We start from the raw sequence: 144,179 nt of genomic DNA, 5'->3' as shown, positions 1-144,179 counted from the left end.
ATGGGTAACTGGTATTAGGACTCCATTGGTGACCAGGCGCTCCAGGTCTGCTTCAACTTTTGGCCTGATGGCATATGGCACAGTTCGGGCTTTCAGATATTTTGGTGGACTGTCAGGTTTAATGTTCAATGTCACAGTGATTCCCTTCATACTTCCCAAATCATCTCCAAAAACAGCAGCATGTTTCCTTAGTATAGTGGTTAGACTGGTTTCTTCTTTAGTCATCCGGTGCACTTCTGCCCAGTTCAGTTGAATCTTCCCAAGCCAAGACCTACCCATTAAGGCTGGGTAGTTACCTCTCACCACAAACAGTGGCAATTAGCAGCCTGTCCATTGAGCTCCACCTTAACATCAATAGTGCCCAACATGGGCACAGCTTCTCCCATATACATCTTCAGAACAGTTTTTGTTGCCTTAAGCGGAAGATGCTGTAGCTTTTCTTTATACACAGTCTCGGAGACCAGCAAGACGGCGGCACCAGTGTCCAGTTCCATGCGTATAGGTTTGCCATCCAACAACGGGGTTACCCAGTATTCATGTGAGCCCACTGCCAAAGACAAAACATGCAGTGGCACTTCCTCTTGCGATGAGGTGTCACCTTGATCATCCTGGGCCTGCTCTAGGGTATGCAGAGTTCCTCTTTTTGTCAGCCAGACCACAGGCCTCTTTTTCTTTTGTTTACAGGCACACTCAATGTGTCCCTTTTTGCCACAGTGTCGACACACCAGGTCCTTACACCAGCATTTTGTTGCCTGGCGACCCGGCTTACCACAGCGGTAACATTCTTGACTCTGCACAGTTTTGTGGGTCGGTTCTTGTGACACTTTTTGCACCCTAGGGGTTGCACCGATGTATTGCACCTCCCTTGTAGCCAGTTCCATGGAGACAGCAATATCAACAGCCTTCTGTAATGTAAGCTGAGCCTCTATCAGCAGGCACTTCCGTATAGCTTCACTGTAGAGGCCACACACTAACCTGTCACGCAGGGCATCATTTAACATCTCTTTAAATTCACAGTGTTCTGCTAGCTTTTTTAAAATTGCTACAAATTGTACAACTGTTTCATCTTCCTTTTGGTCTCTTTTGTGGAACCTATATCTTTCAGCAATTACCAGTGGTTTTGGGAAAAAATGGGACCCCAGGATTTCCACAATGTCACTGTAAGATTTAGTCTTAGGCTTAACAGGGTGTAGTAGGCTGCATAGCAGGGAGTAGGTTTTAGCCCCTACAACACTTAAGAATATTGGCACCTTCTTCGCTTCTTTAATGTCATTTGCAATAACATACACATGCCACTGCTTTATATTCTCATCAAAAGGTTCCAGTGGCCCGGTCAGAGTAGCCATGATTTTTAGTTTCACTTTCACAGTCAGTGCAAACAAGCAGGTTTTTTGTTTGTTTGTTCTTTACCTTGACTTCTACTTCCTTCTGTTGCTGGAGCAGCACCAGAATCCCATCCATCGTCGCCACTTGTTATATCCTTGGGGGCAGCTGGTTTAGGAAGAAATCACTTGAGGCCAGAGAGCAGACAGCTAACAAAACTACCATTTTATTTACAGACACAGAGTTCACCCAACTGGCCGAAGCTGGCTGGGCTATCCCCTACTAATCTAACTCAGTTGCCATAGGAACAAAAACCATGACAACCAAATACACAACACAAGCCACTCCCTGCAATGAAAAAGTGTTTGCCTTGTTTAGTTGGGGAAGCATGGGCTCCTCAGGGAGGATTTTTTTTTCAGTGTTACAATGGTTACAACAAGGATTCCCCTAAGAAGAAAAAAACCCAGCTGAGAGGAAAGGAAAATCTAAACACAACCAACACCACAATGACAAGCCAGTGAAGTGATCACAATAGCAAGAATAGACCATACAGAGCTGTTTTGTAAAAGGTAGAGGCCATATCCTATCAGACTGTTAGAAAATAGATTGTTAGTATATAAAGATCACTGACAGATTACTTAGCCTTGTATAAACATAGGAGGAAGAAACATTACCTGTCTCACAAAGCTTAAATTCTGATAGACAAACCAGTTCGGGTGCATAATACACTGGATTACCAGGGAATGGTTTTAACTAGAGTGGTACCAATATGTCTACAGCGTGTTACATGTACTACATGTCTTTATAGTCACTTTGTTCTAGACTAATTTATCCGTAATGCAGCAGCCGCTGAACAGCTTGTATTGACACAATGCTCCTGTACTGATTCTTCAAAAGGCAGTCAATGCTTTTATCAAAAAATAAGCCCAAGTTCTTCTCTCATTTATACCAACATAATGTACATCTGGAGTAACATCACTGACTTCATTGATTTACTTGTGTATAACTAACAACAGAGTTTGGCCCAAAGGACTGATGTTTCCATAATTCATATCTGTTTTTCTGTTTTCGTTCTCCTCCTTTGTGCGTCTTTTGGCAAGAAGTACCTCTTTGAGCATCTCTGCCAATTGCATTTTTTCTGGTGTTTTTGTTGTTGTTTTTTGGCCACTTGCAGATCCAGTAGGTCTCTACACTCCTGGAAGCTCAGAAAATAATTCAGCTAAGCTTTTGTTACTGCTCCATGTGAATTATGTGAGTGAAATTGTTAAGTGCCATAAAAGAGTTCTAAACCAATTTAGAAGAATCTACATCTATCCCCATTCTGGCTGTGTCACTCCAAGGGCCATTTTTAATTTGTTACTGAACTTGAAAGCAGAAAGACAGAAGAAAATAATCTGCTTTAGTGGGGATGACGATCACCATAACATCATTCATTCTAGAATAGAGTGATTGACTGTGGATTATTGACTTGCATAAGGACAGCAGGAGCATAATTCATGTTGCCCCTGTAAAGAAAATGACTATTTTCACTTGTCAATACTCAGAAAAGTAATTTATTTTTAAATGGTCTAAAATTATATAAACCAATTTGCCCTAAAAACCAGGAATAAATACATAGACCCTTAGAGTAAATGTAATTTATGAAAACTTCAAGGTCATTTTACACTGCCAGTATGGTTCAGTGCAGGGGTTGGCAACCTACAGCCGATTTTGCCGGGGTCCCGGCCGCCAGTCCTGCTCAGCGCGCACGGCCGGCTGAGTGAAGCAGGGCCGGTGGCAGGGACCCCAGACTGGTGGCAGGCACGCCCCCTGGTTCCCCCCTCACCGCGCTCGGGTTCTGCGGCTCCCAGGAGTGTGAGCCGCCAGGGCACGGGGCCCTGAGCCTGCTGCGGGAGGGGTGGCGGCGGCAGCTCACACTCCCAGGAGCTGCAGAGCCTGAGCACGGCGAAAGGGGAGCCAGGGGGTGCATGAGGCCTGCCGCCCACATGCATCCACTGCAGAAGCCCCCCCCCCGGGGGGGGGCATTGGGCTGCAGCCTGGGCAGGTGCACCCCCTGGCTTCCCCGTCACCGCGCTTGGGTTCTGCGGCTCCCGGAAGTGTGAGCCGCTGCCGCCGCTGCCCCTCCTGCAACTCCCCCGACCCCGCTGCCTCCGCACTTCATGTGGAGTTTTGGCTCCACGTGGAGCCAGCGTCTCACCAGCATGGGCCTGGTAAGGGGAGTCCCGGGGGGCAGTCAGGGAGCAGGGGGAGGGTTGGATGGGTTGGGAGTACTGGGGGTCCTGTCAGGGGGTGGGGAATGGTTGGATAGGGTGTGGGAGGCCCCGGGGGTCTATCTGGGGGCGGGGGTGTTCATAAGGGTTGGGGCAGTCAGGGGACAGGTAGGGGGTAGGGCCCTAGGGGGGCAGTTAGGGTGGGAGGATCTCAGGAGGAGGAAGTCAGGGGACAAGGAGCAGGGAGGCTTAGGTAGGGGGTGGGGTTCTGGGGGGCAGTTAGGGGTGGGGGTTTCAGGAGGGGGCAGTCAGGGGACAAGGAGCGCGGGGGGGGGGGGGTTTGCGGGTTCTGACCAGGGCAATCGGGGTGGAAAGTGGGAGGGAGTGGATGGGGGCTAGGGCAGGGCTCTCCCCTCTTTTTTGATTGTTGAAATATGGTAACCCTAGGCGAGGGGGGAGCCAGGGGGCACATGGGAGCTGGCGCCTGCATACATCCACTGCAGCCTACAGGTGCCGGGCGCCTGGGCAGGAGGGGTGGGGGGCACGGCTGCTCCCCGCTAGCAGTGCCACCGTCGCCTTTGCAGGGCTGCTGCCCCCCTACACCACGCTGGCTCCTCCATGGCTGGAGCTCGCTGCTGCCGCAAGCGGGACACTGTTGCTTTCCGGTGCCTCCGGAAGGCGGCTCCTCCCTGTTGAGCTGCTGCAGTGGCCCAAGCCCGGCAAAGCCAGTGAGTGGACTCGAGGCGGGGGCCACCTGGGTGGGGTTGGGAGGGCTCGCAGGAGGGCTGTGCACCCTCCAGGGGAGTTCAGGGGGCGGGGAGGGGGGAACCTAGTCTGGGGAGCAGCCCCTGGGCACTGCTGGCCCCTAGGGTCTATAAAGGCTCATTGGGGATTTGCCCCTCAATGAACCGATATGCCAGGTGGAAGTTTCACCTAGGTGGCAAAATATCCTTGGACCGGCCCTGCCCTGGGGGGTGGGGGTGCACCCCAGGTTAAGAACCACTGCACTAAACTGATAAGATCTGCATTTTAATTTAATTTTAAATGAAACTTCTTAAACATTTTAAAAAACTTGTTTACTTTACATACAACAATAGTTTAGACTTATAGAGAGAAAGAGACCTTCTAAAAATGTTAAACTGTATTACTGGCACGCGAAACCTTAAATTAGAGTGAATAAATGAAGACTCATCACACCACTTCTGAGAGGTTGCCGACCCCTGGTGTAGTGTAAATGAAAATCAGGGTCACAGAGATGAATTCTCAGCTCTTGCTTGGTGCTGCTAAAGGGTGGAGGAAGGGAGAAAGACGGCTCTGAGATCTAAGCCACACTGGATTTTTATTATTGTTTTAGCTGCCCGAAGAAAAGTCCTAGTATCAGCTCTCAATTTACACTGATTTTTGCTAGTGTATCTTACCCCAGCCTGAATGTCATTTATGATGTGATGAAGTAAATGATTAATTTGCTTCATCACTTTATAGATGAGGTTCAAACTGATACTGACCTTTGTAAAGTACTTTGATATCTATGGAGAAAAAGCGCTATATAATAGTTAGGTATTAATTAATTTATTATTAATTATTAGTATTATTATTAATACCTTTAACATATTAAAAAGGGATAATCAGATAGAAGAAATAGTGGCAGGTGCTTGTTACTTTTTTAAGCTCTGGCAGTTAAAGTCTGATATGAAAGTGCAAAGATATGTATACCTATTACATGGTTTAAGAACATAAGAATGGCCATACTGGGTCAGACCAATGGCCCACTTGGCCCAGTTATCCTGTCTTCCGACAGTGGCCAGCAGTTCAGGTGCTTCAGAGAGAGTGAACAGAACAGGGCAATTTATTGAGTGATCCATCCCCTGTCATCCAGCCCCAGATTCTAGCAGTCCGAGATTTAGGTTTTGATTATAAAGATTACCATTTGGTATCAATTCTGCAAATTAAATATTTCATAGAATGACAGAGCATGTTCTTGAAGGCATGCAAGCATACTAATGGTATTATTTGAAGCACAGTGGATAAGAACACCATACTAGATTTATGAAAGAGCTTCCAAGAATTCAGTAGTATGGGCTTTTATTGAACTGGAGAAAGTGTCAGTAACACTCTTAAGAGAAACCGTTTACACTGCTAGCAAACAGCTGAACAGAAATATCATACGTGGCAATATAGTGCGCAGAACTGGAAATAGAGGAAGCCTGAGGATGCGTTGGACAGACGCAGTGAAGAATGACATTGAACAAAAAGGTTTAGAGGTGAACAAAGCTGTGAAATTGGTACAAAATAGAAAGCTGTGGCCAGACTTCTGTGACATATTCCTAGGGCACTCAGAATCATAAGCCACTGTGTTACCCCTCTGCCTCAGCAAGAATGAGTTTTGCTGGGGTTTGAACCATGTGTCAGCTCCCTGCCACACCAGTCTATCCGCCTAACCAGCAAATTCCTTGAGACTCTGCCAGACTTAACCTTGTCTTGCAGGTAACAATCAGTGAACCCCAGTCCCTAAGGTCCCCAGAGATGTCTTTCTGCAGTGGCCAGTCCCTCTCACTAGAATTGTGAATTATGTGAATTATTAAATTCACTGTTTCCAAAGACAGGGTGTTCTTTTATGTTCCAGTGTTTTGGAAGGGCCAGACTGCACATAGGCCTGCATGGGGGCACAAGGTGTGGGAGAAGGCATGTGTGACGGTACCTCCCATAAGGCTTTATGGAAATATGCTTAGAATGTGTTTTTTAATGCTACATATGCCATGTAACATATCTCCGTAAAGGTTATGATCTACTGAATGTATTAATCCTATTTATATGCATGTATCATTTTTGTATTCAAAGTTATGAATGTTATGAATGTTGGCTGTGTACTGGCTTGATTTCTAAATAACCTTAGTAGAGCATTTGGTCAGTTCCTGGAGAAAGGAACGTTGAAGTTAAGTACCTAATCAAGAAACACTTAAAGGACAATGGATTTTGGAATGCTCCAATCCACAAGAGGTGTCTACTGGAGGACTTTCAAGGTAGCATGTAAACAATGGATGCTACCTGTAAAAACTGTGAGTCATGCATGGACATGCAGCAAAGAATCCTGTGGCACCTTATAGACTAACAGACGTTTTGCAGCATGAGCTTTCGTGGGTGAATACCCACTTCGTCGGATGCAAGTAGTGGAAATTTCCAGGGGCAGGTATATATATGCAAGCAAGAAGCAAGCTAGAGATAACGAGGTTAGTTCAATCAGGGAGGATGAGGCCCTGTTCTAGCAGTAGAGGTGTGAAAACAAAGGGAGGAGAAACTGGTTCTGTAGTTGGCAAGCCATTCACAGTCTTTGTTTAATCCTGAGCTGATGGTGTCAAATTTGCAGATGAACTGAAGCTCAGCAGTTTCCCTTTGAAGTCTGGTCCTGAAGTTTTTTTGCTGCAGGATGGCCACCTTAAGATCTGCTATTGTGTGGCCAGGGAGGTTGAAGTGTTCTCCTACAGGTTTTTGAATATTGCCATTCCTAATATCTGATTTGTGTCCATTTATCCTTTTCCTTAGATACTGTCCAGTTTGGCTGATGTACATAACAGAGGGGCATTGCTGGCATATGATGGTGTATATTACATTGGTGGACGTGCAGGTGAATGAACCGGTGATGGTGTGGCTGATCTGGTTAGGTCCTGTGATGGTGTCGCTGGTGTAGATATGTGGGCAGAGTTGGCATCGAGGTTTGTTGCATGGGTTGGTTCCTGAGCGAGAGTTACTATGGTGCGGTGTGCAGTTACTGGTGAGAATATGCTTCAGGTTGGCAGGTTGTCTGTGGGCGAGGACTGGCCAGCCGCCCAAGGCCTGTGAAAGTGTGGGATCATTGTTCAGGATGGGTTGTAGATCCCTGATGATGCGTTGGAGGGGTTTTAGCTGGGGACTGTATGTGATGGCCAGTGGAGTCCTGTTGGTTTCTTTCTTGGGTTTGTCTTGCAGTAGGAGGCTTCTGGGTACATGTCTGGCTCTGTTGATCTGTTTCCTTATTTCCTCGTGCGGGTACTGTAGTTTTGAGAATGCTTGGTGGAGATTTTGTAGGTGTTGGTCTCTGTCTGAGGGTTTAGAGCAGATGCGGTTGTACCTCAGTGCTTGGCTGTAGACAATGGATCTTGTGGTGTGCCCAGGATGGAAGCTGGAGGCATGAAGGTAGGCATAGCGGTCGGTAGGTTTTCGGTATAGGGTGGTGTTAATGTGACCACCACTTATTTGCACCGTGGTGTCTAGAAAGTGGACCTCCCGTGTAGATTGGTCCAGGCTGAGGTTGATGATGGGGTGGAAGCTGTTGAAATCGTGGTGGAATTTTTCCAGAGTCTCCTTCCCATGGGTCCAGATGATGAAGATGTCATCAATGTAACGTAGGTAGAGAAGGGGCGTGAGTGGATGGGAGCTGAGGAAGCATTGTTCCAGGTCAGCCATAAAAATATTGGCATATTGTGGGGCCATGCGGGTGCCCATAGTGGTGCCACTGATCTGGAGATATATATTGTCATCAAATTTGAAATAGTTGTGTGTGAGGATAAAGGCACAGAGCTCAGCAACCAGTTGTGCTGAGGCATCATCAGGGATACTGTTCCTGACAGCTTGAATTCCATCTGTGTGTGGGATGTTTGTGTAGAGAGCCTCTACATCCATGGTGGCTAGGATTGTGTTTTCTGGAAGGTCACCAATGCACTGTAGTTTCCTCAGGAAATCAGTGGTGTCACGGAGACAGCTGGGAGTGCTGGTGGCATAGGGTCTGAGTAGAGAGTCCACATATCCAGACAGTCCTTCAGTGAGAGTGCCAATGCCCGAGATGATGGGGCATCCAGGATTTCCGGGTTTGTGGATCTTGGGTAGTAGATAGAATAACCCTGGTCGGGGCTCTAAGGGAATGTTGATTTGTTCCGGTGTTAGTGTAGGGAGTATCCTGAGTAGATGATGCAGTTTCTTAGTGTATTCCTCAGTGGGATCTGAGGAATGCATGGACATGTGACTTGTCCAGGTGACTCCTAAACTCCATCTTGGAGCTGGACTTTGCATAGGAGTGAGGAGTGGGGTCTCCACCCACAAGAGAAAGTCTATTTAAACCCCTGGGAGATCCGTCCATTTTGTCTTCAGCTGGCTAATGAGAAAGCCTCTCCATCCCCCAGGGTACTTGGAAGAAACTGTAACAAAGGGCAGTGTGCAAGGAGTGTGAGTGATTGCTGACCCAGGCTAAAAGGAGATTAGCTTGTAAAAGGGAACATTCTGGAACTGGTGATGATCTTATCTGTATTCAGTTTAATTAGACATAGATTTGCACATTTTATTTTATTTTGCTTGGTGACTTACTTTGTTCTGTCTGTTACTACTTGGAACCACTTAGATCCTACTTTCTGTATTTAATAAAATCACTTTTTACTTATTAATTAACTCAGAGTATGTATTAATACCTGGGGGAGCAAACAACTGTGCATAGCTCTCTATCAGTGTTATAGAGGGCAAACAATTTAGGAGTTTACCCTATATAAGCTTTATACAGGGTAACACAGATTTATTTGGGTTTAGACCCCATTGGGAGTTGGGCATCTGAGTGTTAAAGACAAGCACACTTCTGTTAGCTGCTTTCAGGTAAACCTGCAACTTTGGGGCAAGTAATTCAGACCCTGGGTCTGTGTTGGAGCAGACAGGTGTGTCTGGCTCAGCAAGACAGGGTGCTGGAGTCCTGAGCTGGCAGGGAAAGCAGGAGCAGAGGTAGTCTTGGCACATCGGGTGGTAGCTCCCAAGGGGGTTTCTGTGATCCAACCTGTCACAGCATGTTCCCTCTTATGCCTTTGTGCAGGGGCTAGCTACAATGTATCTGGGGAGTGGACATGTTGTTCTGTTAGGGTTGCCAACCCTCCAGGATTGGCCTGGAGTTTCCAGGAATTAAAGATTTATCTTTAATTAAAGATTATGTCATGTGATTAAATCTTCAGGAATACGTCCAACCAAAATTGACAACCCTATGTTCCGTGCTTTCCTCCCCTAAAGGGGGCAAAGAGAGGTGAAGGGGCACCAGGTTCCCTTCTGGCTCTACATTTTTATGATTCTATGTTGCGCTCATTTAAAGTGTGCACAGAGCTGCCAATGCTCCATGCTCTCCCCAGGAGACATCAGAGGAATTCCAAACAGAATCTGTTCAATCAGACTTCCTCTGGGACTCCCACTGCTGTGGGTCCCCCTCTGTCGCTCCACCCCACACCACAGGCCTCTGCTCTTAGGGCACAGTGTAACCCCAGATATTCAGAACATTCTGTTCTCAGAATCCCATGTGCTGCTATGTGTCCAACTGCTGAACGCTGGTTTCACTGTGCCCCCCAAATTCTTTATTTTTTGGCACATCTGAAAGCCATTTATTTCTACTGTTATTTCTTTTCAACAGGAAACAAACCAGTTGCTGTGTCAGCATCTTGGCTATGAATCAAAAAGGAAAAAGCTACTTGTTGAAGTACCCACTAGGCATAGAGAATTAGGTTGGAGATGATATTTTAGCCACAGAAACTCTTTCAGGCAGTAGGGGAAAAAAATCTCAACAACTCACAGTTTAATTAAAAGGAGACAAAAGTAGGAGTCACCACCAAGAGTTCCAGAGTAATTTCTATAGCAAGGGTTAAACAATTCAATACCACGTTTTTATCATATCTATGTCAGCAGTACTATTTCCTCTGGCTGAATTGATTGTGTATTTCATTGGCAACCCCCCCAATGTATAAAGCTACATTAGTCTATTTTTGTTTTCAAATTCAATATAAATATTTAATATGCATTTGTATACAAATATGTATTAAATATATATAGAATTTGAAAACAAAAAGACTATTAATTACTGTACACATTATATATAATTTGTATACAAATGTGTATTAAATATTTATATTGAATTTGAAAACAAAAATAGACTAATGTAGCTTTATATATAAACCTCAGTCATTTGCAAATAAAATGCAAGTACAAAAATGCTCCTTTTATTCTAGTTTACATTATTGTTTAACTAGATTTTTCATTATTTCCAAATAAAACAAAGCCTTCTTCAAACAATATTTATGTGCACAAATTATACATCTCATTTTTTTCATATGGCATGTTAAACAGATTTCAGTTAAAACATATTAGACTGGTGTCTCAGATTTAAGAACTCACAACTAAAAGGTTAATAAAACATGTATGTTCTGCAGAACATAGCTGCACATTAAAGACATTACATCTACATACACAACATATATATATAAACAAAGTTACTAGGAATATCAACATATCTTATTTTATATGAGACCTTAATCAAACAATTTAAAAAATGCAAGTTAACCCTAATACCTGTATATTGCTTACAAAACAATCATACTTTCCTCCCTTTTTTATGAATGTTCAGCTTTGTAGCACTGTAAAGGTGTGTGCCTTCCAATCAGCAGTGTTAATGGTGATGAAATTACTAAGTATGATGAGAAAGCATATGCCTAAATGGAGCAATGATGTAACTGAGCATAACCCCACTGACAGCTGGGCTGAATTTTGATACTGGTAACTGTGAGATCTCTCGTTCTGCATTATCTTGATGCAAATTCTACTGCAAATTATAGTTTTGAAATTTTCTCTGAGCAACTCTATTTCACTGTTCAGAAAAAATGTAAATCTGCATCTTGGGTAAAATCGCAGAAGAAAATCCTATCTGCATGTTTTCTCTGGATCATGCAGTTCTATAACTCACAGATCAACTTGAGCTAATTTCCAGGGGAAATTAAACCTGAATTAATGCAAGTAATAAAAACTCACCCCAGAGACGGGAAAGTAATTTCTTCAGAAGGGATGTTTTTCAAGTATGATTTGATTCTCCTGTACAGCTGCACATTGGGGAATAAACTAAGTGGCATGATTCCTTGCACTTAGAGTGAAAGAGAGGTGTTGGGAAAATTAAATTTGAAGCTTCCTGTCACAGGGAAACTAGAAGTAGTTGTGGCAAGATAGGGGAAGTTCTTTTATTTTAAAGGAGAATGCCCTCTACCACAATCATTTTGTTTTATAAATTTGACCCAGTTAACATTTAAAAGACCCCCTTTGATTAACAGATTTGGTGAGAATGTTCATTCATCGAAATGATACCTCTGAGTAAGGATGTCAGGATGTCTTTCTGAGCATGCTCACTGCAATCACCTCTCATCATTGGCAGTTGACTTCAAAGGCTGTAGAAATAGGAACTCCTATTTCAATGAATTACCATAGCACTGACTACAGTAGCCAACAGTCAGATTAATTATTGTCTTCCCGCTGCCTATAAACACACATTTGATATTGACAAGAAGAAAAATATATGCAATTTAATCAGAGCATGTAGAAATTCCAGAAAGCTTAATAAATAAAGCTTAATTAATAAAAACCCATCCCAGAGACGGGAAAGTAATTTCTTCAGAAGGGATGTTTTTCCAGTGTGATTTGATTCTCCTGTACAGCTGCAGATTGGGGAACAAACTAAGTGGCATGATTCCTTGCACTTAGAGTGCAACCACCAATAGTACACAATGGTCAACAACATGATCAGAGGCAGCATGTAAATTTTTTAAAAGATGAAAAAACAGATCTGTACTTTTTTAAATTAAAAAAATGAACACTGTTTTTCAGTTATCATTATTATTATTATTAGGAGTAAGTATTAATATTATGGTTAGCATTCACAGACCATAATCAAGACCTTTATGATCTGCTTCTCCCCACCCCATTCAGTTCCTGTCATAACTGCATTGTTATTCTTTTTCTATTTAAATGCTCTCTATGCAATTCAAATTATCACTTTTTTTATTGAGACCTGCATATCATCCTTTACTCCATAAACTGGCTTTTGACTTTCTCATCCTTTCCCCGACCAACTCTTTTGCCCAACAGACACTTTAGGATATCACTACACCATAGTTTCACCATTTATCTTTTAAATTTTTAATACAAAAAGGCTCTATTGTATATACGTTCTGTGACAAGAAATTCAGAGTTCCTGGCAACACTGCATCATTAACTCAGACTACTGTGCAATCAGCATGAAATAATGGGTGGAAGTCCATATGCTTCACTGATACACACTCTATGCAGCCTGATTGACTTCGGTGGCATTGTCAATGAAGTCAATAGGGTTACATGGGGTGTAAATCATGACAGGTTTAGCACAATGGATTTTTGGCTTATATTTCAACGTTAGGGATAAACTCTGCTCTCAGTTGCACCTCTATAAATCAGTGAAACTCCATGGGTCTGATCCTGGTGCCACTGGATCCAATGACAAAACTCACACTGACTCCAGTGGGAGAAGTTACTGGGTCCAATAACTTCAAAAGGGTTCCTCGGGATTCATATCCCTGCAACTGAGAGCAATGTTTGGCAACTGCTGAACAGTGTGTGACTTCATAGCCATGCACTGGAGGTTCCTCAAGGTAGGCATTGCTTATCTTATTGTAATTCAGATACAGAATAAACTTTATCCACCATTACCAATTGCTCTGACTCTGAGAATGCCTTTGCATGTTGGTTTTGCTTCACTACTTTCAGATATGCCACAGTAGCTAATACTGGGTCATTAGCATAAACAAGTTATTAGTGGCCACACCATAATGGCGTCAGTCTTCTGTGCCATTTTCTCCCCACCTGCCCATAAAATCTGGGTCCTTATGGAGTTCCTATTTCTACAGCCATTGAGGTCAACTGCCAATGATGAGAGGTGATTGCAGTGAGCATGCTCAGAAAAAATCCTGACATCCTTACTCAGAGGTATCATTTCGATGAATGAACATTCTGACCAAATCTGTTAATCAAAGGGGGGTCTTTTAAATGTTAACTGGGTCAAATTTATAAAACAAAATGATTGTGGTAGATGGCATTATCCCCTAAGAAAAAAGAACTTCCCCTATCTTGCCATCCTGTGATAGGAAGCTTCAAATTTAATTCTCCCAGCACCTCTCTTTCAAGTGCAAGGAATCATGCCACTTAGTTTGTTCCCCAATCTGCAGCTGTACAGGAGAATCAAATCACACTTGAAAAACATCCCTTCTGAAGAAATTACTTTCGCATCTCTAGGATGCGTTTTTATTAATTAAGCTTTATTTATTAAGCTTTCTGGAGTTTCTATGTGCTCTGATTAAATTGCGTATATTTTTCTTCTTGTCAATATCAAATAATTAATCTGACTATTGGCTACTGTAGTCAGTGCTATGGTAATTCATTTAGATTTTATTGAGTGCATGTTTTTAAATATTTTAATTATACCATTTGCATAGCCACTGTAAGCTAATAACAAATAAAATAAATCACCAACAAACATAAAGCACCTTTCATTTATGTTCATTTATATGAACTATTTCTGAAAGTCAGAATTGTTACTTGATAAATATTTAAGCTGGCTATCAAAATATAAGTGTTTCATTTAAATATGCTCTTTCTGTTTAAAGTTACCTACAATAAGAGACACAAGAGAAATTGTCTCTGCCCTTTCAGAAATACCAGTGCAATAATATAAGGGAAATGTTACTTTTAGGACTTCAGTTGTATCTATCAATATGGGCTGGACTCTACCATCTTCACACACTTTGAGTAGTACCTTACTCCACAAGTAGCCCCATTGTCCTCAGTGGGGCCACTCATAGAGTAAGGTATTACTCCATATTAGTAAAACCAACAGAATCTTGCCCTATGTGAGCCACAAATGCAGTAACTCATGTAATACTCCTCGAGAGCCCAGTCTTATTCCTTTTGAAGTCAATAGGAGTATGACTAAGTCATTAAAGAACAAAACTTTTGCATCAAATTTCACTAAAATTAATGCAGCTAGCTTAGGAAAGCAAACGTGTACTGTAGGTTCTTTTCAAGTTACCTGTTACATTCATGAGAATTGTAGTATGCTACGTAAGAGATTTTACAAGTTGCTTGTAATTAGACATGGATTCAGACCACACAATCTGGATCCAATCTTCTAACCTGCTAATGCTGAGATTCGGGGTTTGATTTGGTTCATGAGATCTTGAACTAACCCAAACAAGTCATCATTAGTAGGGATGCTGAAGTCACTCAGAACAATCAGCCTTGATGACTCCTCCACGACCACCACCACAGTGAAGAACTTGGTCAGCTTAACAGGGACTCCAGGATGCTGTAGGAATAGCAATAAACTAACAAAAGTCCCATCTTAGCTCTGTCCCAGGACTTGCACACTAAAGGGATGAAGACTATTAGATTTAAGTTTGGAGTAGAAGCCCTCCTACATTTGAGGGAAGCAACCAACATGGCTACATTGTCTTCTCCACTCAACATATGTGTTTCCTATGCCAATTCAGTGGCATACCTGCTTATTTTTTGAAAAAATGTGCTTTTACTATTTTACACTCATATTAACACTGCAGAACCAACATAGTTCAAGAAGAGTGAGGTGAGTTACATTCTAGTTTGTACATTATCAACAAAATTGTTAACTAAGCTCTGGTTGCAGAATTTTATAATCGATAGTGATATATGTGCTAGGAAAAATACAGCCTGACTTTCAAATCCCAGATCTTAGTGTGACAGATTGACAAATAAGGGAAAACAGATTTTTACCTGTAAACTGTTTAAATTTGATGTGGAATCATTGAAACACAATGCAGAAATCCAATCACATCATCACATGATCATTTTTCAAAGAGTAATTGCAATTTAGCATTGAGGTTGTCCCGATTAGACTGGTAATATCTGGATTCTCTTCCCGAAGCAGTTTCTAAGCAGTAATGTTTGTAAAGTTATTTTGACTACAATTCTCATGTAACAGAACTAAGCTGAGTTTAACCACCGTTGCTGTCACCGGTTTGACTGAATATGCTTTTCTGTTGCACAGATTTTCTCCTCATTCATTACTCATGGGTGAAAATCAAGGGTTTTCTCTTACACAGTCTCTCTCTCTCTCTCTGCTCTGTAGCATGATTACTGCCCCACCCCACCCTGCAGCATGTCTGGGCCTGCTTAGACACCTGTTCCTCCTGTGCAGCTCTGCCTCAGGCTACAGTAGGGTGACCAGACAGCAAATGTGAAAAATTGGGACAGGGGGTGGGAGGGGGTATAGAAGCCTATATAAGAAAAAGACCAAAAAATCGAGACTGTCCCTATAAAATTGGGACATCTGATCACCCTAGGCTACAGCCTACTAGAAATTGAGCCTGTCTACCTTTCAGCCCAAGGACCCTTGCTTAGCCAGATCTGAGGCAGCAGCAGCATAGGATATGTGCCTTCTGATCATCAGCCATAAACCACTGCTCTGCCAGGGAAAGAGGATCAGGCTCTGAAAGGCAGGAAATAGGTCTCTCTCCACCCCTCCCCCACTCCACAGGCTGGCTTCATGTTAAAGTCTTAGGAGCACTTCAGAAAGTCTGTGATGAGAACAGAGGCACATGAGGATTCCACTCCCCATGAAGGTGTGCCATCATGGGATTACAGAGAGGTAAGTGAGAAATCCCTTCCTAGGTTCAAAATTCACAATTATCCTGATTTATTGACTAAAACCCTGGATGGTACTAGTTTACTATTTACCTATTTACTTGGGTGCTAGCCAGCCTCAGGGAGCAGACAGGCAGCCTTTCATGGACATTTAACAAGCTAGTCCCACAATCAAGTTATGTGTAGCACGACCCTTCCCCCATGCCAGGTGAGTAGTGTACCACCTCCCCCTTGTAAACAGCTAGGAGAACAAGTACCACACATACATCACAAGAAACAAAAGCAACCTACAGGACTTTTTCAGGACAGGATGTCAGTCAATGGCTTGCAAGGAACTCATTAATATTAATAAAATATCTTCCCCTTCCAGCATTATTAGATACAAAGGTGCCTCCTTTAAGGGCATCATAAGAGCCCAATAAAGACATCAGATTAAACTAAATCTTGATCTAAAATGTTTATATAAAATAAAGAACTTTCATTAATTGGGGGAGCCTAAGGTTGGTGCCACGGTATCTCCACCAGTCAAAAATATTGTCTCAACTTCAGAAGGGAAATTCCTTCCAAAATACCCCATAGACACGATGACACACTCCACAGCAATTCCAAAGCCTCAGCTATAGCCTTTCAGACCAAAGGTTCTTCATATATTAAATAAGGAAAGCCTACTTTGTGGCAAACAAGTGGCTCATTATCTAGAGGTATGATCCTTGTTTGGAGTGAGGTGTCTTGGGTTCTGTGCTGGTGAAAACCTTGATGTGATTTGTGAGCAATGGGTTCCAACTTGGTGACTACAAGGAAGCCATGTTACACCCATGGATAGCCATTGCTCATCCTAAATGATTATCTTGTCTGTGTGAAAATTTGCTGACGAGGAGCTACTGGGGGAAACATTGGAGACATTACTGGGATTGCAACCTTCACTGTTGAAACCAGCATAGCAACTCTTCCTTTGGATCCACCCTCTGCACCCAGAGTCTAAGACACAGCAAGGCTCAGGTCACATGTAACATTGTCTATACCAGAGATAGTCAATTATTTTTTGTCAAGGTCCAAATTTCTTGGTCAAGGTATAGTCAAGGTCCAGACTCCAGAGAAAATAATTAAAAAAAACAAATAATGATAAGTGAATACAAAGATTTCAGGGTCCATTCAAAAGCATCTGGTGATCTGGATTTTGTCCATGGTCCGCCTATTCACTACCCCAGTCTATACCCATGCATAGACAATATGCCAGTCACTTCCCGGTCCAGAGAAACAGATCCATTCATAAATGAGTAGCTTCTGGAGTGGACTCATAACCACCAGTTCTTCAAAATCAAGAGAAGCTTTTATCCCAGTGTAGAGAATTGCTCACTCAGAGGTCAAAACTGACATAACTGGCTGTAATTTTACCATAATGTTAAAGGTTTGCAAAGATTGAAAACTTCATTGCATCCATCATTTCCTGAGAGGTCATCAGTAACCAATTATTTCCAGTGACTAGGATTCTGATGCCTTTCATCAACTTCATCTCAAGTGGGTTTCTCAATATGCACCTGCTGAAATTCCTTCGAATGATATAGAACCATGCACTTTATGGATGACACCTAATTTTGCATTGCATCTAGTTGCACTTTAACCATTAAGGTTGTTTTTTAATTATAGATTGGGCAAATTTGGATTCTCTTCCTGAAACAGTTTCTAAGCAGTAATGTATGCAAACATATTTTATGAACTCTGGGACTGCAATTTTCTTGTGACAGAACCATGCTGAGTTTGGCCAATGTTGCTGTCACACATTTGACTGAATATGCTTTTGTACCTCTTCTAAAGAACAGCAATGACAAATTCAAGGGACAACCACGTGGACACAATTCCATAGACACAGACTAACCTAACGTGCTTCTGACAAAAAAGACAAAAAAGCTAGATATAATTTTCAATGAGCTTTGGCCAGAACCTAGCACTCCCCACCCTGAGTTTACCAGTTCCTAGAAGTACATTAATAATAGCACATCCCAGTGCTGGTACCCTGGCAGAAGGTTTACATTTATCAAAGCTTTCTACAGACATGCCAAAAACAAAAATAAACTGCTTCTGGACTAAGAGACTAGATATAAATTATTTTCTTTCACAGTTTCTTGATAGGCTGAATAATCTGCTGAATGAACCGTTGTAAGATGTTTTGACTTTCACACTCTTTCATCTATAGAAAATATGCATCCTGCTTTTGCATGATAGAATACAGGCAGATGGATCCAATATTGGGCATTCAGAACAGAGGCAAAACTCCTCCATCTGAAACTTTAAACTTCCCTACCAGGAACAGTGTATCTAGTAGAATGCTTTCTCTTCTCCTCCTGTCAACAAAAATCCTATCATATTATGTCCATGGTGTAAAATAAAGCAGTTAAAAACAAAGTATCTCACAGAGTTCATCTCATCTCACATTGTCAGAAAGTGAATGGACAGTTAGGGGCTGTAATCTACTACCTTATATCCTTTGAAAGTCACACATGGACTGAATGAAGATTTCTGAGACCCCCCAGTTTGAGCGTTTATAGTAGTTGTCTTTCTAAGTAATAACCATAAGAGTGTATGATCCAAAGGGTATCCAGCCTTTAGAGAAATGTTTTTTTTTCCATAGGCCTTTATCAAACAGTCATAACTTAGCGAATGGCACAAGACACAGAATTTGAATCTGGATTTCAAAAGCCATAAAATTCATGGGTGTTTGGCTCAAATGTTTTAGTCTGGGCCCATCTCTAGAGAAAAAGATGTTTGGAACAGTTTACACATAGCACTTTCCCAATACATATACAAGGGTCACAAAAATCAAGTAATGCTTGTGGTAGGATCTTCACACAACACCTAGATTGCAACCTTTCTTTTCATGTCTTGATTTTCTGTTATGCTGGGTTTAGTCATTAGTGAGTTCCACATTTAAATTGTAGTACTATGAGTATCTCCAGTTATTTAATACCAAAAGTTCCTCTGAACTCAGTTTACTGTTATTGGACAATAGATCTTCAGTTTCTGAGTATGGTTAACACAAGCTATACAGAATTTTTAAAAAACCCAGAATAATAAAAACAGTGTTTCCATTTAAATTATTAGATTACAAATTATTTTGCTACCTGAACTCCTTCTCCTCACTTTGTCTCCTTTCCCCTCGCCCCACTCCTTACCTTCTCCCATACCACCCTACCAGTGGAACAGCAAACGTGTGTAAAGCAACCTCTCTCTTCTTCAAAAGACACTTTTAAATCTATTTGTTCCCTGACGCACCCCGGCTACATGGGCGCCCACTGCTCCTTTGCTGGATTGGATTGTACTATACTATCTCTGACTGTAAGCCCTGTGGGTCAAGAACGTTATTGGTTTGGCACAGCTGTCCCATGGGCAATACCATCTATATGTTATGCTCTACATAAATAACAGAGAATCATTCATTTGTACTTTCAGTTAGATTTGTATACTGCCAAAGACAACAATGGCCACCCATTGCTAAGGAAGAATATTGAGCTACAACAGCCTCTGCTTATTTTAAGGAGTGAGTCTAAGAGGTGCAGCAAGATGGCAGGTTCCATTAAGTAGGTGAGATAAATGTGAGTAGCAGCTGTTTTCACCTACACCACTCAACTTTCAATGCTGCTTAGTTATGGTACATAAATGCATAAATGCACAGCTCAGGTAAAAAAATGAGTTGAAAAGAGTTGCTAAGAATGGGATCTTTGGCCCCCTCCTTTGAAAATCTACAAATTACATATCTACATATCTAATGGTTTTAAAACTATACAAACTCTACTGCATGCAACATATTTCTGGCAAAGACTGGACTTCACTTTCTATAAGAATTATAAAAACAATTACTTATTTAAACAATTATTTACTGCATATACTTGCTGTATTCCAAGTAAAGTAATAAATACTCATAAACCTGATGATGACTTCTTAAAAGACTTCTCATGTGGAATACATTAGGATGCCGTTCCAGGAATCTATTTATGATTGTGTTTGCCTAGGTATAAAAAAGAAGTACCTTATGCAGCTCAGACATTGATCAGTTTCTGCCCACCTCCACCTATTATAAGTCATGAGCGTTAATGGTTGCTGAATAGTTTATTGTAAATGACACCTCAAGGATGCTCATAGGTGTATAATGAGTGAGTAAAATGATTTTACTGCTCTTATCGCCATAAAAGTCCAAAGTCAAAACCACAGTGGGTTTATATCAAACTCATTACTTTGTTGTTAAGAGGGTCTTGTATTAATTAGTGGTCTGTACAAAAGTTTACATTGATTTCTTGGGAATATACTTATGCTAAATATACAGTACAGTGACACAGGATATAATGCAATTAAAATGTATGTTCTGCCCATTTTCTATATATTGAAAGAACAAGAATATAAGCTAAATCAATTAAATTTAATTATCAAATAAAGATAATCTTCTTGCAGTTGTCATCATTATGAAATTATTTGGGGAAGTCTGCTTATTTATATATAAAGTTAGAAAGTGAAGGGTGTCTTACAAAATCTTGTAAAACAGTTCTCAGTTTGTTGTTTCTGAAGGGAGAATTGAGAAAGAGTCAAGACAGAATGTAAACTGAACACTACCCGTGAGCTAAAACGGGGTACTTCAGATTCATTAGACTGGTAACAACATGAGTATTATTGCTTTCAAGACCTAAACTCTTCTGATACAGAAACTAACTTGAAACAAGGTAATTTAACCAGAAGACAATATGACTCATGGATCACATATATAGTTTAAAATTGGAAGCCATTTGTGTTTCTTTACTTCTGAGATATCTGGGTTTGAGTTTTTATGAAAGTCAGATCTTTAACTTTATAAAACAGAAGGTAACACATTTCAGGCTACTTACTAGTAACACAGATTAATTATTCTTTCTCTGTTTTAAAGTGAGATGAACTGCAGCTCTAATTGTCCAATCCCTAACAGCAATGCAGCATAGAAAATTTACAATTAGATAGCACAGGACTTGGAGAGAAAAATGGCACATATTTTGTTATATTTTTGTACAGTGCCATTGCAATAGATAAATACATGTCTGAACATCCAACAGTGTTTGCAGCTATTTACTGCTAGCTAAAACAACGTTTCTCAAGGCACTCAGCAGCCGATGCCCATTGCATTCAACACAGACCATCTTGAGATCTTCAAATCTTAAGTGATTAGTCACAGTTAAAGTGCAGCAAAGTATTGTTAGGTCCATCTTCACGTTTGCTTTACTCCTTTAATTGACACAATTCTTTGTGATTCTTCTGTCGCTGTCAATTTGTCTGATGCTTTTTGTAACATTAATGGTGACTTCTTTTGTGGACATTTTCTTGGTGTCCCATTTAGCCTGTTAAAAAGTTTAAAACGATATAATGAGTTCAACATTTGGCAGCAAATTGTGAGACATTTACAACAGCTATCTGAAGTTTGTCAAAATAAATATGTTAAATACACAGAAAGACCAAGTGTTCTCCACCCATTTTTGTGATTTGGGGTATATTTTTAGTTAAGCACAATAGATATCTATCTGGCCTCATCCAAAGCCAATAAATCCTTTTGACCAACATTATCACTGCTGCGCATGCACCTCTATGCACAGATTGAAAAATGTATCCCTTTCAACAATGGGGTTAGTTTTAATCCATGGATGGCATTGGGGGGCTCCCATTGAAGCCAATGGGATTTGAACATACATTGCTCAGGGCAAAGTTTGGCTTGAGTTTTCTTTAGGTTTCTCCTGCTCTTAAACCAGAATAGGTTTTTCAAAATTATAGTTAATAGGTTTGTATAAAAGAGAATTAAGTCTTATATACATGGTACAGTTCTGTATCAAATCACTTCCAAAGAATAAAGAACTTTACAATACAGCTCTCATGGAAGAAAAGTCACTCTATTTTTTTTAAAAAAAGTTAAAATACTTTAAAAATTAATAGTTTATTTTATTCACTAGCAGCAAACCCAATCCTGGTAATACCAATTGTCCCTTAAAAATAGAATCAATTACAAATAGTTTGATTCCCTTAAAGTTGATGGGCAAACTCTCTTTGATGTCAATGGGAGCTGGACTGGCCCTAATCCTCAGGTTCTAGTCACTTACAAATAAGTTTTACACAGGTACTCCTCTTGGTGTCCTAACCCTTTTGGATCAACCCAGAATATGGGGCAGCACCAGGAAGCAGTTGTGTCTTAAAGACATCACTATGAACACACATCATCCAAAGCTCCCTTTTCCAGGAGAATGCTGCATCAGCCCTTTGCAAGATGCAGCAGCATTCCCCTCTTGCATCCAATCAGCTCTGCTGGCCAGCCTGAAGAGGTGGAGTCCTTGTTGGTATGCTGATACCATTGCCTGTCATGCATACCTTAGCCTCTGTTTGCCAGAAGCTGGGAAAGAGTGACAGGGGATGGATCACTTGCTGATTACCTGTTCTGTTTATTCCCTCTGAAGCAAGTGGTATTGACCACTGTCGGAAGACAGAATACTGGGCTAGATGGACCTTTGGTCTGACCCCGTATGGCCATTCTTATGTTCTTATGACCAATATTGTTGCATTATTTCCTTATGCTGCCCCATCTGTCTATCTGTCTCTTGTCTTATGCCTGGATGATGATGCTGTTGATGATTGATGATGATTAGTAATAACATCTATTACCAAAGCACCCAGGGGCCTTTGTCATGGAACCCATTGTGCTATACAAATGTAGAACAAAATGACAATCCATGCCCCAAGGAGTTTATAATCTCAGTATAAAACAAGAGACGACAGATGGATACAGACAGACAGTTTGTAAACTCGCTGGGACAGATGCCGTGTTTTTGTTCTGTGATTTTATAGCACCTAGCACAATGTCCCTGCCCTCAGAGCCATGATCTAGGTAGGTCTGATGCAGCCATACAGTGCGAGATCCTGCACAACATGGGATTATGTGCAGGACAAGGCCATGGCCCTTTTAATGCTTATTTCCCAAAGACGTGCTTTTCTTTCCATGCTATAAATTTGGACTCTTTTGACCCTTCCAAAAGTTTTGTACAAGAAGAAAACCCATACACTTGATACTCAAAAGCAGCACAATTTCTCTGACACGTGGCTTGACCTCCACTTAAGTAAATATATAAAAAATGTCATGAGAATCTGGGATGTTCTATCACTGTGATGTAGGAGATGTGTCACTTTCTTCTGAATTACTCTCTTTAAGGTGCCACAAGTACTCCTGGTTTTTTTGCGGATACAGACTAACACGGCTGCTACTCTGAAATCTATTCTTAGTAATCATCAAGAAGTCCATGGGCAGTTCTGTTTAAAACCAGATATAGTGATGTAACCCTGGCTATTTACTCCCTGAAGAAAAATTCATGATGCAATATATTGTCCTGTGAAATACAGGAAACAGAGGGCCTAATCCTTGTTACCCTGTGGTCCAACCTGGGCAAGTAGAGCCAGGAGGATTTGTAGCAGAATGTATGTGCCATCATATAGATAGTAGCTCATATGGTCCATTTTTAAATGAGGTTGTGTCAGAGTGATGAGGCCTAATGGATGAGTCAGCTCTCTGATCACTGTAGTCTCAGGGTATGGCTACACTTGCGAGTTGCAGTGCTGGTGGAGGCTTTCCAGCGCTGCAATTAGTAAGTGTCCACACCTGCAGGGCACATCCAGCGCTGAAACTCCCTGGCTGCAGCGCTGGCCGTACACCTGGCTCAGCATGGGGAATAAAGATTGCAGCGCTGGTGCTGCAGCGCTGGTCATCAAGTGTGGCCACACACCAGCGCTGTTATTGGCCTCCAGGGTATTAGCAGATATCCCAGAATGCTTTTATAAATTACTCTCTTTGTTTTGTTATGCAGCCTCTCTTTGTTTTGTTGTGAACTCGGGGCTCCATAGCTCTGTTGATCCGTTGATCCCGGAGCTGCTTATCTACAAACACAGCTCCTGTTTGCTGTGATCAATCTGTGAACAATCAAATGAGATAATGAGGCAGGCAGGGAGTGAGTGTTTGCTTGACAGAAACGGGGCAGAGGGGAGAGAGGGAGTCCGTTGGTTGCAGGCTGTTTGCAGTTAAGAGTTAAGGGTAAGGGATCGGGAACATGTTCTGATTTTTCAAGGCAGGAAGGTAACACACAGTGTTGGCTCCAAAAATCCACTCTCTCTCTCTCGCCCGCTCCCTGTCACACTACGCCCCACCCCACCCTCCTCTTTTGAAAAGCACGTTGCTGCCACTTGAATGCTGGGATAGCTGCCCATAATGCATCACTCCCAACAGCGCTGCAAATGCTGCAAATGTGGCCACACACCAGCGCTGGTAGCTGTGAGTGTGGCCACACACCAGCGTTGGCCCTGCACAGCTGGACGACCAGCGCTGCAGATTTGTAAGTGTAGCCATACCCTCAGTTAGTTTCCCCAGCAGTAGATGATTGAGGAAATAGGGAGGAATTAGCTAATCAGATGGGGACACTGGGTGAGTTAAGAAACTAATTGGCTCATCAGATGACTAGCTTGATAAAAGGCAGGAAGGAAGTGTTATTGGCCAGGGCAGCTGTGCCCAAACTGAAGAAGATCCCAAGGAAGGGAAATCTCTTTTCCTTCCAGAGCTCTGATGAACAGGGGTCTGATGGTAATAGGGCTACAGGAAGTAGAATTGTTGTACTGAACTGTAGAGCTGTTGGTTAAAGGGACTTGAATAAATTATATGGAGTGGACATGAAAAGAAATAATAATAATGGAGATATACCTATCTCCTAGAACTAGAATGGACCCTGACAGGTCATTGAGTCCAGCCCCCTGCCTTCACTAGTGGGACCAAGTACTGATTTTTGCCCCAGATCCCTAAGTGGCCCCCTCAAGAATTAAACTCACAACCAATGCTCAAACCACTGAGCTATCCCTCCCCCCTTAAGAGAAGAGAGTCTGAGCAGTTTCTGTGGTGAACAAGGAAAGGTGAGGCATATGTCCCATTACAGATGTGAACTGTCCTTCGCCATTAATCTCTGCTCAGACATAGGAGGAGCTGTGTTTTTCCTCAAGCTGAGCTTTAAATAAAGTGCATATTGGGGACATGTACAGTATATATAGTCCCCATGCAAAATAAAGATTTACCTATTAGAAATCTAGTGATAGCAATTGCCTCACTGACCTACCGCAGTAGTCAATTCCACAGGCTGACTGTACACTATCTAAAGTAATATTTATTGTAATTATCTACAATTTACTGCCCTTTATTTTCAATGATTGCCTCCTTGTATTTTATGAAATCTTCAATCTGCCTTTCATAATTTGAATAATTCATTCAAGTCTTTTTCTGCCTTTCCAGACTAAATAATTATTGCATAGTTTATATATATGCATTCCTTCTCTGGACCTTTCCAGTCCTCACTCTACCTTTCTTAAGGTGTGCTAACCATATCTGGACAAGATAAATGAGTGCACACCAGCGTTTGAAATGGTCTTATAATATTATCTCTCTATTTTAATTCACCTATTTGTCTTTTCAAATGTTGCTATGTACCTGGCAAACATTTCATTAGCCACTCACAATGAATCTGATATTTTTTTCCTACAGATTATCTAGATTATAGAGCCAATGCTGCCTTCACTTCCAAAAGTGTAACTCCCACTGAAGTCAGTGGTTGTTACACCCATGTAACTGAGGGCAGAATTGGGCCCCTACATTTGCCAACGTACATTATATTTACGCAAGTTTAATTACATCTGCCATTGTGCTGCCTAATCATCCAAAGTGTTCACATCCATCTGGTGTTTCTCACAATTCTCCATAGATTTTGTTAATCAAAATAACTTAATGTCAGTCAGCAAACTTCAACTCCCAGTGCACCTCCTCCATCGGATCTTTCATACAATATAGTTAATAATCCAGGACCCAACATTAATCCCTTGAGTGTCCAACTGTTGCATTTCCTTCATTATTTTATTAATTGTTTTTATTATCAATTTCTTTTAGGCCCATATCCTTTTCACCGTACTGACATACACCTTTGCTGGCACTGCAGTTTGATTCAGCAAGACAACAGAGGAATAGATATTGTAATAAATAATAATACCTAGCTTATATAGATAGATAGCACTTGTCATCAGTAGATCTCAAAGAGCTTTATTCCCAATTTACAGATGGGGAAACTGAGGCACGGCATGACCAAGTGACTTGCCCAGGGTCACCCACCAGGTCAATGGCAGACCCAGCAATATAACCCAGGTCTCCTGAGCCCCAGTCCTGTGTGCCGTGCACTAGGCAACACTGCCTCCCAATAGAGATAGAAGGCAAAGTGAAGTCAGTGAGAATACTCACATAAATCAGATGACCAAGATTGACTTCATGTCAACCAACTTCTCTATGCACATGGATATAACAATAACAAAATTTGATTGCATGCATCTTTGTGTGCCAGAAAAAAGTTGGAAGAATGCATTTCAAGCCAATGACAGAGGGCCCAATTAAGTAATCCATACTCATGTGAGTAGCCCCATTGCAGTCAATGGTCACATGATTTAAGGATTGAAGGAATTGGTCCATCATCTCTAGTAACACCAAATAAAATGAAAGTCAAGATGAGTGGGATAATATCTTTTACTGGACCAACTTATGCTGGCAAGAGAGACAAGCTTTCGAATTTACACAGAGCTCCTCTTAAAATTTTTGTATTCTTGTTGCTAAAAAAATAAGAATAATAGATTAGCTTTATCATTTGTAGAATCGAATTCTGAAATGTTGCCAATATCTTACAAATTGGATTTTATAATTACATTGATTCTGTTACACCATATTCAATTTGACTGATTAAATTTCTCCATGGACTCATGATTATGACAAGCATTTGCACTTATTCATTTCCAGCAATCCCCTTATGGCTCTTGAAGTCATGCTGACGTGGAATGTGCCCCTGTACTCCTGCTACTGCAATACCTAAATGGAAAGACACAACGGCGTCTAGGTCACAGGGGAATATTTCCATGCTGCAGAAGCAATGAAGGATGAATAATACAGTATAAGGAGGTTTAAAATAAACACACACATACTATTGTGTTTGCTATTAATGAATATTAGAGGTAAAGTTGAGATGTGGCTTCCATTCTAAACTCTCTTTTCCAGTTGCTCTCTATTTTCTCAGACAAATTCCTTTTGGGCTCAAATTCCCCATGCTTGTTCTCCCATCTGAAAGGTAAATGTTTGATAGAACCTGTCTGATGATCCTACTGTGCAGTTGGGTAGGGGCCTTTGGGTCTGTCCCCTGTCAGCACTTAATCATCAGTCAGAAGACGTAGATTCAGAGTCTGCCTCTGCCCAGATCTGCAGCTTCTCATGCAATATGCTGTGGCTGCAGTGTAAGTATTTTATTGTATTTCAAAATGTTAAATGGGTTTTGACTGTAAAATGAAGAATTGTAATTATCACAAAAATAATTGTAGTCCCATTGAAACTAGCCCTGAGAGTCATGGAACATAATTATAAACAGACCTCTGCTGTTCTGAAGCCATTGTGTTTCTGTGTCATAGTTCCAGAGGCATGGACCATGGGTTTTGTGCATTGAGTACCACAGCTAGTTTTCTTCTCAGTGTTAATTATTCCACTTGCAGTCGAGGACATGGTAACACAGGTCTGAGTTGATTTTTCATCCTCCAGCATACCTAATAAGAATACATGAAAACACATTCCAACAACAGTTGACACTAACAGCCATTGTTCCCTTGCATTGTATCACTATTTTGTAACTTTTAACTAAAGAACACTGTCAACTTGAAACCTAGTTTCTATAAAACAAGGAATTAAAAGTAAGTTTCAGATAGTAAAGCTGCTTCTGTGTCTCCTAGCTATTTTTGTGATTTTTACCTTCACATTTCCCTGTCTTAAAAATGCCTCTCCCGTCATTGTAACTGCATGAAAGACCCACACAAACAAAATGGGACATGAGTTAACATGGGCCCAGATCCTGCAAGCCACTGAACATGAGCAGACCTTCTCTCTACCTCAGAGCCCTGTTGACTTCATGGGTACAAGAGTTTGCCCATGCAGAGCGGCTTGCAGGATCAGGTCCTAATTCACTATACAAGGAAACAATGACACTGACTGTATAGAAAGTACTATCAAATTCATAAAAAGGAAGACATTGGGGAAAAAACTAGACATCTCTCCCCTTGAATCCCTTCTAACCTTAGTAATCTTAGGGGTTACTTATAAAAATGGTAGGTAAGAAATATTCAGATAAAAATATTATTATTATTTAGAAGGGTACCCTTAATTTTTATGAGGACTTATTGCATAATAGTCACAAACAAACATATTTTATCAAAACATTGTGTCCATCAATAGTCAAATTATTAATATTTTTTTCAGCTCTGGTTGAATGTACTGCAAGGCAAACATAGAGCAATATGATATGGGTTAGCCTAAAAGAGTTTCCTCATCTTATTGCATGAACAGAACTAAGCTATCATTTATAATAAGCCTACTTCATTAAACTTCTAGTTGTAATGCTGGGTCTCAAATCTGAGTTGTGGATCTGGCCAAAGTTATAACAACAATGAAAAAAAAAAAGAACAAGGCTGGATGTGTCACTTTGGCTAATGTAACTTTCATTGTTAAAAAATGCTTAACAATTTCTATTTATAAAGAGGCTTGCTTACATGCCAACAGAAAAAAATTATAATCTTATTTTATGGCTGTACAAGTGTTGTGATCACTGGGTGGAGAAGTAAGGGTCTGTACACAGACATAAAGGGGAAATAAATGTGAAGAGGAACTATACAGAAAACATTTATTGCTGTTTGAACTGTGCATTGCATCACCAAACCCAGTCTCATAAATCAGATATGAATTCAAATGTAGCATTAAGGACACTATAAATGAAAGAGATGTAGTTCTGTATTCTCACCCAGAAATCTGCAGGGAATACACCTGGCAGGAAAAGCTGCCTTATCAATAGAAAGACTTTTCAGTAACAGGTTTCCAAAGAAAATGGCTGAGAGAAGTAAAGTTGACTGAAATAGCAATAGGGGACATACCAAAACAGCTGGCCAAACTGCAAGAAAAGGTCCACCCAAATTTCCAGTCTTGATGCTGAAAGTGATGAAGGTGACTTAATGTGTGAGAAATATGAATAAAAATATATTATTGCATTTTCCTAAACTGTCAGCAGATGGTGACAGAGTGTCCATGTGCCAGTTTCTCTCTAGGACTGTCAGCTGAAAAGAAATTTTAAAAAAAATCCAAATAATCTTGGTTTGTATAAATAAAAAAATGGAATTGGCTTTTTTTAAACATTAATATTGCATTTTATGTAAAAAATATGTTTAAAATTCCTTAATGCTTGGAAGTTGTCATTTTCTGTGAGAGGAAAAAACTGGTGTTTCTCTCATCTCTTTATCTGCCTCTAACAAAGAGCTTCAGAGGAGATCCTGGCAATTTCAGGCAGGTGAGCCTGACATCATACTGGGCAAAGTGGTAGACACTATAGTAAAGAACAGAATGATCAGAGACAGATAAACATGATTCGTGGGAGAAGAGTCAACACAGATTTTGTAAAAGGAAATCATGCCTCTTAGAATTCTTTGAGGGAGTCAACCAGCATGTGGATAAGAGGGATCCACTTGATATAGTGTACTTGGATTTTGAGAAAGCCTTTGACAAGGTCCTCATCAAAGGCTCTTAAGGAAACTATGTAGCAATTGAGATAAGAGGGAAGGCCCTGTCATGGAACAGAAACTAGCTGAAAGACAGGAAACAAAGGGCAGGAAGAATAAATGGTCAGTTTTAAGACTGACCATTGAGAATGGTGGATCTCAGTGGACTGCCCCCCAGGGATCTGTATTGGGACCTGTGCTGTTCTAAAAAGGGGAAATGAACATTGAAGTGGCAAAGTTTGTAGACGACATTAAATTATTCAAGATAGTTACGACCAAAGCAGATTGTGAGGAATTACAGAGGGATCTCACAAAATGGGGTGACTGGGCAACAAAATGGCAGACGAAATTCAACATAGATAAGGGCAAAGTAATACACGTTTGAAAAAATAATCTCTGATATACATTTACAATGATAGGTTCTAAATCAGCTGTTACCACCCAACAAAGAGATCTTGGAGTCATCACGAGGATAGTTCTCTGAAAACTTCCACTCGGTGTGCAGCAGTGGTCAAAAAGGCTAACAGTGTGTTAGGAACTATTCGGAAAGGGATAGAAAATAAGACAGAAAATATCACAATACCACTAATAAATCCCTGGTACACCCACGCCTTGAACCAGTTCTGGTTGCCTCCTCTCAAAAAGGATATAGTGGAATTGGAATAAGTTCAGAGAAGGGCAACAAAGATGATAAAGGGCTTCCGCAGAAGGAGAGATTTAAAAGATTAGAGAGGTTTGTTTTAGAAAAGAGATGACTAAGGGGGATATGATAGAAGTCTATACAATCATGACTGGTGTGGAAAAAGTGAATAGAAATGTGTTATTTACCTTTTCACACAATACAAAAAGCTGATGAAATTAACAAGCAGCAGGTTTATTAAACAAGAGGAAATATTTTTCATAGAACACACAACTAACCTGGGGAACGCATTGTCATGGGATGCCGTGATGGCCAGAAGTATAACTGGGTTCATAAAAGAACTGGATAAGTCCATCAATGGCTATTAGCCAAGATGGTGATGGATACAACCTCATGTTCAGAACAACTCTAAATTTCTGACCCCCAGAAGCGGAAGATGGGGGTGGATCACTCCACAGTTGCCCTGTTCTGTACACTCCCTGTGAACCTTTGGTATGAGCCACTGCCAGAGTAAAGATACTGGGCAAGATGAATCATGTTCTGACCCAGTGTGGTAGCTCTTCTATTCTTATTCCACAGCACTGACACCTTCCCACATTCAGCAATAAACATCTCCTCTCCTGCACCTCCATGAAGTCTACTCAAGCAGCTTGCATTTTAAATCTCAGACCTCCCTGCCACTCTCCAGACTAAGGTGTGCAGCAGAGTAGTAATAACAAATGTAAAAATTTTATTAAAGCTAATGTTAAAAAAATTATATAATACATATGTTGGGAAAAGAGTGTCTGTACATCTAATATTAGATTATCCACAAATATAAAGTTAGTTTTTAAAAGTCATATGCTACTTTTTTTCTTGGCCCAGTCACCTGGCATGGGTCAGGGTTACAAAGGATTCTAGACTATTGTTGCACACTCAGATGATTTTCAGGAAGGGAAGTCAGTCAGTTATTTAGGAACAAGGGCTCAAGAACTATTTATGTATTTATGGCATAGCCTATGGAAACAAATGCAGGCTTAGTAGCCAAGAACTCCTAAGTTCTATGCCCCCCTCTGGTAGTGACTTAATGTGGCCTTGTGTAAATTGGTTCTACTCCCTGCTTCAGTTTCCCCATCTGAAAACAGAGCTAAGGATACTCATTTATCTCACAGAGGTGTTGTAAGCATGACTTACTACAGCTCTTTGAAGATGCACAGTGCTATAAGTGCTAAGTATTAATACCTACATTTGGACATTTCAAACATATGGTGTGATGGGGTGTCCACCCTACACGAGGCCTGAAGGAGTTAAGGTAGCTAGGTGGTACAGTTAACTGCCCGGCCTGCACCTGGAGGAGGAGCCAGGGAGTAAAAAGATGGGTTTCAGAGGGGTAGCCATGTTAGTCTTGGAACAGATTTATTTGCATAGATGTATCTTTCTTGGGATTGTGGAAAACCATAAACAGTGGAAATGGGAGAGTTGGTTCATTTGTGTCCTCTGTTAATTTGCTGCTTAAGTGCCACACTCCGCTGAGATTAGACATTTTGTCCAATACGTATCTGAAACTAACCAATTATCAGCATCTGGGACCGCAAATATCAGTTCCATTCTCTCTTTCCATTGAGCCCAGTTATCAGTTACATTGCCATTATCAGGGTCTATTGATGTACTGCAGGCTTTAGCTTTGTTTTAGTCTGACGCTATTATGTTTGCTTTTCTAAAAGTAAGAAACTGTTTTAGAACCCTTGTTCATCAACAAGGGAATGATTTACTGAGCCGGCTGTAACAATATGAAAGACAGGCAGCATGCTGTTTCCTGGGAGGAACTGTTTGAAAGCAACAGCTGCTGGAGAACTGTCTGAGAACTCAGAAGGCTGAAGAAGCCATGTTGTAAGCAGCCACAACAAATCCTGAGTGAGACCTTATGTGGCAGAAGATCCAGACACAACAAAGCATAAAACACTCACAAGACTAGAGAAAAACTGACTCTTGGAAATTCTAGCACAATCCGCTGCAAGTTTAGGAACTTAATGTATTCACTTTCCTCTTCATACATCACTGGTGTGAAGGAATCGGAACAACAATCCATTAGCAATGGAAGCTAGAGCACAAGATTGTGTTAACAAATCAGAAAATGAAACATAATTTAGGTGCTGGCTATTTCATTAATTCATATCTGAATCCTAATTAGAGAACAGACAAGGTCTTAAAGAAAGGACCAGGCACAGAACTTCTTGCTCTCCAGATGGCAAGCGTTTGGCAGTGTTATAAGAGAAGTAGAATACTGCCATGTCCAAAATACAGGAATGACTGGTTACATTTTTTCCCTCTCTCACCATCTGGAAGTTGCAAGCTGTTAAGGTGGAAACATCCTGTATCTGAGTCTTGCCTAAGTATAATTTAAACCAAACTGCCGAGGCATTTATGTCATCATCATCATGTTGATAAATGCGAAGTAATGCACATTGGAAAACTGTATATACAAAATGCTGGGGTCTAAATTAGCTGCTACCACTCTAGAAAGAGATTTTGGAGTCATTGTGTCTCTGAAAACATCTGCTCAATGTGCAGCCGCAGCCAAAAAAGGCTAACAGACTGTTAGGAGAGAGATAGATAACAAGACAAAAATAACAATGGCAATATATAAAGCCATGGCATGCCCACGGCTTGGATACTGTGTGCAGTTCTGAGCACCCCATCTCAAAACAGATATTAGAATTAGAAAAGTACAGAGAAGGGCAACAAAAATGATTAGGGGTATGGAACAGCTTCCATATAGGGAGAGATTAAAAAGACTGAAACTGGTCAGCTTGGAAAAGAGATGACTATGGGAGATATGACAGAGGTCTATAAAACCATGAATGGTGTGGAGAAAGTGAATAAGGAAATGTTATTTACCCCTTCATATAACACAAGAACTAGGAGTCACCCAATGAAACTAATAGGCAGCAGGTTTAAAACAAACAAAAGGAAGTAATTCTTCACAGTCAACCTGTGGAACTCATTAGCAGGGGATGTTGTGAAGGCCAAAAGTATAACTGGGCTCAAAAAAGAATTAGATATGTTCACGGAGGATAGGTCCAGGGTGTCCCTAATCCTCTGACTACCAGATGATCGGACTAGATGACAGGTGCTGGATCACTCAATGAATTGCTATGTTCTGTGCATTCCCCCTGAAGCATCTGGCACTGGCCATTTTCAGAAGACAGGATATGGGGCTAGATGGACCATTGTTCTGACCCAGTATGGCCATTGTTATGTTCTTATCATAGTAATGTCAGAGTGCCTGTTTTCACACACCCCTTCCTCTCTCTTCACTTGCAGAGCTCTCAAAGCAGCAGTGTCCCACCCTCAGGTATCAGTTGACATACTTTATTTAGACTTTCAAAAGACCATTGCCAATACTCCTCACAAGATGCTGCAAAAGAAGTAAAGTAGCCATTAGCTGAGAAGCAAAGTATTGTCATGGATGATACTGGCTAAAAGACAAGAAACAAAGAGTAGGAATAAAGAGTGAATTTTCATCATGTCAAAAGGTTAGCAGCAGGATGCCTCAAGGTTCTATACTAGGTCCAGTGTTGTTTAATATATTTATTAATGACTTGGAAAAGTAGTGAACTGTTAGGTAGCAAACCTTGCAGAAGACACTTACTTAGGCTGGTCAAGTCCACATAGGGTGACCAGACGTCCTGATTTTATCGGGACTGTCCCGATATTTCCTTGTTTGTCTCGCGTCCTGACTGATGTTCAGTCGGGACACTGGACAAACAAGCAATTTTGCCCTCTGCTCCAGCGCACAGGCGGAGCCCGGAGGGGCTCACGCCCCCCCGCCCCGACTCTGCCCTCTCCTTCCCCCATTGGATCCCTCCGCAAATCCCCGCCTCTTCCCCAAGCATGCCATTCCTCCTCCCTCCCAGGCTTGCGCCGATCAGTTGTATGGCGGTGCAAGCGCTGGAGGGAGGCCCGGGGGATGCAGGGGAGCGCGGGGTGAGTCCAGCCTGGCCCCGAGCGCAGGCAGGAGGGTGGGGTGGTACCTGCAGGGGCAGCCCTGGGTCCGGCCTGAGGAACCGGCTCCCTGTACGCGCCCATGGGTGGGGGTGGAGGCAGGGGCGGCTCTAGGCCAGCGCGGGCGCCCCGCCGGCAGGCGCGGCTGGAGGGGAGATTTGGCTGCTCGGCCGCTGGAGCGCATGCCTGCGGCAGGGGTCCGGGGGAGCCGGGGGACGGGCGGACCGCGCGGGCGCGGGCCCGCGGTTCGCCCGTCTTCCGGCGGCTCCGAGCCAGCCGCGCGCAGCGGCGCGGCAGGTCCCGCCGCTCGCGGGCTCGGTGGACCGCCCGCCGGCATGCCCCGGCAGCCCCACCCACCAGCCCTCCCCCCCCTCGGGCCGGGCCGCCGGAGGAAGCCGAGGCGGCGCGGCACTGGGGGCGGCGGCGCGCGCCGCGCTGCTACTTTGGCTACAGCCTACTTGGGTGGAGGGGGGCAGCAGCTGCCTGCGTGAGGACTCCAATGGAGCTTCACCTCCTGCCACATGGAGGCAGCGGCAGCCCCGTTCGTTCCCCTGCGGGACCCAAGTGGAATGGGGGGATTCGGGCCTGCTGCCCCCACTCTGGGGCTGCCCGCAGTGCTCTGTGGGGCAGCTGGGCGCGGGCCGGGCCCGGGCACACTCGGGGTGATGGGATTGCGCCGCCCGGCAGGGTGGGCTGTAGGGAAACCCCGCCCCGGGATGGAGGCAGCGGCAGCCCCGTTCACTCCCCTGCGGAACCCGAGCGGGACTGGGGGGCTGGGGCATGCTGCCCCCACTCCAGGGCCGCCTGCGGGATTGCACCAGCTGGGCACCTTCCCCTACAGGGGGAGGTGGAGAGGAGGCGAGCTGGTGCGGGGGGGAGGGGCGCTCTGGTGGCTTTTTTTTCCCCCTCTGATGCCCTCCGCATCCCAATATTTCAGTTTTGTCATCTGATCACCCTAAGTCCACAAAAGATATGAGGAACTTCAGAGGGCCTGACCAACTAGGTGATGGGGCAACATGGTGGCAGATGAAGTTCAAAGTTGATGAATGCAAAGTAATGCACATTGGAGAGAAACATTTGAATTATTAATATACTTTACAGGGTTACAAATTATCTGTATCAACTAAGGAAAGTGACCTGGGCATCGCTATGTACAGCTCAATGAAGATCTTGGCTCTATGTTCAGCTATGGGCAAAAAAGCAAATAAGGCTACCTAAGAAATGGAATGGAGAATTGTGATCTGTATGAAATGCTGAAGTGCCATTTGCACCTTTTTCTGTCCCAAACCCCTGAGGAGTCCTTTCTGTACAGAGCACCATTGGAAGGGCTTCCACTACATGCCAGGGAGAAGGCATTCTGTGCAGAGGGAGATCTGCTTGGGGGTGTGCCCCTTCATATATATTCATGGAGGGGAGACTCCACCTACCTTTGCAAACATTTAGGGCTCAGTGCTGCTTTCTGGCTGGCAGTATCATACCACAAAGCTTGGGAAAGCAGCAGGAAGCTATATATCTTGTGTGTATACAAAATAAATAACTTAACAAGATATGGCCAATCACCACTCTTCTTATGTGTCATGCCCTTTGGACTAATCTCTGTATGTTTGTCTTACATTAATTTGTCTTCAGATCATGGACAGGGCCACCTTTTCTGTTTGGAAAGTAGCTCATGCATTTTCAGCACGAGTAATATGAAGTGTATGCATCCCATGCAGTGCAATCGGTGATTTTTCAATATAGTACAACAGGTGATACCTAATGAATGACAGAGGACAGGATCAAGCAAATATAGACTCTGATCTTGCAGTGAGCTCCATGTGGACTCACCCCTGTGCTTGTGCAGGTACAGACATTTACTAACATGGAGCTCTTTGCAGATTTTTGGGACAGGGATTTTCCCCCCACTGATATGTCAGGATACAGAATAATGCCTTGATACTGATATGTTTGGGTGTTGTAACTGTGTTGCAAATAGACTTGATGTTGCACCCTGTGATGGGGTGTACCAGGCCCAGAGGCACCTGCTGAAGGCCTCAGGGTACTACCACACACCATCCCAGAAAGAAGCAGTAGAGAAGTCCTCCAAGCTGCCTAGAGTGGCTGCAAGGAGCAGCCAATCAGGGCCCAGGAAGGCCATATAAAAAGAGCTGCAGTGCTCAAGACAAGCAGTTGCTGCCTGGAGCTGGAGGAGTGTGGCTTGCATTCTTGGATGGCTGAGGGAGCTCCAGGACTGCAGACAGAACAGCTAAAGAGGACACAGTAGCACATAACTGCTATTCAGAGGGTTCCTGGGCTGAGAGCAGGAGTAGGGTGGGCCTGGGTTCCCTCCCCACATTAGCCATGGGGGAGTGGCCTGAATATTGAAATGTGACACACTCTCAGAAGGGGAACTGAACTGCTTAGTGGCTCAGCTGGAGATCTGGGGCCAGAAGGATCCAGACAGGGCAAAGCCATTGCCTCCACGGAGGAAGCCTTGGGGTATGGCTTAATATCCAGGCCAGGTAAAGACTGTCATACTATTAAAGGACTGAGCCTAGGAAAGGCTGCAGGACATTATGGAGGGCCCTGAAATAGGCCCAGTTGGACTGTATGCCACAGAAGGGATTTGTTTTGTTTGCACGCCAACTATGCATGACTTGGTCGAAGGGCTGAGTCTCCAAAGAACTACCTGAAAAACCACTGACAGGAGTCACCACAGACTGAGAGTGGAGCAGATGCACACCTGGGCTGGGGACACTCACGAGAGGTGGGTGCTACCCTGTTACACACCCCATGCACTGATACACCATCATAAAATAAAGAGACAAATATCATGGCTATATTTGTTCTGGAAGGAAAATACAGATGGTACCAAACTTAACAACACCACACACAAAATAACAGGCTTAAAACTTGTCTAATCATCTAGCACAGAAATTTGAATTTAAGTTGTGGTCTTCATTTTAAGGAGTGGAACGACTTTCCAGGTCCAGGAGAGCAGTAAAAATTAAAAAAAATTTTTTTTCAAAGTTAAATTGAGGCCAGTCAGCCTTGACAATAACCCTTTTATTAGGCCTTAAATAATAAATACTTAGTACATAAAGAGGTTTATGTCATTAAAGAACTCTGCAAACACTTACAACACTTCTGGGAGGTTGGTAAACATTACTACCTTCATTGATTTTTCCCAAAGCTACAGAGGAATCCAGTGCCAGACCGGGCCAGATCCCAGCATGACTTTCCGGCTACTTATCCTGCACTCTGGCTCTTATTTACTGGATACAGTAGTCATCTAACATGACCTCTTCCTTCTGCTGATGTGCCCACAGGAGGAGGGCAAGGAAGAAGGAAACAAAAACAGTTCCCTCCTGATTCTTCTATTTTGGGGTGGCATTTGCCTTCCCTTTTTCCTCCTGGAGGAGCAGGGGTTCAATCTGCCACCCTCTGTGGATCCTCTGAGAGCCACACTCAGAAAGCCAGGGCCTCCTGCATGGCAGCCTGGTGTCTCTTTGCTGTCTCCCAGTCCTCTGTGGCTGTCTCCTCTGGAGAGTGTCCTCTGGAAGCACCTTAAGAGTGAAAATGGATTCCACAGTGCAGGGAGAGGGAGCAGAAACATTAAACAGTGTTAGGTTTTATTAACTTTTCTGAGTACTCCCACAGGGTTTGGGCAATGTTGTTCTCATAGCCTTAAATATAGCAACACAAATGGTTCTGCAATAATAAGTCAATTAGTGATAAAAAATTACACTGTTTTGAATGGGAGAAAGTGCTTCTGCATCACTCAGCTGACATGTTCCTTGGTTGCTATGGTGAAAATGTATTTGTTTAAACCAGTTAAAGAAATACTAGGGATTCAATATTCCTTCTGTATTATCCAAGGGTTAAAACAATAATATTAATGTAACTTTGGGGATGATTGTTTTTCTTGTTTCTGGTTATGAAAGTACTAGAATATAACACTAATTTTCATTTGTTATTTTGCTGACATCCTTTTAGCTGTAACTCTTCAATCAACAACTCTTACCAAGGATTTCCTATTGTGCACCTTGGAAATAATCCATAGGCAAACAAAACAGGGTCCATTTTCATTATTCAGCCACTGGAAAATGTATTTACATTATCAGAGATCTCAGATCTCCACTTGTTACCACAGCAAAGTTTTCCAACAGTAACGTACATATAATCCTGGGTTAATATTGCATTTATGTTCTGCACATCCATATGTCAAATCAATTATTTTACTCTGGTAAAGAACAGCAAATAGGTGATTAATTCCTCTTTAGAGAGGGAGGTAAACAATTATTTTCAGTTCTAATGTCTTAAATTACAAAACAATTAAATTCTTTTTTTATCTGAGAGGTTATACAAGACCTACTCTGACCTGTAAGAGTCACCATAGCATCCCCTCACAACATTTCCCCTTTCTGACTCTCCTCCTCACCTTCAACCATGTGCTGGACTCTTTTCTGATTGATGAGGATTGGATTTCACTTCTTCTGGAGCCCATAAACATGATTTATAAGTGTGCTGGAGTCACTAGAAATCTCTTCAGGGTGTTTGTACCCTTTTATTTTATTTAAAGTGAATTTAGTAATGTGGTATTACGCCACTGTAGGTTTGGCTCTGGTGGCTAGTTTCAAGCTCAACAGAGTGAAAGTCACTTCTGCTACTTGCTTCAGATTTAGAGTCTCTAGGAACACATAGTGACCATGCATACATTCACAAGTACAAGGTCTAGTATGTTTTACAAGTGTTATTAAAGTTGCAATTAAGGTCATGATTACACATGCATATGGAAATTATATAAAGACCTATGAACAAGTTACAAATATAGTCATATTTGCATCCTTAACAATATTCTTAGGGTCTGATGGATGCCTTGCCAATTGATCATCAGTAGAAGGATAGTTCATGTTGCAGTTTTCCTATAGGGAACTCATTTTACCCAGCCTGGGAGCCCTCTTTTATCTTGTGATTCTGACACCTACACTCTGCACACGTGTGTGAAGGTGTCCACCCTCTTTTTCCTTATTTGTATTTGTTCCTCAAAAATAATGGTGTACCCAGGGACAGTGCTACCATTAAGGCAAACTAGGTGGTTGCCTAGGGCGCCAAGATTTGGAGGTGCCAAAAAGCGGTGCCCCCAATTTTTTTTTTACAGCGGTTCCTCCCTGAGCCCGTGGTCGCTGCTCCACTTCTCTCACCTCTCAGGCTTGCAGCGCCAATCAGCTGTTTGGCGCCGCAAGTCTGGGAGGAGAGGAGAATTAGAGTGGGGGCGGCATGCTCAGGGAGGATGTGGAGCAGAGGTGAACTGGGGTGGGGAGGTGCTGCACGGCTCCCGGGGGGGGGGAGCTGCCACGGGGGGGGGCGCCTCAGGAGAGGGGCAGGTGGGGAGGTGTTGCAGGGCTGGAGCGGGGCGAAAGGTGGAAGTTTCGCCTAGGGCACAAAACTTCCTTGCACCGGCCCTGGGTGTACCCCATTTTTCATAGGTTGGTTATAGTTCCTTTTATTCTCTTTAGCATTTATGCATAACATATAACCTGCGGTTAGGGCCCGTGTTAGAACAACGTGACTACCAGGTATGTTGTAGTCAAAATTACTCTTACAGTTAATTTTTAAGCCACTGACACATCTTTTCCTGTAATCTTGTAGCATAGGGTCATTCTTTGGTCACTTTATTTATGTCAAGCATTTCTTAGGCCTAAGGCCTAGTATGGCCAAGCTGACATTTTACATGTCTGTAGGCCTTGCATTTCAGCCCTACTTACTTAAATACCTAATGCATTCTTATCCCTTCTGACTACTGATCGATTTTATACTTCTATAATCCTAAATTTAAATCTATTTAGCATACAATTATTATATATTACATTATATGTTAGTTATTCATAACATCACACAATAAATTAATGATAAAATGAAGTAATTGGCTATAGTAGTCCAACTTCCCAGCAGCTGAATGTGTTGTTCAGGTACCAAAGAACTTGTTTGAATCCTGATTCATTGCACAGTAGTACACTATGCTACCCTGTACCATTAGGCTAGTCCCAACCACCTTATTGTGCTGGAAGTCTGCAAGATATAGAGTGCTTTCATTTTTCTTTGATGCTGAGACTCAGATCTTCCTGATATGAAATCCACTGGTGCAACAGAGGCAGTGTGAAAGGACTGGTAAAAGGAAGGCAACTGATGTGGGTTAAGGTTTGTGGGAATTCCAGAAGTGAGACTTTAGGAAGGATTTGAATAAGAAGAGATTGTAGGCTTTGGGGTGCTGGAGTGAGAAGTAATTCTGTAGGATCAGCAGCGTGGGAGGCACAAAGCTGGGAATGGGAGGATATGAATGCGGTGTGAAGGTTGGTAGCTGCAGGAACTGAAACACAACAAAATGTATTGCTGGAAAAATGGAGGGTCAAAAATCAAAACTAGTGGGATGGGGCAATTATTTTGCTCTTCTGCAGATGGCCAGCCTTTCCCCTGGATGGGTTGCCCTGCAACACAGTCAGAATCCATGATCTTCCAGGAAGACCAAAAGGGTCAAGATAACTTTTGCTTGATGAGGTACATAAGATTTTAACACTCAACCAGCTGAGGGCAAATCAGAAAACTTGACTCTTCAATCAACTGACTAGAGGGATTTAAAAATAAATTCAACAACTTTTTAAAAAAAAACCAACAACAACTTGACCTCCTGCAGTGACGCTCACAGTTACAAACTCCCGCAGTACAAAACTGCACCTTCATTTACCCATTTCCTTTTTTAAAAGCATACACTGTTACTGATCATAATAGAAAAAAAAAGGCAAAATAGGTTTTAGATGCTAAAGAAATAATTGTAAGTACTTAAGCCAACAGCCAAGAAAATTGTTGGAGAAGAGCAAATTACTGATTACTGTACAAAAAAGGGACAAGCCATCGTTTCCATGCAAGTCCACTGGTGGGAAATGTACATACTCACACAGCATGTAGCATCACTGGTATAATCACTGAGAATGCTGTGTTTAGCTGTCAACAATCCCTCAATGTTCAGCTGTAGTATTCTCAGGGCTAGTTCAAAGGCTTAAACGTTGGTGAGTGGGCAGAATTACATAAGGAATGTTGGCTGGAAAGTGACCAAGATTCAGTCCTGGAAAGGACTTCAAATGCTGTCTGCTGGTTGGATCATCAGTTTCCCTGGTAAGAACCTGGTACTCATGGGTTGCACGAAAAAATGCTGAACCTCTTTCTTGTCACTTGAAATATGAATCCCACCCAAACTACCTCAGCATAATCCTCGATAGATTTCTTACATATCTTAACCATCTAAGGAAAACTGCACCTAATGTGAGGACTCAGAACATATCTTCTAAGCAAACTGACCAGGACTTCATGGGGAGCAAATGCTCAAATTCTCTGATCATCTGAGTTAGCTCTCTGTTACTCTGCAGCTGTACTCTGGTCTGGCTCCATTCGTCTCACAAGAAGTTGGTTGACACACAAATACATTCAACCGTGCACACTGTAACTGGGAGGATTCCATCCACACCAGCACTGTGGCTCCCCAAGGTAGCCACTCATCCACAGATCCATTGTGAGGATGCTACAGCCTCAATGGTTGAGAAGATCAGGGCAAACCCAAACCTACTACCATACAGTCCTCTTTGACTACCCAAAGCACACCTGTCTTCAAAGCACCCATTGTGGGCCCACTTGCTGTGCCCAGATTTCTCTGTAACATTGATGTGGCATGAAGAATAGTCTGCAGCTGATGTCAGAAACCAGTCTCCTATAACTGACCTGACTGAGCATGTACCCAGCTTTGATTTGCCATGCTGCTCATGGGTTCTTCTGAACAGATATCGAATGGACCAGGGTCAATGTGCAGCCATCTTCACACCTGAGCACAGGTGCTGGAACTAGGGATGCTTGGGGTGCTGCTGCACCCCCTGACTTGAAGTGGTTTCCATCATATACAGGTTTACAGTTTGGTTCAATGGCCCTCAGCACCCCCACTAGACAAATTGTTCCAGCACCCCGCACCTGAGGCCAATGAGAAGATCCCACATACGGCTGTGGCCAAAGACAGACAATTTCACACAGCACTAAAAACTGCCCTCTGACCAGATTTGAGGGTGGTCTGAGGGCTCTGCACTTTGCTGATGAGGGTGCTGCGAAATGGCTTGGCAAGCTCTGCATCTGATCAGAAGAACTGACATAATCCAACAAAATAGCACTGCTCCATCTCTGTCCAACAGGAGGCCTGATGTAAAAGAAAAAATAGCAGCATTGCCGCACAGCTTTTCAGTCTGGCATTAACTGAATCTGAGCTTAAAATAAAAAACAACTTTGAACCTCAGAATTTCTTACACTGCAATTGAGTTCCTTTGCCTTTAAGGTGTGCACTACACTGAAAGTGGGACTGGACTGGTTATTATGACTGTTTTGTGCCTATAATGCTGTTCTTGTTACAGGTATCCAAATCTCTGTCACCTTGAGACTGGATTACAATTATGTGCTCAACATGAGGCTATCCCTAAACACCATTAGGAAGTTTCAGTAATGCAGAATGCAACAGCCTTAGCAGTGTTTACATATGAAACACATTACACCTGTACTCTGTGATTGGGACTAACTTCCATTACATTTCCAAGTTCAGTGTTAGGGGTGTGTGTGTGTGTGTTTTATCTGTATATCCCACATGGCTCAGGACCCACTAGCCTCTCTCCTGGAGATACCAAGACAGTTAGGGAGGCCCTCTACTGAGGGCCTATGCACAAGGCACATTCAGTTAATTTGTTTTACCCATGTGCAAATGACTACACAAGGTGGAAGGCCATGTGGAATCAGTCCCACTCCATCTACTTTGAAATGCAGAGGGAATTTAGGGAGACAGATTGTAATTATACAAATTGGAATTCATCTGGGATTTTGTGAAAAATGGTATGGTCTGTTGATGAACCACAAATGATGAGGATCCTGATTATACAACCCATCCTAAAGTCCCCACTTCTATCAGCACAGTAGCTCAATACAAGACCACTGATTTAGGGAAGAGTACCACCTACTGAACTGTAAACCTCACTTAGTGAGGCACATGGGGTTTCCTTGAGAATCTCCCATCTGAGTGCTGAAAAGATCCAGCCTTGCTCAGGGCAAGACCTGATAAGATTACACTCGAGGTTGTATAACTGCAAAAACAATTTCCCTTCCATCAATTGTGTCAAATATTTAAATTAAAATTTATTCATTAAGGGTTTCTGGTACTTATTTACCAAAAATAAATAAATAAAAACATTTTGGAGGGGATAGAGGAATATTATTTATTTAGAGGAGCCCATCAGAATACACTAGGTATTTCTGACAAATATATATTTAAATGAACCAATATTTTAAAAGAAACAACCCCATAATATGTAAAAATGCTAAATGGCCATGCAGCACAACCTTCCCCCACACCCCCACAAAAAATTATCCACTTTCCCTATTCATCACCCTTAGCCACATTTGCTTCTGTAGCATCCTTTCCAATATAGGCCACAGACTAGCAAAGCAGTTAAACATGTGCTTAATTTTAAGCATGTGTGTAGTGTCATTGACTTCAGTGGATGACCTGAGTAATTATAGTCTGGTAGACTGACATCCATCCCAAGCAAGATAATGGAGAGGTTGATATAGGACTTGACTGATAAAGAATTAAAGGAGTGTAATATAATTAATGAAAACCAACACAGGTTTATGGAAAATAGATCCTGTCAAACTAACTTGATTTTTTTATGAGATTACAATTTTGGTTAATAAAGATAATAGTGCTAATGTAATAGATTTTTGTAAAGTGTTTGACTTGATATCACATGACATTTTAATTAAAAAATTAGAATGATATAAAATTAACATAGTACACATTAAATCGATTAGAGACTGATAGGTCTCAGTGTAACTGTAAATGGGGAATTGTCATTGAGTGGGTGTGTTAACATTTTTATCAATGACCTACAAGAAAACAAAATCATCACTGAAAAAGTTTGCAGATGACACAAATTGGAGGAGTGATAAATAATGAAGAGGACAGGTCACTAATAAAGAGTCATTTGGATGGCTTGGTAAACTGGGAGCAATCAAACAATATGTATTTTAATACAGCTAAATGTAACATATACATCTAGGCATAAAGAATGTAGGCCATACATACAGGGTAGAGGACTCTATCCTGGGAAGCAGTGACTGAAAAAGACTTGGTGGTCTTGATGAATAATCAGCTGAACATGAGCTCCCAATGTGATGTTCTGAACAAAAGAGCTACTGCAATCCTGGGATGCATAAACAGTGGAATCTTGAGTAGGATTAGAGAAGTTATTTTACCTCTAAACTTGGCACTGGTGCAACCAGATCTGGAATACTGCATACTGGTAAATTGGAGAGGGTTCAGAGAAGAGCCACAAGAATGATTAATGGATTAGAAACATGCCTTACAATAATAGACTCAAAGAGCTCAATCTATTTAACAAAGAGAAGGTTAAAGGCTGGAAGTTGAAGCTAGACAAATTCAAACAGGAAACAAGGTACAGGTGTAACTTTTTAACAGTGAGGTTAATTAACCACTGGAACAATTTACAAGGGTCATGGTGGATTCTCTATCACTGACTACTCTTAAATCAAGACTGGATGTTTTTTCTGAAAGATCTGCTCTAGGAATTATTTTGGGGAAGCTCTATGTCCTGTGTTATACCGGAGGTCAGATTAGATGACCACAGTGGTCGCTTCTGGCCTTGGAAGCTATGAATAAATCGAACCAATAGAAAAGCTTTTCAGAAAAATCGGATTTACCAAGTAAATATTGCTTAAATACTGTCCCTACTCCTCAACCCAAACATTACTGTTACTTCTCCTGATCTACAAATTTCCAGCTTCTAATCTAGGTCATTAACATAATGCCATCTTAATTTCACAGAGGTGCTGATGTCAGTCTGATCGCTGGAGGGATAAAACTGAGAGTGGCATGAAAAATTGCTATACAATATCTGGAGAATGGGATGGATGTTTTCCATTTATGGCCCTGATCCAGCAAAACGATGAATCTATGAACTAGCCACATGCTTAATATACTGCAAGACCAGAAGAAACCATTGTGATTGTCTAGTCTGACCTCTTGTACAGCACACACCATAGAACTTCTCCAAAATAATTCCTGGAACATATCTCTTTGGATATTTTTCTATCTTGATTGAAAAATTGTCAGTGATCGAGAATCCACCATGACCCTCATAGGTTGTTTCAAAGGTTAATTACCCTCACTGTTAAAAAGTCATGCTTATTTCCAGCCATTGGATTGTGTTATACCTTTCTATGCTAGACTGAACAGCCCATTATTATATATTGGTTTCCCATGTAGATAGTTATAGACTGGAATCAAGTCACCCCTTAACTGTCTTTTTGTTAAGTTAAACAGACTGAGCTCTTTGAGTCCTTAACCTCCAACTGCCAAAAGCTGGGACTGGACGACAGAGTATGGATCACTCAAAATTGCCCTGTTCTATTCATTGCCTCTGAAGCATCTGGCACTGGCAACTGTGGGCTGGTCTACACTAAGGGGAAAAATCGATATAAGATCGCGCTTCTCAGCCGCGAATAACGAGCTGCTGAAAGCAAAGTATCTTATATCGATAACTACCCCGCCCACGGGGCGATCGATGGATGTCCGCTCTCCATGTCGCGGCCCGCCGCGCCACGCGGGGTTTCGGTGGAGTTCGAAAAGCGCTGGGGGATCGGATATATCATATCGCATCTAGATGAGATCGATCCCTAAAATCGATCGAAAAAAACGCCGACGACACGCGGCTGTCAGAAGACAGGATACTTTGCTAGATGGAGAATTAGTCTGACCCCGTATGGCCATTCTTATTTTCTTGGTCTATCCTTTAATCATTCTCGTGGCTATTCAATGAACCGTCTCCAATTTATCAACATCATTCTTTGCATCCGAAGAAGTGGGTATTCACCCACGAAAGCTCATGCTGCAAAACATCTGTTAGTCTATAAGGTGCCACAGGATTCTTTGCTGCTTCTACAGAACCAGACTAACATGGCTACCCCTCTGATTCTTGAATTGCAAGCACCAGAACTGGACACAGTATTCCAGCTCTAGTTGCACCAGTGCCAAATATAGAGATAAAATAACTTCTTTAATCCTACTCAAGATTCCCCTGATTATGTGTTCCAGAATTGCATTAGCTCTTTTGGTCAGAGCATCATAGTGGGAGCTCATGTTCAGATGATTATCCATCATGGCCCCCAAATCTTCTTCAGTCACTGCTTCCCAGGATACAGTCCCCCATCCTATAAGTATGGCCTACAATATTGTTCCGAGATGTATAGATTTTCATTTAGTTGTACGAAAATACATATTGTTTGCTTGTGCTCAGCTTCCAAGTGATCCTGATTATTCTGAATAAGTGACCTTCTCCTCCCAAATTTTTGTGTCATCTGCAAACTTCATCAGTGATCATTTTATGTTTTCTTGTAGGTCATTGATAAAAATGTTACATAGCATAGGGCCAAGAACTGATCCCTCCAGAACCCCAATGGAAACACACCTTCTCAATGACTATTCCCCATTCACAGTTACATTTTGAGATCCATCAGTTTTTAATCCATTTAATGTGTGCCATGTTACTTTTATATCATTCTAATTTTTTAATCAGAATGTCACGCGGAACCAAGTCAAACATGTTACAGAAACCTAAGTACATTACAGCAACACTATTACCTTTATCAACCCAATCTTGTAGTCTCATCAAAAAAAGATATCATGTTAGTTTGACAGGATTGATTACCATAAACCCATGTTGATTTGTTTTAATTACATTAATCCCCTTTAATTCCTTATTAATCTATTCCTATTCTATCATCACTCTATTATGCCCAGGATTGATATCGAATAATTACCTATAATTACCTGAGTTATCCCATTTACTTCCCCAGTGCTCCATGACTTATTGAAAATTAACCTTATCAATCAAGTTAGCTCCTCAGCCAGCTCTTTCAAAACTCTTGGGATGCAAGTTATCTAGACCTGCTGATTTTAAAATATCTAACTTTAGTAGCTTCTGCTTAACATTCTCTAGAGATACTGGTGGAATGGTAAGAGTGTTATCATCATATGATGAGACTACATCATCTGTTTTTCCCCAAATAGAGAATATAAATATTTATTGACTATTTCTGCCTTTTCTGTATAATTATTGATAATTCTACCATTATAATTCTGCTAATGGACCAATACCATTGTCAGAATTCTGTTTGTTCCTAATATATTTTAAAAACTTTAAAAAATTGTCCTTACCTCTGCTAGCCATAAATTTCTCCTTTTGTCCCATTGTTTCCCTTATCATTTTCTACAGTGCCTAACTTCTGATTTATATTCCTTACTATCAACTTTCCCTTTCTTCTATTTATTATATAGCTACCTTCATTTCCCTCTAAACTAGGTCATTGGTTTTTTTAAACTAGCATGGCCTTCTTCCTCAATTGTGGCTCTTTGGGCATCTAGTAGGATGTTCTTAAGTGATTCCCAAATTATCTTTCATATTTTTTCTACTTAAATTCTTCCAAAATTACGATTTGGCTCATAATTGTTTTCAGCTTTGTGAAATTGGCCCTATTAAAGCACTGTGTGGGGGTGTGTGAGGGGGAGGGAGAAAGGGCTACATTACATTACTGGTCTGAACTTTATTCTGTTTGCACATTATAAATGTAATCAAGTCATGATCATTTGTACCTAAGCTACCGTTAACTTTTACTTCTGTGATCAGTTCCTCTTTATCTGCTAGGACAATGTCTAATTTAAAACTGATGTGTTGTAAATATAAGTTAGGCTACAAAGTGGAAACCTTAACTGGATTCCAAGTTGAATGCTATCTATATCTATCTATATCTATATATTTGAATGAAGGATGCAAATATTCAATGTAGTGCAAATTCCAGTGGTTTTGCTCCCATCATTTATTGCACACTATATCCAGTTACCTATTCTTTTCATCTACTGCCATTTTAGGTTACTTATAATTCCCTGATTCATGGGCTGAATTAAAGATGTGGCTTGTTTTTGGCAGGAAAACCTAGGGAAAAAGGTGGTTATGCTGTGCATCAGTGTTATTTCTTTTTGGCCCCTGCAGTACTTCCCATCAATCTTTGGTGGACAGTCTGTGAAAAATTGAATTTACTATCACTGAACTAAGAGGTATATATGTGAATGACATATTCAGATTAATTCCTCTAAAGCAGCAGGGTCTTACACTCTTTCAGATTGCTTTTGGCTTGCTTTTACATTTAATACTGTGTTTGTACTTACAGTACTGGCAGCACAGAGGTTTATTTATATGTTCTTCCCTGAGTGCTGAGTATTCTACAAGCTCTGGTGCCATTCAAAGCCTATCTGGAGAACATCCCCATCAAATCATGATTTTAAGGAACTGATTTGCAAAGGGGTCTCAACCCATAAACTATCCCAACTCATCCTTTTATGCATGCACAAACATCTGTACTAACCCACTGTACAAATAAAATTTACGTAGTTTTTGCATATCACCTGCATGCATAGATATTAATGCTTGAAAAGTGTGTCTACTCAACTTTGTGTACACATAAAGTGGCCACTTTCTGAAAACTAGACACCATTTTCCTAGCATTTCTTCTTCCTTTCTTCCTCCTCCCTTTTACTCTCTTCTTCATTGCTGAGAACTGAGCCTGTTCAATACAATATATCCCCAGCAGAAGTTATGGGTAATGGAAGTTGAAAGAGCGTGTAGAATAAAATCCATTGACAATAAAAAATGGACCACATTATCTAGTAATTTAATAGAACAGTAATGTTTATACTAAAGTTCTGGAACACATCTACACGCAGTAAAGATGTCCTAATTATCCACTGGTCACTACAACACTTGACTGTAATAAAATCACCCCTTCTTATTAAGCGATTAAACATCAGAGTAATTATTATGACATATTTCTTATATATTCCAGAGTTTAAATGAACATAAGAGGTGGGGGGAGGAAAAGACAGGTATAAGAACATAGAGCGGGGTATTGATATGCCTTTATTTTGCATTACCGAACCTGGACATTGCATTAATGGGCTCTCCAGCAGAAACTGTTTATTGTAAAGTATATTAAAAGATATAATGATTTAATAAAGCATCTTTCTTTTTCAGAAGATGAGAATTTCATTTGCAACCTGATGGTTGTTTCCTCACTTACGTTAAACTTTTAATTTCATGTTTACCTGGTGAATGGAACAGCAGATGATTGCAGCTGTGGTTATAACCAATACTGCTCTGTTGTTATGGCAACTAGTGTTCAAACAGCCCTGTTTTTCTACAACTCCTTTCAGTTTCTCCTACTGTAAAGCAACACACAAGGGAAGGGCAACTCTCAGAAACTTCCATAAAAAATTTGGCCAGTGCTTTGAACCCCTTTTTATTTCAAGTGTGCTGATTCTTAAGCAGGAATCCTCAGCCTAATTGCCAAGTTGATATCTATCAGCCTTTCCTGGTGCTGTGAGTGATCACACATTTGTAGAACAACTATATCATTCTCCAGTTAAGTAAATGCAACAGAACAATTTTTTTTCATAAATACACACAAATGCATCTAAATAGAGACAATTATGCCAAATATCAGTTTGATATTGTTGGTTAGCTGATCTTAATTTATTAATTTTTTGGTGTCACTGTTGAGTTTTCCCTCCTATTATTCTGGTGGAATTTCCCTTACATGTTCATGAAGGGCCCAATCCTGATCCTGTTTAACTGAATGGACATTTTGGCCAATGATTTCAGAAGAAGGATTCGGACCACGGTATATACATTTTTCTGCTAATAAGTCTATTTTTTGTGGCTGCCCACTGTCAGTAGGCACCTTTGCTAATGTCATGAAAATGTTTTCCTCTACAGCAGAGGTTCTCAAACTGTGGTCTGTGGACCACCAGTGGTCCATGAGCTCCATTCAGGTGGTCTGCAGATAGTTCCCTCTAAGGTGCGCGTCTGGGCAGCCGCACACGAGAGAATGAAGGGCCACCCACCTAATTAGTGGAGCTGCGCAGGCGTGGCTTCACTAATCAGGTGCCTGGACCCTGGAGAAGATACACATGTAAGGTGAGGTGGTGGTCTTGGGGGGAATAGGAGGTAGGTGGGACGGGGCAGTGGGGTGAGAAGAGGGGCTGGAGGGAATTTGGGATGTGCAGGGCTGCGGCGGCTAGAGAAAAAGGCGACTTTCCCCAGCTCCAGGACTGCAGCTGCCAGGAAAAGATGGCCCTCCTTCCCAGCCCCATCTCTGTGGCTGCTGCGGTGGGGGAGAGAGGGAGAGACCCCCACACTTCTTCCCAGTCCCAGCTCGAAGGCTGCCACGGAGGGGGAGAGAGGGCACATCCATCGCATTAGAAAGGTAAGACTACTGATATTAATATGAGTTGTGTGTTTTAATTTGTAGAATAAAAAACATTAATTAAAGGTTTTTTTATATAGCGCTTTTATCCAACGCACTTTACAATAGTTAGCTAACAGTACAAACAACATTTCGAAAGATCATTATGTGGTCCACTGAGACCCTCAGCAATTTTCAAGTGGTCCATGAAAAAAAAGTTTGAGAACCACTGCTCTACAGTATGTCAGGCTGATTTGCATAAAATATATTGTGGATAATGTTCTTTGATATATTACAACTGTAAAGTATACAAAAACTAATACAGAAAGGTTTTTTTTTTTCAAGTCAAACAACAAAATTACTCAAGTAATTAAAAATAAGTCTTACTTGTATCAATGAACTAGGGTTTGACTGAGGTACAGAATAAGAATTCGGAGTCAATCAATATGCAGCTTGTCAGCTCTGCTACAATAGATGTACTCTTAACTTAGTTCCTTGATCATTTAAAGATCAATTATTATTCATAATGCAGCAGCACCCTCGGACAAGATTTGGGCCCCATGGTGCTAGATGCTGTAAAAACACATAGTAAGAGCCAGTATCTGCCCTGAGGAGCTGTCAATCAAAGGGACAGATCATGACTATATGACCTTTTGAGCAAGAGGCAGCATTTTGTTTTATTAGTCAAAGTCATTTTCTGGAATAAGCAAAAACTGAGTTTAACATGGCTGCTGGTTTAGGAGAGCGTGGGAATAGAATGACTTAAAAGAAGCTACCTCTGAGCAGTAATACTGAGTTTGGTTTCAGCTGTAATTTAGTTAATGGACCTCTTAATGGTTTTTGATAGGGGTTTGTGTTTTGCAGTTAATAGACTGTTTACATGTACACTAGATGTTTATCACAGTTTTTGCAGCAAGTTATTCATAGATATGAACTGAGACATTACAGTTTTGGTGGTTATTTGAAAATTACTTATCCTGTGGTTTTCTTGTGGGGGATTAGCCTTTTGGCGACTGAGTCTGATCCTGTAAACCCTTACTTGTGCAGTTCCACTGAAGTCAATCAGGCAACTAAAGTGAGAAGAACCAAGTGTAAGGAGTTGCATGATGAAGCCCTATGTGCTTCTTTGGAAAAAGAGTACTATTATTATGCCCAACTATAGCCTGAGCATTGGCGGAGGCTTGGGAAACAAAGATTCTGTGACAAGTTCTTAGCTTACAATGAAATGGAGGCCTTTATCAGCATTCTGCTAGAAAATCTCATTTCTCACTCCTGGAAACCAATCACCCTAAGTTTAGACAAGTTTGTCTTTTAAAAGGTTTCTTTCAATTTCATCACCTGCAATGCTTCATAATGTTACCTGTATTTTTATATCTCTCTCCCTCTTCAATATGCGAGGCTGTTTGGTGCTATCAAAGGCTCAGCTTTGGACTTTCGTGAATTGCTGCTGAGTATATTTTACTTCTGTTATGATTCTGGTCAGAGCATAGAGGATCTGTTCTTTTATAGTTTTCAATATTTCACTTACTGGTTTATAACAATTAATATTGTTCTGTATTTACTCTTGTGAAAAATACAGAGATGTTGAAATTTATTAGTTTATTTAAACATTCATGTTAAAAAAATGTAAAAAGACTGATAAATAATCTAAAGAAAATAAACTAAAACAGGAAGAAAGGAAAGGTGAAATATGGAGGGGGACAGAAGATTAAAAAAAAGACATACAGTAATGAATTGTGATTTTATTTAATAAAAAGTTATGCCAAAATGTTATGAAATATCATAGGTTTGGCTACACACACATTTATCTATAGTGCAAGTACATAAATAGAGCTTAATATACTGTCAAAGAGAAAGAAGGATGTACTAGCATTCTGAAAATATTTTTGACAGATATTAATGCCAAGGAAGGAGGTAGATTATTTATTGTGGTACTTGGGAGTGTTACTAGGAATGACAGGGTAATCAAGAAAGGGAAAATCCAGGTTTGAATATTAGGAAAAATTCCTGACAGTGAGATATAGCTAAGAAATAGTCTCCCAATAGAATTAAGGAGCAAAGAGTCCTGTGGCACCTTATAGACTAAAGATGTATTGGAGCATGAGCTTTCGTGGGTGAATACCCACTTCGTCAGATGCAATGTTGCAGCTTTTACAGATCCAGACTAACATGGCTACCCCTCTGATACAATAGAATTAAGTTAACTCTTATTATTATTATTGCAGTATTTGTACTGTGATAATACCTAAAATGTGGTAGGAGCAGCAACCAGCAACCCTGTCTCATATTGGCACATCACCCCAAGAACTTACCATATCGAAGGAGGTGGTGGTAGTTCCATCAGTTGGAGCATTTAAAACTTGAGTGGACAAAACACTAAAATATATTAGAGAGACAAGGTGGGTAAAGTAATAGCTGACCTGAAGAAGAGCTCCGTGTAGCTCGAAAGCCTGTCTCTCTCACCAACAGAAGTTGGTCCAATAAGAGGTATTATCTCACCTATCTTGTCTCTCTAATATCCTGGGACCAACACAGCTCCAACAATACAGAAAAATGTGCTGTAAAAACAATCCCAGACTGCCAGAAAAACAGAAGAATAACTTAAGTGTTTTCTCTCTCGTCTCTATGATCCCATAGGCAGATTGAAATGCCCTGAAAAACTAATTTATGTAACACTTGCATATTGAATCTCACCTCCCCTTTCTCCCTCATCCTGTCTTTCCCCATTGTAAATTCTTAGATCCACTGCTGGTTAACAATGTGACAAATGTTACAAATAAAAAGTCAAAATTGCAGTTCAATTGCCTTATTTCACACTGTTAGGTCAATTTCATTTTCTGCAATGTCATGGTCCATTTAATTTTATTTTCAGAGGGGTTTTAAGGAAGGGAGGGTTGGCTGATTTGTGCCACTTTTAAAATATACTCCTCAATGCCTTGTTTTGCATCGAATGGTCATTTATTCTGCACCAAGAGACCATACAGCCACATTCTCTGCCAGTGGGATTATCACAAAACTAATGCCATTTACATGTTCTCCCTCAAAAAATTAAGGATCATTATCAAAGTGTGGTAGGTAGAGAACAAGCTTTTTCTAATAAAAGCGCAGGAATGTGAAAATTCCTCCTTTTCCATGTCCACTGGAAACTACAAGAAACTATATAGGTTATGAGGCAGTGAAGGGTTTTTTTGACAAACGGTGCAGTGCTGCTGTACAATCCCGAAGTTTTTAAAGTGCAGACTTAGATGCCTGCATTTCCAAATAGGCGTAAAAAAGCATCTTTTCCCAAGGGGGAAAAGAGAAATAGACTATATATAATACCGCTTTGGTGCTAGTTGCAAACCCTTGTCCACGCATTTGATTAAACTCTTAACAGAACAATAAAGAGATTCAGACAGACCGTTTGTCCGTCCAACCTGGGGAGGGTAGATTCAAATATCTCGTGTTTCACATAAGTGAGGACATTTTCTATGTGCCAGATGTTAAGCTTCAGCGGGAATTTCCAATAACTGGGGCTAGCTTAACTGGGGGAGTACCGTGGTATACTCATGCGAGACAGAAATGGCCCATACTTCACAGATCGCTAGGAGGAAGCCTTAACAAGCGATCTCCCCGACCCCTCGCTTTTGTCTCATCGCGATGTACAGATGCTGTTCGCCGGCCAGGTTCGCAGCAGATCAGCCGGAGCCGCTGGTTTAAAGCCGCTTGTCCTGCCGGCCCAGGGTCTGCGGCTCACGAACACGGGGCTCCCCCGGGGCAGATGCTAGACGCTGTGCCCGCTCCTAGGCTCCGGAGGGAAGGGGGGACGATGGCTGGTCAGCCAACCCGCCCCAGCTCAGAGCCGGCGGGGGACCCCAGCTCGCCCCGGGGACCGAGCCGGAGGGAGGGGGGCGGGGCAGGAGATGAGGGGCTTTGGCTGCGGCCCCGGGGACCCGCCCCCCCCCACAGCCCAGCACTCACCCGGGTGCGGCGCGCCCTGGTCCCGCAGTCCGGCCTCGGCGCGGGCGCTCTCGTGGCCGCAGGCCGGCGGCGGGGGCTCGGTGTCGGTGTTCGTCAGCCAGGTGGACTCGGTCTCGCGGGTCCAGCTCTCGTAGTAGCGCGGCTCGATGGCATCGGCTCGGCTCCCCCCGCAGCCCATCCTGCCGGCACCGGGACTGCCCGGCTGCAGCCCAGCGCCCCGGGCGCGGCCAGCACCGCGTCCCGCCCCCGCCAGCCAGCCAGGGGGCCGAGACCCCGCGGGGCGCCGCTCCCGTCCTCCCCGCTGTGCTCTCTGCCAGGCAGCTACCCCTCCCTCCTCTCCTCTCCTCCCCTCCTGCTGCTCGGCCTTGCGGTCTCCCGCCTCCCCCGCTGCTCCCTCCCCGCCGTCTGCGCCTCCTCTCTCTCCCCGGGATTTCCTGGCGGGAGACTGGCTCCGCGCAGCCCCGGCACACGCGGCAGTGCCTGCGGGGACGCCACTGGAAGAGGCGCCTCAGCGAGTTGTCTGATCGCCGCAACTCCTCAGCCTCCAGCCCATGAAGAGGCGGGGATGGGAGAAAGCAGCCGCCCAGAGATGCTGGTTCCCTACATTAACGGGTGATGCAGTGGTAGTATTTGGGACTGGCCAAAACAAACCTTGGGCGCCCGGGCGCCCCATTTCATAACCCCCCCTTCCTCCTTTTCCTAGCATGCGAGGGTAACAGCGACTGGCTCCCGATTGCTGCATTAACTCGGTTGCTGCTGTTAAAGAGGCAACGTTTGTAGTTCAGTCCACAGTAATCAGCCCTTTAATGCCAGCCACCACTCCACAGCTCCTTCGTGCCCTGGACTGAACACTTAAACCCTTTCTCTCAGCAGGGGCGGCTCTAGCCATTTCACCGCCCCAAGCACGGCGGCGCGCCGCGGGAGGCGCTCTGCCGGTCGCCGGTCCCGCGGCTCCGGTGGACCTCCCGCAGAAATGCCCCCACGCGGCATGCTGGGGCCAGGAGCCGCCCCTGTCTCTCAGAGCAACAGAGAACAAGTCACTACATTCACGAGTAAGGGTCATTAAGGCTTTCACTGACAGAGGCCAGCAATCATATCTGCCATAGTGAATAATGACAGAGGAGGGAACCGCTGAAATTAACATGGTTCTGGCTCATTATTATTATTTGGTGTTTATATTACCACAGCTCTCAGAGGCCCCCTTGTGTGAGGAGCTGTAGGAGAGAAAGGCTTTTCCCCAGATAATCTATCTCTTGTATAGTCATTCATCAGTACAGGGCTGCAAGCCAGGTATAGGATACTCATATTTAAAGATCACCTTTCCTCCTAAAGCCCTTTATAAAAGGGAATACAAATTATTTACAGGGATCACTTCATCCAATACTGAAATGCAGAGGCAGCACACAGCAAAGCTACACAATTGTAGGCAAGGGAATATATCCAATAAGAACCGTGGGGAAATTTAGGTCACCAGAATATAATTAACAGTTGGAATTAGACACACTAACCCACCTATGTCAGCAGCCCTCCAACTGTGGTATGAGGTCTCTAATAAACAAAAGGAATCAGTTTTACATCTCATCCAATAGTGCCTTCTGCTTCAGAAGTGACTCAGAATGAAGAGTGCCACCGGTATTGCTGAATCACACATAACAGTTCCAGTAGCAGCCAACCACTTAGCAAACTCTCATCCAAGTACTGACTCACTACAGTCCTGCTTAACTCATGAGATCTGACACATGGTGTCATTGCAGACATTTCTGTTCCCAGTGGGTACAAATTAAAGAGAACCCCTTCTGACTCTTTGCCTTACCCAGTGGGCTAGGTTAGCTATCCAGAACAGTGGAGTCTGGTGACACCCCATATGCCTCTAACCAGGAGGTTCTAGAGAAAGGCTCCTCAAGGAAATGTTTAAGATTTTGGATGAAAAATTGTGCAATACTGTGGATTTTAATCATGTTTCAAATCTAAGTACATTGTGCTCAAGTGGAAATACATTCTAGACAGCAGTAGAGTGCTGGGTCCTGAAGAAGGTGCACACTCAGGTAAAATCTTTTATAAGCCCTGCCTCATTCCGTAGTCACCTTCAAACATAAAAGGCTTCCTATGTGGCCCTGGCTCATTCCATAGGTGTCTTCAGTCATCATATACAATGCTGTTCCATATATTCCTTCAAAGACTGAAGCTTCTATTCAGTTTGCTAGCACAAAAGAAGCAGTGATAGAACTGTGGGAAGGTTATTTAAAAACAAAAAAAAATGTGTTAGGGTAGAATTAGTGTGCATAGGTGAAATAGGTTTTTAACCATTATGACTAGCTCATATCAAAATTAATTTTTACCAGATCAGACCACTTAAAGGTGATATCTCACTCTGTGCCAGATTTCTACCAACTGAAGCTATTTTTAAAAACCTCTGCATTTTTCTTGTGTAATGTAAAAGTGTATTTTCCCCTCACTGCCTTCAGACTCAAATGGCTAAGTAGTTTTACCTCAACTTAAAAAAAGAGAAAGAAAACAAGACAGACAAGACCTGCTAACTTTCAGACTCAAAGATGAAAGTTTGACTACGATCATAAACAGTTAAAAAATTGGAATGGAAAAGCTTAGACAATCTTAGCTAACAACCAACATTCAGTAACTCTACTAAATAATATAAACAACATGTTAAGTTTTGTACCTTCAGCAGTATCCTTCTTTTAATAAAACTGGCCTATTGGAATCAAAGGTACCTCCACATCAAAACCCATTTCTTATTGGGTAAGGAAAAAGTCTTCTGGCAAAAATCAGATTTCTGGCCCGTGGGGTAGCACTAAAACAGAACTTCCAATGTGTGCACTTCAGATTTAGTCCCTGAGCTAAAAAGGGACTTCTGGGACAAATACAGCTTTCTGAGTGGTCCATGACCATGTCTGGAAAGCACAACAACATGTCAAAAGCAAATGCAGTCTTTTAGTTGGTTGAGACAAGCATAAAGGCAAAGTTTAATGATACTTAATAAGACAAGCAATAGCATTTATTTTATTCTAACCTGAAAAAAAGTAGTAAAATGAACCTAACTGTATCTTGAGAAGTGTGGGGAAAGAACTTACGTATTACATAAAGAAGGAGAAAGGTTATAGTGTGATAAATAGGACAAGTGAGTTAGTCTTCTAGAATTACATTGTACATTTAACTAGCACTTCTGAAATAAGAGCACTGATCACAATTGTACTGATGGAGAAAGGAGATGTAATGTCATCATAAAAAGAAAGTCTATGCTTGCATATAGAGCATCCCTGGAGCGAACCACTGACCCACTGTGAAGAGAGGTGGGCAGCATTCAGTGGGAAACAAGAAAACAATGGGGGCTACATGTGACTATAGAAGAACAATCTGAAGATACTGTGGTGGAGAAAGCTCACAGCTTGTTTTCTCTCCTTGCTTCAATGCCCCAGGTGTTTTAGCACACCAGAAAGTGAGATTGAGAATGTAAAATTTTCTCATTGTCACCTTTCATTTGTCATGCTGTTGCCACAATGCTAGGAAGCTACTGTGGAAGTAAATTGCAATTTCTCTCTATGAGCCATTAATACCAGTACAATCTTATATACTGCACACTAATGTGATCTGCATAGCTTTTTAGCCATTTTGTGTTTATGGTCCCTGTTCAGTTCTCTGGTGTAGCATGGGTGCCATTTCCCAGGCTCCACCTTATGGCCAGAGGTGTTGTGGCAGGGCCCTTCCTCTCCCCAGGGGCCCTTGGGACCAGCATATAGTCTCTCTAAGGACTATCACCAGGACTCCACTGACACTGGGTCAATAGCCCTAATTTAAAATAGTCCTCAGTGCCCCAAACACAAAGTCCACCATAGTAGCCCCACTTGCATCTGAAGAAGTGGGTATTCACCCACGAAAGCTCATGCTGCAAAACGTCTCTGTTTAGTATAAGTGCCAGGAGGATTCTTTGTTTTTACAGAGAGACCAGAACACGGCCACCCCTCCTCTATAGTAGCCCCATAGTTCATACCCATCTCCAACACCCCTGTCATCCACAGAGACCTTATTCCACTCAGCAGATGCCTAGCACTCAGTCTCCCCTCCTCTGTCCATACCCACCCCTGCAGCTTCCTGCTGCTTTTTATATTGGCATCCTTTGATTCCTGCCAACTGAGTCACATTGTGTAATCAGTGCTGGCTTAGCCCTGGGCTGTCCAGTCCATGGGCAAGCCACCGTGTTACATGGGGCAAATGTTTCACCTGAGTAAAGACGATCAGTAAAGGCTGTTCTGTAGATGTTATTATCATTGTCCCTTGGGGAAGGGACATTTGCCTCTACATTTGCCTCCACACAGTTCACAAGGCTCTGGGTAGGGGGAGGGAAACAACCAACCAAAAAATAAAAATAAAATAAAATAAAAAAAAACCCGACAACCACCCTCAATCATTTAATATTTGGAATTTTTCAAAATGGGTTTAATTGGATTTTATGGTGGGTTTTTTTTTGGTAAAGCACCATGCACAACAACAATGGGTTTCATTAATAATAATTTTCTCCCAAATTATTGGGTCAGATTCATTACTTTGTAACTCCACTGAAGTCAAATGAGTTACACTATGGATGAATTTGACCTTCTATATTTCCCTTGATAATTATGTTCTGAAGAAACAGTAGTTACTGAGATAAGGTACAAGATGTTGCATGTTCTCTTTAGAATTTCTAGATTGTTTCCTCGTCCAGTTACATAGTGTTTAACATGCACATCTTTTTTTATATGTAGGCCCTAGATCTCCGCTATGGTCAGTCTGCTTTGTACTAGAAAGCAGCCAGAAAGCCAGTTAATCAGCTATTTGAAGATTCCTTTGGGGAAATATAGAGGCTTTCCTTTTAGTCCACTGGTATAGAGGGTGTGGTCAAAGCATCACTATACTCCCAACTGTTCCCAGCTGCTGGAGTGGTCTGTTGGGTCTATAAACAGCTAGGTATAACTAAAAGCGGTCCCCAGACACAGTCCAGGATTGGGGTAGCTTAAAGCTACTATTGCAATTACTCTGTACTTCTCAGTAACAGCTACGCCAACATATTCCCAATAGTAGATCACTTGAGAACCAGGTGTTTTTTTCCTACAACATTTTCTGTACATTCTTAGCAGATGTCATTTGAGTACCCCACTTCTCTTCAGTACACTGTTAAAAGTATATTTCTTTCCCTTCAGTACTGTACAGTGATGTGGGATGAGGCACATAAGAACCTAGACAAGTATATGGAATGGCATTTGCAGGGTGATAGACTGCATCTTTCCATCTCTTACTTTTGTAATTCTAAGCTAGTCTATGAGTTAGAAGTGTGTTAGACACCAGGACTGTGATTTTGGAGCTGAATGACTTGAATTCAAATCCTGTTGCCTTTGCATTTTGTGGCATTTATATAGGCAACCAATTGTTTGTTTTCTTTTCTTTCTTCTTCTTGATCTAACAATCAAATAGGCTTAACCTGAGCATCGTCTCTTGGCTCAAATACCTGTTAGCACAGAGAAAGTTGCCATTACAAATATTGCATTGTTCATAGTTGTAAATAATCTTTTTTTCCATATGGAAAGCAACATGGAAAAAAGAAAGATGGGAATGAAAGGAACCAAGAAATGTAATTGCCTCGGCTGGAAATTCAGGCACTATAGCATGCCATGGATACTTGTGAAGTGGTTTGTGTTTTTTTTTTAATTTGATTGCTCAAATATTTCCCTAAAATGAATTTAAATTTGTGTAATTTGCAATTTACAATTTGTGCTATGTTAGATATGCATGTTTTTAAACCAGGCAACAGCACCAATACCATGTGGCCTGTGGGGCTAATCAACAGACGGTGAATTTCAAATTGTGAATATTGGCAACCAACTCCTTTTAAATTGCCAAAAATTAGTTGCAGAAGAAATTAGTAAGTTTTGACTAATGAATAAGTCTGAGAATTTTGTAATCTGTCAGCAGACAGTTTATAAACAGAAGAGAAAGTTAAAGTTACCAAATAATTCATTCACCCTTTTCACTTCATAGTTTCCCATTTAGAGATCAGTCTGAAACAGAATTTCAAATCCCAACATCCAGATATTTAGGGAGAAGGAACCTGAATTCCCAGATCTGGGCCTGCCACACTGCTTTTGATTCCAAGTTGAATCCAAAACCAAAAAGGGACTATTTTTCACATCCAGTTAAAGTTTATCTTAGTATGGTGGAAATCTCGTGAGAATGGCTAATAACATGGAAATCCCACCAATTTGGGCTGGTCTCTCACAAGGACAGCTCAGGAGATTTCTGAAACTTAGCTCTGGACCAGATTTTAATTTAAATTCTGATCCCTAGTTCTGAATATCACCTTTCTGGCCCATCTCTGCTTAAGTATTACAAATAATTATTATATTGATGGCAGTGGAAGTTTTGGATACACAAGGAGTGCAGAATCAGGAACTTAGGTGATGGAAGTTGCTAGAGACAATACATACCCTGTTGAATTATATGGAAATAATCATCACAACTTTCTGTGCAAACAGCATAAAACTGATGTGCAGCAGCCTTAGAAGTTCCCTCACTGTGGGATATTTTGCCAAAGATTTTTATCAATATGTTTGTCTTCCCTTGGGTTTGAAACCAGGGACGGCTCTAGCTATTTCGCCACCCCAAGCACGGCGGCACGCTGCGGGAGGCGCTCTGCCGGTCGTCGGTCCCGCGGCTGCTCCACCGAACCAGCAGGACCAGCAGACCCTCCGCAGGGACGCCTGCGGGAGGTCCGCCGGAGCCGCCTGCCGCCCTCCTGGGGATCGGCAGAGCGCCCCCCGAGGCATGCCGCCCCAAGCACGCGCTTGGCGTGCTGGGGCCTGGAGCTGCCCCTGTTTAAAACATATATTTTGCATGGAGTTGCATATCACTTTTTTCAGTGCTATCTGTAGGGAAATATCCAGTATTGATGGTGGAAGGATAAGACCTAAAAGGTGTTTTTCCATCTCTAACTTCTATGCATAAAGTTGGGAGTTTAAATGGTTTAAAGAAAACAAGAAGAAATGCTTTATGTAGAAAGAAAATTCAATGTGCTTTTTCTACATTACAAATACAATATATTTACTCAGAGCTGTAATTCAATTTGCTTTCAACCACTAAAAGAGATTCACAAATGATGGGCTGCATTTTGGCTTCACAGCTAGACACACATTCACTCACTCTCTCTCTCTCTCTCCCAGTAGTGAGGAGGAGGGCGTGGCAGTAGCCAGAGGCATTCTGCCAGTGGAGGACAGATGCAGGCCCAAGGAGTATGCTCTGATGGGATAATTACTCCTCCTTTTTAAAGGTGCAGCATGTATCCCCACAGCACTTGCCACTAACTGCAAGCAGGTCCACAAGGGAGGTGAGGAGAGAACGAGGATAAAGCTTTGGCCACACAGATTTGTAGTATTAAGAGCCATTGGTTGTTCTAGCTAGCCATTCCCTTTTCCCATTACATTGCAGGTACACAAGGACTGGCATTCTAGCTGCAGCCTACTCAAATAATCTGTGGAGCAAAGCACTCCAAGCCCTCTTTCGCTTTCCCCGGTGTACCCATGGCACAGGGACAGTCAGAATCTAGGCCTATACTTAACACACCTGAGAGAATTCTGTGCCACTGCGTGTGTGCAGAATTCATGTCTCCCACAGCTTTCTTTGCTTTCCCGCAGAAAAATGACTTTCTGACAGAGAAGCAAAGGGAAGCTGCAAGAGCAGTTATGCACCACTCCCTGGCTGCTCAAGTACATCATTTCAGGCATCCGGAGCAGCTGGCAGAGAGGTAAATCACCGCAGGGCTGGGGACACCCCAGACAGTGGCTCCTACCCTGAGCTGGGATCAACAGCTAGTCCCGGCTGGGCTGGAGGTAGGGGAAGACGGAATTTCCTCCTCCCCTGAAAAGAGTGGCTGGAGCTGTGTCAGACCTCCCACAGCTGCAGGAAGCTCAGCATCCTCCCCTGCTTCCTGCCCCCTTTGCTCTTCAGCTGCATGGTCAGGGGTCACTGTATGGGGAGCTGCTCCCCCATCCTCCCAACCCCATGCATCCAGACCTCCTATACCCAGACACCCCTGCCAACCCTTACCCGTACATCCCAAATCCCACCCCACTGAACCTCAACCCCTGTATCTGATCTGAAGCCCCCTGCACCCAGACCCCCTGCCTCCGGATCCCCACCCCTGCACCCAGACCACCCCCCAATGAGCTCCCTGCACTCAAACTCCCACTGAGCCCCATCCCCCTGTACCACCCTGAGCCCCCACATCCAGACCTCTATGCCACTGACCCCCAACTAGCTGCACCAGACCCCCACCCTTAAAATCTATAAATGAGTTTTTAAAATGGACTTTCCTGATACACTTTTTTTTAAACAAAAAATTATTTTGGATTTGTGGTTTCAATGAGTGTTCTACTGACACTCAGTATGAGTGTGCATGCCTGAGTGACAATTTTATTTCCGAAGAGAAGGTTTGGTTTGAAGCAAGGGAGCTCTGCCTTAATTCCATACTATGCATCAGATCCTCTGCAAGTGTAGTCAGCATAGCTCCATTGGGAGCTAACCCTCAGGGCCGGCGGTTGAAGGTGCATAAGGAATAAGGCACAAGCTGCAGATACAACCTTCATTTTGACATTTCCTGCTGTATAAGTGCTTCACTTTGCAACCTAATGTTTCTTTTAGAGAGAGAGAGAGAGAGAGAGAGAGAGAGTGTGTATGTAAATGGAATTGGGGATTCACCATACTGGCAGTTGTTAAAAAACAAACACACCCTGACTTAGGAAAAACCTTTGTTTCCCGAAACCTCAATAATTTGGAAGGTACTTCTTCCTCTATCTGAACACCGGCTGAATCCACAGCATCTTTTCTGTGAGATTTCCACAAAAGTTCTGGCTGCTATGCGGTCAGCTGTTAGGGAAGCAGGAGGTGGTGGTCCCTTGGGACCAACTACTAATTCTTTACTGCACAAAATATAAGGAATGTAACTGTAAATATTTTGGTTTCATCCATTTCAGTTTGGTACACAGGATCTGACTCATTGGTTGCTGTGCTGTGCCTGTGTTTGCTGCTGTGTGACACTGCAGTAGAAGAGAAAGGATGATACCGTTATTATATAAAAATCACTTCCACCCACTGTGCTGACTCATCAGAGTGTCACTGACTAGGATTTATTTACATCAGTATCAAAATATACCTCTGTTATCCATTCCTGTCCCAGCAAATTATTTATTCCCCCCTCCTAATCCTTCTTTGTATGATGATGCTGGGTGTATGTTTTAATATCAGATGTACTGTGAGTCTAAGGGCTCTGAACTTTCTGAATGTAGTTTCATTCAGTAGAACCAAGTATGTGTCAGTTACATCATTGTATTTCTGGCCCATCAGTATCAGCAAAGATAATTTCCTTTCTCTTCATTGTCTGGCTAAATCCTTTTCCTATGAAGGGAGTTTTTGCCCCTGTGCTGCCATTTTTGTCTGTACTGACTTGAGAGCCCAAACAGGAGAGCCTTAGTCAAGCAAACCTCAATGGGAGGTTTCATAGATTCATAAATTCCAAGGCCAGAAAGGACCATTATGATCATCTAGTCTGACCTCCTGTATAGCATAGGCCATAGAACTTCCCCAAAATAATTCCTAGAACAGATCTTAGAAAAACACAATCTTGATATAAAAATTGTCTGCCATGTCTGTCACCACAAACCTTGGTAAATTGTTCCAATGGTTATGCTCAAATAAATTTGTTAGTCTCTAAGGTGCCACAAGTACTCCTGTTCTTTTTGTGGATACAGACTAACACGGCTGCTACTCTGAAACCAATGGTTAATTACCTTTGCTGTTAAAAATGTACACTATATTTCCAGTCTGAACTTCCAGCCATTGGATTGTGTTACATCTGTTGCTATTAGAGGGAAGAGCCCATTATTAAGTATTTGTTCCCCATATAGTTACTTATAGATTATAATCAAGTCACTCCTTAACCTTCTCTTTGTTAAACTAAATAGATTGAGCTCTTTGAGTCTATCACTATAGGGCATATTTTCTAATCCTTTAATCATTCCCATGGCTCTTCCCTGAACCCTCTCCAATTTATTAACATTCTTCTTGAATTGTGGGCACCAGAACTGGATACAGTATTCCAGCAGTGGTCGCACCAGTGCCAAATACAGAGGTAAATATACCCTTTCTACTCCTACTCAAGATTCCACTGCACCCCAGGATTGCATCCATTAGCTTTTTTAGCTGCAGCGTCATGTTCGGCTGATTATTCGCCACAACCCCCAAATCTTTTTCAAAGTCACTGCTTCCCAGGATAGTCCCCCATCATGTAAAAGTAATGCCTATATTTTTAGTTCCTAGATGTATATCTTTACATTTAGCTGTATTAAAACACATATTGTTTGCTTGTGCCCAGTGGTGCTGGAACAATTTCTATAGTGGGGGTGCTGAAAGCAGAAACCACATATTTGGGTTTGTAGCGAGGCAGTGTGGTCCCCCACCACCCTGGAGAGAGACGAGCCCCTCCAAACACCAAAGTGGGTGGAGCCAGTGAGTCCCATGCCTGCCCCCCAGAGGTCAAGGTAGAGGACAGGAAGTATAAAAGCTCAACCCCAGAGCTCACTGGAGGAACAGCTGCTAGAGAGGCCAGAAACCGGTGGCCAACCTCCTGGTTGGGAGACCCCGGCAACCGGCAGTGGACCTGAAGACTGGCCCACCTGACTGATGCTGACCAGAGCCCAGAGGAGCTGCCAAGCCTACCCCTTGCCAGTTACCCAGAGGGGCTGCCAAGCCTACCCCTTGCCAGTTACCCAGAGGGGCTGCCAAGCCTACCCCTTACCAGTTACCCAGAGAAGCCCATGGGGCTTGACCCCCAGAGGACACCATCTGGACCCAGGTACCTCTAGAGGGGGAGATAGGAAGTAGCCCAGGGGCAGCCAAGCCTAATCTAGCTGCAGCACTGCCAGAGCCCAGGTCAGTGTGTTGCGGCCAGGATCCCCACTGACTCAGCAGCAGGCCTTCTGCCATTGCTAGGGCCCCTGGCTGGGAAGCAGTGGAGTGGGAGGCCTGCTTCCCCCCTCTGCCATCCAACTTGCCGGTGGCAGTCTCCCCCTCTCCGCCAAGAGCCTGGGCTGGTCGTTTACCTGTGTTTGCTCAGCCATGCCTGAGCTATTGACTCTGCTGCCCTGTCCTGACCCAGGGCCTGGGCCTGCTAATTATATAACTGTTACTCAGCTCCTGCCTGAGGACCTGAGCCCTGAACTCACTATTGCTTGCCAACCACTGGCTGGGCGTGAATAACTGTGTTTGCCCCTACTGCTGCCATTGTGAGAGACTCCTGTGGCTAAGCTAACTCCCCATCAACAACTGGAAGCAAGTACCGAGGCAGTGTGGTCCCCCACCTCCCTTGAGAGGGATGAGCCCTGATCAAACCCCCCTAGCGGGTTGTTATTACTACTTCAAGCCAGGAGGTGCAGCAGCACCCGCAGCACCTATGCTTGTGCCTAGTTTACCAAGCAATCCAGATTGCTCTGAATGGGTGACCTGTCCTCTTCCTTATTTACAACTCCCCCAATTTTTGTGTCACCTACAAGCTTTTTCAGTCATGACTTGATGTTTCCTTCCAGGTCATTGATAAAAATGTTAAATAGCATAGGGCCAAGACCTGATCCCTGCAGGATGCCATTGAAAACACACTTGCTTGATGATGATTCCCTGTTTATAACAACATTTTGAGACCTATCCATTAGCCAGAGGCTGGAAGCTTATGCTATAAAAATGCAGACTAGAAATAAGGGGCACATTTTTAAAAGTGAGGGTAATTAACATATGCAGCACCTAGGGAGAGATAGGTGCTTAAGAATGGAATCCATAAAAGCCAGAATCCTAGGCAGGGAGCTGCCTAAGCTAGGCAATAGCTGGAGCCAAGGAGAGGGATTGGGGCCCTACCCTTGTTTGGAAATTAGGCACCTAAGTCCCAGCTGGAGGGAGGCACCTATCCTCTACTTGCAAACCATAGCCAAGAGCCCTCTCCTGAAGTCAGGTGCCTGAGCTGTTTCTTACAAGAATGGCAGCAGTACATGCCTGAGTCTGCACAAGACAGGGTAGGAGGGAGCACTGTTCCTATAACCGTTAGCCTAGTGGTTGGGGAACTCACCTGTACTGAGAGAGACACCCTGCTTCAATTTCCACCTCTGCCTGATGTGAAGGGATTTGAACATGGGTTTCTTCCACCTTTCAGGTGATTTCCCTAACCACTGGACTATGGGATGTTCTGAGGTGGGGAGCTCTCAGTCTTTCCTGTTGAAGCTATTCCATTGTGTATAAATCACAGGCACTGAGCTAGGGAAAGTGAGAGACTCTATAGTCCAACATAGAACTACTTTTGGAAACTTTACAAGGAGTTAGAAGGCAACATAAAGCAAGCGTTCGTTAACAGAGCAACTTTCGCATAGAGATTTCTCCGCAAACATGGATTTCTGATGCTACATGAAATGGATGACTTCTTGGACTAAAGAAATTAAAAGTGGATTTGAATATGTGTGAAAAGATGGATAGTTATGAATTTGCATTGTCTGGGAAGCTAATTTTAAAAATGGCAGTTTCAATAATGAAGCAGTTGTCTACATTTCTAACTTCAGAATTACTTGCATTGAACCATCACAGACAGTCTCATAACTCAATGTGCACACTACTTGATTGGCAACTGATAAGGATCTGCATTATAGGATCTAGTTCTATCCATACTCTAGCTTTTTATAGAAAGAATAATAGAGAATGGTATCCTGTGTGTTTTTAAAGGTAGTTTATTTAGAACTAAGTTTTTCTTCTGTCCATTAAATTTTCCAAAAGGGAATATTTCCTTTCTTCAAATACCTGTGTAATCCTTTTTTAAAAGCTACGTGGCTTTGGCAGTGTCCTTGATAGTTCATTCTATACAACCTCTGTTTCAGTAAAGCAATTACACTAGAAGTCTTTTACTCTTTAACCTTTATAAATAGGGTCAAATCTCTCATTAGGTGGCATGTTGCTTATTCCATAGTGTGAAGCCACCTGTCTTTCCTTGCTCTGCTACACAGACTTTCCTCCCTGGTTTCTGAAAGTCTATTTCCTCAAACAACTAGAAACTGAACCTTTCCTGCACACATAGCAGTTTGAGTGGGTCTGCAAAATAATATTTTACCCACTCTCACCCCATGTAACTAATTCCTGTGTACCACGATCACACTCCTATGCACAAGGCAGTATGAAGATTCTGGGGATAATTCTTTGGAACAAACCCTAAACATAAAGGGACCAATTTTATGTATTTTACTGAGGTAGGGATTTCTCAGTAGATGTTGGTGACTAGGGCTCATCAAATTTGCAAATATTTTATCTCCCATTTAAGTTTCCCCTCTCCCCATTTGTAAACACATAATTTTGAAAAATGGTAAAATAGTTGTCAGTAGCTACCAGTGTGGTGCTCTGCTCTTGTTCGATGATAACAGTCGGCTGAGTGTGTGTTCCCTCTGTGTGCTGCCCTGGCTCTGTGCAGATAGCTGACACAGCAAACCCCGAGAGAACCCCTAAAGACTACGGACTCTAGTAAGGTACGAAGGAACCCGAGCCAGGTTTATTGTTAAACGAAGCACAGTAATAGTTTCCTATAGACTCTACAGGACATACTACGAATGTGCCCCCTGGCAATGGACACAGCTTAGTCAGTGGCGGGACACTACACTGCCCCCTAGGCTGGACAAAGATGCGCACTCAGGGACCTACTTTTATACAGTTACATCCCTCCTGACGTATTGAGGTACAGCTCCTTGGCTCATTAGGGTGCTGTCTCCCCTTTGACCATGTTGTTCCAGACAAACAGATCTATCCATCATGCTGTCCTGTCTTTAAGATGCACCTGCCTGTTCCTTGTTATGTCTATGGAGTGTCCCTGTATTGGGCTGTCCAGGTGCCATCTTGGCACAAGTTCCTCTTGTTAGCACTTATATGTGTGAATGCACCTGCTTCTAACAACCCTCATCTCACCAACTTCTGTGAGTGAGGCCTGCCTCTGGCTCACAGCCCAGCTTTTCCTTAGCAATGCCTGGAAGTACTTTGGTTCAGGCTTCAGGCCTCAGACTAGGCCTCTGACAAGTGTTTATATTTCAGGGCCTCATCTTACTACAATAGTTTGTCACAATAATTTCTGGCCTATGCTCCCCTAGGAATTTTCACTATTTGTACAGTATGACTGGTATCTTAAATCACATGGTTTACTGTCTTTCCTGATCAGATTGCCTATGTTTTGTAAACAGGAGTCTCCTCTTTCAGGTCACAAGTTGTCTGTGAACAGTTAATTGTTTGACAAACCTATTCTGCAACCCAAAAGAGGTTTTTTTTTGTTTTTTTTTAAGAGCTGAAAAAGCATTTGCAGTGCAAACACTTGCAGAGAGATTTGTACTACTGCTCATGGCATGTTTGCTTTCTCCGAAGACTCTTATGAAGTCACCCAGCCCAATGCCTGCACATAAGAGCCACAAAACTTCAGAAGTGAATCAGCAACGTAAGTGAGATCCCCCGCCCCCCATATTCTCACCCAGCTCTACTGATACCATCTGAAAACAAGCCGGTGAAATTGGTATGTAAAACTGCCACGTAACTAGAAGGGGAGCATGGATCATGATTCAACACCGAGGAGCTTATATAGAAAGTAGACTGCATTGAAAGGCAGGTTGTTGCTTAGCAACATAAACTGTTCTAAACTGCAACCTTTGCTAAAGTGTGTTTTTAAATTCAGGAAAAAAGGAGAAACAAGCAACGAACAAGGGAAAATGAATGAGAGTATGGGTGTAGATCGTGAAGAAAAGAGAAATCTGTGAATAATAAAGGGCAGAAAAGATTCAATCAAGGGTATACAATGAGCTACTGAAGGATAAAACAGATAAAAACTATATTAGGAAACAATGTTGTTCTGTCTTTGGTTGCTCTAACATGAAAAACAGGTGTTGGTTCTTATAGAGGGGCTATCACATATTGGGAGAAGCTCTCCTGCCAACATAGAAGAACCAGTGTGGACAGTGCTATCAGCATAACTTACATTGCTCAGGGGTGTGGTAGTGTAGACATGACCTTAGGAGTAAAGTTAAGTAACTGATATTTTCATATTAAATGTCTCCATATTTCCCTCCACCCATGGATCTAGCTGAGAGAACAGTAGCTCTTCAGCATGACTCGCTCTCTTTGAAACCCACCACTGTGGGGCTGCCAAGAGGCTCCAGTTCTGGGGGAGGGATCAGCAGGCCTCTGATGGATTCTATCCACCCCAACAAACAGAACTGACCAATCTAGATTTTGAATATTTACATTGGATTGCAAGTTCTTTGGGGCAGGGAACTTGTTTTGATAAATGTCTCCATATTTGCTTTTATCAAGACAAGACAAACACTGAACTGCAAAATGTACAACACTGCCATGTGTGTACCATCTCCAACCACAAACATAACAGACTCTGTTTTTGAATGAGTAAATATAACAATCCAGTGGCACCTTATAGACTAACAGAAGTATTGGAGAAAGTATTGGAGTATTATAACAATCCCTTAATTCAATGTTTTGTGAAATCACTTGAAACAGTAACAGCATGTGCAAAGGATTCACCTTTTAGAATAGGAGTGTGCTCTGGGGTGCCTTCTATTTTTAGATTTCAAATTTTAAGGGTAACAATCTGTAAGTCAATCAGAACTCTAGTTTTTCTTGAGCAACAACTAAGTATCAATTGTCACAGCAACAAATACTCCGCTCTGGTTAGTTAGAGGGAAAAAGTCAGGAGGGGAGAACAACCCCCCACAAAATTTAGCAGAAGAGTAATTTTTATAAAATTGATCTTGTCTTCTTGAAATATCAAATCAGCATCATTAGGGAAACAAAGCTGTAAAAGTATCTCAATTTAATTCAAATAATTTAACCAGTTATGTACCCAATTAGTGCTTCATCCTGAAATTTGAAAATAGCATTGGGGCACCCTCTAGTGTTTTAACAGCAAAGATTCTGTTCCTGAGATTTAAGTATCTTAAAACAGTAAGTGAACAAAACCATGTGATTTAAGATACTAGTTATATTGCACAAATAGTGAAAACTCCTAGGGGAGCATAGGCCAACATTTATTGTGACAAACTATTTTACCAATCTGATCATTATTCTCCATTGTTCAAAATTATGTGTTTACAAATGGGGAAAGGGGAAACTTAAATGGAGATAAAGTATTTGCAAATTTGAGGAGTTCTATTCACCATCTACTGAGGAATCCCTACCTCAGTAAAATACATAATGAGTTATGTTTAGGGTTTGTCCCAAAGAATTATTCCCAGAATCCTCATGCTGCCTTGTGCATAGGAATGTGATAATGGTAGACAGAAATTAGTTACATGGGGTGAAAATTAGTAAAATATTTTGCAGACACACTCAAACTGCTATATATGTCAGGAAAGGTTCAGTTTCTAATTGTTTGAGGAAATAATAGATTTTCTATCAAAAACAAAGGAGGAAAATCTGTGTAGCTGGAGTAAGGAAAGACAGGTGGCTTCACACTATGTAATAGTTAACATCTCCCTTACAGCTCTACCTTTTCTATGATTCTATATAGAAGAGTCCACTGCATGGTTTTCATGTGATATTAGGTGTTTTATAAATAGAACTTCCTTGCGGGGCCTTAGTATCCAAAAAGAAATGTACTGTTTCTTTAAATCCATAGTAGGAAGACAGATGGAAAGGAGGCTGCAGAAGCTTCTACAGAAAGTCTCTATAGGGAAGTGCAGGGACGAGTGAAGAGTAGCCTGTGGTGGCATGTTGGGCTATGGTTGCCAACCCTCCAGGACTACCCTAGAGTCTCCAGGAACTAAAAATTAATCCTTCATTAAAGATTGTGTCATCTGATGAAACCTCCAGGAATACATCTAACCAAAACTGGCAACTCTAATGGTGATGAACTGTTCTCCATGTCCACTGAAGGTAGGACAAAAAATAATGAACTTAACCTGCAGCAAGGAGATTTAGGTTAGATATGACCCAACCATTCCCAGTCTCTGTTTAAACCTAAGTTTAAACCTGCACATCTACCAATGTGATATATGCCATCATGTGCCAGCAATGCCCCTCTGCCATGTACATTGGCCAAACCGGACAGTCTCTACGCAAAAGAAGAAATGGACACATCTGACATCAGGAATCATAACATTCAAAAACCAGTGGGAAAACACTTCAGCCTTTCTAACCACTCAGTGACAGACTTGAAGGTGGCAATTTTGCAACAAAAAAACCTTCAAAAACAGACTCCAAAGAGAGACTGCTGAACTCAAATTAATATGCAAATTAGATACAATTAACTTAGGTTTAAACAGAGACTGGGAATTACACTAATTGAATCTATTTCCCTATGTTAAGTTCTCACACCTTCTATGGGTCATCTCAATTATCACTTCAAAAGTTTTTTTTCTCCTGCTGACAATAGCTCATCTCAATTGATTGGACTCTTCCAGTTGGTATGCATACTTCCACCTTTTCATGTTCTCTGTATGTATAAATATCTCCTGTCTGTGTGTTCCATTCTATGCATCCGAAGAAGTGAGCTGTAGCCCACGAAAGCGTATGCTGAAATAAATTTGTTAGTCTCTAAGGTGCCACAAGTACTCCTGTTCTTTTTGCGGATACAGACTAACACGGCTGCTACTCTGAAACCTGTCAGTACTCTATCTGAGGCCTTACTAGTGCTAAGTACAGCTTAACAATTACCTCCTGAATCTTACATACAACACTCCTGTTAATACAACCCAGAATATTAGCCTTTCATAACTGCATCACATTGTTGACTCATATTCAATGTGATCAGGGGCGGCTCTACGTTTTTGGCCACCCCAAGCAGTCATGCGCGGGAAGCGCCCCAGAGCCGCGGGAGCAGCGGACCTCCCGCGGGCATGACTGCAGAGGGACGGCTGGTCCTGTGTGGCTCGGCTGGACCTCCCGCGGCTGCGGACGGTTCGCGGGTCCGGCGGCTCCGCTTGAGCTGCCGCAGTCATGCCTGCGGGAGGTCCAGCCGAGCCGCGGGACGAGCGCCCCCTCCGCAGTCATGCCTGCGGCAGGTCCAGTCGTCCCGGCTGCAGGGGACGGGCGGCTCCTCGGCTCCCAGCGGCAAGATGAGCTGCGGCCCCAGCCTTTTGCCGCCCCCTAGATTTCACCGCCCTAGGCACCAGCTTGTTTTGCTGGTGCCTAGAGCCGCCCCTGAATGTGATCCACTATAACCCCTAGACCCTTTTTACTATTTTCTTTTGCATCTGGATAGCTTACAGTTTTGCCTCTAATAGTGTCTCCCTGAGAAGCCACCAGCTTTCCTGAACTCCATTGTGCATTAGATTTTCTTTTCATGGGACCTTACGTACTAGCTCTGAGGCCTAGTCTACACTAGAAAATTAAGTCTGCTTAACTATGTCGCTCAGTGTGAAAAATCCACACCCGTGAGTGGCATAGTTAACCAGACCTATCTTCCAGTGTAGACAGCACTAGGCTGACAGAAAAATTCTTCCGTCAACCTAGCTACCGCCTCTGAGGGGGGTCAATTACCTCTGCCAACAAGAGAAGTCCCTCCCATGGGCTAGTATCTACGGATCCCATGCCAAAGCACTGTGCTGCTGTAGTGTTTCAAGTACATACATACACTAAGTTTGTGTTAGTCTGCTTTTTCAAAATCCACTGTCCTCACTCTGCAGCTCTCATTCCTTCCTTTCCTTAGAATCATGAAGTCTTTTCATTTTCACGTTCACTCAAATTGCTTTCTACCTTCAGATTCACAACCCATTCCTCCCTGTTGGTCAGAATCAAGCCAGAAATGGCTGTGCCCCTGGTTACTTTCTCTACTTTCTTTTAAAAAAAAAAAAGTTGTTCCTAATATATTCCACAAATTTATTGGAAATTCTGTGTTTTGCCATATTACTTTTCCAACAAAAGTATACATAAGATTAAAGCAGTCGGCCTGACTGAGCCCCAAGACAGTTAAAGTCAATGATGATTGTATTGGAAGGAAAGGAATTGGACCCAAAGAGTTTTAATCAAATGTTGCATATTTTTTGGATTATTCTGGATCCCAATAATGCCACTGTATAAATCCCTGGTATGCCTACACCTTGAATGCTGTGTTCAGTTCTATTTACTTTATCTCAAAATAGGATATAGGAGAACTGGAAAAGATTCAAAGCAAGGCAACAAAGATGATCATGAAGAGAAACTACAACAATTAGGGCTGTTCCACTTAGAAAAAGAGATGATTAAGGGGGATATGATAGAGGCCTATACAATCATGAATGGTGTGGAAAAAGTGGATAGAGAAGTGTAATCACACAACAACAAAAATCAGTGGTCGCTCAATTATTAGGCAGTAGGTTTAATACAAAGAGGAAGTTCTTTTTCAGACAACTTGTGAAACTCATTGCCACGTGATAGGATGTTTTGATGGCCAAAAGTATAACTGGTTTCAAGGAGCACAGGTCCATGAATGGTCCCATGCTCAGGGTGATGCTAAACCTCTATCAGAAGCCGACATTGGAAGACAGGGTGGATCACTCCATAGTCACTCTGTTCTGTATGCTCCCCTTGAAGTTCTAGTATAGGCTGCTGTCAGAAACAGGATAGCAGCCAAGATGGACCATGAACTGCCCTACTGGGTCAGACCTTATATTGTCCCTCAAGGTATTGAGCCCCTTCAACTTTCCTCGGTGATCTATCAGCACCTGAACGTGGCAGGCTTCCCCATACGTCATTAGTTCATTGAGGCCTTAACTGAATGGCATATAATTTGGAGATTGTTTGGGGGTTCAGCTATTTGTACTGCAAGGAGTATCTAAAGGCAGGAGTCAGAGACCAAGACCCATTGAGCAAGGTACAGCATATTTTGTTGATGGGGTGTGTATGTGTAATTTGTATCAAGTTTTTGTAGCAGATAAACACCTGTTGTCTCAGCAGTTATCAACTAAATAAATAAAGTTTGTCCTGTTTATTGTCTCCATTAGGGGGCAATGATATACTTACAAGTCAGTATATGATAAATTATATTCCATCTCCTTAGGTATATGCTCTGTTCTTGATGAGTGTCAATTTGACTCGCTTTAAGAATTAAATCTAGAGTATTGTCTTGCTGATTCCTCACAGCATGTAAGGAAAAAGATGTGTACTTTTAATAAATCTCAGTTCTTGCAAAATATAAGTGCTGCCCAAGTCATTCAGTCAGTATGCAAATGCTTCTCAATGATCCAAGGTGAGTACAGGAGTCTCTAATCAGTAGCATCCTCCCAGATCTACCCCTCGAGGAAATAGTTGAAGCACAAGTCAATAAATGGTCTATATTTAACAACTAAGCAGAACAGAAGAAAGGAAAACTTACCTTTAGAAAGTTTTCAAACCCTTTGACTACCATCTTAATGAACAGAAAAACAGTTGCAAAGGAGAAAGTTACTAGTTTAATGTCTTAAGATTATACTCTAAAAAGTGACTCATCATCATCGGCTACTGGTCACTATATTTCTCATTGAGGGAGCACTCCTTGGGTGAGTCATTGAATGTGCTAAGAGTGCTCAAATCCAGTGTTTCCTCTCAATAAGGCTCCTGAGTAACACCTCCACAGCATCAAACCACAGATCAAATATTCAGTGACTGCACATATCACCACGTACTCTATGTTCACTGTCTTATTTGTCAACTCATTTTCACCTTTTTGATTTGAGCTTTTATATGCCTCATCACCATTTATTCACCATTTATTCAGTAACACACGGAGCAAGGCCTGTTGCCACTACTTGCATAACTCAGATCCTCCACATGGGTTCTTTTTTGCCTAACTTCCCCAGGATCTTGTGCTATTTACCTATGCCAAACAACGGTTCTTATTCAGTCTTAATTCTACTCTATCTTTCCTTCTCCCCTGTGATCCACCATCTCTTCTGCTCTCATGTTCTCTTCTCCCCTTGCTCTAAAACCATCTACAGTTCATTACTGTCTGATTTCCCACTCCCGCCACATTCTTGCCCCCATCACTGAAACTTGTATCTCTTCTCTCATTCAGCCTCATACCTCTGTTAGTCTCTCCTCTCACACTCCACACTGAACAGTGACCTACTCAGCTTGCTTTTAATTCATGCTGCTCTGTGCTCTGAAGTATTCACCCACCCAGCTCTGCTTTCCCCCTTTGGGAGGGGTTGTCTTCCATCCTCCCAGCTCCCCATTCTCTCTCTCACTCTTTCCAGTACACTACTCACCTCCTTAGAACCCTCCTGCTCTCCTCCACTTCAGGTGGTCTGGAAAATGCCTACTACAACTTTTGTTTTTCCATTCCTTATATTCTTTTCTAAATAATTTAATTAGGACACTGTTTTATTTATCACCATTTTACTTAAGTCCTTGGATACTTTATTGTATGGATTTTTAAATACAATTGTTGATACTTTTGCTGTGCAGTGTCACTAACTATTCTTGCCTTTCCCTAAAATTTTGCCCATTGATATGAAAGTCATCCCATGTTTCAGTTTTCCCCATTAGCTCAGTCACCCATTAGGCTGTTACTAGTTCTTCTTTCTAGAATTCCCATGCAGTTTACAAGCCAGTATATATACTTGGGTCATTAATATGCTGTCTACTTCAAATAAAATTTCTGCCTTACTTTGCAGGATTCATGCCAAATCTGAATTAGGTAATAAACTTTCCCCTTCTTACATGTTTTCAACCCAGTTTAAAAGAAGGCCTACCCATTTTGAACTCAAGGTTGGCTTCCCTAACCCTTCCATGTAGAAGAGAAACCATCTAATTCAACTTCTCTTCTCAACGCAGAAAGCATTCCACTTCTTTGTGTATCCAAAAATCTTCCTCTGCACTAGTGGCACATTCATCCGCTGGTCTCCCATACTGGTCTTTTCCTTTCTTTGTTTGTGGTTGAAATTAGAAGTATCCAAGATTGCTTGCACTGACTCTGGAGATCTAGGAGAATAGAACCTAAGACCTTTAGTATTACACAAAAAGAACAGAAGTACTTGTGGCACCTTAGAGACTAACAAATTTATTTGAGCATAAGCTTTCGTGGGCTAAAACCCACTTCATTGGATGCATGCAGTGGAAAATACAGTAGGAAGATATTTTATATAGATAGATACACACACACACACACACACACACACTCAGAACAGCAGCAGCCACACATCATCCAACAAAAACACTAACCCAGGAACCTATCCTTGCAACAAAGCCCGTTGCCAACTCTGTCCACATATCTATTCAAGGGACACCATCATAGGACCTAACGACATCAGCCACACCATCTGGGGCTCATTCACCTGCACAACTACCAATGTGATATACCATCATGTGCCAGCAATGCCCCTCTGCCATGTACATTGGCCAAACCGGACAGTCTCTACATAAAGGAATAAATGGACACAAATCAGACTTCAAGAATTATAACATTCAAAAACCAGTTGGAGAACACTTCAATCTCCCTAGTCACTTGATTACAGACCTAAAAGTTGCAATATTACAACAAAAAAAACTTCAGAAACAGACTCCAATGAGAGACGCTGAACTGGAATTAATTTGCAAACTTGACATTAAATTAGGCTTGAATAAAGACTGGGAGTGGATGGGTCATTACACAAACTAAAGACTATTTCCTCATGTTTATTTCCCCCCCCTGCCCCCAATTGTTCCTCACACCTTCTTGTCAACTGTTGGAAATGGGCCATTTTGATTAGCACTACAAAAAAGTTCCCCCTACCACCCGCTCTCTCCTGCTGGTAATAGCTCACCTTAACTGATCACTCTTGTTACAGTGTGTATGGTAACACCCATTGTTTCATATTCTGTGTGTGTGTCTCTCTCTCTCTCTAGATATCTATCTATCTATATCTTCCTACTGTATTTTCCACTGCATGCATCCGACGAAATAGGTTTTAGCTGACGAAAGCTTATGCTCAAATAAATTTGTTAGGCCTTAGCTACACTTGCAAATTTGCAGCGCTGCAGCAGGGTGTGAAAACACACCCTCTCCAGCGCTGCAAATTGCGAAGCTGCAAAGCGCCAGTGTGGTCAAAGCCCCAGCGCTGGGAGCGCGGCTCCCAGCACTGTACGTTATTCCCCACAGGGAGGTGGAGTACAGACAGCGCTGGGAGAGCTCTCTCCCAGCGCTGGCGCTTTGACTACACTTAGCGCTTCAAAGCGCTGCTGCGGCAGCGCTTTGAAGTGCAAGTGTAGCCAAAGCCTTAGTCTTTAAGGTGCCACAAGTACTCTTGTTCTTTTTGCGGATACAGACTAACACGGCTGCTACTCTGAAACTTAGTATATTACACAGTAATCAACTCACGCTATTTGTTCCCAATATGATTTGGGTAATGATTAGAAGAAATTAGCATTTAACACATATGCTGCCTATGTAGGATGCTAGGGCAAAGCATAGCACCCGAGATGTCTCAGAGTAGGTTCTTTAACAGTAAAGTTAGTTTACATTAAGATATTACACAGTAAAATTAATTTTGCCTGGACATTCCATACTTAACGTATCTTGGATTCATATGCCACTTCTATATTAACATATACGAATTCAAGACCTATCAACAGTAGGTACAGTACAATAGGGATTTACAAGTTACAAGCCTTAACTTTAAACTACATTGCTTTTGCCAGTTTCTCAACTGTAAAGATTTTTTTTAAAATTGAAAACAGTTTTAAGATAGTAAAAAAAACTTAGCACTTCAAACGCTTTTTATTCTCAATGCCTTCCTAAAATTAAGTTAGTTCTGTTACCAGATATTTGAAGTCTACTTGATCTGTATGTTGTGGATGTATCTAAGATATGTAACATGGATTTTTAAAGACTGATCTTTTGCTTACCTTTGCTGTCAAGTTCAGAACTCCACATTTCTCCCTGTAACACTTGATGACAAGTATCTAATACAGTGCCTGCACCAGCCTGTGCTGGTTTCTTTGTAAGCAATAAATTTAATTTAATAATCTTTGTTTTCCCTAGCATTACATAAATTTTGAGAAAGAAACAAAGCTTGACTAACTTGGATTACCTGCTGTTTAACCTTTCTTTGTTCAAGTGGATAGTAGAGTCTGTATGTTCAAACAAGATTCAATTTTTACTGGAATGCTCTTATTCTAGGGAATAGAGTTGGAGGCAAGGAAGTCTTTGAGTTCCCATATATCCAACGTAGTCTCTTATCAGGAAAGTCCCAACCCCCTTTGTTCTAACAATGCCAGGCCAGTATACTAATCCTTACTGCCAAACATCTTTATGCCTTTTCCCATGCTACCCCTACACTTAGGATAGCCCACAAATTCTAAGCTGCAAAGCCACTCTCCTCTCCTCTTCACCCCCTGCAATCTTTACATAGGGATTCACTTCTTCCATACTGCCTGTAAGTGAGACATTAGCTATTTAACAGAATTCCTTCCCTTTCCTGCTGATTTGTTACCACCACTTGTTGCATCTTATCTAAAATTAGACTGCAAGCTCTTCAGGGCAGGGATCATCTCTTTGTTGGTACTATAAAGTGCCAAACAGTTGTGTGCAATAATATATGAAAGTAGTAATTAAGCCCTGCTCTAGATGATATGAGAGGTAGGGCAGGAGATGAGGCAGAAAAGTCTCCATTTTAACAAGAAGCCCTCTGCTTTCCACTCCACTGCAATACAACTGCCTCCTCTCTTATTGCCTTATCTATTGCAAACCTTCAAGTCGCATCTTAACACCTTTCGCCTTGGCCAGTGCACGTTAAGATCAACATGAGAAATAATCACAAAGTCATACATTTAGTGATGTGAAATCACATGCTGCCCACTGTCTTGTATTTTATTCATTCTGTAAAGAGTTCAGGGATAAAGTACATAACAGGACTGTACAAAATGAACTTGTAATCCCAGCAACAGGAGTTAACAGATTTCTTATTTATTTGTGTCCAGCTCGGGTGCCCATAATTCAAGAAGGACATTGATAAACTGAAGCGAGCTCAGAGAAAAGCCAGAAGAATGATTAAAGGATTAGAAAAAACATGCCTTTTAGTGATTGAGCTCTTTGAGTCTATCTGTTCAATTTAACAAAGGGAAGGCTAAGGGGTGACTTGATTCCGGTCTATAAGTACCTACATGAAGAACAAATATTTAATAATATGCTTTTCAATCTATCAGAGAAAGGTCTAACATGATCCAGCAGTTGAAAGTTGAAGCTAGACAAATTCACACTAGAAATAAGCCATACGTTTTTAAACAGCAAGAGTAGTCCGTCATTGGAACAATTTACCAAGTGATGAATTCTCTATCACTGGCAATTTTTAAATCAAGATTGGATGTTTTTCTAAAAGCTCTGCTCTAGGAATTATTTTGGGGGAAGTTCTCTGGTTTGTGCCATACAGGAGTTCAAAGTAGATCACAATAGTCCCTTAGGTAAAGGTAATACTTGGAGATATACCAATCTCCTAGAACTGGAAGGGACCTTGAAAGGTCATTGAGTCCAGCCCCCTGCCTTCACTAGCAGGACCAATTTTTGCCCCAGATCCCTAAGTGGCCCCCTCAAGGATTGAACTCACAACGCTGGGTTTAGCAGGCCAATGCTCAAACCACTGAGCTATCCTTCTGGGCTTAGAATCTATGAATGATCTTGTTTTGGAGTTTTTTACTTTAGCTCAGAACTCCTTGGAAGTTCTTAGCCCATTTAAAGGAATGACTTGCTTGTGTATAAGAGTTTCAATGAAAGCTGCTGCCATGTCTGCCAGACATATGCCTGCAAGAGTGTTTATACTAAGCAATTAGAGGCCACACAAATGATTTTCCTTGAGCCTTTCAACACTGCTTAGATCCCGATTATATTAAAGGTTGACTAGGGGAAAACAATTTCAAAAGACTGCAACACTCCAGAGAGGAATTGATTTACCAAACATTATTTCAAAGCTCAGGACCTGTCCAGACTACAATAAGCTTTAGTGTTATAAATCCAGCACACCTCTACCTTGATATAACGCGACCCAATATAACACAAATTCGGATATAACGTGGTAAAGCAGTGCTCTGGGGCGGTGCAGGGCTGCGCACTCTGGTGGATCAAAACAAGTTCGATATAATGAGGTTTCACCTATAACACAGTAAGATTTTTTGGCTCCCGAGGACAGCGTTGTATCGAGGTAGAGGTGTACTTGGAATCCATCAGTGTTGAAACAGTGAGTGGAAGATACAGTTTCAAATACAAATGTCTTGAGAACAGTTACTGGAAATGTTAATAAACTCTTTCTGACAAGCATTAAAAAGGATGCTGTCTTTGTGATGAGGATATAGGGTAAGTAGCAGGTCTTTCTCTAGAAGTTTGGGTGCTACATTATAAGAGTAGTCACCGTTGCAAATAAGTGAAAGCAGAGTAATACATATATATAAGAGTAGAAATATTGAGTAGGCCCAGGGTGTAAGAAGCCTATGTCTCTCTCACTCCTCCAGAGAGTTACGCCGTGACTGTCACCTTAAAAGCAGTTGTGTATATATATTCACACATGGAACTTTAAATTATAGGAATAAAATCTGCTCCAGTATTTTTCACAACAATGCAGGTGTTTATTTTAGTTTGCCTCGCATCAAATATTTGTGTTAAACTGAAAACTGCATTTCTATACTGTCAGATACAGCATATATCACATCTTTACATTAGCTGTATTAATGTTTGGCAGGAGACTTTTACAGTTCTATGCATCACAATAAGACAGACCATACATTTGCACAGGTATTTTTATTTTCTCCGACAGTGCTTATGGATTGTAATTTAAAATATTCTGAAAGCACAGACTGTATATCAATATCACATACTTTACATCACAATTCAATAACAATGTTAATATCTGTGTATCTACTAAATACAGAGAACAAAATGGCATAAATGTTTACACTATCTTCCTTTGTAAACAAGGTCTTTATGAACAATGGTAAATGAAATCAATGCAATCACCATATGAAAGAGGAATGACCCTTTTCTTTAAATAAATGACTCTGTTTATAAATACTCTCATTCTCTCAATATACATTTACAGACTTGATTGATTAAAAGCAGTAATACCTACACTTTTCTTTAAAAGAAAATGTCAAGAGATGGACCACCATGGGGAAAATTCACCTAAGTAAAGGGAGTAAGAAGCAAGCATAGGATTAACAGAGTTAAAAGTACCATTGTACTTCAACCTCACTTCTGTTTGTTTATACCAACACTATCAGAGGATTGTCAGGATAAGGAAAGGTTTACTTGAAGTCCAGCAAATTGCAATCAATCTTGTAGTACACATAGGGGTAGTACTCCTGTTGACTGAGGTTTAAGCCTGGAATATCCATAGTTGCCTGTGAAACAAGGTTTGTATGTTGTTGTTGTTTTTTAAATTACTATACATTTTACAATATAATTTGTCAGTGTCCCATTCAGGAGATTACATGACAGTCAAACATTTAGTCATGCCAGACCTCAAAACTTAAAAAAAAAAAAAACTATTTGAAATTTTAAACTTTGGGTTATGTTTTGTCTCGTGATGTAAACGTAAGGGAAGAAAAGGATAATGCGCCATCAGGCTTCCCAAAATGAACTAAGGTGGATAGAGAAAAAACATGTTCCTTTAAAAAAATATTGGTAGGTTAGCATCAGTAATACATGCCATATTTCATATGAAATGACATTTGGCTTTGTTACCATAGCATCACTATATGGAGCAAAATGTAGTTATTTGTTTCTTTTTCCCAGTTTCATACAATCTTCAGCAAATCACATGCATTACTGCTACTCCTCTACAATAGTTTGTATTAAAGGATTTTCCTTAATATAGAAATATTTAAGTAATGCAGTATTGTCTGACTATTTTCAAGTTTAGAAATCTAAAAGGAGAAACTGAAAAAATCAGTGTAAATTAAATTTAGATTTGTTTATTTACATCCCTATTTCATTAAACTTTTGTATTTAATATTTCTGCAAATTTAAAAATTGTACTGGAGGAAAATTCAGCTGATCCAAAAGTCTGAAAATTAGTCTGCAGGATTAAATATAATTTTCCATTCCCTATTTCTGATCAACGTTGACTTCTTACATTAAAAGAATTTTTGAAACATTTTCATGACTATTTGGCTGGACTCCACATTTCACCTGCATTTTGCTCTCAAGACATTGGCTTGTTTTAATGTCAACTGCTCATGAACGGTAACGGCTATGGACACTGAAGTTTTATCTAGACACAGAACAAGGACAGTATTTGCTGCAGCAGTGCAAGCTTCCCTTGCACTGAGGGCTTCTAGAGGTGGAAAGGATAATTCTGACTTCATGTCCATGTACTCCTTTGCATCTCTACTGAAACTGCCAAGTAAAGTATGCTTTGCTTGTTTTTAATAAACAGAAGCAATCCCTCAGACTGGAGATGGCAAATATTATCTCCTGTATTGTTTGTGCTTAAAAAAGTTATGAAATGCCTAGAGATTAATTCTAAACTAAGTTTAAACTTGACTGAAGGCATTTGTTCTCAACCCATCTGACTTAAAGTTCTATTTTCTTCTTACTCTGTGCCCACCATGGTACACTGGCCATGGAAAGGTGCTTTAAAAATTGTACAGTGTATGGGGACTGCCGGGGGTCCAACAAGAACATAGAAACAGCTCTTCAGGTGACTTGGTTGTAAATGTAGTACTTCCCCCTTTGCAAAAACCCATGCAGAAGGCATCTGGAGAACTCCACTGAATTAATGCCACTAAGATTAAATGGCCTCTGCACTGGAAGAGAGCAATGAGGAACAGTTGTACTTAATGGAGAGGGTGAGCTTTAAAAAAACAAAACAGCTCCTGAAACATGTTTTGTGACCTGCCCCAAGACAATCCACGGAGCATATTTCTTGTTAAACCGCATCCAGAAGAGCCTAGAAGCCTGCATCTCTTTCTCATGGAGCAATTCTTTTTAGAGGATTAACACTGTACAGTGAGGCAGACCATTCCCACTTGGTTTTAAGAAAGGACTAATCAATGTAGGGTTGAATGTGGGTGGCACCTGGACACCATAAACACTAGTTATAAAAATTACACAAGTTACTTACATCAATGATAGATGCTGCACTGCTATCAAGGTGTTTGTATAAATCATTCAAAACCTCTCTCAGTTTCTTCATTGTTTTCTTATTGGGTTGAAGGAGCATTGCCTGGAAATTAACTGGCAAACCATACCTGAGGGAGCAAGCAGAAAGCTGTGACAGATACTGATGAGATTTTTTTTAAAGTCGCGTAAGAGTTTATTCATTCTTACCTCAGATAGTGCTATACCACTTTTTTGGGAGAAGAGACCTTGCTAACTTTTTAATTTTGGGAAGACCATATTGTTATTACTATTACTGTTTCATCATATTGAGAACCTTGGAAAATAATTTTATTTCATGTTTAAGAAGAGTAATCTAATATTTAGACAGCTGTTTTTTTATTCCTTCCATGGTCAATATTGAACTCCCATATTCATTCTTACCAACCTTCATCCCCCACTTTATTTTATTTTTTTTAAGTTTTGAAGACTTCAATCAGCTTACTTCTAATTCTTGGGGTAGCAATAAAGTAATTCACCGAGGTTGAAAGATCTCATCTGTGATTGTGTGGAAAGGCTAACCCCCGTTCTTGTCAATCCCTTCTCACAGTCACCTTTTAACTTCTCTAGGTGCATATTCATTTTCATTCTAGTGTCTCATCTTACTTTCCTTACCCACATTGTCTCCCAAAGTAACAAGCCTGCATAGGTGTGGGATGGGCTAGCTGTGGAAGAGACCTATCAAATTAACTTATGATTCTATTACCAATCCCTGCCATCCTTTCAACATTGCTCCTTCATTTACCTCATTTTATTCTTTACATTGTTCTGTTACTATAAATGTAGTATCAAGAAGCTTTCAGTAACTATTCAATTTAGAAAGCTGCAAACGTCAATTGAGAACCAGATGTTCCTACTCTAACAATCCACTTTCTTTGCAGAATTCATCCAGTTATTTTAATCAACTTATCAGCTATACTTCTTGTTCATTATGAACAAGAGAAAAGCAGAGTATGAGAAAATAGTAAAGCCACATGCTAAGGAAAAAATAAATCTAGTGGTTACTACTACAAGGAGTCTTGGGTTGCTTTGTATGCCTCAAAGCCTGAAGAATTTTGTTTTAAAACTCTGTTTACCTAATAATGACTAATATGAGTGGTTTGTCTTCTCTGTGTATCTTGAATAAATCACTTTATTTATTGCTTGCATTTCTAAGTCTAGAAAGTTTTCTTCTACAAGCCATTCAATTAAAGCAAACCATTAACAGCTAGTGAGGACCTCTTGCTCTAATATCCAGAGAGCCCAAGATGCTTAAAGGAGTAGGGCAAGAGCACCTCCAAGAACACTACAGAATGAATTGAGACAAATGGTGCATGGATTAAGATCCTCAGTTATCTACATGTAGGTTTTTTAAAACCTAGGAAAAAATGCAGCTCAGCTCCAAATCTGTTTACCTTAGAACAGATTCAACAAAAACTCGTAATGCCTTCACGTGAATCCATGCAATGAATGCTTCACTGAAATTCACTTTCAGCCACCGAACCAGAGGTCCCTGTTAGGGATTGAGGGGGAGGAAAGAGGGGAGAAGAGACAGGAAGTTATTCACAAGCCTCAATAAAGATTCAGTCTTATTCAAATTTGTTTAAACAGATACTCAGTGTTAAAAGTGGTATTACTACATACACAGAAAATGTATGGATGGAGGAATAGGCGCTGGACAGCTAACTCCAAAATGTTTTAGTACAGAGAAAGTACAGTAGGGATCTCAGATGAAAACTGCACTTGGGTTGACTGAGACTACACTGGACTTTAAGAATAGCCAAATAACTATTAGTGAAGTTCATAATCACTCTGCTACTGTGCTTTTAGCCCATAGAAATCTATTAACTCTGAAAATTAGAACAATCCTGAGTCATGCCTCATCTGCTTTGCTCCACTCCAACGGTATGAAGCAGCCCCAAACACAGGAAACTATTCTGTTAAGATCTTCTTTGCATAGGGAGATCCCTGGATAGGATAGAGTCCCCACAGAGAACCAATGTCACTCCTCTTAGCTGCTGGTATAGGGGATATGGACAGGGCTCTCTTGTGCACTGGGAATGCCTAGGGCCATAATGGCCCCTTAGGTCTGCTGTTAGCAAGCACAGGTTAGAACAGTGATACTGAGACCTCAGTGGTTCAGGAGCCAAATTAGCAATCAACATTATTCAAAAGAGAAATAGTAGTAAGAATTCATTGTTTAATTTACTATAGCACTATATATTCATATTTAAAGAGTAGTATATTATTCTCACAGCAAAATAATTGACCACGTATTATCATTTTATTGACTACAATTGATTAACAGTGAAAGCATCCTGATTGGTTAATAACTTAGATCAAGTAAAAATTAAATCACACGGTGTTTTAATATGTGCTGCAAAGATCCACAGGAGACACATTAAAGAGTCACTCGTGGCTCTTGAGCCTCAGTCTGCATATCATTGGGTTAGACTGACCCACTACAGAGCACTCTCAAGATCAGGGGATCACAGAGAGCACCACTTCAAACCCCATCCTCATTTACTTTAGCCAGAGCTAAGGATCTGGCTAGGAATATTGTACCGCTGAAGGACAACTTAACGTGTGTTTTTTCTTCTACTTAAAAAGAGAGAATTGAGTTTTAGCTTTCTGCTTGGCCACCACATTCTTTCTAAATGAATGTTTTTGGACTAGAGACAGTTGAATATTTTATAAAAGATTTTGTAATGCTATGAGCTACCATCTGTAATGTTATGAGCTTCCTTCTGTAATGTTTTCAGGCAGGCTACAATGCCTTTAACTGGTGTTCATAGCCGGGACCCATAGCATGAGTGTAATGGAAACAACTTACATATTATCAAAGTCCTTTTGGGACTAAGTTACCATTTTGGTGAGTTTATTCAACATCAGAAAAGACATTCAACAGTTTACATGCAACTGAAGTATACCTTTACCTCAAGGATTATCATCTCTGAGCATTATGTCTCAAACCAAAAGTAGATGTAACAGAGAAAAGAACTCTTGTTGTCAGCTTCGTGGTCTGAGGATGATTGCAGCAGTGGCCTTTTCATGATTAAATGCTCAGTTATTGTACGTTCTGTCCAAAATAATATTTAGTTTATACCAACTTACAAACTGTTTCTTTTTGTCAGTAGATAGCCTGTTCATTTCTTCTTTGTCTGCTTTCATCTCTTCTTCATTATACTGGAAATCACGGACCATAAACCTACATTTGGAGAGGAACAAAAACACTGCAAGTGGCTGTGTAGAGTACTCTTAAATAGGAAATCAATCTGAAGAAGTGACCTTACTTGTATTCCCTGGCTTTGTGTCTGAAGTCATCCACTGCCTTCCTGAACAAGGTGACATTACACAGATAACTATCCTGGTCCTCAGAAAGAACACTGGGTAAAGAAAAAAAAAAAAGTGTTACAATTCTCAGGTTTAGAACCTTTATGAAGCAGCACAATCAAAATTCTAGTCTGTGGTCACTCAGAACTGGTAAGATCAATTTAGTTGCTTATGAATGGCTCTAGAACAACCCTACCGCACCCAGAATACTTAATTTCCATCTGTTAGTCTATAAAGTGCCACAGGACTCTTTGTTGCTTAATTTCCAGAGTTTAACTACATTAGAGAAGAGTAATTGTAGCTCATGCACTTGGCCTTTGTCATCCTTGAACAAGAGAGGAACTCTTTACATTTCACATTCACATGCTTTCTGGAGTAAAACTATTACCTGTGCTAAACTGGATATTTCTCCAGTTTAAAGCCATATTTTATTGGAAGTGAACTTGAACTGATTTCATTTCGATGTATGCAGTGACGAGAGTTTTCAGCAGTCACATTTATTTTGGTGTCTTTCAGATGAAAGGAAATGGGTGCAAGTACAGAGGGACAAGAGTTGAGGAGGTAAAAGTGAATGAAGAGTAGGTGATTGGGTGGCATGGAGCTGCGTTAGCCATCTTGGAAAGGGTGCTCTAAAGGAGTCCAGCTAACATCTCAATACAATGTGGCTTTCTTCACAAAAGTTAATCTTTCTAAAAGCCCAAATGCTAAAATGTCTGGAGCGAACAGCTAGAAGGATCTAGCCTGTTCCCCACTGCCAGGAAATCTGTCACTCAACCCTGAGTTGTCACTCAATCACCTGATTTACACCACCCACCCATCCCCAACTCTAAGAGCAAAGTGTGCAAGAATATACCTAATTATCAAAATAATCTACTAGGAAACTTCTGGAAAATGATGCCTCAAATAGGAAATGGGAATTTTACCTAACTATAATGGTCTTAACACTTGGAACACACTATTTGCCTAGCCATCTCCCTTGCCACATTCAAATCCCTCTAAAAAATCCTCACTTCCATCTACAAGTAATAAGGGGCAGAAACTGTAACAAAACTGAAAGGACTGGAAGTTAAGCATCAAGATTGCATGTGCTCGAGTTACCACATTATATTATTGTTGCCCTTGTTCTCTCCCCCACCACTTCTCTCACATCTGTCTTTACAAACATTTGTTGTGTTAAATTTACATTGTAAGCTCTTGAAGGAAAGGATTGTTTTTAAAAAGTATTTACCACATATTTAGGCACTCTTAAAAAATCCAGTGTTGCTTAATATGACTTGCAGACAAAGGAAAATGCATTTGCCCATGCCCCCTTCCTGCAGAAAACTTTTGTAAAGTAGTAAAGATCACTGGATTTCCCCCAGCCAATCCTCCAGCATGTTCCCAAATATTCTCCCCAACAACAAAATCAACCCAACACCCACACACTGCACTCACATCCAGGATTTGCACTCACAAGGATCCATCCTGTTTCTCTGCACCACCCACAAAACAGTACACAATAGTCACCTCTACACCATCACATAGAGTACCCTCTGCCTCCTCTCACACATTTTTTCTAGGTAATGTGCTGACCTCTATGGTTATAGAGTGCCAAAACACACATTACTCATCTCCACACAATACTACACATCTCCATCCTATCCCCTGCCCAGAACCATCTGCATCCCCAATTCTTCATCCTGCATCAGGTTTCCAATGATTTAGCCCTTCTAGTAAGGGCAACACAGTCACGCTATGGTAGGTTTGTTTTTTATTAAATAAGACACTGGGGGCCCAGGACTAACACAGCACATCTGGACAAGTTTAATTTTCCTGCTTCAATTCTTCAGTCCATGCCTTATAAACACTGGGACTGACTGACACCTTTGTGAACTATAGACTTTAGAGAGAATCTTAACGTTTAGAATATTGTATTTGGAGTTAAATTTAGATGAACTATTTAATAAGAACGTAGGTAAAGACTTAATAATCAATTACTAATCAGCAATTAAAACCCAATTAAAAATAAAAGGTCCCAAAGATTTAGGGTCAAGAGGTACTCTTGTGCATTTCTAAAACCCAATTCAAGCAAATCAAAGATGTACTTCTGAAAAGCTGAATCATAAAAAAGCCACTTACTTGCTGGATCGTGGAACTACCATCTCCGATAATGTTTCATATTGCTTAACCCAGTCATTGTAATTTGACCTACAAAATAAATAGGTTATAATTCAAGTTTAGTGCTACAACAATAAAGCCATGGTAAAAATCCAATGGGTCACAAGCGGCAGGCAGAGAACCTCTAAATATTAAGATACCTACAGGAGTATTTGAAAATTGTTTCATCCTCTTGCTAGTCAAGTTTCCCTCCTATCGTTGGAGGACACCAGAAAGTATTATGAAATAGGGAATTTGGTCCACTGTCCTATTTTTCAGGGCACTACATATTGCAAAGAAAACACTCTTAAATGAGAATTCAGATAAATTAAGGAGAAATAGTATCTGATCTTTAAACATATTTTTAAGTTTACGTGTATTGTATGAAGTGGGTTTTTTTTTTTTAAGTGAAAGCCAAAGTTTTTCTTAAATCAGGCACAGCTACACAATGAAGTTAATAATTACATGTTTAACACCTCTCAGAGGATCTCCAAATGTCTGACAGACATTGTTCAGTGAAGTCTCTGAACACTCCTATGAGATATTTACACCCCTTTTAGGAGCTGGATAAATGTAAGTACAGAGATAAAGAACCAGCTTTTCAGAGACATTATGCACGCCAGTACTCAAAATTAATATGAGGGATTTGTGGGTATTTTACTTCTGTTTACAGGAATGGAACCCATCCCTACACAACCTGCCTAAAGTCCAAACAAGTCAAATGCAGAAGGAAAAATACAATCCATGAGTCTTTACTTTCACTCCCTTGCTACTGCCATTAGAATAGATAATATTGCCTTTCCTATGGTGTTACACTTAATTCTTACTGAATAGTGAACTACTATTTAGTAATGTTGTGCGCATATATATTGTAAATTAGAAGCCCACCATCTACTCTCCGCCCCAAATGGATAGCCTGGTGACATAAAGGCAGCACAACAAAATGCCTAGAGTTTCCTTAGTTTTTGATTTCAGAAATATTCAGTCTGCTATTTTCCACCCTGTTCGCTCTAAAAAAAAGATTATTTGGGTTTCTAGGTTAGCACTTTTTAGCAGAGGGGCAGATTTTCAATTTGAAGCTAATACTTCAAAAGTTATCTATACAGTACTCAGCATGTACCTGACAATTCTTCTTGACCGTCATGCCAGTCAGAGAATTCATTTAGAAGACTTAGTGAGATTACAAAACTACTGAAAGGAATATTCTTTAAAATTGCTAGAGGTTGTACACAATTCTAAAGGCAATGCTCAAGCTCTTTGAGAAGGTGGGATAAAGAAGCTAAATAGAACCTTAATGTATTAAAATTAATGCATTAAAAAAAAAGCTTACGTTAAGTGGTACAAGCTAATACTGAAATTACCAGGCAAATCAGTGACTAGTTCTTTTAGGAAAATTAGGAAAGAAATCCTGGCTTTCATCCAGTATTTTGCTTGGATTTTATTATTTTATATGGACAACTTTTGTAACATTAAAAAGGGGCATCACCTTTCATACAAAACATTAAGGGCATAATTCCAAATTTTCTCCAGTGGGATTTGTGGATAGTGAGCACCCGCTATGATAAAGCCATAAGATAGCAACAGTGAGAAAATATCCACACACAGCGTTATTATGCCACAGGTGAGCATCTAAAAGTTTGGGTTACATTGTTTTCAGTCTCAAAATTGTCTAAAAGCCATACTATAAAAACAGTCCTTTCCTACCTCTAACAAAACATATTGTATAATTTACATTTTGCTTGCATTTTTATTATATTTTTATTCAGTATTTGGTACCAGGAGACTACTTACTTTGGTACAACCACCACCAACGTAATTAAGTATTCTGAATCAAGTACAAAGTCCTCTTTCTTTACGATATCAGCCAGACTTCTAGTTAGCAAGCTTCCCCTGTAGAGGAACAAAAACTGCTATAGTAAGTGTATAGTTCAAATCTTAAATTTGGTCTGGATAAATTCTAGTGTTTGGTTAACAACATTTTAGAAAGTACTTCACTTAAGAACTAAATTACTAGTATGCAGAGTGCACTTACAAAAACTTCAGTTACAGAAAGAGTAGCAAGACAAGAGGTATCAGTGGTTCCACTGTCACTACTATAGCCTATGTGGCATGGCAGCAGCGGAGGCTCCTGACCAATCCATATGTGCGGTGTGGGGGGTTTGCAATAAAAGTTTCTAAGTCAATTACGTGTTTTTAAGTCCCATTTTAAAAAAATGACTTAAGAGGCAAAAGTACGAAGCCTAAATCACTTCTGAAAAAAATGTATCCTTAGGGCTTGTATGCAGCCCATAGCCACTGGGCATACCCTCCCACAGTGCATGCCTCCACACTGAAAACACCATAGTCTGGTTACATTAAGGACCTTTCACACACAGAGGGGAAGGACAGAATGTTACCCTCAGTTATTTAAAGTTATTCTGACTCCTTATTTTCATTACGTTTTATCTTTACCCATCTAAGACATCGTGTCTACACTGCTTAACTAGTCTGGGTTTTTGGGGACAAATCGCATGTTACTGTTCGTACTTGAGGAATATATCAAGTTCAATATTAACTGGTTTCTTCAGACAATAATAATAAAAGGAGAAACTTCCTCAAGAGAAGGTTAGGTAGATACTGAAATTATAAGGAAACCAATAGCAACAGAATCACATAATCAGTAGCGTTACTCAAGTAGAATACTGTTTGCGAATAACTATTGTGAAATTTAAAAAAAAAAAATCGCTATTTTAGGCCTGTTCACCTCAGTAAACAAGCTAAGTGTCATGACACACCAGAATTCTGAAACATAGGCACCTCTATAATCTACCAAGCCAAAATTTAGTATATTCACATTACCAACACTTTGCAGTTAAACTGCCATTTTTTTGTGCACCATTAGCAAGATCTAAAATCACTTACGCATTCTTTCTTTCCAAGTTCTGAAGGTTGCCTTTCAGATTGTTATATGCTGATGCTCTTGATTTTAAGTCATTGTCAATCTGGGTTACTCCCTTTAAAAAACGAAATTCAAAAATCAAATTGTTCACTTTAAGTCTCATAAAAGAGTAAATTTAGCAAACAAATTATTTTTTAAATTGCCTCTAAGAAAAAGTTTTATTTGTAAATAGTAATTTGACAAAACTGGAAAAACAAAGCGCTGAACAAGTTGTATTGCTGCACAGTTCTGAAACTGGGAACACATTGCAAACATCTTTAAGGAAATCCAAAGTAATGTAGACTGAAACTTGCTGTTTATGAACCACAAGTTCTATGCTGACATGCTGTTTGTTTTCAGAAGTGTCATGAAGTGATGCATATTTCACTCACCTCCCCTTACCAAATAATATTTCATCTGTATTTTCATGTCAACTATCTTTACAAGATATTTAATTTATTCCAGAAACTTTCAGAGACTCCACAATCAAAACTGTTCATCCATTTTGCTTTGTGCTTCTATAGTGCATCACATGTCTAAAAACGCTTTACAAAATACAGTCGCAGAAACAGTTTACCACAACTCTTCTGCCATAAAACTCATCCATTTAAGTGGAACTGACCAACTACTAGTAGTGAACAGACTACTTTCTAACACACGATCTTCACTTGTATCATAAAAAAAAAGTGAATTGTGAACATATTTCATCCCCTTCCCAATATATCCCCATATACTCTTCTGCCCACTAATGCCAGCTCAAACATGTTGCCCTGTACACTTTTAACTTCCTCCCTCTTGACCTCGATTTCTAATCATATCATTATTCCTTCTATCAAGTCATTTCTTGGCCAAAGGATATCACTGAGGCCAAGAATTTAGTATGAAAGAGAATGGACATTTACATGGATAGCCAGACTTACACTAGTTAACAACAGTATTTTAGGAAGCAATATAGAACTTCATGCTTCAGGGTTTAAGCTAGTCTGTGTCAAGAGGAGACATGAATGTGGGCAGATTACACAACTTCTGCCTACTGCGTGGTTTCTTACACCCTCCTCTGAAGTTATGGCACTGGACACTGTCCGACAAGATATTAAACTAGATGCACTGGGTCTAAATCCAGTATGAAAATTCCTATGTTCCAATTCTAAATATTGTCATGTTTATACTACACTAGTGTTTTAAACTAAGCAGTTCCCTAATTGTACACTTTGAAGGGAAGATGTAGCAAAGTTTGCATCAGAAAGTCACTTGCCAATTTCATTTAGGAAGTTTTAGTCCTGTTTTATATCTTGGCATAACACCAAGCTCTCTCTGCTGCAGGTCTGCAGCAGTTTGTTATAACTAAAAAGGAGGGGGGTGAGGGAGGAAGGCCTGTTTCAGCATGTTTTTTTGAGAGTTTTCTTCATTTAGTAAAGAGTGCCATGGGATATTTTGGCTTGTGCTGAAATTGCACTGGGCCACGTCCAATGTAATTATTGCTGGTAAAAAAATCAAAGCATTTCAAAATTAAAAATCATACAGCCTGACTTATTTCATTAGCTACAGATAATTGGTTATGTCTTAACTCCTCTTTCTTTCCTCCAAGACTATTTTGCCCTCTTATTCGTTCACTGTTTTGGGTCTGATTATTCCCAATTACATTAGCCTAGGTGCTAGTTTCAAATACAAGGCATCTTTGGCATTATTTCTCTGCCCATCTCAGGGCCATCTTGTTATAAGATTCTATTAAGGATTTATGTCTGTAACTAGAAGTCTAGTCTCTCAGAATTGCCAACTTGCTCCATGGCTACTCAAAGCCAAGTATACCTTGTACTCCACCTTTAAGATTTAGAAAGTCATTGTGGACCTTTAATGATCTTTTGAGCTTTTTGTCAAAGAGATGGTAAAATAGATATTCCTTTATCACATGGAATTTAGGAAGGCTCTACATGTTGGCCGTCTGTTAAGCATATGGATTTAAAAATGTTTAGTTCTTCAAGTGCCTAAAAGGACTTAGTACAGTGTATCTCTCGTGTCTTATAATTAAACCTAAAATCTTCCTTTACTGCTTCTATCTCAAGTCTCTAGGTACATATACATTACACAATATATGAATGTCTCATTAATAGGCAGTGCCTTTATTTGGGCCTATGTTGTTGCCAGAGGGTTTTTCTGTTCTGATCCAAGGCACTGGAACATCCTACCAGCAGCCAAGGGAACAAAATAAAATAATAAAAAAAAAAAAAATCACTGATTCTAGTCTATTCTTTTTTTAAAAATATATATAAACACAATGGAATAGCTCTTAACTGCTATGTCTTTATTTGCATGGTGGCTGAAACAGTACATAGCATAAAAAAACTGCTTGTGGTCTTAATCTAACAACTTTCTCTTAAGGTCTGAGATTGAAAACTGAAACCCCAGAAGCCTTTCATTTAATATGGTATGGTTACCAACTTGATTTTAAGAGGACAGCATTACATCAGCCATAAAAATCTGAAAAAGTAGAGGTGAGAAGTTGGTTTGTTTTTTAACAACTCATGAGATGTGGTATCTGCAATTACTAGTGACCTTTGAGCAACATGGCCTTTAAACATAGACCTGCTAAAAATATTCCAAACACACTTCACTTGGCAGAGCTAATACATCTACATTACCATTCAGAGAGAAAAATATTTTACATTAAATGCCCTTCTTGAATCATTTTTAACAGCTAGAAGCCAATGTGACCTTTGCTTAGGAAGACAGCCATTAACGATGATCAGCCAAGGATGTTAGCGTATTTGGCATTTTTCCTGGATCTGCTGGGTTTTCTAGGCATAAACCTCCTCCCCTTCCCTCCACCAATCCTTTCCTGTGATTTCATGAGGGAACAATACTGTACAGCTAATTGTGCATCATTTAAGAAAAACTGATAGAAGAAAGAAGAAAAAACTCAAATGATGTTGAGATTGATTTTGGCTCAAGACAGCTTAAATTCATTTAAGAGCTCTTCCCAACCTCTCTCAAAAAATCTGAAATAGTTTTGACACAACCAGTTGTCTGTTTACACAATAACATCACAGATGTGCAGCTGTTCAGTAACAAGGAACATCAACAGTTGCATGGCGAAGCATTCATACTATTATCACCAGCTATTTTATATGATGTTTTTCATAGCCATAGATTTTACAAGCAATAACTAATCTGATACTTAGACTACAGCCCAACTAGAATTTACAAAAATGACTGCCGATTTTGCTTCCAGTTAAATTTAAAATATTACTGTATTACCAAAGTGGCAGAAATATCCAATAACTACAAACATCATTGTCCTTTTAAGCTACAATTCTTAAATTAGATAAAAATGCATTTAAGTTTCTCAGAAAGCAAGTCCCAAGACCCACTGCATTGTAACTGGTGGGTAATTAACACATAATCCCAATGAAACAATGTCACAGAATAATGGTCTTCCACTGCCACAGAAAAGCAACGGCTAACTCAAGATACTGTCAAAAGAAAACACTGATTTTATAATAGTTCTATTAAAGGGGTTCTTTCTATTAAAAAGATAGAAAATGTAGACTTAACCATTTTAAATTATAGCTGTGGGCACAGTAGAGTGGTATCCTGTCACTGACAGTTATGTGCTGTATTCTGAATGGGTCACAGAACTTTTGAATGCCAAGGCTAGTTAGTTTGATAAGCACACTAATAGTGGCAATCTTCTGGCATGTGTGCTTATAGTTGGATTTCACAGGTATTCAATAAAGAGTGAATAGTGGAAATGGCTGTTGCCACAAAGCAACAATCATTTTAGCTAAACTAAGGAGGGAAGGGGAGCTTGTAACCATGTGACAACTGAAACTACATGCTCAAGTCTCTTCAATATTTCCAGCAACCCCCTTACACCACGCTTTTCACTTCCTGAAACACTCCACCTCAGCTGGCAGCAGCCCTTCCAAGTTATTTAGACTCAGATTTGCTCAATATCAGAATCAAATTCAGGGGTGCAGGAACTAAGGATGCTCGGGGTGCGCAGCAACCCCTGGCTTGACATAGTTTCCATCATATACAGGATTTACAGTTTTATTCAATGGCTTTCAGCACCCCCACTATAAAAATTGTTCCAATGCCACTGCAGCTACCATATCTATACCACTGTCATTACCATGGTATGAGACATTATTATTTAGCAACTACATTAACCAAAAATGGATTTGTATATAAATAGTTAGGGACTACAATAAGCTATGAATACCATTCAGTTCTTGAATATCAAGTCAGTGATGTCTGAGCAATGGGACCTCATGTTAATATAAAGATTATATCCAGGCCCCTCCCCCGACTCCTAACCTACCCTGAGATAACAGAACTGAATCCCACAGCAAAATTAATGATTCTACTGCCATAAATATCCTTCATTCCCATTCCTCTCCCTCCATTAAAAAAAAATAGAGGTATGCCTCAGAGTCGTACTCACTGATATAAACTTTGTTCATTATTATTTTTTACCATGACTGCTTCCAAGGTTAGGTTTTTTAGTTACTGGCAATAGGTGCCCCGGACCCAGTCCCAGCTCCTAGGATTATGTCTGGGGGACTCAGCTCAGACCCTTTTTCTTCCTATGTGCCAGAGAACATGAGAGCTTGTAGCCAGCTTCAGCTGCTTATCTCACTGGCTTCCCAGGCCTCAGCTGCTGAGCTGGTCTTCAGGTTGCCTAATTTGCCAGCCTACACTTCTGTTTCCTTTGCTCCCTGGCTGTGGGCTGGACTTGGACTCTCTCTCAAGTCCCTGCTCCATGATTCCATGGAACAGTGAAGGAAACATGCACTGTGATCAAATTAATTCCCTCTTGTGGGGAAAGCTTCAGAGTTTTTTAGGACATTAATATGGTAAACAAGAACAACCAGAGTTATATTTAATGCAAAAGGTATTTTGGAAGTGATATAAAAGCCTCATGCCTCAGGGTTTAAGCTAATCTTTAACTATTAGGAATCAGCAAGAGACTTTCACGTGGAGCAGATTACACCACAACTGCCTACAGTGAGGTTTCATGCATCTGGCGCTGCCCATTCTCAGACAGGAGATTGGCTAGATCAGGGGTGGGCAAACTTTTTGGCCCAAGGGCCATATCAGGGTTGCAAAACTGTATGGAGGGCCGGGTAGGGAGTCTGTGCTTCCCCAAACAGCCTGGCCCCCACCCCCATCTGCCCCCTCCCACGTCCTGCTCCGATTGCCCCCCTCAGAACCTCTGACCCATCCAACCCCCCACTCCTTATCCCCTGACCACCCCCTTCTGTGATTCCCCACCCCTAACCACCCCCAGGAACCCCACCCCTAGCCAACCCCCTGCTCCCAATCCCGACTGCCCCAACCCCTATCCACACCCCTGCCCCCTGACAGGCCCCCTGGGACTCCACGCCTATCCAACCCCTGCCCCCGTTCCCTGACCACCACCCCCAGAACCTCTGCCTCATCCAACCGCCCCCTGCTCCCTGTCCCCTGACTGCCCCCCCAGACCTCCCGCTCCCTTACCATGCTGGAGCCAGCCACACTGCCACACTGCCTGGCAGGAGCGGCAGGCCAGAACACTGGCGGTGCGGCGTGCTGAGGCTGCAGGAGTGGGAGGACAGCAGGGGAGGGGCCGGGAGCTAACCTCCCTGGCCGGGAGCTCAGGGGCTGGGCAGGAGTCAGTCCCATGGGCCATAGTTTGCCCACCTCTGGGCTAGATGAAACATGCTGTGATCTAGTATGGCAATTCCTGTGCAGTAAGAGGCAGCTGTAGGCAGGTCCTGGAAGGGTAAGGCAACAGACAGAAAAAAGATGTCTGGTCCTGGGTGCAGCAAAATGGCAAGATTTCATGCCATCTTGAAAATTCCCAGGTATGCAGTTGCAGAATTGCAAAGTGCATGGAGCCTAGATTGAGATCAATGTGACTGGTCATCCCTCAGGGCTATTGTTTCAGGTTCTCTACAGACTCAAACAGATGTTGCTATCAGGTTTACATTGTTCAGTTCAGGTTCTCCATAACTCTCAATGGGTAGAAACAGGTGGCTTAAAAAAAAATAATAATCGAAAGTAAGGTTCTGGTGCAGAGTTTTTTTGGCAAGTGGGCAAGAGTTTTAGCAACTTCCAAGGCTGGAAGGGTGGGGGAGAGAAATCATGGACTACAACACCTTGCTTAGGTCTGAGCTATCCGAAATGCAATCACTGGTCTGCTAAACCCAGGGTTGTCAGTTCAATCCTTGAGGGGGCCGTTTAGGGAATCTGGGGCAAAAATCTGTCTGAGGATTGGTCCTGCTTTGAGCAGGGGGTTGGACTAGATAACCTCCTGAGGTCCCTTCCAACCCTGATATTCTATGATTCTATGAAATTACACTTACGTTTGTGTAGTTCGCTAAGTGATTTCCATCTCAGGACAGATAAATTACTATAACTATGATTGTTTCTATAGCTAATTTCCATTGCAGGACCAATGATGAGAGAAGGCATAGTGGCAAAATCTTCTGGTTTTGTTAGAATATGGAGTACTTGGACAAGGAACAGATTTCAGAGAGAGTTCATTTCCTCAAGTTTCAGCTCAATATGACACTCACAAATCTACCAGTGAAGTTACTGTAAAGCTTTTTCCAGAGTTTAAAATCTAGGCGTGGATAAACATTTTACAACTATAGTTGCCAAAAACAAATCTCTTCATTTCTTCTGCTTTCTTCAAGCTTACAAAGAACTCATGACCTTACATAGTTTCACATTTTAACACAAACATACTGCGCGTATGAAATATAAAGGTCATGCATTTTTTTTTTAAATCAAAGCCAGAAGTCAGCCTTCATACTTCCAGCGGGAATAAAGTACTGCAGACACAAAATACATGAAAGTTTAATTACCACACCTAGGAACATAGATGATTATTGATTTCAAAAAGTGATCTTAAGCTATTTATCTAATTTAAGACATGACAGTTACTACAGCTGGAACTTAGTCTTCCGTAACAGTGCATCAAACTAAGTGTCAGTTACAGTCTGGATCAGCTACATGGTGTATACCGGTATAACAAACTTAGCAAGAAGCTCAAACCAGAGGTTCTTAGGATGCGATCTGTAAATAGTTGGAGCATGCACCAGGGCCGCCCAGAAGGAGGGCCAAGTGGGACAATTTGCCTGTAGGGGCCCCCACGAGAGTTTTTCGGGGGCCCTGGAGCGGGGTCCTTCACTCACTCCAGGGGCCCCGGAAAACCCTTGCGGAGCCCTGGGCCGTCTTCTGCTCTGGGTCTTTGGTGGTAATTCGGAGGCGGGGGAGCCGCCGCCGAAGTGCCCCGAAGACCCACGGCAGGGGGTCCTTCTGCCCCGGGACCCGCCGCTGAAGTGCCGGGTCTTCAGCGGTAATTCGGCGGCAGGGAACCCCGCCGCGGGTCTTCAGGGCACTTTGGCAGCGGGTCCCGGAGCAGAAGGACCCCCCGCTGCCGAATTACCGTCGAAGTGGGGGCCCCCTGCAGCCGAGGACCCCAGGTCCCCTGAATCCTCTGGGCAGCCCTGGCATGCACCATAATTGCAGAGCTCATGTCAGCCTTCTGGCACTGAGTCTTCCTTTTACCTGCAACCTACTTCATGATTCTTTTATGGGTTTCCAGAGAGTTTTGATCAACTGAACTAAAGAAGGTACTTTTATGTGCCCTGTGCAGCTGCTTTGTTGTGTCCCTGCCAGCAGGTAGGGGATCTTGGGGGACAATTACTGCACTGGTGGGGTACAAAATAAACGTTATTAAGCAAATGCAAAAACAGAGAAAATTCAATAGTGACGGATATGGGGTTTGTTAAGGTAGACAATTGGGGAGGGGTTTCTTTTGGTGAACAGTAAGGGGGTTTCAATAGTGGGGTACAACACAGTAGGATACAATACAGTGGGTAACCAATTAACACTGAAGTATAAATGTAACAGGTAGCTAGCGATTTTATGTAAAAAGCTGTGTCACAGCAGCATATAACCAACTAACAGTTATGGAAAAATATGTTAAATAAACAATTTTAGGTAAAAATGTGTCACAGTGGTGTAAATGTAGAGTGTGAGGTGTATCAGAGAGGAAAAAGTAACCAATGGGGTTTTGTGCTAGACTTCAGCAATACAATTGAGGTTTGGCAGTAGGAGCACAGAGACACAGACACACAGAGAACAAACAGGCTAGGAAGACACAGAGAACAAACAGACTAAGTTACTGGGGAAGCCCGAGGGGAGGGCGGGGGGCTGACAGTGGGAAGACAGACTTAATCACAATTATACAGAACACAGCAAAATCTTATGATCTAACTTAACCAAGACTACACAAATTAGCAAGTAACAACACAATGTAACAATTCTCTAAGCCTAACTTACAGAGTATAATGCTAAACCTAACTTAACCACAGCTATGCAAAATGAAATTACAATTTGTCTAGACTAAAAGCTAAACCTAACCTAATGGGTGCATCTTATACTAAGAGCAGTTTTAGAGGGCAGAGTGGTGTGTGTCCAGGATAGAGCTCAGGGAGTTACAGCTTAGCAGCGGCACAGGCTTATTTTAGCAGCACAGACCACGAAGTTAACTTAGGTCTGTCTGTTGGGGAAACAGAGCCAGCAGCTAGGACCTGGGGGGGGAGGGGGGGGTTTGCAAGAGGGAGTTCTTACCAATCCCCAGGACAGCAGCAAAGGAAGAAGCAGGCACAGCAGCAACATCAGAGGACGCAGAGAGGACTCAATTCGTTCACAATAATCAGGAGATCTCCAGGCAAAATTCGTTGTTCGTGGGAGGGGAGTTTAAAACGGGGGAACGCTCAAAAACAAACGAGAGCGGGGAGAGGGCCTCCCAAAGACCCCTAGCTGATCAGACCAGGTGGCAAAGCAAGGACCTTCTCCCCGCTCTCGTTTGTTTTTGAGCGTACCCTCGTTTTAAACTCCCCTCCCACGAACAACGAATTTTGCCTGGAGATCTCCTGATTATTGTGAACAAATTGAGTCCTCTCTGCATCCTACTTCATGATTCTTTTATGGGTTTCCAGAGTTTTGACTAACTGAACTAAAGAAGGTACTTTTATCTGCCCTGTGCAGCTGCTTTGTTGTTTTCTGGATTTTCTTTTGTGCAAATTCCTTCATTAGCCAGTTCAGACACCACACAGGAGAACAGAAAAACTGTAAAGTACCCTGGCGCTATTAACACAGTGGAAGAAGATACTGAAATCTCTTGTTGCTTTAACACAAGAAGCAACAACTCAAGGGGTCATATCTGCCCTAACCTGTGTAATACCACTGAAATCCATGAAATTACACACAGTGAGAGAACAGATTTTGGTTTAGGAAGAAAAAGAGCACAGATACCAAATGAAAGACATAACCAACCCGACAAACCCACAGCATAGAAGCAAGTTTTGTTTACATATGATATAAATATTGTATGTTTTGCTGTAGCCAAATACTACAGTTGTCACAGAACTGGTGATAGGTGGAGGCGAGGTGACCCTTGAGAAAATCTCTTGTTTCATAGGTAGTCCAGAGTAGAAATATTTGAGAATCATTGTCAAACTAAGGTCTTGTATCAAAGATGAAAGCAACACAATATATATGTAGTTTGAATTATATGTCATCTTACCTTTGCAATTATTTCTGAAATATTCTTCAGGGACTGTTTGATTGGATACTTGGCCATATCCCACTGGAACCTTGTTATATAGGTAACCAAGTCAACTAAAAATGTGAAGGAATGAATGTGTTAAGTTTGGTAATAAAGATAATAGACTTGAATACTTTACTTGTTTGCTACAGTATTGTTTATGATGCCATGAAAGGCACTGAGAAAGACTGTAAACTTTCAAATATATTAGCCCTGTTACTATGGCTGTCTACACTGCCACTTTCAGCACTAAAACTTTAGTTGTTCAGGGTTGTAAAAAAACACCCCCAGGCGACAAAAAAGTTAGTGCTGAAAAGTGCCAGCATGCTCCCGGTGATAAAGCTACCACCCCTCATTTGGGGGGGGGGGGGAGGGAGGGAGAGGAGAAGGTGTTTTAAAATGGCCGGGAGAGCTCTCCCCTGGTGATAAAGCATGACTACACTGCCCACGTCACAGTGCTGCTGTGGTCACGTTGTAACATGGGAACTGTAGACACCCTTAGACTTATGGTATTAGAATCTCTGAAGCTAAGAAGTTATAGGTGCATTAGTTGGGATTCTTGCCTTCAGATATTGACTTCTGCAGACCCTTAAAACTGAAGAAATGTTAACCTGGAGAACATGCTAGTCATGTTTCTTGAGAAGCAGCAAAGTGATGAAGACAAAAATACTATGTCTGCCTACCACCTATGGCAGGGGTGGCCCAACTGCAGCTCGTGAGCCACATGCAGCTCTTTTACAGTTAAAGTATGGCTCACTGAGCTCTTCCCCCGCATTCTCCATCTGCCAGACTGGGGTGGAGGGCTTGGGGCTTCCACCCAGTGGCAAGGTGGCGGGACCAGGGCCGGCTCCAGACCCCAGCGCGCCAAGCGCGCTTGGGGCGGCATTTTGCCGGGAGGGCGGCAGGCGAGTCCGGCGGACCTTCCGCAGTCATGCCTGCGGGAGGTCCACCCGAGCCGCGGGTCCAGCGGACCTCCCGCAGGCACGACTGCGGACGGTTCGCTGGTCCCGCGGCTCGGGTGGACTTCCCGCAGGCATGACTCCGGATGCTCCACCGGAGCCGCAGGACCAGCGAACCCTCCGCAGTCATGCCTGCAGGAGGTCCACTGGTCCCGCGGCTCCGGTGCACCTCCCGCAGGCATGACTGCTTGGGGCGGCCAAATTCCTAGAGCCGCCCCTGGGTGGGACTAGGGGCTTCTGCCCTGCTGGGGCTCCAGAAGGAGCAGGGCTGAAGCCCTGAGCCCCAGCAGGCGCACCCAGCTCTCAGACCTCTGAAGATTATTGTATGCAGCTCGGAGTGTCAGTAAGTTTGGCCACCTCTGACCTATGGCATTCAAGTCTTGATTTGCACAAAGCGGTTTTTGAATTTCAAAGTTAATTTGGCTCTCAGACAGAGTAGCAGCTTCATGCATAGGTGCTGGGCGCAGTTTATGTATAAATATGTATGTATCAGATTGCTTTTTTTTGTTGAACACTACTTCAGCAGTTATTTTAACTGAATTCTTGTATCTCTCTTTTATATCAATACCAAGCAATAAAAAACTGAGTTTGAATTTGCCAGATTACTTGGTGACAGAATGCTGACCTGAGGGATCAGTGCTGTGTTCCACCATAGCCAGTCCTCTGTTTCTAAGAGATAACTAGCTTGATAAAATGTCACTTGACAACTTGGGGGGAGGCAGAGATTCTCAGCTAGCTTATCTGAAGAACTTAGTAGGTAAAATTTGCGCACCCTTTTATTTGAACATAATTTATTGATGGAGTATTGGATCCCAAACAAAATCTTTAAAAATGTATAAAAGTAAAGAAAAAAAAGTTGGAGTTTAAACTGGTGGAGCTATAAAACCACAGTACCCGAAAGGAACCCAAGGCTTTTCTTGGAAGTGAACATTTACCATACAGATCTGTACCTATATTTTCTACCCACAATTGGAAGCATCATCCCCTCCAATACAAGTGACTTAAGCAACAGACAAATGAAAACATTTTCATGTTTAAACTAAGTTCTCAGTCTTATTCTTTACATGATCTGTTAAGTTGGTAGGGAAAAAAAGCAAAAAATCCTGAAACACTGGAGAGAATAAAGTTAACACTTTACCTCCATTAGCCAACAGATTTTCCTGAACTTTATCTTTACTGTCTTCCAGAACATCAGCCATATATTGGGCCACCTTCTTGACCACGCTGGAGAACCAAGACAGAGCAACAAAACATGAACTGCTTTGAGGATGAAGAAAGCACTGTCATCTTATAAGAGAATCTGTTACATTAGTTCCACTGAGTCAAAGACAATTTGGCCCAATCTTTTTTAATACTGTTTTCCAAACAGTTTCAGATCAATTACATCAAACTTAATTTTTAAGTTGCATTCCTGGAAGCCTCACCTTACAGAATTTTTGCATTTACAGGAAGCCATCTCCCCAACAGCTACAGACATATCGGTTTTGTTTTTTAGGCTTTCCTAGGTGCTTGTCATTATGGTGTGACTATCTTCCAGAGTTCCAGGGTATTAGATGCCCAAACCCTGTTTATATTCAGTGGGATTTGGGTGCCTGTCTCCTTTAGGCTCTTCTGAAAAATCCCAGCCCAGTTTTCAAAACACCCTTTGAGGTCGGGAGCATGATTATCCCTATTTAACACAAAGGAAACTGAGACACAGACTGATTAAAGCCATGTCTACTATGTTACTGTAACTCCGTAGCATAGACACAGGTTACAGTGACAGAAGGGGTTTTTCTATTGCTATCAGAACTCCACCTCCCTGAGCATAACTATGGAGCTAAGGGGTGTGGCTTTTTATACACCTAGGCTTTGGCTACACTTGCAGATTTGCAGCGCTGCAGGAGGGTGTGAAAAAACACCCTCTCCAGTGCTGCAAATTGCGGTGCTGCAAAGCGCCAGTGTGGTCAAAGCCCCAGCGGTGGGAGTGCGCCTCCCAGCGCTGAACGCTAATCCCCACAGGGAGGTGGAGTACGGACAGCGCTGGGAGAGCTCTCTCCCAGCGCTGGCGCTCCGACCACACTCGCGCTTCAAAGCGCTGCCGCGGGAGCGCTCCCGCGGCAGCACTGTGCAGCGCTAAGTGTAGCCACAGCCCTAAGCACTGTAGATAGCTTGACCTAAATATTAAGTGTAGACCAAAGTGTTAAGTGAGTTACCAAAGGCACAAAGACAGACTGTGGATGAGTCAGCAAGAGAACCCAAATCTCCTGAATAATAGTCCAGTGCCTTAAACACAAGACCATCCTTCTTTTCTAAGAAAGTAGAATGCTATTTTAACAGTATTTCAATCATTTACATGTACAAACCTAAAAGATTACTTGCTTTCTGTTTGAAAGCTTTATAACAAAGTTATCCCACTGTTAATCATTTCGCCTTCCCTCCCTCTACTACTCAGACAGTTAAGAATATGTCAAACTATTAACTGACAATTTTAGACTTGGATAAGACAACGGTCACCTCTATTGAATGCCTTACTATGTCTGTATCAGTAAGACACACACTGGTTTAGCAAGGACACTGTGAACATAATGCTCTGAAAGGAAAAGGAGTTGTGCTTATGTAGCTCTTCGTTTTAAAAAGCTGTTATGTTGCCCAGGCTACAGATACTTTCCCCACACACAAACCTCCTCAGATTTCAATGAACAAACTCATGTAAGGCTATACCTAGCAATTTGTAAAATAAACTACCACAAGCAATTGACTGCAGATTTGCTAAGGAAAATGTCAGCACCACTACTAGTTGGTCATTTGATTGGCTGAGCTTGAAGGCCTTACTCAAGGACATCTGTTTTTCATGCAGTAACTTTTGAACGTCACATCCAATCAATTCCAAAATGTCAGGGAATGTTCTAGGCATCAGTGGCCAGAATCCTACTGATTTAGGAGAAAATTAGAAAACCAAAAGGGGAAAAGTGGGGGGACATAAGAATGGCCATACAGGGTCAAACCAAAGGTCCATCTAGCCTAGTATCCTGTCTTCCGACAGTGGCCAATGTCAGATGCCCAAGAAGGAATGAACAGAACAGGTAATCATCATCGTCAAGTGATCCAGCCCGTTGCCCATTCCCAGCTTCTGGCACATGGAGCTCCTGCCACCTGATTAACACAGGCACAGCTTCAAGCACCTCTACAACTGTCCACAGATCAAGCATTCATTAATGCCTTCCATCATAACTATAGCTCATCTTATCTCTGCTTACCCTCCCAACAGTTTAACTTGTTGGCACTTTGAATAACCCATCTTCCAGACAGAAAGAATAATGTTGAATAATGTCGGTGCCAGGGCAGAGGCATGGTGCTTGAGGAGACACCTGGTTTCGAGTTCCATGCCAGTGAACTTGGTGCCATGGAGGAGGCATGTCTTTGTCTGTGCCTTGACTCAGTCTCCTTTGCTTGGACCTCAGTGGTGCCGGAGGTGCCCAGAGCGTCATAGATGCTCACCCAAGCATATGCCGGCATCCAGGGCAGCGACCTGGCAGGAGATCGCCTTTGTTTTCGAGGTGCTCTCTATGGAGAAATTTGAGCCCTCTTTTTTGGTCTTTCAGAGGGTATGTCTCCTTTCCCATTTGGAAGAGTCCCCAGAGAGACAGTCTGCTCGTCCAACTCTGGTTGGAGGGATTTCTCCATTAAAATCATTTCTAGCCGGAGATACCTGTCGCATTGGGCTCTGGCTTTCAAATTGCTGCAGTGGGGGCATTGGGGGAGGGGGGGAGATATGCCCGTCACCCAGGCAGCATACACACAACAAGTGCCCATCTGAAACGATCATAGCTTCACATAGGGCCTCAGCTTTTGAAGCCTGGAGAACCAGGCATCTTAACAGGTAACCATCCCCTGAGGGGAGGTAGCTAATGAAATAAAATTTACTGGGGAAAAAAAAAAAGTTAACACTAACTAACTTTCTAACTAACTATCTAATTAAACTATTTTTCTAACGGTTTTAGGGAAGAGTGCTAACACTGCCCCAGAGCTCTGTCTTCAGCCGAGGACATTTGAGAAGGAACTGGAGGGCTCAGGTCATGCACATGTGGCACCAATGGCATGTGCAAGACACCTACTGTGCACATGCAACCCGTATGGAAACTGCTACTGTAAATCCCTGATCAACGGCGCCGGGACGCACCAACTCCTGAAGTGGAGCAACCGCAGTGACAGCACTCAAAGAAGAATTATAGCATTTAATGGAAAGAGATCCTCTAATCTCTTCCTTTTCTCCCCCACCTAAAGAAAGACCAAACCCCTGCCCTCGAAGATAATGAGTCTTTTTTGGAATTGGTAAACTCCATACCAGACAACCCTTTAGAACAGTGAAGATGCATTCCTGTTGAAACAATGGCCCTGCAGCAAGATTAATTTCTTTGTAATCCTATATACTTTACCTCAGAGTTAACTAAGAAGGTATTAACTACTCCGGGGGGAATTCTGCGCCACTGTGTGCACGCAGAAACATTCCCCCCCTTCTCTCCCCAGATTCCCTATGCCTCCCCCACACTAGTGCTCACTCACCCCTCCCCAGCAGCATGGAACCATCTCTTAGGGCACCCAGAGCAACTATGGGAGAGAAGTCACCATACGGGGGTGGGAGAGGAATCTGGGGATGCCCCGGCCACCCAGGGATGTTAGTTCTGGCTGGGGGCGGGGGGGTGCGTGAAGAGAAATGACAACAGAGAGAATTCCCTTTCCCCTACATGGAGCAGCCAGGGCTGTGTCAAATCAACCCCCAGACACCACACACACACACTCTGCAGGAAGCTCTGCACTGCAGGGGGGGCTTGGTGGGGGGGGGGTCTGGGTGCAGGGGGTAAGACTCAGTGTAGGGAAGTGGGGGTCCAGATGCACTGGTGTCAGGTGGATGGGAGAGCAGCTCCCCATACAGTGATCCTTTCCCCCACTTCCTGGCCCCATTGTGCCTCAGCCATTGGGGGAGGGGTCACTGTATGGGGAGCTGCTCCTCCTGTCCACCCAACCCCTGTGCATCTGGACCCTCACCCACACCAACCCCCCGTCCCCCATTTCCCCACTGAGAAGTTATGAACTTTTGGGTGTGGGTGGGTGGGTGTGGGTGTGTTGTGAGGTTGGGAACACCCACAACCAGCCTTTCAGGTGCAACAATGGAGGAGCCAGACTTGCTGATGGCCCATTAAAGGGAATCCACACTCCCAAGGATTATCCCATTAACTGTATACAATGGAGACTTCTCATAGATAGCACACAGACAATGGAGACTGCTTGACCCACGTCATAGCAAAGGATCTTTCCAGCAAGCTGGAAGAAGCTATAAAAGGAGGCCTCACATTCCCCCACAACTCAACACCTGAAAACATGTCTGGTGGACAAATATTTTGAACTGGGGAAAATGGTGCTGGGCTGGAGGAGAATTCCAGCCTGTGTACAGAAGATCTGTAACCTGCTTATACTATCAGGGTGAGACACTGCTTGATTCAAATCTTGTTTAATTTATAGAACTTACATTGTGCGCTTCTTTTAATTTTCTTTGGTAACCATCTCTATCCTTTATTCCTACCACTTATAATGGCTTAAAATCTATCTTCCCATAGTTAATAAACTTGTTTCATATTTTACTTAAAACAGTGTATTGTGCTTGAAGTGCCGGGGAAACCTGTGCTCAGTGTACAAAAGCTAGTGCAGGTCCTCTCCACATTGAGGGAGTGGTGGACTGGGTAATAAACTTACACTGGTCAGGCTTTTGACAATGGCAGAACGGTACCTCCCTGGGGTCCTAGGCTGAGGAGCTGGGGGAATTGGATGGAGCCTCTCTATTGTTAGTTCATGAGTGGCTGGGAGAAGCATTTATGTAACTCAGCTGGGTGCATCCCTGTGTGGATGTCGCACAGACAGTATCTGGAAAGGTCTGTAGCTTGTCATAGCATAACAGTGTGAGAGGGAGCCCAGGCTGGTAAGCCACCGGGCTCAGCAGTACTCCAGTTCCACTTGCACCACATTTCCTATGATTCTTAAGCCAAGATTTGAACACATTTCTCCTGAATCTGGCAGCACTACCACAAAGAACCATTTTTTTTTTAATTAATGAAGATAATCTTAAGCATGATTAGATCTCTCTTTTTATAAAAAGTATGGATACTATTAAACAATGTTTAGGTCAATCTGCTGAAAGGTTGACTATGGAGTTTGACATTATGAAGGTTGACATGAAGCCTGAACATCAATATACAATTATACTATATATACACACATATAGTTATATTACCCCTCCACAAATGCGTCCAATTTAGCCAACTCATCTGACAAACCAACTAAAATATCCAGTGTGCCAACCTAGAAGAGAAAAAAGAATGAAAGTTTATTAATGGATTTTAGGTTCAAGTCAAGTCTTTACAGACCAAGCACTTAACTGCCAAACAAAAAAAGCTTTACACCGGGGACCGGCAACCTTTGGCACGCGGCCCATCAGGGAGATCCACTGGCCCTGGATCATACCAAATATTCTGGGTGCTACTTATTTGATGTTTAAGTCACAGGAAGGTCTTGGAACCTCATAGATGGTTAAGCTTTCCTCAAATATACAGACAAAAATTGAAGGGGTTGGGTTTTTTTTGGTAAACATGTAAAATAAGATTTTTCTGAGCTTTCTTGACGTGCTAGTACATGTTGTTCAAATAAAGAAACAAATGTTTTATAAAGAACGAGCACTAAGTCTACAACCTTTAAAAGCCACATTTAAATGCACCAATTGTTACACTGAAAAGTAAAGGTGCGTTACAAACCTTTATGTAGACACAATTGTTAACCTAAGCTGTTGAAGACTCCAAATCTAACAGATTTCTGTTCTATGCACTCACATGTACATAAAAATGTGCCTCAGGTTGCAGTTTTGAATACAATCCCTGTACCCACTTCTTGCCTTGAGAGCTAGGAAGGGAAAGAGGATGTTTCACATTCTAATCCCTGGTAGTGGCCTACTTACAGGTTCATATACAGCCAAAAATCCTAAAGTGAATGATTTATGAGATTTTGGCCTCAATGGGGAGAAATCTCAAGAACATCTTGTGATATTTTGATGCCATCCAAACCTTGACCTAAGCTCCCTCTGCACTTGAATACAGCCTGTTTGTCCACACAATTTTTAGGCTGGAAGAACACAACTTTTGGCCATATAGCGTACACAGGAATCAGAAGCTGAAAGTTTGGGTCACAAGTGTTATACACAAGCACAGCATAAAACAGTCTTGACTCCATGAGGAAAGAGTCTTAGTTCAGCAAGATCAGAGATACAGGAAAAAGGGAGGAAATACCTGCTTATGTTCCCAATGAGGGGTACAATAGGCAGACAATTATTAGATTCTGTGCCAGATCCACAGATGCATTAAGCTTGCGTTTGACACAACTGAAGAGAAGGCGGGAAGGAGAGGGAAGGTGGTTTTAATCTACCTTCCACTCAGGATGTTGGGGCTGAAACTTTTACCAGCATAATATAGAGCATTTCCAGGGGTTCTTTAAATTATACCAGCTGGAAATGACTCCTAAGAACCTCACCACCAGCTGAGAATAAACTGGAGCATTGTGCCCTCTGGCTCTCACTCCCAACAACAGCGACAGGTGGTAGGGATCAAGGACCTCACCTCCTATTTAGGAATCATTCCAGTGACAGGCAGATTTTTCTCCCTTCTTCCTTTTCTCCTTTGGTAGCTTTTTCTTCTTTCAAAAAAGAATCTGGACTTAATTTCTTATTGTTCCTGAGACCAGGATGTGCCTTTTCTTATTTAATGCACTGGCTCCCAACTGTGACTGACAAGAAGTAGTAAATCCAATTCAAGAGAAACTGCTTTCCAGATTTCCCTCTCCTTGCAATGGTATCCACTGTCTCCTATTTTTTACTCCTGGGGGAATTCTGCACCATTGCACATGTGCAGAAGGCATGCCCCTCCAGAGTGGTTTTTTTTTCCCCACGCAGAATACAGATTCTGCCGGAGAGGTGTTGCTATTACACCTTTTTCCCACCAGGGCTGCTGTGGCACTAAAAGAGAGGGAAGTCAGCTAGCGGAGAAGATGCGTTCCTCACAGCAGGGCCATGTGACGAAGCATGGGATGGAGGGAGTGGGGCACACAGGGCTGCTGGGGGAGGACAGTCTGGGGCACAGGCTCAGGAGCTAGTGAGCATTGAGCCAGGGGCTGGAATGGGAGGGGGGCTGCAGGAACACATGGGAACAGGGGCATATTTGCCTGTCTGAATGAGAGAGGCAAGGGGTCAGACAGGGTCTGCAGGGGGGAGGCTTCCCAACTCCCTAACAATCCTCCCCCCACTCACCCCCAAAAAAATACCAACCTTGTTTCACACTTCTCCCACTCATATCCAACAACCCTACAGATTCACTCTCAGGCTCCTTCCCAACAATTACTTCCCCCTTCTCTCAGCTCCTCCATTACCCCTGGCTGCCCCAAACCTTTGCTCTGATTCTGAGGTAAATACATTTCTGTATTGTAGTGTAAATTAATTACTCAACATTCTGTATTAATATGCCTAGTAAGGAATCTATTTGTCCTGAATATTTTTTTGTCTGTATTGTTAGAAATACTTGCTGATGGGTACTTTGAAACAGATTACCAAAATAATTGAAACTGGTGTGATTATATTCTTTTATTTTGACAAAAAATGCAGAATTTTGCAGAATTTTAAAATAGTGTGCAGAAATTTTAATTTTGGCACAGAATTCCCCCAGAATTAATTTTTCCATGCAATACCTTGGAAAGATACACTGAAGCAGCACCATCTGCACTGAAGGAGGAAGTGCTGTGTCTGGATATAGGTTCTGTCTCTGACTTTAATCATGCCATTTCATAGTATCTCATTGAAAAAGAACCAGACAATTCAGAAGTGGACCATAGAAAACCCTACCGCAGACAGCTCATATTACAAATCTTAGTTGATCAAAATATATTTACATCTTCTCCTCCATTTAACTACTAACTCATGGTTTCAACATTCTTTATTTCTTCTGCAGCAGTTGCCAGATCTAGAAGAATGCTGCGACTGCGGTTTATTGCATCTTCAAGCCTTGCAGAGTAAATAGAACCCAGAACTCAGGATATGTTAAGTAGAAGAATTGATTTTTTAGTTATTTTCTTTAAGTGAATTTATTTCTAATGTTCAGGTCTACATAAACTTCTAATAATCTGTAATTTTCTTCATTAAAATTAAAGTTCCACAGTTCAAACCATGAAACAACTATCTAACTAGAAACATAAGTTCACTGAGTTTTTGTAGCAGAAGAATTCTGAATTAGATAAAGAAAATATGAACATTTTAGGAAATATGATAGAGTATTTACATACCTTTAAGTCAGGGATATTGAACTTTGAATTGGTGGAGAGATTATTATTTTTTGTTGTTGCAGCATGTAGTTTCTCCCATGTCTGTTGACATGTTTTCTCCCCAGGAGCAGAAATAAGCCAGAACTCTGTCATTTTTGTCACTTTATCTTTACACTTAATATTTCTGAAGATAGATGCGAGACACTGGGGGGAAAAAAGGATCTATACTTAGCCACAGATTAGTGTCCCTCAAAGTAGTAACTTTAAAAAAGTCTGCGTTCAACACACTGCAAAACGACTGCTAAAATACCTATAATGTTGTTACTTCCCCCTGCCCCACCCATGACTTGCCATTTTAGTTTTAAATTACCAGCCCTGCAAACCCAACCTAGAAACTGCAAGTTAAGTTGGGTTCTTTCAAGTATATAGATTCTCCAACAGGACATAATTTACAAGTCTACTGAAGGTGCACAAGTGACAACAGAATTCAGCTCCAACTCCCTTAGTCATATTTACTCTGCAGTGCCAATATAAAGAAGGATTTTTTTTTAAAAAAAGCACAGACAGCAAGCAAATACACCTCTACCTCAATATAACTTGACCCGATATAACATGAATTTGGATATAACGCGATAAAGCAGTGCTCCGGGGGGTGGGGGGCTGCACACTCCAGTGGATCAAAGCAAGTTCGATATAACACGGTTTCACCTATAACGTGGTAAGATTTTTTGGCTCCCGAGGACAGCATTATATCGAGGTAGAGGTGTACATCTGAATATATAGGGAGAGCAAATTGGCTCAGTAAGGTGGTGTAAGTTTTACCTGACCACTTTTCAGAGTAGAATCACACTTGAAGAGCTATTGCTTGACAATGAAGTAATTTTTTTGACATTTACTGCTCTGAAGTTAAGAGGATTTTCCAAGTGGCAAACATGAATAGGGAATTTGTTACACACAATCTAATAGTCACTGAATCTCTGATCTCATCATGGTACTTTACAAAACTATACACATAGTTGTTCATTACAACAATGCAAGTACTGAAAGAAAATTACAGTGAGACAAGTAAACTTTTCAAAAAAAGATCAAAGAGGAAGTATTTAGGCACTGTTCTAGACATGAAAAAACAGAACCAAGCCTTTTGAGAGTTACTAAACCTTTTGAATTAGTAAATGAATTTAAAAAAATCAAGGTTAACACATCACTAAGTGTACTTTGTTCATTTGAGAAGTATGGTTTAGTTCTGTTAATTCCTAATATTTTTTTCTATAGTATATTTTGGAAAAGTTGTGAAGTTTTAATGAGACCTCACTAAAGCACTTGTAATCTTTGCTGAGAAAGGGGGCCAGATCTTTAAGAATCAAAGTATGGGGGCTAGCAAAGCTCTACTGTACTTTAAAACACGCGTATCCCCTTGATTGTATGATTTCCAAATTAATGCAAGTCTCTTCCAATTAGAAAATAAACAGGATGAGTCTTATGTTACTAAACTCTGTCTGTCCACACAGAAGATTTCCTCAAATTACAACTGCCAATTTATTTCCTCCCTTTATAATATGCCCCTTCACCACCACCAAGATTGCTCTTGTAAAGGAAGCTACTTAATGCAATAACAGAATGTGGAACATGACTGCAAATATTTTATGCCCATGAGTGTGAAATGTCTATGCATGGGAAGGAGGGTGTGTAATTTTTTGGTATATAAAGCCTAGACATCTACATGGAAAAATGCTGGCTATATTATCTCACATCATTTTACTTCCATAGAATTTGATATGCTGAATGTCTCATGTTTCTGGAGAAAATTAGACTTGCGTCCTTCCGTTCTCACGACTTAGAAGCATTCTTTCCCTTAATATACGACAAAAATCCAGTGGCACCCTTTCCAGGTGCAACAGTAGACTCCTCCTCCACTACCCTCACTCTTAGCCCTGGTCTACCCTGGGGGGAAGGGGAGGGGGAGAAATCGATCTAAGTTACGCAACTTCAGCTACATGAATAACGTAGCTGAAGCCGACGTACTTAGAGCAACTTACTGTGGTGTCTTCACCGCAATGAAGTCGACTGCTGCCGCTCCCCCCGTCGACTCTGCCTGCACCTCTCGTGCAGAGGGCTTGTCAGAGGTCTCACCCCCACTTAGAGCTGTTGGGTTCCAAAATGGGGACCTGCACTGGTTTCCCTCTAAACTAAAAATCCTAGTTTAGATCTGGTAAAAGCTGCCACCACCCAATCAGGTACGTGGATTGGGACACAGTCCTTCCCCAAAATCCTTGGGGATCCCAAGAGCCCCAAATCCATGGAGTTCTTACACCCAGGAGAAATAAACCATTCCCCCCTGCTTCCTCCCCCCTCCCTTTTCCTAGGAGAGATACCGGGATCTAACTACAGAGGGATGCCTCCCCCTCCCCTTTCCCTGAGAATCCACCCAAAGAAAGATTAAGCAAGTCCAAAGAAATGAATTTATTAAAGAATAAAAAGAAAGTCACTGTCTCTGTAACCAAGATGGAATAATACACAGGGTCTAAACTTATCAATCTCTGGAGAGACTTCCCCCTCCTTTCTTTCTCAGTAAAAGCAATAACAGTACAGGATTAAAAAAATTCTATAGCAAAACACAGAATTGCAAATACAGAAATAAAAGTATAAGAATACTAGTTCCTTGCTAATACTCACTAGCTTGAATAGAAGAATTTATTGCAGAAACCTGGGAGGACTTGATTAAGATGTCTGGACTCTCTTAATTCCCAAGAGAGACTCTCCAAGAAAACAAAAAACAGGGGGAAAAAAACTTCCCTCCACAGGGATTTGAAAATCTCTTGTCCCTCATTGGTCCTCTGGTCAGGTGTCCACAGGTACTGCTTGTTAACCCTTTACAGGTAGAAAAAAACCTTAACCCTTAACTAACTGTTTATGACAGGGCTCATGGGTCAATTTATCGCATCTAGACTAGACATGATAAATCGATCCCCACTGGATTGATCGCTGCCTGCCGATCCAGCAGGTAGTGTAGACATACCCTAAGTTTCTATATACACACTTACAAAGCAAAGAATTGATGTTGCTTGGTGCATGCATTGTGGGTTCCCTACTCCAGCTACCTTTTACATTATTTGTATACTTTATCTGAAAACAGTGGCAGAATGGCTTTGATTTATTATATAGCACTCAAACCTTTTAGAGCTAACATTTGCTCACAATCTCTCCTGAGTGGAAACTCCCAATCAGCTTTTGGTTCTGCCACTGCATGAGATAGAGCTCTACTCTTCCTCTGCCTCCTAACCCTATCCACAGGAAAAGACAAGAGTTCAGTTTAGAGACACACATCCTGACATTTGAAATGCTAAAGTCTCTTCTGTTATTTTCCATTTGCCACACTTAGGGGTTGACTAGAATTCAAAAGTACTAAAGCTTAATTTTTAAAATGGACTTTGTGGGAAGATGGAGGAACTAAAAAACACGCCTCACTGCAGAATGAGGAAGTAGTTCTTCTGAGAGCGGAACAGTGTAAGCAAATATCCTAGCAAAACCAAATCTGACTCATTCACTCCAGTAAGTGGAACATTACATGTTTCCACTTAGATCTGAAAGGTTCCTCATGCATGTGTTATAAAGTATTTCCAAAAGATGTCTCAGATATGATCAGTCAAGAGAACAGTTATATTTTCATGGTGACATGCCTCACATTCTTTGCATTACAGATAATGATGTGAAAGGTAGCTTCTCTGAACAGAACATGCAGTAATCATTAATAAATTATTTTAAATGTTTAAAACGTCTGAAGAAAACAGTGAATACAGACTGACTTCAAAATGTCAAGTTTTAGGGATTTTTACAGATAGTACAGAATACCTTTGAAAACTATTTTAACATACCAACATTTAGACTATGACAAAAAAAGTAAAAAGTTATAAACTATTGAACAGAGGGACTTGTAACAACCTTTAATTCAGCTGGTGCAATAAAAAATACAGGAGGCTGCATTGTAGCCTTATATTGTTATATTCAATTCCTCTTTCCGATAGCCAAGATTAGTTTTGACTTACACTATTTTTACACTAAAAACACTAGTGGCACAACTCCAGTTGTGCCGCTGTAATACTGTACTGTAGATATTTACTATAGCAATGGAAGGGGTTCTTCCATCACTGTTGTAAATCCACCTCCCCCAGAGGCAGTAGCTAGGCTAATGGAAGAATTCTTCCATCAACCTACCACCATCTACACTAGGGCTCAGGTTGGCTTAACTACATCTCTCAGGGTTGTGAATTTTCCACACCCCGAGCAACACCGCTGAGTCGACCTCACTTTCTAGCATAGTCCAGCCCTAATACTACTTTCATAACTAGCAAGAGAAAACGGATGTCGCTACATCAGCTGCTCAAATCAGGATCCTAACAAACAATTCTTTCCTTTCCTTGTAGACTGCAGTAACAGTTGCATTTAAACTGTCACCACTCAGGGTCTGAAAAATTAACTTGCCATCTTGCCCTGTGAAGGAAGCTTTCCCAGGCAAGGCCCATCAACATCTGCATTTTTAAAAATCGTTTGTTTCTAGTCCTTTGATAGTAAGATATCCTTCCAAACACGGAATGTAAGCTAATGCAGTGCTGTCATCTGAAATGTGCAGACAGAGCTCCAGTGCCTCTGCTGCTGCTCAAAACAGACCCAAGCTGCAGTAGAGTAAAAACTGATAATTCAGAATATTGTGGGCAACAATGAGAGTGAAAAGAATCTGATCAGTTTCATTCTACCACTACTGCTTGGGAAATCATGGAGCTATTCACTAGGACGCAGACTGAGGGCTTGTCTTCATGTACAGCAGCACAGGTGCACTTTAAGTGAAGACACTACTACACCAATGGGAGAGCTTCTCCTGTTGGTGTAGTTAATCCACCTCTCTGAGAGGTGGTAGCTATGTTGATGGTAGACGCTGTGTACACGAGGAGGTTAGGTCAGTATAATTGTCACTCAGGGGTGTGAAAAATCCACACCCAAGTGATGTAGTTATACTGATATAGGTCTGTAGTGTAGACCTGGCCTGAAAAACAAAGGCTGGCAGAGGGGCTGAGTAGTAGAGAAATACTCCATCACCATCCTCAGAGAAGACTGAAAGCTGAGTGAAAAGGGAAAGCAGAGGAGACCCACACACATGTTCATTAGCAGCTAAGTGTGTTTATCCTAGTCAGGGAATATAAATCAAGCATCTCCTCTTTTTCAGTAGCCAGAAGAGAACAGCACCACTTCAAGTTTCTCAGGCACCTGTTAGCTGGAGGTTTATATGAAACTGAAGCCCTCAACCAGGGTAGGAATTCCAGCACCCTTCCATTTCTCATCAGTTGCAGGAAGAGGTTGGCAGCAGTTATACCAAAGATTAGTACAATCCTGATTCCAAATGCTAGCACATAGTATTTCAAAGATTCTTGTACATTTTGCTGCTAATACAACATAGAGTAGAGTGAAAAAAAGTGCAAGCAGTCGCACAGAAAAAAGAAAACTGGGCAGCTTACGAATTAGTAAAAGGAGAGTATATAAATCAAAGTTCCTTGCAGACTTATTAACCCTAATTTCTGACTGTTTCAAATTCTATACTACAATAACTGAGCTGTTATTTAACTGTCCAATGAACTGGCCAATTCCATCAAAAAAGTCTGAAAAACCCATCTCCATTTAATTACATAGTAACAAATAGTCTGACAAATTTTGCTGTTCAGATTTAGTGTTGCAAATCAGAGAAAAAATGAGCCCTATTACAGAAAGGCCAAATTCCTTATTGTATCCTGTTTAGAGTCATAAAATTCATATTTTAAAATGTTGCTTCAGAAATACTTTGACTGTAAATACAGGTTGCCTAAAAAGACAGTCAACTTTTTTTCCTGCAAAGAGGTTTACCCAATGCTGTCAAAAAACACCTAAGATTAAAACTACTACAATTGAAATAAATAGGTTTATACACTGCGCACGGTAACACCCGGAGACTCCAGTCAAGATTGGGTCCTACTGTGCTAGGTGCTATACAAATAAATATAAGGACACCATCCCTGATCTGTAGAATCTGCAATTTAAGAAGGTGCAATGATTATTACATTTTTATTGCAAGTAGTTTTAAAGCTGTGTCAGATTAAGGTTCGAAGTATAATTTAAGAGTATTACAAGAAACTACTGTAACAATATTCCAAAACTGAAGACACTAACAGCAGCTTAATTATACATTTTAAAGGTGCCTCTCAGAAGTTTTCAGAGCATGTTTCTAACACCTGAAAGATTAGAAAAAGATCTGTCAAATCAGTTTGCATTCCACATCTGACAGCATTTTGTGTCCCAAGTTTCACTCAGTTTCCCTTATTTGTGAGGTTTTACAACAATAACTGGGGCTTGGCGGGTGAACAACTTTGAAGAGAAAGAATTGAAAGGGCAGTAGGGGACAAGTGTAGTACTGAAGACTATTTTTCACTCATTTTAAGAAAAGCCAATTATGGTATGAAAGACTGTCAAAGGAACATAGTATGTGAATCCCTTTGGGTAGTATTCTTTATAGAATTTGGGGTCCAATGAACACTGGTACTGCTAGCGATTTCTCCCCATTGCAATTATTTCTGATATACATTCATAAGAAATCAGAGGTATCCATATTATGTAATGGAATTCTGCCTGCAATAGGGAAATACGTCAATTTCTTCCAAGTCATTGATTTCACAGTGAAATAAATTAATTATAACAATTTGGTAGATATACCCTTAAGCAACAAGCCAAATAAAAGGCAATTTTTTTCATTTGCTAGTATAGTAGACACAGAGTAAATAACTCTGAAGTTTCTACTTGCTTGTGGAAAACTAGACACCACTATTAATGTTGAAAAATAGATACCAAATATAGTAGATGCACATAGTTCAGTCAAGTTGTCTGATTCCTCCTAAGGCTGATTTTTTCCCGTTGCTGTTGTCATTTTGTTTCAAGACATTCTGTTACATTGAAAGGGCAGAAACAATGGCCTGAATCCTGTTGCATATGAACAGACGCATGTGCTTATGCAGAGCCCCAGTGAAATCATTAAGGGTAACCGCTCCATAATATATTGCAGGAGTGGGACAAAGGTTCTAATCTTCTGAAATGTCACTATGAAAAATTAATCAACTTTTACAAGAAGTATTTGTATACAATTTAAAAACAAAAAGTCACCACGCTAAGCAAGTTACATAAAAACCTCTCATTGGCTAAGCCTGTGAAAGGATGTTTGGAACTTCTTCAGTAATTTCTGAAACTCTGCTTCTTCTTCAAGTGATTGCTCCTATGCATTCCAGTTAGGTGTGCGCGCCGCGCGTGCACGGCTCTTCGGAAGATTTTTACCCTAGCAACTCCGGCGGGCCGGCTGGGTGCCCCCTGGAGTGGCGCCGCTATAGCGCAGGATATATACCCCAGCCGGCCCGTCCGCTCCTCAGTTCCTTCTTTCCGCCCGTGACGGCCGTTGGAACAGCGGAGCACAGCTTAGCTGACCTCCACTTCCCTAGCTACTCGTAGTTTCTCTAGTTCTGTTTATAGTTGTAGTTAACTTTGTTTGTTTGTAGAATAGTATAGTGTATTTATTTTATAGGGGTTCGGGGTTTATCCCCTTCCCCTCACCCGGTGCCGGGTCCGATGCCCGGTCCACAGGGTTTTCTAATGCTCGGCCGGCCACAAGCCTCTGCCGACAAGAGATCCTCTCCTAAGTGCCTCGAGGGATCTCACCTCACAGATAAGTGCCACATTTGTGAGGCCTTTAATCCGAGAACAAAGGGGAGCGGGGCTTTCATCTTAAACAGCTCCTGAGGGAGGCAGCTCTTGCTCCTCCACTCTCGGCACTGAGCGCTAGTGAGTCTTCAAGGCGCGCTCCCTCGGCACCGGATCGCCGGTACCGCCAAGGCCTCCTGGCACGACCGTCGCTGGCTCCGACGTACCCTCGGCATGGATCCCTCTCCTGGAGGATGAAGAGGCACAATATCCTTGCTGCGTCCGAGCCGCCGCCTCCGCAGCCGAGCGCTATGCTCAGTCGGATCGTCCGGCACCGGTGTCTGCCGCGGCACCGACAATACCTGCACCATTTACTCCGGCCAGGCAAGAGCCGTCGAGTCCGGTGCTGGAAAGCTCCCCGGTACGGATCGTGGTCGAGCTCGCTCTGAAGCTGCGTCCGAGCCGCCTGCTCCGCAGCCGAGTGCTATGTTCAGTCGGATCGCCCGGCACCGATGTCTGCCGCGGCACCGACAAGAACCGCACCATTAACTCCGGCCAGGCAAGAGCCGTCGAGTCCGGTGCCGGAAAGCTCCCCGGTACGGACCGTGGTTGAGCTCGCTATGAAGCTGCGTCCTTGGTGTGAGCTATGGTCGAGCTCACTATTCCCTCCACACCGGAGACAGTGTCCACGGCGAGGGAGCTGATTGCAATGACAGCGTCTGCGCTGCCTCAACCCCCGGCACCGCCGGTGTGGGTTACATAGTCGATGGGCTTCAAAATGTCAAGTTTTAGGGATTTTTACAGATAGTACAGAATACCTTTGAAAACTATTTTAACATACCAACATTTAGACTATGACAAAAAAAGTAAAAAGTTATAAACTATTGAACAGAGGGACTTGTAACAACCTTTAATTCAGCTGGTGCAATAAAAAATACAGGAGGCTGCATTGTAGCCTTATATTGTTATATTCAATTCCTCTTTCCGATAGCCAAGATTAGTTTTGACTTACACTATTTTTACACTAAAAACACTAGTGGCACAACTCCAGTTGTGCCGCTGTAATACTGTACTGTAGATATTTACTATAGCAATGGAAGGGGTTCTTCCATCACTGTTGTAAATCCACCTCCCCCAGAGGCAGTAGCTAGGCTAATGGAAGAATTCTTCCATCAACCTACCACCATCTACACTAGGGCTCAGGTTGGCTTAACTACATCTCTCAGGGTTGTGAATTTTCCACACCCCGAGCAACACCGCTGAGTCGACCTCACTTTCTAGCATAGTCCAGCCCTAATACTACTTTCATAACTAGCAAGAGAAAACGGATGTCGCTACATCAGCTGCTCAAATCAGGATCCTAACAAACAATTCTTTCCTTTCCTTGTAGACTGCAGTAACAGTTGCATTTAAACTGTCACCACTCAGGGTCTGAAAAATTAACTTGCCATCTTGCCCTGTGAAGGAAGCTTTCCCAGGCAAGGCCCATCAACATCTGCATTTTTAAAAATCGTTTGTTTCTAGTCCTTTGATAGTAAGATATCCTTCCAAACACGGAATGTAAGCTAATGCAGTGCTGTCATCTGAAATGTGCAGACAGAGCTCCAGTGCCTCTGCTGCTGCTCAAAACAGACCCAAGCTGCAGTAGAGTAAAAACTGATAATTCAGAATATTGTGGGCAACAATGAGAGTGAAAAGAATCTGATCAGTTTCATTCTACCACTACTGCTTGGGAAATCATGGAGCTATTCACTAGGACGCAGACTGAGGGCTTGTCTTCATGTACAGCAGCACAGGTGCACTTTAAGTGAAGACACTACTACACCAATGGGAGAGCTTCTCCTGTTGGTGTAGTTAATCCACCTCTCTGAGAGGTGGTAGCTATGTTGATGGTAGACGCTGTGTACACGAGGAGGTTAGGTCAGTATAATTGTCACTCAGGGGTGTGAAAAATCCACACCCAAGTGATGTAGTTATACTGATATAGGTCTGTAGTGTAGACCTGGCCTGAAAAACAAAGGCTGGCAGAGGGGCTGAGTAGTAGAGAAATACTCCATCACCATCCTCAGAGAAGACTGAAAGCTGAGTGAAAAGGGAAAGCAGAGGAGACCCACACACATGTTCATTAGCAGCTAAGTGTGTTTATCCTAGTCAGGGAATATAAATCAAGCATCTCTTCTTTTTCAGTAGCCAGAAGAGAACAGCACCACTTCAAGTTTCTCAGGCACCTGTTAGCTGGAGGTTTATATGAAACTGAAGCCCTCAACCAGGGTAGGAATTCCAGCACCCTTCCATTTCTCATCAGTTGCAGGAAGAGGTTGGCAGCAGTTATACCAAAGATTAGTACAATCCTGATTCCAAATGCTAGCACATAGTATTTCAAAGATTCTTGTACATTTTGCTGCTAATACAACATAGAGTAGAGTGAAAAAAAGTGCAAGCAGTCGCACAGAAAAAAGAAAACTGGGCAGCTTACGAATTAGTAAAAGGCGAGTATATAAATCAAAGTTCCTTGCAGACTTATTAACCCTAATTTGACTGTTTCAAATTCTATACTACAATAACTGAGCTGTTATTTAACTGTCCAATGAACTGGCCAATTCCATCAAAAAAGTCTGAAAAACCCATCTCCATTTAATTACATAGTAACAAATAGTCTGACATAAATTTTGCCGTTCAGATTTAGTGTTGCAAATCAGAGAAAAAATGAGCCCTATTACAGAAAGGCCAAATTCCTTATTGTATTCTGTTTAGAGTCATAAAATTCATATTTTAAAATGTTGCTTCAGAAATACTTTGACTGTAAATACAGGTTGCCTAAAAAGACAGTCAACTTTTTTTCCTGCAAAGAGGTTTACCCAATGCTGTCAAAAAAACACCTAAGATTAAAACTACTACAATTGAAATAAATAGGTTTATACACTGCGCACGGTAACACCCGGAGACTCCAGTCAAGATTGGGTCCCACTGTGCTAGGTGCTATACAAATAAATATAAGGACACCATCCCTGATCTGTAGAATCTGCAATTTAAGAAGGTGCAATGATTATTACATTTTTATTGCAAGTAGTTTTAAAGTTGTGTCAGATTAAGGTTCGAAGTATAATTTAAGAGTATTACAAGAAACTACTGTAACAATATTCCAAAACTGAAGACACTAACAGCAGCTTAATTATACATTTTAAAGGTGCCTCTCAGAAGTTTTCAGAGCATGTTTCTAACACCTGAAAGATTAGAAAAAGATCTGTCAAATCAGTTTGCATTCCACATCTGACAGCACTTTGTGTCCCAAGTTTCACTCAGTTTCCCTTATTTGTGAGGTTTTACAACAATAACTGGGGCTTGGCGGGTGAACAACTTTGAAGAGAAAGAATTGAAAGGGCAGTAGGGGACAAGTGTAGTACTGAAGACTATTTTTCACTCATTTTAAGAAAAGCCAATTATGGTATGAAAGACTGTCAAAGGAACATAGTATGTGAATCCCTTTGGGTAGTATTCTTTATAGAATTTGGGGTCCAATGAACACTGGTACTGCTAGCGATTTCTCCCCATTGCAATTATTTCTGATATACATTCATAAGAAATCAGAGGTATCCATATTATGTAATGGAATTCTGCCTGCAATAGGGAAATACGTCAATTTCTTCCAAGTCATTGATTTCACAGTGAAATAAATTAATTGTAACAATTTGGTAGATATACCCTTAAGCAACAAGCCAAATAAAAGGCATTTTTTTTCATTTGCTAGTATAGTAGACACAGAGTAAATAACTGAAGTTTCTACTTGCTTGTGGAAAACCAGACACCACTATTAATGTTGAAAAATAGATACCAAATATAGTAGATGCACATAGTTAAGTCAAGTTGTCTGATTCCTCCTAAGGCTGATTTTTTCCCGTTGCTGTTGTCATTTTGTTTCAAGACATTCTGTTACATTGAAAGGGCAGAAACAATGGCCTGAATCCTGTTGCATATGAACAGACCCATGTGCTTATGCAGAGCCCCAGTGAAATCATTAAGGGTAACCGCTCCATAATATATTGCAGGAGTGGGACAAAGGTTCTCATCTTCTGAAATGTCACTATGAAAAATTAATCAACTTTTACAAGAAGTATTTGTATACAATTTAAAAACAAAAAGTCACCACGCTAAGCAAGTTACATAAAAACCTCTCATTGGCTAAGCCTGTGAAAGGATGTTTGGAACTTCTTCAGTAATTTCTGAAACTCTGCTTCTTCTTCGAGTGATTGCTCCTATGCATTCCAGTTAGGTGTGCGCGCCGCGCGTGCACGGCTCTTCGGAAGATTTTTACCCTTGCAACTCCGGCGGGCCGGCTGGGCGCCCCCTGGAGTGGCGCCGCTATAGCGCAGGATATATACCCCAGCCGGCCCGTCCGCTCCTCAGTTCCTTCTTTCCGCCCGTGACGGCCGTTGGAACAGTGGAGCGCAGCTTAGCTGACCTCCACTTCCCTAGCTACTCGTAGTTTCTCTAGTTCTGTTTATAGTTGTAGTTAACTTTGTTTGTTTGTAGTATAGTATAGTGTATTTATTTTATAGGGGTTCGGGGTTTATCCCCTTCCCCTCACCCGGTGCCGGGTCCGATGCCCGGTGCACAGGGTTTTCTAATGCTCGGCCGGCCACAAGCCTCTGCCGACAAGAGATCCTCTCCTAAGTGCCTCGAGGGATCTCACCTCACAGATAAGTGCCACATTTGTGAGGCCTTTAATCCGAGAACAAAGGGGAGCGGGGCTTTCATCTTAAACAGCTCCTGAGGAGGCAGCTCTGCTCCTCCACTCTCGGCACTGAGCGCTAGTGAGTCTTCAAGCGCGCTCCTCGGCACCGGATCGCCGGTACCGCCAAGGCCTCCTGGCACGACCGTCGCTGGCTCCGGCGTACCCTCGGCATGGATCCTCTCCTGGAGGATGAAGAGGCACAATATCCTTGCTGCGTCCGAGCCGCCTGAAGCTGCGTCCGAGCCGCCTGCTCCACAGCCGAGCGCTATGTTCAGTCGGATCGCCCGGCACCGATGTCTGCCGCGGCACCGACAAGAACCGCACCATTAACTCCGGCCAGGCAAGAGCCGTCGAGTCCGGTGCCGGAAAGCTCCCCGGTACGGACCGTGGTTGAGCTCGCTATGAAGCTGCGTCCTTGGTGTGAGCTATGGTCGAGCTCACTATTCCCTCCACACCGGAGACAGTGTCCACGGCGAGGGAGCTGATTGCAATGACAGCGTCTGCGCTGCCTCAACCCCCGGCACCGCCGGTGTGGGTTACATAGTCGATGGGCAAGCCTGCCTTGATCAGACCACCCTCCGTTCGCACCGCAGAGCGGCACCGTTCATGATCGCGGTCCCGCAGATGTTCTCGGTCCCGTCACCGATCTAGGTCCCGACGCCGCTCACAGTCTCGGCACCGTTCTCTATGTTGGTACCAGTAGTACTCGCGGCACCGGTCAGCATCCCGTTCGCCGGTCCAGGACACTCAGCACCTATCCAGCTCCCGGCACCGCCCCAGGCACTGGGACGCCTGTAGCCACTCCTGATCATCGAGCATCGTACCCTCGGTCGACCGCGCGGCACAGCTCCGGTGGCAGGTCCCGTTCTCGGTACCGCTATGTCTACCGGTGCCGATCCCCGGTGCTGCATCGAGCAACGTCAGTTAGAGATGGAGACTCTACCAAGGGCTTTCAGCTCCTCCAGGGCCATCCAGCCACGCATCAGTGTCGTCCCTTGCGGACACTTCATATGCGTAGCACTCTGTTCTCCGATGTGCCCTCCAGAGTCTTCCAGGAGGCCTATCAGTGGTCATTCTGGACGCCTTGGGTGTACTACCACGCCAGAGGCGTACCGGTGATCCCATCTCGCTCTGTTCCGTCGGAGCTCTGGGTGCCAGAAGTGACAATTAGTCGCCCCCCTCCAACCGGTACAGAGCAACCCCCGGTTCGGCACCGGGCTCCCAGATCCCACCGGATCAGGAGGTCGTCCAGGAGCTCGAGCCCACACAGGACCCGCTTGTCCCTGGCCTTTCTTCTTCCTCCTCCCCAGATGAGGCGGGGGCAGGAACATACCCCTCTGGACCTCCTTTAATCGAAACGCAACCAGCCCCTAAATCCGAAGAGGCTGGGCGTGTGGTCTTACTGTGCCGTAAGATGTACCCGGAAGGGGCCCTGCAACTTCGTGTAGCGAACCAGCAAGCCCTGCTTAGCCGCTACTGTGGGTGGCGGTGGGCAAATTTACAGAGTCGGTTCTTCGGAACTCCCATCAAGAGTTCGATGCCCTCCTGCAGCAAAGGACGGAGCTGGAGAGAGCTTCCCTCCAGGCCTCGTTGGACACAGCTGACTCCGCTGCCACGACTCTGGCCTCGGGTGTTGCCACGCGGCGCGTTTCATGGCTCCAGTTATTGAGCCTTCCCTCGCAGCTGCGGCACACTATACAGGACTTGCCCTTCAACGGCACAGGCCTGTTCTCTGAAAACACTGGCCCTAGGCTGCAAAGCCTAAAGGGCAGCAGGGTCACTTTGCTCTCTCTCTCTCGGCAATGGTACCCAGGGCGACCGTTATCCCATCCTGGGATCCCGGAGACTGGTACGCCGCCCTCGATATGAAGGACACGTGTTTTCACGTCGCCATTTCTCCTCCACACAGAAGGTACCCTCGGTTTGGGGCCTACCATCGTTATTCCCAGTATACGGCCCTCCCGGTTGGCCTCTACACAGCCATGGGGTATTCAAAGTGCATGGCTGTAGTCGCCGCCTTTCTTCGCCACCGTCGGATACACGTTCTCCGTATCTAGACGAGTGGCTCATTCGAAGGACCACCGGGCCCAAGTTACCAGTCATGTGGGCATCGACACGAACCTATTCCTGTGTCTAGGCCTGATGATCAATAGTTAAATCCACTCTGATTCCCACACAGAGAAGGGAATTCATTGGGGCCGTCCTGGACTCCAGACTCGCCAGAGCCTGCTTACCTCAGCCTTGGTTTCAGGCGATGGTAACAATTGTACAAGGTCTACGGACCTTCCCGCCAACTTGGGCTCGCACTTGCCTAGGTTTCCTGAGTCACATGGCTGTCTGCACATTTGCAACCAAACATGCCAGGCTTCGCCTCCGTTCACTTCAACCGTGGCTCGCCTGGGTGTGCCACCCGGGCAGAGATAGCATACTCGTGGTCATCTCATTCTCCCCGAGCATCCTAGGCTCCCTCGACTGGGAGTCAGCGCCCTCCCGGGTGTATCCAGGGATGCTGTTCCATTCACCCCTCGGGGTCCCTCATGACAGACACCCCATCTCTCGGCTGGGTGCGCACCTGGCGTAGTTTCGCACTCACGACCTTCGGTCAGCACAGGAGCTGGCCTTACATATCAATGTCCGAGAGCTGAGAGCAGTCTGCCTTGTGTACCAGGCATTTCAGCTGGCGGATTGTCTCAGCAGATCCTTCCTGTCTCACAAGTGGTAGTTTCCTCCGGACTGTCTCTATTCCGTTTTCCAGAAGTGGGTCTTTCCCCGCATAGCCCTCCTCGCTCTCGCGAGAACGGAAAGAGAGAGAAATTCTCCTCGTTCCAAGGCCTCTCCCCAGGCTCGGTCTTGGAGGATTTTCCTGAGGCCGTGGATCAGCCATCTGCCGTACGCTTTTCCACTGTTCTCGCTGGTTCACAGGGTCCTGCTAAAACTCCGCAGGGACAGAGCGCCCTGATCGTGATCGCTCCAGCGTAACCCGGGCAGCACTGGTACACCATGTTGCTACACCTGTTGGTAGCAACCCTCTTGGCCTAGACCCTATGACGCGGGATCACGGCAACCTTCACCACCCGGTCTTGTAATCCCTGCACCTCACCGCAGGGCTCCTGCGTGGCTAAACCGATCCGAGTTACGTTGTTCTGCCTCGGTTCTACAGGATTCTCCGGGGTGGTAGAAAATCTTCCACTCGGTTGAAGTATCTGGCCAAGTGGAAGCGTTTCTCCGGCTGCTCCGAAACACGCAATGTTTCTCCCGTCGAGGTCCCGCTCCATTCCCTCTGGTTCCTCAGGGCTTGGAGCGTTTATACCCCACCCCGCCAGTGGGGCCCCGCCATAAACCTGGCTCTTCAATCTGGTTCTAACCAGTTTTAGGACTGCCCTATTCGAGCCAATGTCAACATGCTCATTAATATACCTGTCCTGCAAGACAGTTTTCCTGTAGCCTTTCCTGCGGCCAGACGAGTCTCCGAGCTTCAGGCTCTCACAATAGGCCCAAGGTATACTGTGTTCCTCAAGGACAAGGGCAGTTATTACCACATCCAACCTGCCTCCCTAAGGAGGTGTCGGCCTTTTATATCTACCAGGATATCTTCCTTCCGGTCTTCTTTCCGAAGCCACCCTCTTTGCAGGGAGAGCAACAATTGCCCTCCTTCGACATCCGTAGGGCGTCCGCAATCTATATCTGGCGGACAGAGCCCTCTCGTAACGCCCCCCAAAACCTTCATCGTACCGGCATACCGGACGAAGGGCATACCTGTCTCCTCCTAGAGGATTTCATCTTCAATGACGTTGTGCATCCGCACCCCCTATGTTTTGGCCCATGTTCCATAGAGCCACCTTACTGCACATTCCACCAGGGCTCACGCTTGTCTGCTGCCTTCCTGGCTCACATACCCTTGCAGGGGATGGGTTGTGCACCTACCTGGTCCTCGGTCCACACCTTTGCCTCATTGGTCCAAGAGTCCAGAGCTGATGCAGCCTTTGGCTTAGCAGTTTGCATTCTGCAACATCTAACTCCGACCCCACCGCCTACGTAAGGCTTGGGAATCACCTAACTGGAATGCATAGGAGCAATCACTCGAAGAAGAAAAGACGGTTACTCACCGTAGTAACTGTTGTTCTTCGAGATGTGTTGCTCCTATCCATTCCAGACCCGCCCTCCTTCCCCACTGTCGGAGTAGCCGGCAAGAAGGAACTGAGGAGCGGACGGGCCGGTTGGGGTATATATCCTGCGCTATAGCGGCGCCACTCCAGGGGGCGCCCAGCCGGCCCGCCGGAGTTGCTAGGGTAAAAATCTTCCGAAGAGCCGTGCACGCGCGGCGCACACACCTAACTGGAATGGATAGGAGCAACACATCTCGAAGAACAACAGTTACTACGGTGAGTAACCGTCTTTTCTTAGCTAACTAAAATATTTTTAAAGAGACAAGTTGGGAGATGTAATATGTTTTACTGGATCAACTTCCATTGGTGAGAGAGAGACACTTTTGCGCTGACAGAGCTCTTCTTCAGGTCTGGGAAACTAAGGCTATGTCTATACTTGATACCTTACAGCAGTGGTTCCCAAACTTTAATAACCTGTTAACCCCTTTCACTAAAATGTCAAGTCTCGCAAACCCCCTCCTAAAAATGAATATTTCCAGATATTTTCTCCTTTATTTGAGTATAAATTATAAAAGCAGTGATCTTGGAAAGATAAAATTGTTTTTATGACGATTACACACTATTTATCATTACAGTATTTTTATTACATTATGAAAATGGCAACACTCTTCCAAGATCTCACTTTCATATGTTGTATCACTTTGAATAAGCCTGTTATAAGACAAGACTCCTATGTTTCATCAAGGAGTATCAGATGTGAAACAGCATCAAGATATTTAAAGAAGCCAACTCAAAGAGTTCCTCCTACACAAGCATTCAGGTCTTGAGCAGTCCAGGCAAACAATGCATGTTAAAAGAAAGCTTAAATTTGTTCTTCTTAATAATTTTAAAAACAATACTAGCTGCCTATTTAATTTAAAAAAACCGCAACAAATATCCACTCCCCTTTCCATTGCTTATAAGGAGTCTTGAAGTTTTAATCTCCTGTGATGATATATGCTGCTGATCTGCTGCTTGCTTGCTCTGGGAGTTTCAGGGGCTGCTGCTGCTGCCCATGCATGCCCATTGTCCCTGGGACAGCTCGCCATTAGGAATTTTTTTTTTTCCCCCCCCCCCCATTAACATTTTTCCCCAGTTTGGGAACCACTGCCTTACAGCAACATAGCTGTACCAATGCAGCTGCACCACTGTAAGATTTCCCACGTAACCACTCTATGGCGACAGGAGAGAGCTCTCATGTCGACATAATTAAACCACCCCCAAGAGTGACAGTAGCTATGTCAGCAGGAGAACGTCTCTTGTTGACATAGTACTGTCCACACCAGCACTGCTGTCGGTGCAACTTACATCATTCAGGGGGCTGCACCCGTGAGCGACAAGTTATACGGTCAAAAGTGCTAGTGTAGACATAGCCTAACTAGAGTGTCACTGCTAAATACAAGATGGAACAGATTGTTTAGCATAAGTAGTTAGCACATATTTCAAGGGATCATTCAAGAGGCCCATTGACACCCCCTCCAGTCATAGGGAAGAAAAGTGAGGGGGAAGATGGATTGTTAGTGGGTTCCAGATTGTTGTAATAAGCCATAAATCCAGTGTCTCTATTCAGTTCATGATTTTTAGTGTCTAGTCAAGTTATAAATTTAAGCTCCCAGGCTCATCTTTTGAAGGTGTTGTGCAGGTTTCCTTTCAGGATGAGGACTGATAGGTAAGATATAGAGTGATCTAGAGCTGCAACAACACAGCTGTGCCACAGTAAGGTCCATAGTTGATATAGTCTTCATTTCCCAGACCTGAAGAAAAGCTGTGTAAACTCAAAAGCTTGTCTCTCTCACCAGCAGAAGTTAGTCCAATAAAAAGATATTACCTCACCCACCTTGTCTCTCTAATATCCTTGGACCAACACAGCTACAACACTGCATAAAGTATTGTTGGTCATTTAATGTTAAGGGGCATAGGATGCTGCAGGCTAGTAGATTATTAGTTATATGATTGATCAAGTGAAGTTTTACATTTCACATAGATCATTTTGCTCCAATTATCTTACAAGAAAATGGAATGTTTTAGCTGGTCTTCATGTGGAAAATTGTAAAATCTTTCCACTATCAGAATACAGGGCTACATGGACCATTAGTCAGACGCAGTGGGGCCACTCTTATAAAATTATGCATTATTTAACACTTCAATACTACTGATTGAAAATGTCTACTCTTGTTTATAATAAAAAGGCTCAGAGTTTTAATGGAATACACTTACAACTTAGTTTTCATTTTAGTGTCATTGATTAAGCAGCACATTACACTGAATTTTCCTTGATATTCCTTTATAAACACGCCTGTAAGGGGATTTCAAGAAAAGACTTACGATATTAGCAACTGCTAAACTACAAAAGCTGTCACAGAAATACACATATGTTTCCTGGTTTTCAAAATACAAGTTTATATATTAATATATACACCTAAAAATTATATCGACTCTGACTGAACTAATAGGAAAAAAACTATTTTTGGCATCACAATAATTGGATTCTGAAATATGCTTAAAACAACTACAATAGGTACAAGGGGTGGAACTTAATGTACAAGACCTCTTAGAAACATGGAAGTTAAGCATCAAAGGATTTTTCATCAGGTGACGTTTACTAATGTTTTGGAACATGCTTGCTGCCACATCTATATAGATCTTTCTTCATTACTATGCATATTTTCATGAAAGCACTCATGCAGTATCAAATGAAAAATAGACAGTAGGGAAGATACAGCTTTAATACAATGTGCCATGCATAAGCACAAGCATCCCTAAACAGAAGTTTGAAAGTTCACTAGTAAACCAGTGAGTGTAACTATAATAATGGCAAAACAGAATCTTAATTAGTATGCATTTTATACTGCATTTTCCTGGAATGATTCGGAGGTTTTTACATTCAGCTCTCATCTTTACTAAGGTTACCAATACCTCAGAATGGAACTGTGTTGTGTATATTTCTTCATTATTGTCTCCAGAAATCACTTCTGGTATGTATTGCTTTGCTATTACTGTTCCTACATTTCATGAAGGGAAGTAAGTCTACCATAGCAAGGGAGTGATATTTGTACTGGGAAGAATTTGAGGAAATGTAAGCTTTGTACAAACACACTGGGGAAAAAGGACACATTTACTTTATACATCATAAGACTATATCACAAGAAGTAGACTACCATGCTCCATTTGACTGAGCATTCATTGCTCATCACTACAGGATCTCAATCATTTCCAAGTTTTCACAAAAACTTCACTTAAATTTACAAGGGACAAAGACACGCTAAAGTTTTTAGCTTCAACCCTTGACATCTCAGATCAGATGAAGTTTGTGTCCTTGAACCAGTTGCTAGAAGCAGCAATTTTCAGCATACACCTCTACCCTGATATAACGCCACCCAATATAACACAAATTCAGATATAACATGGTAAAGCAGCGCTCCAGGGGGGCTGGGGGGTGGGCTGCATGCTCCGGGGAATCAAATTAAGTTTGATATAACACAGTTTCACCTATAACGTGGTAAGATTTTTTGGCTCCCAAGGACAGCATTATATCGAAGTAGAGGTGTATAACCCTGCACACATACAGCTTCTGCATTTACACCTGACTCAGGAAGGATAGATGGGGTCCTGTTATGATCCTTGATAACTGAAACCTTTGGTGGCCTAGAGCCTAGGAGAGGCTATTATCATCTAGCTAAAAAAGATTTGAAAAGAGATGTTAAGTGTTTTATTAGACAATAAATTACTTTAGGACCAGAAATCACTAATTCTACAGTTTGATTTCCCATGGGCTCTGTGGGGCCCAAGTTTACTAACCAGAAGGCCTCTTTACACAGCTTTGGGGAGACGGGTTGTTTTTTGCACATTAGCGACTAGGACAAAGCTTTTTTGATTTAACATCGGGTCAATTCTGTGTTAGCCAACACGTTTTTTAAAAGGATGCATAAGAAAAAGAGATACATTAGCAGCACACACCCTGCACCCAATTTCAGCATCAGCCTCAACCCCTATTCAGCGGGAGGCCAGAGCTCCGCGGTGGAGTCTCTTTTCCCCACCACCCCAATCCACTGAGTGAGAGGCCAGAGACCAGGCCCGCCCGGGGAGTCTCTGTTACCCGTCCCGCAATCCAGTGAGTGAGGGACCGGGGCCAGGCCTACCCGGGCGTGTCTCATGCGCTGAGGGGTGACCCGCTCCCCGCCCTGACACCGCAGTGGCCCTCTCTGGCGGGGGCCTGTCAGCCCCGTTCACCCGGGCCGGGCCGGGCCGGGCCTCACCCCCCCGGCTGGGCCCTTCCACGCTGCTGCTTCGGGACAGCGTCTCCCCGCACTCACCGGTGCCCCCGGAGCGGCCGGGCATGCGCAGGGAGGGAGGGGACGGGACGGATCCCGCTGGCGCGCCCGGTGGGTAGTTACCCGTCACTGCTCCATCCCCCCGCGACAGCAGCGCCCACCACCCGCCACAGCAGCCAGCGAGTCACGTGAGGCGCCAGTCAGCTGATCCCTGCGGCAGCTTCACCCAGGGGAAGCGGAAGAGGAAGGGGCGGGGCGCAGACCGGAAAGGGCTGCTGATTGGTGGGCTGGAGGCAGGGTGGGCGGGGATCAGGTGAGGAGCCGAGAAGGGTGGGGAGCGCGGAATGTGTAAAGCGGGGGCGGGGTTGATGCCCGCGCGGGGCGGGAGGTCAGTGCAGTCGCCCCCGGGGGCCGAGCAGCGACCTGGGCCGCGGCTGTTGTGAGGGACGCCGCCCTCTCCAGGTGTCGCTGTGGAGCGGCCCTGTGAGGTATTAGGGGCCGGTTCCAAGCGGCCTGGCCTGTCCGGTCCGCCCGCTAGGAGGCTCGGTGGGTTGTCCACGCTTTGCCCACCTCCCCCCGCCAGAAAGGCTGGTAGTAGATGGGCAGGACACGGTGAGAGTTTGCATGAAACACACGCGCCCTTAGCTCCACAACTAGCCCTTGTACCTATGGAGGAAGGAGCTCAGTCACCAGAGCAGTCACGTCTGCCCTTTCCTCCCTACTAAATTCAATAACGACCTTCTTGGAGACATAAAAAACAACAGATTAAAGAAAAGAAATAGGCCTGACAAAGCTGAGGAAAAGCCCCATGAAGAGGGGGCCCTTCAAATCAAATGGGCAATTTAGGATTATTTATAGCTCTAGTATAGCCTGCATATAAGAAACTAAACTGAATAAAATATAGAGACAAAAAGAGGTCCAATAAATGATATTAGCTCACCCACCTTGTCTTTCTAATAGCCTGAGACTGACACAGCTACAACTGCACTGAATAAAATAGTCAGTTGCTGACAGGTTCCATGCCCTGGGTGTTTGGCTTGAAGTTAGTGGTGAGTTGCATGTGTGGAAAAATTATCAGTCCTGCAAAACAAGGCTTAAAATCCCAGCTAATGAGCTTTGAGTGGAACAATTACAAATGCAGTACACCGGGTGGGAGCGTGTAGTCTGCCCTCTATTATTTGTTCACTTGTTTTTGTGAGATAGCAAGATATTTAAATTTACAGCCGCCTTTAAGTGTAGGGTATTTTGTGCTTGGCATTTTAAGACTCTCCCAACTCTGATTTTTTTAAAGGATTGGGGGAGGGGTGGATTTTGCTTTATAAGAATTACCCTTTCAGCCTGTTAATTTTGCCTTTCTCAAAGTGTTCAGATTACAATGAACATGGCATAGAAGTTAGATAGGTTAAAGGGACAATAAATCTCTCTGTTGTGCCTATTCCAGAGTCCTTTAAAGAGCTGCTGCAGTAGCAAGAAGAGAAAATAGGGAGCCTTAGCTCATGGTTTCCTTGTTTTGCTGGTCTAAAGGGGGACCCTTTTATTCTTGGAGAGTAGTAGTAATTTAAAAAAAAAAAAAAAAGAAGAAAAAAGTACTCCTCCAAGGTAATCTCCAGATCTAGACACATCCTAAACATGATCATCTGACTAGAAGAGAATTTAAGGAATAGAGCTGACTGAAAATTTTCTGTTGAAAAATTTTAACAGGAAATACTTTGACAGCAAAAATTTTTTGGAAAAAATGAGAAAAAGCCAATCCTCTCTCCCCAACCCACAGAATTTTAGTTGAAGTTTTTCATTAAAATAACCCAACAGTTGCCATTTCAAAAATGTTAGAAGTTTTTAAATTTTTGGTAGGATGAAAAAGAGCCCTTTTTATCTCACTGTCACCCCATCCCCTTTTGGCCAGTGGAGGAAAACAAGTCAAAGAAAAAATGGATATTTTAACCATTAAAACCAATTTTTAAAATTGTGTGTAGTTTATTAGAAAAAAATCACAAATGTTTAAACAAAATTAATTACCTGAAACATAAAAATAATTCCCCTAACCTGGATAGATTATTACCTCATTCAGTAAGATCAGCACTTGAGCTCCAAGCTCAAAAATCCACTGTCTTCCCTTATAAGATTATGGGTTAAGCTAAATTCTAGAGCATTCTTGAGGAAACCACACCCAACCAGTGGGCCAAAGATGCCTTGTCTGCACTTGGAAAATAGATCATGCTAAATGTCATATACTGTTTTGTTCTTAGTAGACGATATTAACGTTTAAAAAATGTGTGGTTGTGGTTTTAACTACAATTGGCTAAAGCTTTTTTAAAGCAACTTGTCTTTCTATAGTAGGTACTAAGTCTTGGTTAACATCCTATTAGTATAATGTTAGAAAACATGTTTTAGCATTTTTCTTGTGTGGATATAGAGTTCATAACGTTGGGAAATTTAATTATAATACACTGAGCAAAGCCACTAATACACACTTGTGCCTAAATGTACCCTCCCCATGCTGGTTCTCTGATGACCTGCAGTGAATTTCCTTCTCTCCAACTTCATTCAAGTGCTGGTGATGGGCAGAAGAAGATTAAGTCCGCCACAGCTGTAGACTAGTAGATTTGAGAGATGAAGAGCTTATTTTTCTTTCCTGCCATTGTAATTGCTAAGGCAGGACTAGATGAACTTTTCCAAACTGTGAATCATTCCATTGATCCATATTGTTGCCACATTACCCCAGAAGCCAGTTCTTCATATTGACAGTTCTTCCACAATCTGTTTCACAGAGATGATGACCTGGATCCAGGATGCTGATTCCAGCCAACAGGAACAGTTTGCAGAACCCAGAACCAAAACCCACCCTCCCCCCCTTTTCAGTTTTCACCTGGGCACAAGGTAGGGCAGCAACTGCAGCTGAAATCAATATAGTGGGCCAAAGCAGCCTCTTGCATCTGCAGGATAGGAGAGGCATAAATGTGGTGTAAAGCCAGTATTAGTTCCCACCATCTCAGTTCCAGTGCATGGATGAATACAGCCCAGTGACTCTCACAGGAAGTCCTGCCCTTGATGTTCACACTCTTAAATACTTACAAATCTACCATCCTGTGATTTCTTTTAGGCAAGGTAAAAATATAAAAATCTTTATCTGTTTCTTGATACAGTAAGTCAGTTCCTTCAACCCCTTGATCATTTTGTTGCTCTCTGACTCTCCTCCAGTTTATTAAGATATTCCTGGAATTGAGATGCCTAGACCTGTTTATAATTGATACTCTAAGAATGGTCTTGCTGGTGCAATTTTACTATGCAGTAGGATCTTATTCCATAGACAAAGATTTTAGGTGTATATAATTATGTTTCTATCATATAAAAACCAAGTTGTGAGTCATATCAAGCCCAATACCATCCTAAAAATGAATAATTTCTATTTTTTAAAAGCTTGTCTAAGTTAAAAATGCATGAGTCACATTTTTAAGGCTGAGTTATTAACCCTTGATCAGTTAGGCTTCCAGTAAAAACATCTAATATAACTTGGTAGCAGGATCAGGTGCTGCTATAAACAGTCTCTTGAAGACATGGCACAATACAACATATATCAACACAAACTATCAAATGCAAGCCATTACATGTGTTGTTTATGGAACAAGATTAGATACGCTTTACATGACCCATAGCTCCAAGCTATCAGGCGGAAACCCAGTATTCACCTCTATAAATACACCCATCAGTTAGCAAATTATACAATATGGGAGGTACTTAGGGAGGAATAACAAGTTTGCCTAACCTGTATGCAGGGTGGATTTGATTTAAATCACTAGTCAGGAAGACTCGATTTAATCATGGATTTCAACATTAAAGTGCATTCTTGTTGGTTTTTATATACTTAATACATATTCTTCACAACTCAGAGATAGATGTAGGTTTCATTTTTAGAAGGTACATGCTATACATTTTTTAAGTTATTTATTTTGAAAACTTTTCAGATTAGTTTTACAGCTATATCAGAAAATGAATGATTGTTTGGTTATTTCATTTACCAAAGGTAATTGAAGCAAATATTTATTAAGTCATTGGGAGGTGAACTATCTCCAATTCAACAGGTTAATCATTAATATTTGGAGGATTTTCTTGCCATGCTGTATTAGGGGGAGAACATCACCAAACAGACATTTAAATTTTTATTTAACTAAAACAACAATGTTCTGTATTCTGGATTTTTTCTTCAGCAGCAAACATTCACGTTTTTTTAAATCAGGTTTGTTTTTGTTAAAATTGTTTTTAATGTCAACTAAAATAGTTAAATGAAATATTTAAAAAACAAAACAAAAATTAAATCAACTATGTCAGCCAGGTCAACATGAGAAACTTCAAATATTGGCTTCTGCAGCTAATTCAATCATCTTCACCTTCATTTTCCTGTTTGTTCATAATCTGGAAAAGAAAAACAAGCTTTCCTGCTTTTTCAGGTCCCAAACAATTTCTCAATTTGGAATGAATTAGTCCAAAGGAAGAAAGTATTCTTTCTACACCAACAGAAGAAGCTATTGCTGTTAAAAGTGAGATTATCACTTCAACAGTCTCTGAATCCAAGTGCTTAAGTGACTTCCACCTGTTCACTGGTGTGACTTTCTTTAAAACATCATCATCAAACATATATTTCTTGAATGGTTCACCCTTAGCTCTGAAGTTTATTATAGTTGGCATTATGGAGGGATGATTGCTGGATGTCTATGTCATAGCCAACTCCTCTTCTTCAGCAGTTAAGGTTTGACTCTGGTACTGAGTATTGAGAATATTTACAAGAAAATGAGCTGGAGATAGAGCTTGTCCCATTCATTTTTTTAATGCTTGTAATTTAACTCTGTCATTGCATATTTCTCTTTTTAAGATCTCACTCAGTTCCTTCCAAATTTCAAGAGCATCAGCAATAAAAAAAAAGGTTACTCACTTCTCGTAACTGTTGTTCTTTGTGTTGTTCTTGTCCTTTCCAATCAGGTGTGTGCATGCACGTGCACGGTGGCTGGAAGATTTTTCCCCTAGCAGCATCTGTCGGGCTGGCCTGGGCACCCCCTGGAGTCGCATCTTCATGGCGCTCAATATAAAGCCCTGCTGACCTGCCACCACTTCAGTTTGTTCTTGCCGGCTACTCCAACAGAGGAGTAGGAGGGTGAGTACTGGAATGGACATGAACAACACATCTTGAAGAACAATAGTTACAAGAAGTGAGTAACCTTTTTTCTTCTTCGAGTGCTTGTTCATGTCCATTCCAATCAGGTGACTCCCAAGCCAAGTTCAGGAGGTGGAGTCGGAACTGTATATTGATTGGAGTATTGCTCGTCCCAAGGCCGCATTGTCTCTGGCCTGCTGGGTGATCGCATAATGTGTGGCAAAAGTGTGTATGGAGGAATACATCGCCGCTCTGCAGATTTCCTGGGTGGGAACCTGAGCCAGGAATGCTGTAGATGAAGCCTGCACCCTGGTAGAGTGCGCAATGATCGGAGGTGCAGGAACACCTGCCAGGTCGTAGCACTCATGGATACAGAACACGATCCATGATGAGATGTGTTGGGATGAAACCGGCTGATGGTTCATTTTGTCCGCCACTACCACAAACAACTGTCAAGATTTTCTGAACGGTTTCTTTCGATGTAAAAGGCCAGTGCCCTGCAGACATCCAGAGAATGGAGTCTCTGCTCCCTGCCACTGGAAAGAGTTTAGGGTAGAAAACTGGGAGGAAGATGTCCTGATTGATGTGAAACTGCGAGACAGCCTTCGGGAGGAAAGCAGGGTGAGGCATGAGCTGAACCTTGTCCTTATAGAACACAGTGTAGAGAGGGTCTGATGTCAAGGCCATGAGCTCAGACACCTTCCTGGCTGAGGTTATTGCTATCAGGAATGTGACCTTGTAGGAGAGATAGAGCAGGGAGCATGTTGCTAAAGGCTCAAAGGGGGGCCCCATGGGCCTAGGAAGGACCAAGTTGAGGTCCCAGGCAGGGACCGGCTGACGGACGTGAGGGTATAACCTGTTGAGCCCCTTTAGGAATCGGTTTACAATGGGGTTAGCAAATACCAAACGGCCCTGCACACCTGGGTGGAAGGCTGAGATGGCGGCTAAGTGCACCCATATAGAAGACAATGAGAGACCGTCCTGCTTCAGATGGAGGAGGTAGTCCAGAATGTGAGGCACTGAAGGTAGTATCGGGGGCGAATGGCGCTGCACTGACCAGATTGAAAATTTCTTCCACTTGGCAAGGTATGTGGCTCTTGTAGAGGGTTTCCTACTGCCAAGGAGGACCTGTCTAACCTGGTCTGAACAGGAAAGATCCAATGGATTTAACCATGGAGCTTCCACGCCGTGAGATGGAGTGACTGAAGGTTTGGGTGCTGGAGACATCTGTGATCTTGTGTGAGAAGGTCCAGGGAGAGCAGCAAGATAATTGGGGCTCCCACAGACATGTCCAGGAGGGATGTGTACCAGTGTTGACGCGGCCAGGCCAGTGCTGTCAGTATGACCTGAGCTTGATCCCTGCGGATTTTGAGCAGCACCTTGTAAACGAGTGGTATGGGTGGAAAGGCGTATAGGAGAGAACCTTCCCAGTGGAGGAGGAACGCATTCGCGCTGGAGCCCGGGCTGTGATTATGGAAGGAGCAGAACTGCTGGCACTTCCTGTTGCATCGCGTGGCAAAGAGGTCTATCGGGGAAACCCTCACCTCTGGAAGATTGAAATTGCAATGTCCAGGTGACAGGACCACTCGTGGCTGTGGAACAACACGTTGAAGTGGTCCGCCAGCTCGTTCTGAACCCCGGGGAAGTACGACTCCTGCAGGTAAATTGAATGTTCTGCACAGACGTCCCACTGCATGCGGGCTTCTTGGCACAGGGGAGAGGAGCGTGTACCCCCCTATTTGTTCATATAGAACATTGCTGTCATATTGTCCATCATGACTGATACACATTGTCCGGTTTGGTAAGGACAGAATGTCTGACATGCTAGGCTCACAGCTCTCAGCTCTCTGACATTGATGTGGAGATGCAGATCTGATTGCAACCAGAGGCCTTGAGTTCTGCAGTCTCCCGGATGAGCTCCCCGCCCAAGTCTGATGTGTCCGTCACCAACGACAGGGATGCCTGTAGGGCAGCAAAGGGGACCTCTGAGCACACCCCTATAACCTAAATGTTTTGTCCATAGATGTATACATTTACATTTAGCCACATTAAAAACACATTACAGAAGGATAGGGTCACAGAAAAAGTAACCAAAATGAAACCCTCCAAACTTGTACTTTATTTTGGGCCGCTCAGGGCCCAATCCTGCAAGGTGCTGAGTGCCCTGACCTCCCAGAAGTTCAAGATTCTCACTCAATACCTTTGAGCTCTCCATGCTAAAGAATGTCAAAGCAGCACAGCTGTCATCCCCCACCCCCAGCAGCAGTCGGCCTGCTTCTGTGTTCCTAGTGCAGGGAAGAACAGGAGCATTCCAGTGATTTGCTCTTTGTTCCCCAAAGGGAGCAGCATGCTCAGCTGTCAGATATTTCCCTGAGCTTTGAAAGGGGAGGGGCACATGCCTGGAGGGCAGCAGAGATCAAAACAGTGAGCAGCAGAGCGGTCAGGGCAGGCATTGTGGGATACTGGCGGAAAAACAAACAGCAGTATCTAAACTGACACATTGTTGCTTTAACTTTGCCGCAAATGGCTTTATGCCTCTTGCTGAGGTGGTTTTATTTTGTTGACAAAACAGCGGAGTTTTGCCACCAAAAGTAGCTTTGTAGTGTGTACACCTCCCCTGTTTTGTTGGCAAAAGGTAGCTTTTGCTGACAAAACTTTGAAGTGTAGACAAGGCCTCACGCTAGTGAAATAAATGGGAGTTTTGCCATTGACTTTAATGGGAACAGATTCAGAGTTCCTCCTGAAAAAACTTAAGCAATTAATAATTAATAAAGTGAATGAGAGATGAACCTTGGTGATTAAAAGATAGTAATGTATATGGTGTCACAGTTCAGGCACAACTGCACTTGTATTTCTCCCTCATGGTTCAGCAAGGGCACCTACTCTAAACTCCCAGCTACTCAGTCATCACCTCTCTTGGCAAAAACCAGTGTCTCTCTTTCTCGTAAGGAGGATATTTCCAGACTGCCTAATATATCTACACTGTGAATTCCCTAACAAAGTCTGATTATCTAAGCAGGCCTGCTTTACTTTCCTCCTCAGATGGTACACAGTGTTATTGCCACAGGTATAAGTTACCACACAGCTCTTTCTAAGCAAGCACATTAATTCTTAAGGTAAAAACATTACAGAGAAAACATGTTAAAAACAATAAAAGAACCTGCACACACGCTAATAATTGCCCCCTGACTCCAAGGCTATGGCTACACTTAAACTTCAAAGCGCTGCCGCGGCAGCGCTGGCGCGCAGCGCTTGGCGCTAGTGTAGTCAGTGCAGCAGCGCTGGAAAAAAACTCTCCCTCCTGTCCTCCCAGCTCCCTGGCTGTGGGAATAACGGCGCGGACTGGAGCGCTGCTCGCGCTGCTGGGCTGGGCGCACTGGCGCTAGGCGCGCGCGCTGCAGAGCGCTGCAGGGTGCAGCCTGCTGCCTGCACCTGCTGCTGCTGCAGCGTAAGTGTAGCCCCAACAAAGGATCTGGCCTGTGAATAGCCCTCCAAATCCCACCCAGGGTTTTTCTGTAGTCACAAATTCAGCTGTTAGCTCAGCACAAGCACTCTCAAGAATGAGAGTCACGCCTTTATCTAGTTTGGTCTTTGAAGAGATCCAGAATAGGTAATCAGCCAGACAATGGGTTTCTCCTCAAGGTGGAGCACCAAAAGGATGGATCTGGAGATGGGTCATTTGCATTCCCCTCCTCCCAAATATTTCCTAGGAAATTTACTCAACCAATAGTTCATTCTTGTCTTAGTCCATTGTTTAAAAGAGTCCTTGAAAGCTCATTAACACTTCCCAAATGTTAGTCAGGTCTCCTAGACAAGTTACATACAATCCCACAATAACACATAAACATTTGCATTTTTAATACAATGAGCTGCTAAAATACTTTAATTTAATTCAGTAAGGTTTGTCCAGGATATTGCAGGAAATTGCCATCTCTGTGCACTAACTTATACTGCCAACGTAAAACACTTTTACAAAGTATTTCATTTCTATGTACTTAGACTTTATCATAAAAGCTCTGATATTGTGCAACATCTCAGCCTTTCCCAGCTTGCCTCCAAGGCAGAGTTCATTGGCAGCCTGATGCTCCCACCACATTGCCTATTTAATTGTTCATTTTCCTGTCTGGCAATGAACTCAGACACATTAAAAATGAATTCAGACACATAAAAATATTCTCTGAGGGATCATGGAAAGTTGTTTCCCTCTTCTTAGGTGTGTGTGTTATGCAGGTAATGGGAGATAAGTTGAAAAAAAGTTACTAAAAATCTAGGCAAGACACTGTATCCTTTCAGTACAGTAGGGACCAGCAAACTAATACTGATCAAATTAAAACCAGCCCAAGCCTTTGCCCAAAATCCAACCAAATCTATAATGAGGTTTAATAATATATAGAGAGATCACTAGTGGTGAGTAAATTGTTTGTTTTACTCACCAAAAGATAAATGCAAAGCTGTGTTTCTATCTCTGTCTGAGGGAAAGGCCCAGGTGAAGACAGGAAAAGTCAAGTGCGACAGCAGCACAGCTGAGGTGTTGCAGCTCTGCCAAAGTACAACAACAGAAGAGGGGTTTTCAAAGCTATAGTAAATCCAGAATTCTTCTGTCAACCTAGCTGTCACTACAGTGGGAGCTATCGACTTACCTATGTTGCACATGGCATGAAATTTTTAGGTGTAGACTAGGACAGTGGTTTTCAAAGTTCGGGTCACAACCCAGTACTGGGTTGCCAAATGCAAGGCATTGAGTTGCCTTGCTCAGCACCAAGGGACCCTGGTGGCTGGCCAGTAAAAACTAGTTGTCCCTACCTGTTCTGACACCGCACTGTGCCCTGGAAGTGGCCAGCAGCAGTCCGGCTCATAGGCAGGTGGGCCACAGGAATCCACACGCTGCCCTCACCCAGAGCACCGGCTCCGGCGAATGGGAGTTGCGGGGGGTGGTGCCTGCAGGCAAGAGCCACATGGAGCCCTTGCGCGCCTCCACCTAGGAGCTGGACCTGCTGCTGACCGCTTCCGGGGCGCAGTATAGTATCTGAGCATTTATAGTATGAGGAGTATATAAGTAACTATACAAAGAGATCAGAGTCCACAGCATTGTTCATTTGAGCCTTGGATAAAGCAAGGGTTTCTCTTGTATGCTTGCTAGACCGACCCCTTTAATATGCCATATGATGTCCTAGTCCAGTGGTTTTCAAACTTTTTTTCTGGTGACCCAGTTGAAGAAAATTGTTGATGCCCATGACTCAACGGAGCTGTGGATGAGGGGTTTGGGGCCTGGGAGGGGGCTCAGGGCTGGGGCAGAAGGTTGTGTGGGGGGGGTGAGGGCTGCAGGGTGGGGCTGGGAATGAGGGGTTCAGAGTGTGGGAGGCGGCTCTGAGCTGGAGGTTGGGATACAGGAGGGGGTCAGGGTTCTGGGCTGGGAGTACAGGCTCTGAGATGAAGGGGTTGGGGTGCAGGAAGGGGCTCCAGGTTTGGGGGGATCTCAGGGCTGGAGCAGGAGATTGGGATGCAGGAGGGGGTATGGGCTCTGGGCTAGGGGTGCAGGCTCTGGGGTGGGGCAAGGGATGAAGGAGTTGGGGTGCAGGAAGGAGCTCTGGGTTTGGCAGGAGGAGCTCAGGGCTGGGGCAGGGGATTAGGGTGTGGGCTTCCCTCCGGCGGCTCCAGGTCAGCGGCGCAAACGGGGTGCAGAGGCTTACCCTGGCTAGCCGCGTGCCAGAGGTTGCCGACCCATGATGTAAACAATGGTGTAATCCTTAGGGCCTGATTCTCCACTGCCAGGCACCTCATATAGTCATTTTCACATGTGAAAAATGGATGTAAAATACTATGAAATCAGAATTCTCCACTCAGCAGCATCAGTAATAACACACTCACTTTTTACATGTGCAGATGTACCAATGGTGAGGTACAAAGGGATCACAGCTCAAAAGCTGTAGGACATATTCTTTTCTCTGACAGAAAAGGTGAGGTCATATCTTCACAACAGAGACCCCAAGTTTATTGTAGACCTTTACTACTTGGATGAGGAAGTAAAGGAACACCTACCGGTAGCATCCTGAATTATACTGACACTGGTACGCCACTGTAATTAAGGCTGTTTCATAACATCTGTTTAAAGGTCAAGCTTTCAAGTCCTCTAAAATGGACATGCTTAATCAGATTCCTTTGAAATTTAGTGTGCCTCAGGAAGGCAGATGGTATGGTTAGTGACCTACT

General features: G+C 42.6%; 2 protein-coding genes across 5 annotated transcripts; both read right to left on the bottom strand.

Annotated features, from left to right (window-relative positions):
• Window positions 1-19,995: 19,995 nt before the first annotated feature.
• BAALC (BAALC binder of MAP3K1 and KLF4) lies at window positions 19,996-54,895 on the bottom strand. The gene is made up of 3 exons (XM_039521506.1): window positions 54,589-54,895; window positions 27,469-27,638; window positions 19,996-21,346 (listed from the first exon to the last, which is right to left on the bottom strand). Exons 1-3 carry the CDS (start codon window positions 54,764-54,766, stop codon window positions 21,236-21,238), a joined length of 459 nt encoding a protein of 152 aa, XP_039377440.1. The 5' UTR covers window positions 54,767-54,895; the 3' UTR covers window positions 19,996-21,235.
• A 26,266-nt stretch (window positions 54,896-81,161) lies between these two features.
• ATP6V1C1 (ATPase H+ transporting V1 subunit C1) lies at window positions 81,162-142,492 on the bottom strand. 4 transcript variants are annotated; one of them, XM_039525718.1, is made up of 13 exons: window positions 142,403-142,492; window positions 111,993-112,175; window positions 108,910-108,977; window positions 103,780-103,865; window positions 101,662-101,756; window positions 92,063-92,154; window positions 90,953-91,051; window positions 89,144-89,212; window positions 86,986-87,078; window positions 86,807-86,900; window positions 85,108-85,205; window positions 83,679-83,805; window positions 81,162-81,954 (listed from the first exon to the last, which is right to left on the bottom strand). In XM_039525718.1, the coding sequence occupies exons 2-13, from the start codon at window positions 112,122-112,124 to the stop codon at window positions 81,859-81,861; spliced, it is 1,149 nt and encodes a 382-aa protein (XP_039381652.1). In that variant the 5' UTR covers window positions 112,125-112,175; window positions 142,403-142,492; the 3' UTR covers window positions 81,162-81,858. The 4 variants fall into 4 exon arrangements, with proteins under 4 accessions (XP_039381652.1, XP_039381651.1, XP_039381650.1 ...); XM_039525717.1 differs by lacking the exon at window positions 142,403-142,492 and adding an exon at window positions 132,947-133,095; XM_039525716.1 differs by lacking the exon at window positions 142,403-142,492 and adding an exon at window positions 132,866-133,064.
• Between the last annotated feature and the right edge of the window lie 1,687 nt (window positions 142,493-144,179).

This window comes from Mauremys reevesii, linkage group 2, assembly GCF_016161935.1.
Source record: "Mauremys reevesii isolate NIE-2019 linkage group 2, ASM1616193v1, whole genome shotgun sequence".
In the NCBI taxonomy this organism is placed as follows: Eukaryota; Metazoa; Chordata; order Testudines; family Geoemydidae; genus Mauremys; species Mauremys reevesii.
The sequence above is the reverse complement of the archived record's forward strand: the minus strand, read 5'-3'. Positions and strand labels throughout refer to the sequence as shown.

What these genes read in the sequence shown, in the direction of transcription:
- BAALC (XM_039521506.1), bottom strand. Translation starts at nt 54,766, where the DNA reads ATGGGCTGCGGGGGGAGCCGAGCCGATGCCATCGAGCCGCGCTACTAC. An exon ending in CCAGGGCGCGCCGCACCCGG is followed by an intron (nt 27,639 to 54,588) that starts GTGAGTGCTGGG and finishes TATTCTTATTAG; the next exon opens with GTATGCTGGAGGATGAAAAA. An exon ending in ATGGCTTCAGAACAGCAGAG is followed by an intron (nt 21,347 to 27,468) that starts GTCTGTTTATAA and finishes ACTTTTTAACAG; the next exon opens with GCTAAATGGGACACCAAGAA.
- ATP6V1C1 (XM_039525718.1), bottom strand. Translation starts at nt 112,124, where the DNA reads ATGACAGAGTTCTGGCTTATTTCTGCTCCTGGGGAGAAAACATGTCAA. An exon ending in GTAGTTCCACGATCCAGCAA is followed by an intron (nt 87,079 to 89,143) that starts GTAAGTGGCTTT and finishes TTCTTTACCCAG; the next exon opens with TGTTCTTTCTGAGGACCAGG. An exon ending in GTGCAGCATCTATCATTGAT is followed by an intron (nt 81,955 to 83,678) that starts GTAAGTAACTTG and finishes CTTGTTTCACAG; the next exon opens with GCAACTATGGATATTCCAGG.